Here is a 143656-nt window from a genome sequence, read left to right as displayed (position 1 = left end):
CTAAATCATGAGACATATATGTGTATGTGTGTGTGTGTGTGTGTGTATAATGTGTGTGTATATATATAATGTGTGTGTATATATATGTGTGTGTGTGTGTATATATATATATATAATGTGTGTGTGTGTGTGTGTGTGTGTGTGTGTGTGTGTGTGTGCTGACCAATAGCCCCAGCCACAGGAGAAAAATAAAACTGAAAAAAAAAAAGCTAGGTGACAACAGGAAGCCACGATATTTACTGGTCTTGTCAACCAGACAAAAAGAGAACAAAGTGAAGGAAGCCCACCTTTCCTTGGGAGTACAGCACGCTGCGCGAGTATGCAGGAAATACCTTCAAACAAAAGGAAAACACAAGAGTCCAGGAGGCACCCTATGAATTTCCAACTTGGCAAAGTCCAACACAGAGCTTGAGAGCCAGCACCCGACTCTCAGACAGAGGGACTGGATATGCACTGGGCAAAGGGCATACTGCAAGCCCAGTGGCCCAGCGTGGTTGAGGGGAAAAGTGGAGCAACCACTAAGCAGAAGCCACCTTTGGGAAACTACAGCCCGAAGGCAGACTGAGCAACACTCAGCCAAATTTCAAAAGGGTAGAGATGCACTAACAAATTAGGTTTACATTGTACAGTCTCCACTTGGAAATTGTCAGTGTTCTGTAATTTCCCGAGTCTTCTGGTAAAGGTGATCATGCATGTACATGCACACACAAATACACAGATGCCTAATGCACACAGTACTAGCCAGGCAAGTTACAGCCTGACAGCAGGCTGCGTGCTCTGCACTGCAATCCTGCCTGGTTAGGGCAATGCCTAGAAAGAACTGTGCTTTTTGTCCTTCTTGCAAAGAGCAGCCAGGCTGGCCTCAGCTCTTCTGAGCATTGATTCAGAGCCACCTCGAATCATTCTCCTTCCTGCTGCTTCCTTGCAGAAGACGTCCTGATTAAGTCTGTGTCGTTGCAGTACCTAGAAGAACTGGGAGGAATCGGACAGAAAGCAAACTCGCGTACTGCAGCATGATCTGTTGCTCGTGGTAGCCTTGAAGAAGCAATTATCACTCTGCAAGATCCCAATTCTCCATCAGGTCTGTAAGACTTCCCACAAATGAAATTCTATGGAAAATGAGCAGTTCCGTGTCAAAAATCACAAAACACACACAGAGAAACAGCATCCCGTGGGAAGTCGTGGGCAGATACGTTGAATTCCGATGGCGGAGTTGGGTGTGGTGGCTTCGGAAGGTTTCAGCCTGGCTGTGCTCAAGCCCCCTCCCCTCAGGATGGACGACAGGGAGCCGAGGGCCGGGAGGCAGGAGAGCAGCAGCCGTCTGCAGTGCACGTGGGGTGTTGTCCACCTCATCTGTGGGAAGCCCAGGCCAGGCCTGCAACAGCTCCCTCCCCTCCCTTCTCCCATGGCTTGCTGACTTGTAGGTGAGCCGGAAGTAAGCAGAGCTTTGCGTCAGAGGGACCTGACTTAGTCCAGTGAGGCCCTGCCTGCTGACAAACGTCCCTTCCTGCCCTGTGGATGGCGCGCTCCAGACGGAGAAGCAAAGACAAGGGCCTTACAGAGCCATTTCTCAAGCGGCCTGAGCTCGCTCCCTGAGGCAAATCTGAGCAGGCGTCCGTCGGTGGAAAGGGCCAGGGAACGCACAGGGAGAAGACACAAGTGCGGTGCCGATGCCACAGGTGTGCGCGTGGCAACTGTTAGATGCTGGAGAAGAAGCCAGAGCCACACTTCCTGCTTCCCTTTGGGCAAAGACCCACTGCCTGAAAGGGGGGGGGGCACAGAAATAAAGCCTCTGTTCTTGGGAAAAGCACAAAATCCCTCTGGGATCACACTATAGGCCCACACTGCAGAGTGCTAAGCTTCTATAAATACCATTGTTGTTTACCATTGGGGTGATACCTAGGCTTCATGTATAGATGGATACATGTATCTGTATATATACACATATATGTACATATATACACATACACATATATGTACCTGCACAGATATACATGTATATATGTCTATATAGAGATATCTGTATATATACACATACAGATATATACATACATGTATATATTCAGATGTACACATATATGTGTGTGTATATATGTGTATGCACACACACATACACACTCACTCTCCAAGTGCCAGGTTCACATGCTTCGCCTAAGACCAAGACTAGACTGAGAAAACTGACATCTGCCCCGGAGGCAACTGTTAGCAGTGAGGCACCGCGGAGGAGAGAGAGGCCTAGGGGCCAAGACAAAGCAGCTTGAAAGCCACGGCAGAGCGGGCATCTTGCCGCCTCACACGCTAAGCTCAAGGTGACCGCAACCCAATTGTGGAGGAAGTCTGGTCGTGAGGTGCACTGAAGGTAATAATTACCAGCAAACCCCAATCTAGTTCCGACCCTGTGCTGCGGCTGACTCAGCTCCACAGCCAGGGCTCAGCAGGAAAAGGCACGCCTGCTTCAGACGCAAACGGGAGAAGGCAAGGAAGAAAGGAAAGAAAACAGGAACGAATTTCAAGAAAAGAACTCGCCAATAGAAGCAGGGCGAGAGGTACCTTAAATGTGGGAAATAGGAGAACTTTCAAAGTAAAAAGAAATAACAGGTTAAATGAGAGCAGCAAAAGTGGAAGATGTGCATGAGTCCCTGGGGCATTTCAACAGAGAAATGAAAAGCTATTCACACTGAACAGAGCAGTGTTGAAAATATCCCCTTTAAGACTGGGATAGAAGCTAGGCACCAGTGGCTCATGCCTGTAATCCAAGCTACTCAAGAGGTTGAGGTCTGAGGACTGTGGTTCGCACCCAGCCCAGGCAGAAAAATCTGTGGCACTCTTGTCTCCAATTAACTACCAAAAAGCTGAGAAAGGAAGGTATGGCTCAAGTGGCAGAGTGCCAGCCTTGAGCAAAAAAGCAAAGCAAGACTCTGAGTTCAAGGCCCAATATAACAACCAACTCACTAAATAAATAACTAAAATAAATGAAACAAACCCCTATTGAGTTAACAAATAAGAAGTGAACATAATAAGGAAACACTGGACCAATAACAGACATGTTAAATCATTTAACTTCATGCACAAGAAGGAAAATGCACATAAAAACTATGCTAAGATACAAGTACACATGTACCAGTTCTGCCAAAGTTAGAGTGAGCAACATCAAGTACAGAGTTCACAGAACAGAGGATTAGAGACAAGAAGGCCACGTGGAGCAGGAACTCCTCAGCCATGCTGTCTCCTTCAATAACTCATCAGAGCTCTGAAGAGCACCAGAGCTAGCCACCACAAGAGCAAGAGACCACAGCACGGGGGGCCAGGAAAGTTAGGCCCCTGGGTGGTGTGCAGAGCGACTCCCACATACCAGGCAGGTTAACACCTAGGTCTTGTCTTCATGGTTACCTGGAAGATTGACAGCACTTTCATTTCCAGGAAAGGAAGACAGTGATCGCTTTTCCGGGATTTCATCGCTAGTTTATGTCAGTGCTTGGATTCAAGATGAAATCTTCTGACTCCCAAAGCCCCATGTGTTTTGCAGAACACTGTGCTGTCTCTCCTTCCTTACAACACAGCCGGTGATGGGCAACAGTCAGAGAGGACTGGCTTTTCCTCTCTTTACTTACTGGCTGGTGAGCTTCCTTAGCAAGTAAGTGCCTGGAACATGCACTTGTCACTTACCGTGCATGTCTTTATTATTATTTATGCGTGCTGAGGCGTCATTCATCCTGTCATTCATTTCTTCACGAGAGAGGGCCTAATTCTACCATAAGTGCTTACAACATACCAAAACAAATTTTGTCACAGCATCACATACCATTTTACATCATTGAGGGTTTTTATAAAATATATTTTTATTGTGAAAATACTGTACAGAGGGGTTACAATTACGTGGGTAAGATAATGAGCACATTTCTTATCAAGCATTGTAGCCTCCTGCTTTGTTTCCTCTTCCCGTCCCTTCGTCCCTTCGTATCCTCCCCCTCCAGCCTCCCCCACCTAAGTTGTAAAGTTCGTTTTTCGACATAACAACTTGTACATCTCATTGTTGCAATGGGTCCTCCTGTATCCCTGTTTTTACAATTTGTTTTTTCCCTTCGAGAGTTTGTTTTTTTAATCATGTGTTCTTCTACAAAGATTCCTCTAGATTCAAGATTGATATTATCCTTGCCACCAGTGGCTTGTGTCTATAATCTGAATTACTCAGGAGGTTGAAATCTGAGAATCAGAGTTCAAAGCCAGCCTGAGCAAGGAAGTCCATGAGCCTCTTAGTTCCAATGAGCCATCAAAAAGCTAGAAGTGAGATGTGATTCAAATGGTAGAGCATCAATGTATCTTGTGTTTTTCCTTTTGCCTTAGGATCCTATAGGGCTTGGCTAGCACTATGACTGAGCCTGTATGTTTATTTTGTTATGGGTTTTGTTGCATTAATTTTTACTTTTAAAGCATCTGTTAAAATAGCTATCAACATGAAATTATCCATTTTATTGAAGTGAAAAGCAATAGTATAAAAATAATCTGTCTTGATTACTGACACATTTTCCTTCTTTAAAAAAATGGCTTATATTAGTTACAAAGGAGAGGGTGTGATTTTTTTGGATTCCTTAAACTTTGTACCTAAGGGAAATTGTCTCATTTTTTTTCCCCCGCTCTGGGCCCCATGATTGAATGGTTGATTTTGGTCCATGAGAATAAATGATGGAAAAACAAACGTGTTTTTTCATTAGCTTATATTAATTGTACTGAATACTAGGTTTCACTGTGGCATTTTTGCACACACATAAAGTGTTGTGATCCTACTCAAGCCCATTACTCTCCGGTATCCTCTCCCCTTCCCCTCATTCCCTCCCTTCACCCTAAATAGGCTCCTTTCTGCTTTGATGTTCTCACTACCCCACCCCCACCCTCACCCCCAGAGCCCACACGTGAGGGAAAACATGGAATCCTTGTCTTCCTGAGTCTGACTTATTTTACTTAAAATAACGATCCCCAGTGCCATGCATTTTCCCGCACACGGCATGATTTTGTTCTTTAGAGCTGAATACTATGCCATTGAAGAAATACACGGATTCCCTTCACTTAGTCACTTGGTGATGGGTTCCAGACATGATCTCCTAACTCAGCCGAAGCCTAGATGTGCTGGTACCCACTGCATTCCGCCTTGGGGTCCTTCAAACCTTTCAAATGCAAAGTCTGAGTAAGTGTCTGAATTCGAATGAGTGCCAATTTCAAGGTGGGAAGCTATCTTGGTATTTTTACAAAGTAGGAGGTTAAAGAAATATTTGTGTCTGTGAAGTTTCCTTCTGGTGCTAGTTGTAGGCTAGCCAGAGGTACAAAGATACTATTCTCCAGCTGGGAAGGTGGCTCAGTGGTAGAGCGCTTGCCTTGCATGCATGAGGCCCTGCTAGGGTTCCATTCCTCAGCACCACATAAGCAGAAAAAAAAAGAGCCGGAAGTGACACTGTGACTCAAGTGGTAGAGCGCTAGCCTTGAGCTGAAGAGCTGAGGGACAGCGCCCAGGCCCAGAGTTCAGCCCCATGACTGACAAAAAAAAGACACTATCCCATAATTGTCTCTTGCTCCATCCTGGACAGAGGACTCTGGAATGAAACCAAAGATGCTCTCTGGTTGTGTCAACTCTGAAGAAAGGCCAGCCAGAACCAACTCCCAGCTGTAAATCACAAGGGGAACCGGACGTGCTTTTCTAGAGCCACGTATGAAGGTTCAGGAAAACATGTTTTGAGTGTCAATTGATCTGTTGGTGCGGGAAGAGCTAGAGAGACCTGAGTTCCCTTTCAGTGTGGATCTGCAATCTGCAGGAAGAGGTGGTAAAAATCAACTTAGGGGGGAAATAGAAAAACTCTTGTGGAACAAAACAAATGACAGCCCTGAGAAAAGCGTGTAGGTATCTTATATATTTAGAGAAATAAATAATGACATGTTCCCCCCCCAAGCGTGAAATTTACATGGTTGACAGGATTGTTTGGGTTATCTTGTGACTATTGTTAAGGGAGAAGAGAGTACTAAGAACTTTCGTCGGGTCATCCTAACTATTAATCCCTGTAATAGCTTGAATACAAGATTTTAGTACCTTCCTGTTCCATGGAGAACTGAAGCTTAGAAAAATGATTCACTGGGGCTGGGAAGGTGGCTCAGTGGTAGAGCACTTGCCTTGAGCTGAAGAGCTGAGGGACAGCGCCCAGGCCCAGAGTTCAGGCCCCACGACGGGACCCCCCCCCCCAAAAAAAAGAAAATGATTCGTTGGTTTGCTGGTAACCCTCAGGAGGCTACCATCTGAGGATGGAGATTTGAAGCCAGCCTGGGCAGGAAAGTCCATAAGAAACATCTCCAATTAACCATACACACACACATACATACACACACACACACACACACACACACACACACACACACACACACACTATTATAAGTGGCTCTATGACTCCAGTAGGTAGAGTGTCCGCCTTTAGCAAAAAAAAGCCAAGTGAGAATAAGTACAAGGCACTGAGTTCAAACCCTAGTACCAGCACAAAAGAAAAAAAAAAGAATGAAAAGGCTGAGAGAGAGGGAGAAAGCCCTGTTCAAGCCCCACTATCGGCACAAAAACAAAGTCTGTGAATATCTAGTAGCTGGCTATAATACTAAATGGACCACAAGCCTAAAATACTTCCTACTTGATCTCTTCAAGTTTGGCAACCACTTCTCTATACCAATTATTCTCTTAGTTTGGTAATGGCAACTTTTACAGCACCATTTAGAAAAGAATCCCAGCTTTAGTAGATGGTGTCCTGCCTCTCGAGAGAATCAATAATCCTGAAAATCTGTTTTCTCTTTCAGATTATGTCATGCTCTTGCATTCAGTCTCACTACTCCATTTAACTGACAAGGAAAAGAAAAATCTCAGCAAGTACATAGGTGTGGCTGCTGCTTCTTGGTAAGTCATGGATTTCTGCCACGGCAGATGACAGGAATCATGAGAAGTCAGCAGAGAGAGAACATACTCCAGTTACCGGGAAAAAAAATCCTTTCCAAACTAGATGATTCTATGAAAACAAGAATAACAAAATGATGGTGAAGCAGACCCCACCACCCCACGCCACAGACAAAATAACTAAGCTAGAGCAACATCTTGCTTCAACGTCTACTTCCAGTGCATTTCTGCTGCTCGCATCTCCTCTGTCAGTCAATCTGCTGACCTAGCATCCCAGCCATCATTATGCAAGAAGTTCTGGGAAGCCAATAGTCCCTTCCCAGCATTCCCCCTAGCATTAGGCAAAATGTTAATGTCCTCACCCCCAGACAATCATGTTCCCATCATCCCTTCAGAGAGGGTGGAAAGAGACAGACTCTGGAGATTTGTGTATGCCAGGGACATCCAAGTTAGGACTGAGAACAATTCTGCAGTTCAACACTGGGAGTAACCTGTTTGACCAGCTCTTGCTTCCTGCCTCTTACAGCAGCCTCTGTGGAGAGTTTTCCAGAGCTTTCCAGTTGCCTCCAACTTGCAATATTTTCATGATTTTTACCATCCATTAAAGGAATTCATTGAACTAGTTGAAATATTATTAACAGGCTGGAAGAACACACTCCCATGGGTAATGGGGCAGAAGTTTCTATGCCAAGATCAACTTCGGAAGGTAGAATTTTATTTCTTTGCCTGATAGTCACCAATTTGATTCCCCCTGCCCCTCAATTGTCAGCCTTCATCAAATCCTCCATTTGTTTTCCATGAGAATAAAGCCTGCTTCTCCATTCCTGGCCTTGCAGTTTCCTAACACATTTCATACTTCCTTGTATCTGTCAAAGTCAAGAGAACTCCTAAAATCCACCCTGCATCACTCTGATGCCGGGACCAACTTGATCTCATGCTGTTAAATGTTGACGAGCTCACTGAAAGAAAATGCCTTCAAGTAGAAGCCGGTGATTCAAAACTCTCTTCTCTTTCCTAGAGGAAGTTCCAGAAAAAAATAAATATAAATAATATACCTTCTTTGGAAATTGTTTCTTTTTCCCTTCTTTGTCATTCTCTGTGAGATCTCAGAAGGCTACTGAAAAGACTTCCAGAATCAAAGCAGGAGAAGAGCTTTTTTTTTCTCCATGTGGTTGAACCTCAGATCTGGGAGTGGCAGAGTCCGAATTTAGGGGTGACTTGCATCCTCAGCCTCAGAATAGTAAGTCTCTTGAAAAGTTCTTTTTGAGATTTAATAATATGCCAGAAATGACTTAGGTAACTAGATGGTACAGGACCAAATCTGGAAAATTCATCCTCCTTAAGGGAGATAAACAGGCTTTTACAAAGGTCAGAGCCAGTGAGAGCAAAGATGACCCTTTAAACTGCAGGAGGAGCCGGCTCAGATGCTGGCAGCCAGCCTCTCTGAGGCCTACTGACAGAGCAACAATGAGGATTTGACTTGTTGTTTTTTTTTCTTTTTAAAATGTAGGCAGCAATGTTTATCTGAAGATGGTGAAGTGTTCTGAGAAAGTAAAATGATCTAATATCACATTAGGGAGAGTCGGTGTTAAAATATAACTGCTATCTCTTTCAACCAGGGTTTTTCAACCCCTGTACTATCGACATTCTGATCTGGATAATTTTTTTTTGTCCCATGCAATGAAGGGTGATTAGTACAGCTCTGATTGCTGCACACCAGGTGCACAGTTTGGTTTGTGAGGATGGAAAATGTCCCAGACATTGTCTTTCCTGCTGGGAAAGGCGATACAAAGTGGAAAAACGGCTCTTCATGAACACCCTGGGAGCGAAGCAGTTAATAGATGTTGACACCAGCACCTTGCAGAAAATGCAGTCCCAAGACTAGAAGAAGAAAATGACTCTCAAGTTCCAAGCAACTTGGAACCCGTGTACCACTGACCCCTGCATCAGCGGAGACACGCTCACATCCCAGAGTCCTCTATTTGTCCTTGACGTTCATTACCTCTGCCAGCCCGTCCATGGGGACTTAGCTCTCAGTGCAAATTCTCCTTCATGCTGGATAGCACAGTAGGCAATCTTGTGTGTGTCTGATTAGTTTTATTCTCCAGAGATCCCTGTGAATTCTGAGCCTCACTTCTCTCTCAAAGGGAGCAAGTCTGTAAAACATGAAATGAGCTAGAAGGCCAGGAGCTGATGGCTCATGCCTGTCATCCTAGCTGCTCAGGAGGCTGAGATCTGAGGATTGCAGTTCAAAGCCAGCCTGGGCAGAAAATTCTATGAGACTTTTATCTCCAATGAACCACCAGAACCCCAGAAGTTGCACTGTGGCTCAAAGTGGTAGAGAGGAAAAAAGCTCAAAGTCAGTGTCAAGGCTCCGAGTTCAAGCTCCATGACTGACAAAAAACAGGGGGGGAGGGGCAGAAGCAACTCTCATTACACAAGTAGAATCCCACGTCACGTCACTTACAGCCTTTATGAAGTGTCGAGTGCTTGGTGGGCAGCTAAAATGGAACAGGAATATGTGGGTTTCTTAGGTAAGCAGATAACCACTTTTACATTTGATTACTTGGGAAGTCCTTCAGACAATTATCATTATTATTACTTGCAGAGCAGATCTTGGAAACAATTGTAACACGAACGTCTTGTTAATTGATTGATTTAAACACACCTCTTCATTTACATGCAAAATTTTGGATAGGTCAGCGCTTGTCTCTTGATAAATTACCAAATGCCTGCCTCTCCCTGTTCTTTATCCACATCAGCAACGAACTTGTTGCTCCCACAGTGAGTCACTGAAAGCAGGCAGAGATTAACTTTAGCAATGAACCACCTCAGGCATTTGGGAAATAGAGACAGGTGTAAAAATACTTCCTCTCCTCCTTCTCCTTCTCCTTCTCCTCCTTCTCCTTCTCCTTCTCCTTCTTTCTTCTTTTCTGCATAGCCTAACAGGAAAACAGAACCCTAATGCACCGGATGGCATATGTACAAATGATCACACTGAGGCAAAAGGCAAGCAGAGTCTGCAAGGGAAACAGATGAAGCATATCCTTGGTATTCACAGTTTTTGGTCTCAGGATACTGCCAAGAATTAGGTTTTCATCATGAGGAGGACAGGTAGGGAATGGGAGGTGCCCTAAGTTTAGAGTCAAAAACTCAAGGCAGAGTTGGGCGCCGGTGGCTCATACCTGTAATCATAGCTACACAGAAGGCTGAGATCTGAGGATTGAGATTTGAAGTCATCCCAGGCTGAAAGATCCAAGAGACTTTTATCTCCAATTAGCCAACAAAAGTTAGAACTGGAGCTATGGCTCAAGTGGCAGAGCACCATCCTTGAATGACAGAGCTAAGGGACAGTGCCCAGGCCCTGAGTTCAAGCCCCAGTACTGACAAACATGGGCACGCATATACAAACACACACACACCCCTCTCTTGGCTGAAATCTATTACTTCCATTTCCTAGTTGTCCAATTGAGAGCATGTAACTTTACTTCTCTGAGTGTCCTTTCCTTATCCCCAGAAAGAGATCAAAGGGAAATTATGAAGAGAATGAATTTCACTAAACCTTTAGGAAAATATTATAGCTTCTAATGTTCTTCATAGACCATAGCTATACTTCATTGAGGGATTAACTTACACCAAGTCCTTTAGTATATTAACTGTAACTCACACAAAAAAATTTAATATATTACATAAGGTCCTTCAGTATACCAGCTGCAAGTTACATAATAATCCTATGAAATATGCCTTAGGGCAGACTCAATGGATCCTCCTGAACCTGAGCCTATTTCTTGAACACAAAAGCACGCATCATTTCCATATCACCAGCATGGCATTTCACAGCACCTATTTTACATAAAGGACAAAAGAGTGTGAAGGCATATGTTAACGTGGTACCTGCTAAAATCTAGGAGGTGGCAAAAATAACTATTGAGGAAAATAGCATTCATTTACCAGATTTCATAAAGAATTGCCGACAGGATTTGTTTTAGAAAATGAGATGTTAACTTAAACTCTGAGACAAAAACCAAGTATGAGGATGTATACATACTAAGATCTTGTTGAGTTTCCAAACTTAGGCAAAACGTGATCTGGAAAATTTCAGGAACTTCTCAAAGTTAATGCAACGTTTGTGTTCAGATCCTAGCAGTAACTCTGTCATGCTAGGTAGAAGAAGAAGAAGGAAAACAATAACAAAAACAAAAAACTATCACTGTATTCCAAGGCGTGAACAAAGAGAATTAGCTAGTTCTTCTGGAGAAACGCACAAAGAAATATTCTCCTTCTGACAGGTGATAACACCATGTGTTGAGGGAAAACAATTTATTTTAATACTTTACTGGTTGCAAAGGCTGCTTTTCTGGAAGGGAACAGGAGACACCAGAGTCCTGAAAATGATTCAAGGTCCAATGAGGTTTAAAGCCCCTGGCTTTCTGAAGTCCTGGCTGCGTCGACTGCTGTATTTTATGTGAAGGTTCTGCTCTATCACTGTTTTGCAGATGACAGAACTGAGGGGTGGTGAGCTTTTATTCTTCTCAAGGAGTCTGGCGGCTTCATCTGTGTGGCTTTGTGGTGATTGGCCACCTCTAAAGCTGGGTGGGTCTCCTCTAACCATACCTAGGTCTGTCTGCCCTGTTCCCTGTTGCCTGGGTCATTCCCCACTGGGCATGTTTGACATTTCCCCACACATTTTGCCCGTATTACAGAAGCTCCAGCTGATACACACTCCAGCTCTGAAGATATTTCTAGTAGCCTGAGACCTTTGCATTGGCCAGCGGCACATGATCAACAGCCACCTAGGCCCAGCTGCTCCACTGCTACAGGGGAATTGTTCCCCTGAAGGAAGGAAAATTTCTCCTTGGTCTTAGAAAAGATTTGGGAGGAAAAAAAATTGGGGGGTGGGGAGGGCAGGGAGAACTTGTGGCAGCCTCCAAACTGAATGAGAACTTTCCTTCTCTCTGGATTATCTATTGCTCTCCTCCATTAAGACAGATAATTGAGGTTGCCTGACTCTCTAACCTTACAACACAGCTGAAAGCTGGGTAGTAGCCTATTTTTACAGATGATGAAAATGAGTCTCAGAAGTGAAGCAACTCTGCCCCCAGGCCATGGCTGGTAGGTGCCAAACGCAGGCTCTTCAACCTCATTTACCTTTGGTAAGACATTCCCCTCCCAGTAAAACAAATAGCACAGCGAAATGAAGAGGACAGCTACTTCTCCTTAAAAGTATAATTAAATCGCCAAATGCTGGGGCTCAGTTATCCAACCCTACACTGCATCAGCTACCTCTGGCGAGTGTTACACTGCGTTCTTTTCCTTGTATCTGGCTACTTTCAGACACCTGCCATTACATGTGCTCATCCGACAGAGGATGAAGGTTCAGAACACGTAAGAGCTCCACAACATAAACACCAAAAGAACAAAGAAGCCAAGTAATAAATGGTCCGATGAACAGAACATCCGCTTCTCAAAGAGAAATGGCAGGAGAAGGAGGGGACCAGATGCCATTTCTAGAACCTCTTGTCCACCAGCTCCCTAATGATAGGAAGGAAGGAAAGATGGAAGGGAAAGAGAAAGAGAGAGGAAGGGAGGATGGATAGGAGGGAGGGAGGGAGGGACACAAAAGAACCTGTACTCTCTCTTAAAAGTCCATAGTTGCTCTTCCCTTCTGTGGAGTGTAACCTTGGATATGTCGCTCTCAATTTAGAGTCACATTCTCTGCCAGATAAGTTCTACCTCGCAAAATGTATTTACCATTAAATAAAGGAATTGACATATCTACTAAAATTATTGTTACAGAAATTTTGTTCTTGTTTTATGCAACACCGGGTCTTGATCTGGGTGCCTGACCTTTAGTTTTTCACTCAAGGATGGCACTCTATCATGTGAGCCATACCTCCATGGTTTGGCTTTTTTGGGGGCTAGTTAATTGGAGATGAGTCCCATGGACTTTCTTGCCTGGCTGGCTTTGAACTTTGATCCTCAGATCTCTCCCTCCCGAGTAGCTAGGATTATAGGTGTGAGCCACCAGTGTGCAGCTTTTACAGAACAGTTTGATCTTCTTAGAGGTTCATGCACAAAAGCAACCAGAATAATGACCCGATTGTTTTTTTCTCTTTAGACCGGTTTTGAAAGTGCTTTTAGCCATGCAAATTAGAGATGCTGGAGTTCATTCTATAATGCATTTGGTGTTTGCTGGAATGACTACAGTATTGATTTCTGTCACCTCAAATGACATGAAGTTAAGGAACATCACTGCTTCCCATTGGAATGGTAGCCTGCGAAGTTTCAGAAGCGGGAACACAGAATATTTTTAGCTTGGAAGATACATTCCAGGCTGGAGTGTTTGTAGGAAATGTCCCCTCCGTGATCCAAAAGGCTTTGATGGATGAACACAAACAACTTTGAGGGGAAAAAGGAACAAGACCCTGGTGAGGTTCTTTGGAAAATCCGAAGCAAGCCAAACCCAGGAGAGCCAAGCCTCTTCCATTCATGGCTGAGCCAGTGCCAGAGAAAAGCCTTGGGCAGAGCAGAGGCTGGAAAGGCCCTGCTCTAATTGGCAGAAATCCAAAGTCCATTTCTTCTCCTTGGCTGCTGCTGCTCCCAGGTCCCCTGGGGGTAACCGGGCCTCAGCAGTGATCTGGGAGGGGAAGGGGTACAGCTGAGGAGACCTGGGGGGCCCTGTAGAAAGCCTCCCAGTCCCCAGCTCTGCCCTGTGAGCCAGAATCCTTCCAGAACTTCAAAAGGGAGCAAAATGGGAAAGAAATACAGCACTTGGCTAAGAGTTAAAATGACATTCTTTTGATGAAGTTCTCCCACTCGCCCTGCAAATCGGGATCATTGGCCCTGCTGTAACCCACGGAGGGGAGAAGAGGGGCTGCGGGAGGTAAAGTCACCGGCTAGCATCACCGAACACCTTCGTGACAGAAGGGCAGGGGTGCGGGTGCCATTTCACTCTCCCATAACCATCTCATCCACCAGATCCCTGGCTACAGGAATTGGCTCTGCACTCTGCGTGTTACTGATGCCCTCCTGGCACGGAGTGGGGAACAAGTCGTTTTTTGCCTTAGCTGTGGCTTCCAGCACTGGCTCCTCTGGCAATGTGATGAAAAAGGTTGCATTGGGTTTGTGGCCTTCCCCTCACCCATGTGCCATTGTCCCCAAAGAACTGCATGCGCCCCTCTAGAGCTGCCCTCTCCTCCCTGAGCTTGGAAGAATCCCGAGGTAGCCTCCTCCCACTACCAAATCCCAGGACAGTGCAGTACCAGTGTTCTCTGCAGGAGAAGAAACCCACACCACCTTAGTCCTGGAGACAAACACCCTGACTGAAAATTAACCCTTTCAGCTGGGTGCTGTGGTCCTTTCAGCCAGGCACTGTGGCTCACTCCTATAGTCCTAGCTACTCAGGAGGCGAAGGATCATGGTTCGTGGATCATGCCTACCAGACAAATCTAAGACTTTGACTGCTAATTAACCTGCAAAAAGCTGGAACTGAAGGTGTGGCTCAAGAAGTAGAGCACCAGCCTGTGTGAGAAAACAAAGCAGGATTGAGAAGCCCTGAGTTCAAGCTCCAGGAACAGCGCACATGCGCGCACACACACACACACACACACACACACACACACACACACACTTAACCTTTCCCATCTTGCCACCAAATACTTTCAAGACTTCCATTTAATTGGGCTCAATAGAAAAGAATACATTGTTATCTGAGTGACCTGCATTTTTTTTTGTCTTTTGTTTTGTTTTGTTTTTGTTTTGAACTCTGGGCCTGGGCACTGCCCCTCAGCTCTTCACCTCAAGGTGAGTGCTCTACCACTTGATCCACAGCACCACTTCTGGTTTTCTGAGTGGTTTATTGGAAATAAGAGTCTCACGTACTTTCCTGCCCAGTCTGGCTTTGAACCGTAATCCTGAGTTGCTAGGATTACAGGCGTGAGCCACTGGTGCCCAGCATCCTGAATGTTCTAAATAACAAATCGCTTCAACTATCCCAAGAGATATATGGATTTTAGGAGAAGGGTTTGTCATAAATCTCCAACTATATGGGAATGTTGTACATTTTTTTTTATTTTTTTAAACATTTTTGTGCTGATCCTGGGGCTTGAACTTGAGACCTGGGCACTGTCCCTGAGTTGTTTTTACTCAAGGCTAGCACTCTACCACTTGAGCCACAGCTTCAATTCTGGCTTTTTGGTGGTTAACTGGATGTAAGACTCTCAGACTTTCATGTCTGGGCTGGTTTTAAACTGTGATCTTCACATTTTAGCCCTCGGAGTAGCTATGATTGAGTTGCCACTTTTGATACTCGTTCTTCAATAATGCTGTCCCCATTATGGAAGTTTTCCAACATTTGAGCTAACATAATCAGATTTTGCTATGATTGCTTTTGAATTAAAGATTTAATATTTCCATGGATACTCTTCAGCTTGGGAATGGAAAAATGCCAAGAAAACCTACACAGTTCAAAGCCCCACATGGCTCACCCAAATTCTCCAAGAATTAAAGAACTGCATGCCCATCATCCCAGTATCAGGGTGCTTTGATCTATGAAGCGGGGCCACACAGGTGTGAGAAGGCTCCAGGAGAGGCTGGGCGGGGGGCACCCCAGACATCCCCGCCGCAGCTCAGTGCATTCATCCTCTGCAGTGACAGCTGCGCCAGAGGTGGCCTTCAGCTTTTCCACGCGAGACTGGTGCTCTACCACCTGAGCCATACCTTTATTTCTGCATTTTCAGAGGTCTTTTGGTGATTAATTGGAGACTAGAATCTCATGGGCTTTCCTACCCTGGCTGGATTTGAACTGCAATCCGCAGATCTCAGCCTCCTGAGTAGCTTCCTGAGTAGGATTACAGGTACGAGCTATTGGGTACCTGGCTGTTTTTGCTTTTTGAATATACTTTTTAAAAAGCAAGAAAGTAAGAAATCAGGGAGGAAGAGGGAGAGGGAGGAAAGGAAGGAGGGAGGGAGGGAGAGAGAGAGAGAGAGAGAGAAAGAGAAAGAAAGAAAGAAAGAAAAAACAAAAACAAAAAACCATGTGCCAGGCAGCCTGGTGGGAACAGTAGCACATTAGCATGCAACTGCTGTTTCCTGACGTTCCCCAGACAGGCTTCCTGATGCTGCGTTCAAATCTGCCTAAGTATCAATATGATCCAGGGCAATTCTACAGCTAGAGAGGAGGAAACTTGCTTTTATTATTTTGCCTGCATTGAGGCTTTACGATGACACAGTGCAGAATGTATGTAAAGGGAAGACACATGTGTGATCAAATGGACATCTTGGACTTTCCAAAAGAATACTGTGAAAATAGAATAGAACTTACTATAAACTTGTGTCTACGAACGCTCGTTTACGAGCCTGTACTCAAGTCAACGCGGCTGGACCGAGAGGGCTGCGGTGCAGGTGACACTGTTAGAGCAAACCGTGGGACCGGGTAGGTACTACTGATGAACAGTAGCAAGGGTGGTGGTTCTTATCTGAGAATGACCGGCAAGCCTCAAAATTGCACACACAACTGTGTGTGGATTTATTGTTAATTCCTGGTTAGAAGGTCCAGAAAGAAAAAAAAAATCCAAAGGTCTAAAAGAAAAGCAGGCTGGCCAGTTCATGGCCTACAGAGGGAGACCCTGTTTCAAGGACAGATAGACAGAGAGCGGCAGGGGGAAGGGGGAAAGGGGAGGAGGAGGGGGAGAAAAGGAGGGAGAGAGAGAGAGAAAAGGAAGAAAGGAAGGAGAAAGGAAGGGAAGGGAAGGGAGAGGGGAGAGTACCAGTTAGCTAAATATTTACAGTCATCTAATTCTGGGTTTCTCACATTGGCTTAAACACAAGTTTAACTTTTGGCTTCTTGAATGTAAAGTTCGGCTCTGCCTCTCATTCTTCCGTAAACATGTAATTTTCGCATACATTTGGATTTCTCACACATTGGCTCCCAGGGCTGGTGCCAAGATCGATGCTTCCCTCCGTGTTTCCCCAGGCTGCTCGGCAGCACATGGTAATTTATGAGCAGCCCGTGGGGCTGCACCCCTGCCTCGTGTGACTAACAGGAAGGGAAGCTTGGCAGCCACGCCGCCTGCATGAATGAAAAATGCAAGCCTTGCAAATCCCTCGGCTCTTCAGTCCTCCAGAGCCCACACAGAGACACGCTGGCCGCGAGCACGCCCTTCCAACATGCAACTGACCGTCCGAAGCCGGTCCTTGGAGGCCTCCCAGAGTTCCTAGGCCTATTAAAACCAGTTTTATCAGCCAAGCAAATGCACTGATTTTTAAAACTATGATTACAAAATGGAGAACGTTGATGGGGTGAGACGCTCTGGTGGGAAACGATAAACCATAGATGCTGTTGCAGAAGAGAACCTGTGTCCCCACGTAGTTCCCCGGCAGGCTCTCTCCAGCATGCAGGGGGAGGCTCCTTGTTCCTTTGCACGGGAATGCTCTTTCCAAAAACGCAGATGTAGATGGACGGAGACGCGAGTGCTGACTCTCTTGGGTAGTAGCTAGGAATCTGCTTTCTCTCGTAAGACTTGAACTCAATGAGGCAGAGCCTCTGAGGAGGTACCCGGGAGAGAAAAGCTGTTTCTTGGTGAGGATATAGAAAATGGCTTTCTAGAGCAGAGAAATACAGCAGCCCATCCAGGACACACGTGCCAGCGCCAGCCCAGAGCCCATTGTTCAAAACCCTTGAAGCCAAATGTCTGTCAGAATTGGGGATCTCCTCGAACTCATGGGGACTTACATGTTACCCCTAAGAAAGTATGGACAGCGCAGTGTAAGCCAATACTGTATTAATCACTGAATGCCGGTGGCTCACACCTATGATCCTAGCTACTCAGGAGGCTGAGATCTGAGGATCATGGTTTGAAGCCAGCTCAAGCAGTAAAGTCCATGAAATGCTTATCTCTGATTAACCAGGGAAAAGCTGTGGTTCGAGTGATAGAGCACTGGCCTTAAGCAAATAAAGCTTGGGGAAGAGTACCCAGGCCCTAAGTTCAAGGACTAGCACCAAATTTTTTTTTTTAACTTGCATTTGTACTAGCTTTCTGTACTGCTGGCAAAATGCCAGCTCTTCCTTTCTTTGAGTTGACTTATTGGGGGGCCACAATTTCAGAGGTTTTAGTCTACCGTCAGTGACTCCACTGCTTTGGACCTGTGGCAAGGCAGCACCTCATGGAATGGACAGAGACATGGTAGAACAGAACTGTTCACCTCATGGTATCTGGGAAGAAAAGCCAGCAAGAGGAAGTGTCCAGCACCCCAAAACCCTCTGCATATTAAGCCACTCCCCTAATGTACTAACTTCATCACGCTAGACCCTATCTTCTAAAGGTTCTCCATCACCTTCCGATCATGCCATGGGCTGGACCACACTTTCAAACCATAGGGGATTCAGTGACATTTAAGAGACAACCTCTTAGAAAAGAATCATCAGATGCTACCCGAATGGCATCTGGCTATGCTATTAACCAACCTGGAATTATAATCTCCTCTAATTATAATCTCATCTAATTATAATTAATTGAATTATAATATAATCTCCCTCCAAAAAGCTCCCCTCAGGTAAACAGACGGATGCTTAGTGATGAGGGTTCTATTTTGGGATTTTAAACTAAGGCCTGGTGCTTCATTCTCATCCACACAAAGGCAAGGGATACCTGTGGAAGAGATGGAAGTTAGAGAGGAGAGAGAGAAGAGGAAGGGAAAGAGGGGAGCTATGGTTTAGGCCAGATGTGCAGAAAATGACAGCCCCGGGACCAAATCCAGCCTGTTTCCTATGTTTACAAATAAAAATGACAGTGATAACCTTCAACCCACTGCCCTTGGCTGCTTATGAGCTATGACCACAGAAGCAGCGCTACGGTTGCAGACAATATGCTACAGAGACCGTGGCTCCCTCCCGCTGCTTCCCATCCATCGAAGAAGCTCGCAGGTCCCTCTCCTGAGCTAACCCCTCAGAGCAAGACGACGAGAAAACAAATACAAGATTGCAGTTTCTATTTTCAGAATAAGGGAAGGTCCTGGAGAAACTAACTCATGGTGTGTGTGTGTGTGTGTGTGTGTGTGTGTGTGTGTGTGTGTGTGTGTGTGTGTGTGTGTGTGTGTGTGTGTGTGTGTGTGGTGTAAACACGAATTCAAAAACTGAAGCCAAGAATCCCATCATTCGGGTCAAAACAACACAAATGGACAAACTACAAATCGGGGAGACTTGGTGATCATCATCCATTTGTAGCCTGGAGTGAGCGCTTAGGTATCATACTTGAGTCAGACCTGTAAGGAAGCAAAACAGTAACACCTCAGCGGGTTAGAGGGAACTGCCATGGCTGGGTAGGGTGGCCTCGGCCTGGGCCTCGGCCTCCCCTCCCCTCCTCCCTCCCCCCACCAGGCCTTGGACACTTAGAGGCCTGGAAAGCACACTCCAGCAAGGGGAAGAAATCCAGCTGCTTCTCTTCAGGTTTGTCACTGAAGACTGTTGATCTAAAATCGCAGCCATCCATCACTGATATCATGAAGAAAAACAAACCATAATCCAACTCTCTTTTTCAAGAGTCTCTTCTATTGGTGAAAAATACATCAGTTCTTCCGCATTGTGTGCTGTGTATTTCACTGATGGTGTAACATGATGCAAGGTTATATTTTGGGGTTTATGTTTCCTGATGGCCGCTGGGAAGACCCCTGAATATCAATATTAAAAAGACTTGGAAATGGCTTTGAGACACAGGCTTCCTGTGGACTTAAAACCAACCCACAGGGCCAAGACGCTCACAGCTCCACCGAAGAGGGCGTTCCCTTCCGCAAGGCAGTGTCCTTGCTCCTTCCTGTCCTCCCGCAGCCCGAGCTCATATGAAAGCCTCTCTGGCCCTTGGAGATTTGGGTAAACTTGGTTTGAACTCCCAGAGTGGCAGTGTAATATGTTTCCAAAAATTCCTGGCTTTTCCACTTTGTGGTTTCTCTACATATAATCACATCTGTTTCTGTAACCTGGCTTTTGTCCTATTAAGGATTGAACTGGGTTCTTCAAGGAAGATGTGTGGAGGTTCTAGCTCCAGCACCTCAGAATGTGACCTTATTTGGACGTAGTCAAGTTACCATTCCGTCACATTAAGATGAAGTCATTGTGTTGGGCCTTCATCCAACTTGACTGATGTCCTCATAAAAAGAGAAAATGAGATGCAGAGATAGACAGAGAGGGGAAGATACAGTGTAGAGGCATGAAGGAAACATTATTATCTATAAAGCCAAGCATGCCTGCGGCCTCCAGGGAATGGACTCCTTCCTTAAAGTCTTCAGAGGGAGAAGGGCCGGGCCCTGAAACTAGCAGGGTCCTGGAGACTTCTTATCTCCAGAAGTATGACACATTTCCATTGTTCTTAGCCACCTGAAACTCTGTTATAACAGCTTTAAAGCAGGTACTCTACTCTGCTGTCTCTAAGCTCTTCCTCTGGCCCTGGAGAACAACAGATCTGTTTACGGTGGGTATATTAATCAGCTTTGTGTTGCTAACATAAAACACCTGAAACAATTAACTTCAAAGTGATTTCAGTCCATGGCAGTTTTGATGGAGGGAGTGGTAAAGCAAAGCTGTTTTCTCATGAGAGGCAGGAAGGGGCCAGGGTCATGCCCTCCGATGACATGTGCCCAGTCACCTCTCTCCTCATGCTAAGCCCTTCGTCCTAAAGGTTCCTTTGCTCCAAAGAGTGCCACAGGCTGGGAGACTGAGCCTTTGGCCCCTGGATCTTTGGAGAACTCATAAGATCCAAACAACAGCAGCATGCTTCCCCTGAGTTTAGTAACCTAGGGTCACCAAGAGCAGGGACTATGCAATCCCCACACTGCAGCCCCTGCCTTCCCCGTTATAATGTCTAAGCCTTGGCTTCAGTCGTTACTGAGATTTGCACCTATTGCCTTCTCCACGGAAAGCACCGAAAAGGAAGCAAGAAGATGTAGCAAGACAGAAGGAGAAGAAAGACAGGCTTTCTCAGGACTCCTGAGACACACCTTTGTCTTGACCACAACACACCCAGAAATATCAGCAAATGAGCATGATTTTCAAACCAAATGGTCAATCCAAGGACCCTATGTAATTTGCAATATGAAATACAGTTGTCAAGCACATTAAAACATACAGATAACCCCCTCTCCTCACGAATAAGAGACCCCTGTGACAAGGCAGCAAGCCGTGATACAGACATTCATTCTTAGACATATCAAATCAGAGTCGCAGGTCATGTACTCTGATGAAGGACATCAAAAGCCTGAGCTCTAGAGTCACAACGGAGCCTGAATCGCAGCTCCACTACTTCACGCCTGTATAACTTAGAGAATGTATTAAGAAACTCCTTATAATAAGCTGTGATGAGGATATGAGCTAATAATGCATGTTAAGTGCTTAACACAAGGCCAGGGCAGCCAGGTGATGGTAGAGTGCGGCTACCAGCTGGCAGCAGAAATTCGGGGAAGGAGGCTTCTTTACTTGAAATAATCATAGTTTAAACAAAAAAGAAGATATTCTCTCTCTCTCTCTCTCTCTCTCTCTCTCTCTCTCTCTCTCTCTCTCAGCAGAAGTGGGCAGCAGAGGGCAGGAAGATGTCTCACAGCATCTGAGACCCGGGTCCCTGTTGATTTTTGTTCAGACCTCCTGTTTGGATGGCTTTTTTCTTCTGGGCCTCTTTGTGAGGCGAGATGGAGCTCCAGCCATCACATCTGTATCACAGTGTCTGTTCTGTCAGTGAACCTACTTAGGAGCTAAGGATGCAGCCCAGTGACAGAGTTGTCCTCGAATGCTGGGGGGAAATATCTGCAAGGAACCTACCTGGAGACTCAACCAAAACCTGCGGTCACATTTCACCCCCCCCCCCCCCCCCCTCAGTAATGGAGCCTAGGAGAAGTCGTCTTTCAGCAAAACACTATTGTTCTCAAAATAAAGTAAGAGTTCCCTTAACAGAGCACAAAGAAGAGAGTAGATCTTAATAGACAAGAGTAGTCTCTGGGGCTGGGAAAGTGGCTCAGTGGTAGAGTGCTTGCCTTGCATGCATGAGGCCCTGGGTTCGAATCCTCAGTACCACATAAGCAGAAAAAGTTAGAAGTAGTGCTGTGGCTCAAGTGATAGTGCACTAGCCTTGAGGAAAAGAAGCCCAGGGGCAGTGCCCAGACCCAGAGTTCAGGCCCCAGGACCGTCCAAAAAAAAAAAAAAAAGAGTAATCTCTGGAACAAGAGCTTTTCTCCTTTTCCAGCTCAATCTTAGAGCTATAGTGAACTAAAGATCCCAGTTCAGGAACAAAAGGGTTAACCAGAAACTCAGGGAGAGTTCTGAATCCAGGAGAGCAGATGTGATCACTTAAGGATTCCACATGGGCAAAGGTTAGATGGAGAGGAAGCACACCATCGAGAAACAAAGGCTCTGGTCCAACAGGGCGGCTCCTTTGTTCAGGGACTAGAATTTGAACAAATCTCAGTATCACTGCCCAGTGGTGCTTTTTTTAAATGAGTATAAGGCAGATAGTGGTAAATCAAAGGCCATATGTGCAAAATGCATTTCGTATTCTATGTTGTAAGGCGAATCATCCCAGAAGCCACATTTTAAAATATAGACTATTGGAGTCTTTATGATACAGTTAGCAGGCTGCCAGTTGTTACAAAGGCCTGCAGCACGCAAATACACATAACACAGCTAGGAAACATGCTAAAGAGGAAAGAGATAACAAAAACAATACCAACAAGCCAATTCAGCAACAGGAGCTCTCCATCAGAGCTGAATTGGGACGCCATATGACTGGAGACAGCCAGGAGACAGGACACAGGGCATGATCACAGAGACACATAGCACGGTGTCCTCACTGCCGGGCTGGTCCGGGCCTAACTAGGGCTAGCATAGGGGCAGATCCACAGAAAATTCCCAGTCCTTGGCACTGAACTGACAGACTCAGTAATATATCAGCCAACCTGGGAGGCAGGTGATGGGCAGGGGCATTTCCTTTCCCTTACATGAAGACAAGATGTCAGACCCTACCATCCACCATCTGGCCAATGTGGTGCTGGCCAGACCTGACCTCCTTACTTCACCTGAGCCATGGAAAATCACAGCTTAGCAACATGGTGTACTGTAGAGTGTAAGTTGTTTCCCTGGTGGTCACGTGATCACATGATCACATGACTGGGAGCTGTAGCTTGCTTCCAGGAACCTGCATTCTGTATCACTAGCCTGGGCAAAGGTTGTATGGTTGATATTAAAAGCTCATTGCTTTTCATCATAAATGAGTGACAGTACATCTTTAAAATCAACCCCAGACAATGAAGTTTGGGTCTACACTGTGTCTACTGCTCCTACAAAGACCTTTAAACAATCAAGCTCCTCATGGAGGAAGGAAGGAAGGCAAGGTAATAGCATTCAGTGATCATTTTTAAAGAAGAGAGGACTTTTCAACTCTGTATTATTTATATCACTCTGTCCCAACAACAGGAGCTACCGTTAATCCTCAGGCCACCTATGAATAAAACTGAGGATCAGAGAGGTTACTTCGTAATTTTTCCAGGTCCTCTCATCTAAGAAAGGCCAGGGCCAGGCCAAGTTCCAAAGCTCACGCCTGTAATCCTAGCTATTTAGCAGGCTGATTGTGTTTCAAAGCCAGTCTACGCAAGAAAGTTCATGAGACTCTTATCTCCAATTAACCACCAAAAAAGCCAGAAGTGGAGCAGTAGCTCAAGTAGCTAGCCTTGGGTAAAGAAGCTCAGGGACAACCCTCAGGCCCTAAGTTCAACCCCCAGGAAAAGGATGGGGGTGGGGACAAAGTCAGGACCGAAGCTAAGATCTGGTTTATTCTGTGGCCTCAGCTCTGACCCTCCACCATGGAGCAGCTCTCTTTCCCCTTCAAATGGGCCTGGAGGTGATATAAAAATGACTCCCATTAAACAAAGGAGGAGACTGCAATGCTTGGTAAGAAATGTACGCATTATCCTGCCCATGTAATTGTAACCCCTCTGTACAGTATGTTCACAAATAAAATAAAAAAAATGAATAAAAAAAAATGACTCCCAAACTGGAAGCCCAGAAGGTCAGCTGACTCTGCCACGATCTCATCCTCATGGTTCTTCTCTTCTGATTCTTTTGAGGCCTGTTGCCTCGAGAAAAACCTTACCAGTGATGTGTTGGCTGGTGGCACTCCTTATGTTTTAAAACACGGATTTGAGGATCAGCTGCTGTTAGAAAACATAGCTCATGATGTCCTGTCCTGAGGCTCAGGGTATATGATCCTACCTTAAACGTTTGGCTTAGTTTAGTTTCATCTGGCATACTGAGACCTATTCCTTTTCTCAGAAACCATTATCTTTCATTTACTTACCCATACGAGACAGCATCAGCCATAAGACACCACGCTCCCTTTCTCCCTCAATTCATATCTGTGCTCCTGTCCACATCCTTACTACCACTGCCCCACTGGAGGCCTGAGACAGGCAGACAGGTGGGAGACAAGGAGATTCAATTCTTGTTAACAAATATCAAAAGGCTGGACTCAGAAGTTGAAACCAGGAAGTCAACTGAAAAGCAATTAAGCCTCACCTCTAACTGTACCCTTTTTAGAGCATGCTAAGTTACCAGAACTGAGAGACATAAAAAGGGTTTTTCTGCATCTGCCCTTTCCTCTGAAATGGTAAAAAGCTACAGACTTTTCACAGACAGACAGAGACAGAAAGATAAAAAGCCTATCTGGAAAAAGAAAGTCCTAAAACTCATTGTCGTTGTATTCTAAGTAGGCCCAATGTCTTCTTTGTTTTTTGTTTTTGGTCAGTCCTGGGACTTGAACTCAGGGTGCTCTACCACTTAGAGCCACAGTTCAAAAGTTTTAGTCTTTTTTTTTTTTTTTGGGGTCTAGTCGTGGGCCTGAACTCTGGGCCTGGGCACTGTCCCTCAGCTCTTCAGCTCAAGGCTAGCACTCTACCACTTGAGCCACAGCGCCATTTCCGGCTTTTTTCTTTTTGCTTATGTGGTGCTGAGGAATTGAACCCAGGGCCTCATGCATGCAAGGCAAGCGCTCTACCACTGAGCCACCTTCCCAGCCCCAAGTTTTAGTCTTTTAAAATAGTTTTATAGACTTTTCTGCCCAGGCTAGCTTTAATCCACAATCTACAGATCTCAGCCTTCTAAGTAGTTAGGATTACAGGCGTGTGCCAGGCTGTGAATCTCCTTATTTTAGAATAATAAACGACATCATCCCACCTCTCTGGAACCACTGTCAAAGGATTAAGAGTTGCTATATGTATTGGCCAGATGTATTCTTCCAGCTCAAAATAGAAAGGTTACAAACAGGAACTGCCATTTTGAGCCTGACTCCCAGAGGAACAGTTTCTCTCTGGCTTCTAGTTTTGCCCACTTTTCTCCATTATGCTATAATAAATCCTTGCTAAAACTTTTACCTTGTGAGACTCTCCTGTGTGCAAGCTATCCTGAAGTGCTTTTCGTGAACAAATCTCAAGTATCTACGATGGTGCAGGAAAACTGTCCTCTTATGACCAGTCCCTCTGGTCTGCCTACAGCAGCCACCGGCTTTCTCCTTTAACCCACCCCCCACGTGATAGCACAAATCACTTTATAACATCAAAATCACATCACCACGCCAGCCCTGGTACAAGGTCCAGAAACAATAAAATGGCCTAGTTTCTTTCTCTGGCCCTAAACTGCTGATAATACTCCACGGCAGCCACACAGAAACCCGCTCTGTCCTCCAGATGCTCTGCCCCGTCTCTTCTCCCCCCTTTGCATCACTAACAACATTTTCACGAAGCCTTTGGTTTGCACTGTGCTCCTGCACTGGGACTAACAGAACAAATCAAAATGGAGTCACTCTTTGTAACACTTAGCACTTCACCGAGCCAAAGCTACATTCTTTATCGAATCTTCTGAGAAATCAGGAGAGAGAAAGAGAGCTCAATCCCCAGTCTAAAACGATAAGGAAATCCCTTCCGCCTGAACCTTTGCAAGAAAAGTAAATTCATCCCATCAAATTGTTTCCTCTGTTGCTACTTTCCTCTGCCCTTTCTGTCTATAAACCAACTTCCACAGGAGACTAGCTACATTTTCTATATTATGGAGTCTCACATTGCCTGATTCTAGGATTTTTTTTTTTTTTAGTCTAAGTAATATCTTTAAACTGATTGTAGTGTTTTTGTTTTTGTTTTTCTGTTGTGGGGTTTGAACTCTGGGCCTGAGCTCTGTCCCTCAGCTTTTCAGCTCAAGGCTAGTGCTTTACCACTTGAGCCACAGCACCACTTCTGATTTTCTGGTAGTTTACTGGAGACAAGAGTCTCGTGGACTTTTCCGGCCAGGGCTGGTTTTGAACCAAGATCCTCAGATCTCAGCCTCCTGTATAGCTAGGATTACAGGCGTGAGCCACAGGCACCCTGCTTGATTGCAGTTTAGATGGTTCTACCATTCGTGCATTGTGCTTTGCACACTCCTCCCCCACCTCTGCATCTGGCCAAGTCTTCCCATCATTCCCTGAGGCCTCAGGGATAGTTCCCTTCCTGCCAATCCAAAGGGGACACTATGAATGTCTCCAGGATTCAGATTCTCTTGCAAGCCCCTTGAATTCCTTCTGTCACAACATTCAATGTGTGAAGCGTCTTGTCAAGTAACATCTCTGTGCAGCCATTGGTTTGGACTGAGCTGCTTCTGGACCATGACGGTTGTCTTCCCCTCTAACAGTAGACTGCATGCATCCTTCCTTTACCACTCAAGTCCTCACAACAACAAGCAGCAGAGCCTTGCTCCTCAGAGACGTTTTCTAAATACAGCTAATTTGACCACACAAACATGTATGTATGAGTTTATGTTAACCAAACCTATACAAAAAATGATTATTGCAACCTGTTAAGATCAGTCTTTCTGGCCTTCCAAATCAATAGTTCCTTTCTGCATTTGGACCTTGAGAATACTGGTTTGTTTGTTTGTTTTTCCACTGAGAATGTAAGATGCTGACCTTTTTCCCTCCAAAGTATAGTCAACTATCAAAGTCAGATTAACCTCTTCCATGGAACCTGCCCTGCTCTATAGCAAACATCATTTTCTCCCTTTTCTCAATATCCTGTTTTATAAACTACTAAGAGATGATAGTAGTAATATTGCACTTAGTGTTCTTGTGCTACAGTTTGGGAACCTTTTGTTTTTGTTTTTTGGGGTTTTTTTTGCCGGTTGTGGGGCCTGAACTCTGGGCCTGGGCGCTGTCCCTCTGCTCTTCAGCTCAAGGCTAGCACTCTACCACTTGAGCCACAGTGCCACTTCTGGCTTTTTTTCTTTTTGCTTATGTGGTGCTGAGGAATCAAACCCAGGGCCTCATGCATGCAAGGCAAGCGCTCTACCACTGAGCCACCTTCCCAGCCCCCTGGTCTGAAATTTCTGAGCTCAAAAGAACCTCCTGTCTCAAGTTCCCACCTGAGCTCTGACCAAAAGAAAAGGAAATAGCGGAGGAAAATCTTTGTTTTATGTTTAATGTTTTAAAAGCCTGAATTTCCCAGGAAAGTTAGAATGAACTTGTGACTTTAAATGAGCATCATTATTCCACAATACTGTAATCACTTAATCACAATAAAAAAAAAAAGAACCTGGGGAAAGTAGGGAGGGAAGAGATGGTAGGGGGAAAACAATGGAGGGGATAACAATGTTCAATAGGAAGTGTACTCATTACCTCACTCATGTAACTGTAACCCTCTGTATAGTATCTTTACAATAAAAAATAAATAAAAGCCTGAGTTTCTAGCTTAAAAAAAAATAGATTGTGTCTTCTTCATGGAGATTTTTGATTTTTGAAGGGATATTTATTCCAGGCCAGCCTCAGTTTCTATTTTCCTTGGAATCACCAAAGAAATGAGTCAAGTCTCCTCATTAAATTTTCTCTATCCTTCTATATTCTTGGTACCATGAAACTTTCCATCAGACACCTGAGCATCTTTAGCGATGTATCTAAGTGCAAGGATAAAAGGAAAAACAAGTCTTTGTTGGAATATGTTAGTGCTTGCTTTAACCACCTTAGTACAATTCTAAAGAAGCAAGCCTAAGAAATTAGAAAGATTAAAATAGTGTTAGTATAAGCCATTACAAAACTGCACGCTGGCTACAAGTTTGTCATTTCTAGCCTTCATGGAGTTCAGATTCTTCCCTTCTCTTCCTAGTTTCTTCAGTGCTTTTATGAAAAGTCAAAGGCTTTTTCTGCATGAAAAAAGTTCCTTTTTTTTTTTTCTTTTTTGTTGGTTGTGGTGCTTGAACTCTGGGTCTGGGCGCTGTCCCTCAGCTCTTCAGCTCAAGGCTGGCGCTCTACCACTAGAGTCCCAGTGCCACTTCCAGATTTCTGGAGGTTTATTGGATATAAGAGTCTCATGGCCTTTCCTGCGAGAGCTGGCTTTGACCTACGATCCTCCTCGGATCTCAGCTTCCTGAGTAGCTAGGATTATAGGCGTGAGCCACCAGGGCCTGGCTACGTGAAAAAGACCTTAAAGTATTAAATAATCAGATAATAAAATATTGGCTGGAATGTCATTTTTGGAAATCACAGTAGTGAACAGGTTTTAAGGCCTTTTTACTGTTCCCCAAATAGCATACCATTCTTGTAACATAATAATGCTGGGTTGTGCTTTAACCTTGCCCGTTGCTAACGTGGACATGTTACCATCAGCTAAGCCTGCTGTCTCCTCATGACTTGTCAAATACGAAAAACGACTTTTCATATAAATACATCAAGAGTTTTCAACGAGGGAATCTCTCATCTTCAATTTTCATCAATGAAAGAGAACCCACAGGAGACACGTGACTAAACCACTCACACCACACCTCCAAATCCGGAGGGCTCAGAGGCCTGTGGCAGCAGCACGAGCTTTCACACCGCCCTGCTCCCAGCAGCCCCTGCTCTTCCTCCAGCTCCCTGGGGGCTCTCATTCCGTTGTAGCCTTCTCGTCCCATTGGCTCTCATGCTCCTCGTCCATGCACAGGTCCTCAGTGGCTTTTGCTCTGCTGCCCTCCTGACCAGTGTTAGTCTGAAGCAACTGGAGAAAAGCCAGCGGGAGGGGGGAAGGGGCTTCTCCACGGGGACCTCATCAGTGGGGCCGCAGAGGACTCTGGCTCACGCAGACCAAAGCAGTCAGGGGCTGGATTTTCTATCAGCCTTGTCTCGTGGGTTGTTACACTGAGACCTGCAATTGCCTCTAAGACTGGTTAATTCCATTTGTTTTGCAATTCAGTTTTGCTTCTGTCTACAGATTTCCTTCACCTTTTAGATCCCATCCCCGCGCCTCTCACAGGAACACGGGCCGCCAGCTCAGCTGCTGGCCCAGGGTCCAGCTTTCCAGATATTGGGCAAGATCTGATAGCCACCTGGGAACCTAGCCACGGACGGCGCATAACCATAGACAGAATTTCCAACAAGCCTCAGCACGCAGGCTGCAACAGAGCCCAGCTTTCAAATCTCTGCATGAAACCAAGCTAGAAGAAATGGTTAATGCGAGGGAGACTTTTAAAAGCTTTCAAGAACACGAAAAGGAGGCTGGCAAGGTGGCTTAGTGGTAGAGTGCTCACCTTGCATGCATGAGGCCCAGGGTTCGATTCCTTAGCACCACATAAGCAAAAAGAAAAAAGCTGGAAGTGGTGCTGTGGCTCAAGTGGTAGAGTGCCAGCCTTGAGCTGAAGAGCTGAGGGACAGCACCCAGGCCCAGAGTTCAGGCCCTATAACCAAAAAACAAAAACAGAAACAAAACAAAAACATAGAAAGCCAATGGGAGAACAACAGAATGAAATTTTACAAGCCCTTAGCCTAGATTCCAAACACCACTTCATCAATATGGATGAAGACAAAAAAAAAATTAGCTTGGCTGTTTGATTTGAAACCTGGGGGGATTTTGTTAACCATAAGTTTGTTGTGATGTGACTTAGTGGTTCTAAAAGCGAATCTGTGTGTGGGCTGGATAATAGCCTTGGATCCAAGTCACACCATGCAGTCACCCCAGTGTGTACATCTTCCTGTCAGCCAGGAAAACAGCTGGCTGGCTGCTTTGTCGCTACCTCTGCTCCATAAGAGGTTCATTCATAATCACAGACACCTCAGGGTGCACTCCCCCGTCCGCACCAGGAAATGTGGGGACGGCGCTTAGCCAAAACAGTGATTCTCCATCAGTTCTTTTTGGAGGTTGGATACCCGTGAGTACAACTGTAATCCTAGCTACTGAGGAGGCTGAGATTGGAGGATCATGGTTTGAGGCTACCCAAAGATGATAAAACCACAAGGCTCTCATCTCCCATGAACTAGCAAAATGTAGTGGAGAGCCGACCTTGAGCAAGAAAGCCACGTAAAAGTGCAAGGTCTTCAGTTCAAGCCCCAGTGTGGCACAAAAGGAAAAAAACGGGGCTAAACAGATAACTCAGTTGATGGCTAATAGCCTCCCATGCCCATGGGCATGGAGTAAGGCCCATAAACTTAGCTGGTATCTGACTGGATAGATCCAAATGCTTCTTGTCAGCTTGCCAGAGCTGCACTGATAATTGTGCTACCACTTCATAATAGGATCAACATATACATGGTGGCTGGCAAAAAAGAAGGCTCCCCTCTGTTGGCTGCATCCTTAGAAAGGCAGAGTAAGTATGGCGAAGCCAGTGATTGGTCGTTGTCATCTCCTGAGTCTTTGCTTCCCACACAGTACTGCTTTAACTATTTTGGACATCACCCTTAGAAATCAGAGTCTGGGAGAATGGCAGTTGGGAAGTTGAGTCTGGAGAATGGCGGTTGGGAAGGGAGTCTGGGAAAATGGAGGTTGGGAAGAGAGTCTGGAGAATGGAGGTTGAGAGGAGAGTCTGGAGAGTGGAGGTTGGGAAGGTAGCAGGGGAAGGGCCCAAGCAGGAGATGGAATGCCGCTGGGGAGAGTGGCCAGGCTGGCCTCGGCTTCTCCCGGGGCTCCCTTCTCTTTGTGCATTGGACATGGCTCTCCCCTGACTCGGTGTACTTGCCAGAAACTGGATTTCCCTTGCTCACAGCTCTGAGTTCTCAATAGAAGTGACTCTCAGGGTCGGAGGTATGGTTCAGTTGGTTGAGCACTAGCCAATGAGCGAAAGTTGGGCACTGAGTGAGTCCTGGTCTGGTCTTGGAAAACAAACAAACAAAAGAAGCAATTCTTGCCGGACGCTGGCTCTTCAGGAGGCTAAGGTCTGAAGATCAAGGTTCAAAGCCAGCCCGGGGCAGGAAAGGCTGTGAGACACTTATCTCCAATGAATCCCCTAAAAAGTGGAAATGGAGCTGTGTCTCAAAGCGGTGGAGGGCTAGCCTTGATCAAAAGAGCTCAGGGACAGCGCCAGGCCCCAGTCCAAGTTCCATGGCTAACCGAAAACCAAAAACTAGAAGGTAAAGGTAAGACTGAACGTGGTCAGGCCGTGACTTCACACCGAGCGGATTCCTGCAATGAGGGAGAAGTTTGACTTGGACAATGCTGAGGTTTCATTGTAAATATAAGATGCTACTAAAAACAGAACTCTTCCCTTTGGTTCCCCACAGCCTAGCGTTACTTACTTTGAATTATTTTATTTACTATTTAAAAAAAATTTATATCGGAGACAAGATCCCACTATATTGTCCAGGTTGGTTTAGAACTCCTGTCTTAGTGTCCTGAATCGCTGACACTACAGACATGGACCACTGCACTGGGTTGGGCTTTGTTCATTTTCCAGGCATCTTGTGTGGGAACTAGTCCCTTGCAAGAAAAAGAACCCACTGGAGTTACATGAAAAGAAGAGAGAGGTTTTCATTTAGCACCCGGAAACTCAGAGACTCTAAGAGCAAGCACTCCAGCTTGCTCCCTTGAGAGGCTGAAACCAGAGGGCCGCATCTTTCCCAGGCCTTCCCAAGCATTCTCCCCTCCGCTTGCAGATGGCTGGGTGCTTTGTATTGGAGAACTCCAGTTCCCCCAGCCCAGGGCCTCACTCAACTCTGCTCCAAGCTCAGGAACAAATCAGAACGGCTTGGCCCAGCCCAGCACTGGCTTTCCCATCGTTCAAGGGGGAGGGAGGGGGACCTTGAGCTGTCAGCAGAGACCGTGGCCTGGGAGAGGGAAACCGAGGCCGCAGGGGCCTGGGGAAGGAGAGAGGTTCTCAGAGCTGCAGCTTCTGGGACTCTAACAATTGCATTTCCCAAGCAATTTCCTGTCTACAAGAGGCCGCTGATGCCTTTGAAGCCGAAAGGCACATCCCTCACTCATCACAATGTAAACAGCCTTCTGAGACACTTCTGAGGAAATATTTCTTCCACCTGGAAAAGCACTGAGGGGCGATCCATGTCCCCGCAGAGGCGCCGTGGAAATGTCTGCCCGAGGTGGGGCTGGCCGGCGTGGGAATCCGGCACTACCATCGCAGCTGTAGCTAGACTTGCTTTTTATTTGATTAGAAATGCACTTTTTGAATTGCAGTATAATAGAAATTCAGAAATGTGCAAAACAAAGTGTGCAGCTATATAAACTTCCAAAAGTAAACACGCATGTAACCAGCACAAACACGCTGGCATTCCCACCCGGGACCCCCCAGAGCCAACTAGTTCCTGACTTCCTTCTAACAGCTTGGCGTAAAATCCCTTGTTAGGCCTTTTGCTATTTTTTTTTTTTTTTGGGTCCGGTCGTGGGGCCTGAGCTCTGGGCCTGGGCACTATCCCTCAGCTCTTCAGCTCAAGGCTAGCACTCTACCACTTGAGCCACAGCGCCACATCGGCTTTTTTCTTTTTGCTTATGTGGTGCTGAGGAATCGAACCCAGGGCCTCTGGCATGCAAGCCACCTTCCCAGCCCCTTTTGCTATTTTTTTAAATTGAGTGTGTGTGTGTGTGTGTGCACGCCAGTCCTGGAGCTTGAACTCAGGGCCTGGGTGCTGTTCTTGAGCTCTTTTGCTCAAGGCTAGCTCTCTACTACTGAGCCACAGTCTTCACATCTAGCTTCTTAGTGTTAAATGGAGATAAGAATGTCATCAACTTTCTGTCCTGGCTTCAATCTAGAGTCCTCAGATCTCAGCCTCCTGTAGCTGAGATGGCAGGTGCCTGGCAGGTTTTATTATTTTATTTGGGGCTGTACGAGGGTTTGAACTCAGGACCACAACTTGCAAGTACTATCACTTGGCTACACTCCTAGTCTTTTTTATTATTGCTTTTAAAAACAACTTTATTGAGGTAAAATCCACACATAGTAATGTACATGTAGGGAAAGTGTATGTGCTGGCTCTAGGACTTGAAATTAAGGCCTGGAGCTTTTGCTTAAGCCTTTCTGTTCAAGGCTGATGCTCTGCCACTTGAGCCACACAGCTGCTCCTGGTTTTTGACTTGTTAACTGGAAATAAGAGTCTTACAAACTTTCCAACCCAGGCTGATCCTCAACTCTCAGCCTCCCAAGTAGCTAGGATGAAAGACATGAGCCACCAGCACCCCAGCGGTATTCAATTTTTTATTTTTATTTCTTTGCCAGTCCTGGGGCTTGAACTCAGAGCTTGGACACTGTCCTTGGACATCTTTGTGCTCAAGGCTAGCACTCTACCACTTAAGCCACAGCACCACTTCAGGCTTTGTTGAGTAGTTTATTGGAGGTAAGAGTCAAATGGGGACTTTTCTGCTCAGGCTGACTTTGAACCCTTCTCCTCAGCTTTCAGCCTCCTGAGTAGCTAGGATTATAGGCATGAGTGACCAGGGCCTGGCAGTATTCAGGTTTAAACCTCATGACCCGTGTTTGCCACTAGGCTGTTAAAGTTTTGAACCCACTTGTTCAGTCTCTTACTGAAACCTTTGCTTCTTTTCCACAGGCTGGAGGATTACAGGTGTGAGCCATTGGTGCCTAGCTCTGTGCACAGTTTTAACATCAACTTCATAAACGACATCGATGTACTCATTCAATAATTTTAGGTTTAGAAGGAAATTGCGTTCAGTAAATATTTTTTGACTGCATAGAATATTATTGCTCATTTAAAACTGAGAAAAATGTAGTTTGAACACAAGTTATGTGAAGCATTACACTATTATATGTATGTGTATTTTTTGTGTTCTAATCACAAAAAAGGTTTGTTCCCACTTTCAAATAAACTCTGCCTTAACCAAGTTAGTGAACTAATTTTTGACATATTATATTAGAAATAAAAGTATGCAACTCAGTCATATCATAAAGTGTTTAAAGTCATCAAAGCATCTAATAATTGTAAGAGAAATATCCTAAAACAGTAATGGCTTACTCCCTAGTAAAAAGATAATTTTCTCCATATAATAAATAATCTTAGTCCAAGAATACTTTCATTCTAAATTGGGCATTGGTGGTTCATGCCTGTAATCTTAGCTACTCAGGAGGTCTGAGGATTGTAGTTCAAAGCTAGCCCAGGCAGGAAAGTCTATGAGACTCTTATCTCCAATAAACCACCAGAAAACTGGAAGTGGCGCTGTGGCTCAGGTGTTAGAGCGCCAGCCTTAAGTTGAAGAGCTCAGGGACAGTGCCCAGGCCTAGAGTTCAAGCTCCATGACCAACAACAACAATAACAAAAAGAATACTTTCATTCTAGGTTCATCTGCAACTTCCTTAGATACATTTAGGTGGGTAAATATTTCAACTTTATAAAGTTTAACCTAATGAAAAGATACTAAATGGTTTGTTTTGAGGCTTAAAAACAACAATTTTCTCAATCACATTTTGTTACAGAGAGGTCACCAAACATACACACAATAAATTAGAACATTTTCAAAGAAAAACAATCCTGTCTTTAGGTAGTGACAGCAAGTTCGTTTTGTCACCTTCTAGAGTCTTCTGAGGCCACTCTCTACCCAAGCACCACCCCAATTGCCATGTTGGTGGCAAGCTAACCCACTCAATGCTGAGCCCGTCGGCCACTGGTTGAAAGCCCTTCACTTGATGTATTCACCCCCTCATCCCACGAATATGGGTTACACGCTTACCATATTCCAGGCACTCTGGTAGGCCTAGAGGTCCAGATACACTACTTAGTGTATCTTACCAAGCACCATGACAAGATGCATTCCATCCACAGAGGCCTTCATCTTTGGAGACAGCAATATCATCATTTCACAAGCAGGTAGAAGACACCTGTGGGACACATTTGGAAGAGAAAGACATAGGTCAGTAAGAGAGAAGGGTCTGTGACTCCAGCTGGGGTCAGAAGACAAGGTTTTCCCTAGGAGGAAGGGTGAGCTGGGGTCTGAGGGGTGGATGCTGAAGGGCACTGAGACTTTGGGGACGGAGTGAGAAGTATGAAGGCTAAAAAATTAATGTGACTTAGTGCTGTGGAGGCCACTAGCCGCCTTGGCTTCCACTTCGAAATCTGAGTTCAGTCAAATGTAAGAATTGTGCTGGGCATGCTGGTAGAGTCCTATAATTCCAGCATTCAGGAAGAAGAGGCAGGAGAATCTCAAGTTTGCAGCCAGCCTGGGTTACATAGTGTGAACCTGTCTGAAAAGCAAAACACCAGACCAAAACCAAAACCAAACTTAGACTTTTAGGAGTAACAGATAAGATCAAATCTTCATAAATAGACATAAAAAGCCACTATAATAATTCATTTCCATTAAAAAAGGACATAGTGTATATGTGCATTTGTGTATTTGTGGGGGTACACATATATGTGTGAATATAAACCCAACTGGATCATGGCGGTATAGGGCAACATCTGAGAAGTTTGTGTAGTTTTTGACTAAGTCTGGCTCATCACTTTTCACTTCCTTCCTATCACTGAGGATTTAATTCAGGCCTCTGGTCTGCTAGTGCTTTACCACTTGAGTCACACATCTGACCCTGTTTGCTTTCATTATTCTTTTCAATAGAGTCTTGCTTTTTGTCCAGGGCCAGCCTGGGCCTCTATCCGATTTCTGCTGCCTGTAGAGCTGGATGACAGATGTACACTAGTAGACTAGTAGACTAGTTGGGATGGGGTCTTGAAAACATTTTGCCTGTGCTGGCCTCAAACCACCATTTTCCATGTATCTCAGCCTCACAAGCAGCTAGGACTATGGGTGTGCATCCAGCTTCTGTTTCTGAGAAAATCTCACTGCTACCAGCACTCAGCCTGGCCTTACATCCAACCTTTCTGACTCTTTCTCCCGAGTAGGTGGGATCACAGGTGTGTCCTATCATGCCTGATCACAACTAGTTTTTATAAATAAAGTGTTATTAGAACACATACAAAGGGTGGTTTAAAAAAAAGGATTACATTGAGACTACAATAGTTATAGAGACAGTTCATAGGGTAAGGGGGGTTCTTGAGATGGTTCCTGGAGCAATGGGCCTCTGATAGGAAGCAGGTTAATTTATGTCCTCTATCTGCGGGGAGGAGGAGGAGGAGGAGGAGGAGGAGGAGGAGGAGGAGGAGGAGGAGGAGGAGGAGGAGGAGGAGGAGGAGGAGGAGTCGGAGTCGGAGTCGGAGGAGGAGGTGGTGGTGGTGGTGGAGGTGGAGGTGGTAGAGCAGCAGCAGCAGAATGGCAGGTGGGTTTGCATGTATGATAGCAATAGGCTCAAGGAGGCTGGTCTGAGCACCTGGAAACTATAAGAAAAGGGAGTGGATGGGAGAGGAGGAGGGTTTGGGAATGTGGTAAACGTGCAGGAGGCTCCCGAGTCATTGTAGGCATTACTCATAATAGCAAACACTTGGGAACAATCCAAGCATCCAACAACTGATGACTATGGCAAGCACAATTAGGAGTTTCAGCAGATAACCTGACATGAATGCACAGAGAGAAACAGACCACGTGGGAAGTTGTGCTGTTAAAGTGGAACTAAAATGGAGTGTTGGAGGTACACAGTAAGGTACAACAAGGCGCGGCCTTTGGGTGATGGGAAGATCACAGGAGACAACAGGTCTTTGGCTGTAAGGAAAAGTGTAAACTCAAGAGGATTTCCAGGTGGCTCTTTGCCTGCATCTGTAATCTGTCTCAATAATGACATTCCTCACTTGCTTACTTCATGACTGTGTTCACTCCAGTCCTTTGACGTGTGCCTTCAAGCCTGAGAATCTGTATAATAGTGGCTACTTATTTGTTTTTGGTGTGAAATATTCTTTTCCAGGCCAGGCCAAGTTCTGAGTACCTTGAGGAGCTCAGTTTAAAGTCCTTTCTTCAGGGAAATCTTTTCCAACCCATCCTTGCTACTCACTTGCATGGGGATTAGGACAGGTGAATCATCTATTATATGTCCAACAAGACTTTTTCTCTACAGCATTTATCATCTAAATTCTAGACGTTGTAAGGTTAATTATCTGTGAAACAGTTTTCTCGAGGACAGAGGAAAGCAGGACTAAGTCTCTGTTGTACCCCAGATCCTCCTCAGGGAATAGCAAGTATTACTAGACATTCTGTTAACGTTTGCTATGTGAATACAATTTAAGATTCTCCCGTGCCACAGCTTTTTCGGGCATACTTTTTAATGCCTAGAGACGCAAATTGTGATTTAACAGATGAGCTAAAAAGTGGCCTGTACTGTAAAAATAACTGTAAATTTTCCAAAATATTGTATATTCACAGAGACTGTCTTCAACCTCGCCTCAACCGCGATCTTTGTAGAGGAAAATATGGGTCTAAAACAAAGACAGCTGGAAGACAGGGAATCATGAAGATTTCTTACGGAGAAATGTGATAACTGAACATCTTACTTGAAATGAAGAAAAATACACCAGAACTGCCAAAAGCTAGAGCGCAGAAGAGACATTACACCGTTCCATTTTGACAGGACTTTAGGACTGGAGTAGGAGTGGCACCTTATACACAGGGATATAGTCTCTGTCTGTCGTCCCTCTGTCTCTGTCTGTCCTAGTAACCCAGGGCCTGATTTCTGACCCTTAGCTCGTTCCCTCAAGGCCGATCACTTGAGCCACAGCTCCACGTCGCCCTTTGTGCTCAGGCTGGCTTCGAACCATGATCCTCAGACCTTGGCCTCCAGCCGCGGGGCCGCAGGTGTCCGCGGGGAAAGTTTCTCCAAGCTGAGCCAGGTCTACCACCGACCCGGGCCGTGCGGGTCCCGAGCACGCCTGAGGGGGTGGGGGGGAAGGAAGGCGGCGCTCACGCATCGCTTCGCGTCTCCCGCACTCGTGTCTGCGCGTCCTTCTAGAGCTTTCTCTGAGGCTTTGCGGCCGGTAGACCGGGGCCCAGGTGGCACTCCAGATCTCGGTGTCATGGTGGACGAAGGGAACGAGAGCGGCCCCGGGGCGCGCGGCCAGCCGACACGTCCAGGGCTGGGCTTCGCGCGCCCGCGGAGCGCCCCGACGGCACCCTCCCGCCCCACCGAGGGGCCCGCGGCGGGGCCGGCGGAAGCCCGGCTCCCCTCCGGGCCACTTTCTTCTCCGGGCTGTCAAGTAGGAAAAAGACAACAAACACCAGAACCCCCCTCCCCCAGCCCCCCAGCCCCGAGCGGACCGCGAACCCACACTCGCGGAGCCCAAGATGGCACCGCCGGGCCGGGCCGGCGGGGGCCGCGCGCCCCGCCCGCCCCGCGCCCCCGGAGGCCTCGGCCGGCGGCGGGGGGGCGGCGGGCCGGCGGCGACCCCGCTCCCGAGCCCGGACTACACATCCCAGGGTGCCTCTGGGACGGCGCCCGGCCCCCTCCCTCGCTCGCTCCCGCCCTCCCCGCGCCGCCCTCCTCCCGGCCCTTGTTGTTTTGGCTGGAAGCGCGCTCCGGCGGAGTTTCGGGGAAAGTCTGGGCGAACCCGAGCCAGCCCGACCGCGGCCGGGCCGCCGGAGAGGGAGGAAGCGGGGCCCGCGGCGGCCGAAGCAGGCGTCGGGAGCCGGGGCGGGGCTGAGCAGACCCCCGCCGCGCGCCCCGGGCTGGGGGACGGGGCTGTGGGATCCCACCCCGGAGCCAAGCCGAGCCGAGCGGAGCCGCCCGGCGCCCGGAGCCGCGCGCTCCCCGCCCTCCCCGCGGCCGCGGCCGCGGACCCACCCTCCGGCCGACCTGCGACCTCCGCGCGCCTCGCGCCGACTCCCGCGGCGGCCCGGGACCGGCCCTGCGCCCGCCGCCCGCCGCCCGCCAAGGCTTCGCGGCTTCCCAGGGCCCCGCGGAGCAGCGACCCGCCCTCCCCGGGGAGAGGAAGGGAGACGACCGCGCCGGGCGCACCGACAGCGGGAACGAGCACGGGACAGCCGGAGCGGGGCATTGTGCGTGTGGCCCGGGTGTGCGTGACCGCCCCGGGGCAGCGCTCTCGGGAGGTCCCGTCCCTAGGGGGCGGAGCGCCGGGCCCGGACCGCGTCCCGCGGAGACCCCGCGCCGCCCGGGCGGCCGCTGTGAACCGAGGCCGGCGGGCGAACCCCCCGCCCCGCCCGGGGCTCCGCGGCGGCGCGCGCCGTCGGGGATCCGCGAGGTCCTCGATTCTCCGTTCCACGGCGCCCACTGCCACCCCGGCCGCCCGGGCCGGAGCCCGACCGGCGCACGCCATGAGCGGCGGCGAGGTGGTCTGCTCGGGATGGCTCCGCAAGTCGCCCCCGGAGAAAAAGTTGAAGCGTTATGTAAGTAGATCCATCCGGCCGGCACGGGGTGGGGTGGGGTGGGGGCCTCCACGGAGCCCGGCCGAGAGGGTGGGGGTGGCCCGGCCTTCCCGGGCAGCCTGGGGACCCCGCGCGGGGCGCTCCCGCTCGGCCTGGACTCCGGACGGCCTGGGCGCGGGGCCGCGGCGGCGCCCCGTGGCACAGCCAGGTTCCCGCTGGCCCCGCGCCTGCTGTCGGATTGGTGCCGGGCTGGGGCGCAGCCGTCCCCCGTCTTTGCCTCGCTCTGCCTCGGAGGGGGGATGGAGCCCGTGGGCATGGGCACGCCTCATCAGTCGTCCTCCCTGGGGTCCGCGCGCCCGGGACGTGGGTCGTGGAGGGATCATCTCCGGCGCGCGCGCGCAAAAAGTGGGTGTGTGTGTGTGGAGAGGTTCTGCCGCGCCCTGCTTCGCGGGGTTCTGGATGGAGGGGCCTTGGCTTTGGGCCCGGAGGCTTGGTTAGAGGGGGAAGGCGCCCGGGGGTTGGGCAGCCTTGGACGCTCCGTCCAGCCCGGCCCCAGCCGGCCCCACAGGCCAGCGGACATTTCTCAGGGTCGCCATCCTTTCCCGGGGCACCGGAGAGGCCGAAGTGGCAACGCGTGGCATCGCCACCAGACCCCGCGTGCGTGTGCAAGATCACTTTGAATTCGCGGGTAAGGAAAAGGAAGATAGTCCGTGAAAGCACCAACCTCACTCCAGTGGGAATGTGGCGCCTCGGGGAGCCACGGTCCCTCCCCCATCGCGGCCGCAGCCCGGGAAGAAACGACACTGCGGCTGCTGCCGGCGCCTTGCCAGTGAGCGGCGTTCCCGACGCACCCCTCCCCTCCTTAACAGACGCGCGCCACCCGTGTTAGTGCAACCTGTGTCTTGTGGAAGAGCATCTGCGCCCCGTGCTGAGCTCAGGTGAAACCTGTTAGTCGCTGTTTGTTTGCATCCGACAGAGGCTGGCAGTGATGTTTAACTTCCCTGACAACTCACGGGCTGCCTCTCTGCCAGGATTGATGAGAGACTGCGTTGGAGGACCGCATGCCACTCACCATAAAGTCTCTCCAGAGCTCTTCAGACCTTCCAGATCCTGTCTGTCCATCTGGCAGAGTTTGCCCAAATGACTGCCCTAGTGAATATATTAAGAGTCCAAAAAAAAGAAAATTTAAAGTGCCAGTGTTTTATTCCCAGCTCTTAGTTCCAAGAAGAAGACAATTGCTTGTGCGTGAGAAGGAAAACAAAGCATTTACTCTTAGATAAGTGATTGGGTTTGGTGTGTGTGTGGGGGGTAGAATAATGTATTTGCTAGCTAGATAAAAATGATAATGGAAGTTGAATACATTCTTTCACATGCTTTTGGCTCACACAAAAAAAGATGGTATTGTGACTTAGGAGGATAAGGTCTGAGGAAGGCAGTTCAAAGTCAGCCAGGGCAAAAATACTGATGAGGGGGCTGGGAAGGTGGCTCAGTGGTAGAGCGCTTGCCTTGCATGCCTGAGGCCCTGGGTTCGATTCCTCAGCACCACATAAGCAGAAAAAAAAAGCTGGAAGTGGTGCTATGGCTCAGGTGGTAGCTTATTAGCCTTGAGCTGAAGAGCTGAGGGACAGCGCCCAGGCCCAGAGTTCAGGCCCACTACCGGACCCAAAAAAAAATACTGATGAGACTCACCCACTATTAACCACCAGAAAGCCGGAGGTAGAGTTATATAGCTCATGTGGTAGAGCACCAGCCTTGAGCTGAAAAGCTGGGTGAGAGTGCAAGGCCTGAGTTCAAGCCCCAGTACTAGCGCTCTTGATAATGGTTTTTCGTGTGTGAATTCATGGGAAAAGCTGTCCTGGGTGCTTGATTACTATATTTACTAAATGAGACTTCAGGGTGTTTGAACTCCAAGACTTTGCTGGAAATGTGTTGCCCAGGCTACTTGGACAGTTTGTTTTGATTTAGAGTATAGTAGAGTACTCTAAATACCGATTAGCATGATTGTACTGGCCTGCAGGTGACTAAAAAAGTTGCTTTAGTTGTATCTTTGAAGTCATCTCAACTTCCAGCTCGCAGATGAATTCCACTTACAGCGGCCACGTTTACTGCTTTCCTCAAGGCCAGTTGTCTTGAACTTCCCAGGGAAGGGAAGTGGCGGAAGACAATGAACGTGAGAAGGATTTCATTCTTTTTTTTTTTTTGTTGGTCACGGGTCCTGAACTATTCAACTCAAGACTAGCGCTCTACCACTTGAGCTATAGTGCCACTTCTGGATTTTTCTGCTTATGTGGTGCTGAGGAATCGAACCCAGGGCCTCAGGCATGCTAGGCAAGCACATTACCACTGAACCATCTTCCAGCCCAATTTGCATTCTTTTAAATCCTTTTTCTGAGCCTGGCCTCATGGCTCAGGTCTGTAATCCTCACTACTCAGGAGGCTGAGTTCTGAAGATTGCCCTTTGAAGCCAGCCAGGGCACCAAAATTGGTGAGACTCTTTTCTCCAGTTAACCAATAATGAATATTAGTAGGTGTTCTGATGTCTGAAGGGTTACTTAAAGAAGGCATGCTGATTTCATCAAGAATAGGAACTTTAGCTAAAATAAAATGTCAATCTTGAAACAAAGGCCAGGTGGGCCTCCATAAGAGCGCTGCAGGGTGGGGGGCACCGAGCCGGGCTCCTGCAGGGCCTGGCCGCCAGCACTGGGCAGGTGAGCCTGCCTGTGAGGCCAGGCGAGGTGGCAGGAGGGGACAGCCGGGCTGACAGCCAGCACTTGGGCAGGTCATCGTAGCCTGGCTTGCACTCCCTCTGCTCTGCACCTGTCAGTGAATCGGGCCGTTCTTGCCCGGACTTTGTGAACCGTACACTCTTGGTTCTGGAAATGGGCATGGAACCAGAGCTAGCCTCACCCACTGGGTGAGCAGCTGACGTGTGGCATGGGAATAGGAGGCTAGCCACCGGCGCGTCTGCATCTTTTTGGCTCAAGGACAAGTCAAGACCCTTGCTAAGCCTGAAGCCAAACCCCATGAAGTTTCCACTGATTTCTGGAAGCTCTTTCTGCCCTCGTCTGTATCACCAGTAGCAACGACAGATTCTGAAGCTTGTAGTATTGCAATTATGAAGGAATGTAATTACTCTGTTGGAGAAAATGCTTCTCGTTTCCCTCATGTTCGTAAACATTCCATTCAGATTTCTGATGTTTTCCCCTTTCCCTTTTCAAGTGTGACAGACAGGACCATTGTTTCTGTTCTTGAACATCTTTTAACTAGCAATTACATTAAGCCTTTATAGTAGTTAATGATAGGTAATTCTTTTGTTGTGCCTGGGTTTAATGATAAATTCGAAGCTCTCCATGTAAAACTTGCTGAATCTCTAAATGGGATTGTTGTCCTTTGAAGAGTGAAAATTACCATTTGGAAGGCGGGAGTATCTCAGCAGGGTGCTGGTGGCTCAGGCCTGTGAGATCTGAAGATCGTGGTTGAAAGCCAGCCCAGGCAGGAATGTCCATGAGACTCTTATCTCTAATTAACAGCAAAAAGCTGGAAATGGAACTGTGGCTCAAATGGTAGAACACCAGCCTTGAGTGAAAAAACTAAGGGACAGCACCGAGGCCCTGAGTTCAAGCCCCAGGACTGGTATGCGTGTGTGGGCCCTCCCCCAACACAGTTGGAAGGTGTAGCTATCTCTTTGTTACCAATTTTTGCCACTGGTATGGCCCTTTCTCCCTCTCAGAAGCAATAACAAGACGATATCAGCAGAGTAGTGAAGAAGACCTTTGTTCTTGGCCGAGTTCAGAAGTGGGAAAAGACCTGGCAGTTCAACTTGTCAACTCTTGTGGGGTGGGCTGCTGTGTTGTAGGTACAGGGTGAAAGAGATGGAGGAGGAGGGGTGAATAAAGTGGAGGAATGACATGTCCATTCCTTTTATGGTTCTTTCCAGTTGTCGCCATGGTAACTGTCAGTCATCTCCCTGCTGGAGGGTGTGCCATTTAGCATGTGGATGAGATAATGGGAAAGTTAGATATTGTCTGGCTGTCACTCTGGCAGCTATCTTTATCCAACCAGATTCAGCTAGCCACCTGGCCTCCAGCACCTTGACCTCCGAGACTAACATGGTCAGGGCAGACTAGAAGTTTGGATAGGTCACCTAGTTACTCTTCAGGGTAGCAGTTAATGCTTTTTGTGCCAGTCCTAGGGCTTTATTTACTTCATTTGTTCAAGTCTAGTGCTGTACTACTTGGGTCACAGCTCTCCTTCTGGCATTTTGGTGGTAAATTGTCTTACGGACTTTCTATTTAGGCTGGCTTTGAACTGTGATCCTCAGATCTCAGGCTTTCTGAGTAGATAGGATTCCACACGGTGAACCACTGGTGCCTGGCTAAAATGTATTTATTTTTCTTTTGTTGCTAGTCCTAGGGATTGAACTCAGGACCTGGGCACTTCTCTGAGCTGCTTTTGCTCAAGGCTAGCACTCTTACCACTTGAGCCACAGTGCCACTTCCAGATTTTTCTGCATATGTGGTACTGAGGAATGGAACTCGGGGCTTCATGCATGCTAGGCAAGCACTCTACCACTAGGCCACATTCTCAGCCTAATTTTTTTTTTTTTTTTTTTTTACTGGCTTGTATCGGGAATGCATATCTAGTGTGCTACTCATCTGCAGTGGTTTAGCGAGTGTGTTAGGCGTTCTTTGGGGACCCTGAGATGCTGCTTTTAGACAGCTCTGGGCCTGCAGCAGCTGTGGTTCCCCTGTGCTAAGTGCTGTCTCTCCAGCACCCAGAGCAAGTACCTAGCTCTGAGTAGAAGTTCAGCAGACATCTGTTGAATAAACAAACAGGTGTCTCAGGAGCTGTTGTAACCTTCTATGTGTGGAGTGCAGTGGACTCCCTGCCCTCAAGGAGTTGTCATTTTGAGAGGACAAGCTGTGAACTATAAATATTAAAAAAAAACAACAACCAAAAAAGACCACCAAAATCTTTATAAGAACTTGTAAAAAATGATAAATGGGCTGTAATTGCTGAGTTCAGAATGAGAAGGGAAGGGGTGGGGAGGGACTGGGAGGGGGGAGGGGGAGAGGGTCAGCGGCAAGGGTATTTATTTCACCAGAGAATTTGGAAGCATTATGGTAAAGCCCCACAATAGCAAAAGTCCTAAGGGCAAGTTGGATTTAAAGGGAAGAGGAGAAAAGGAAATGCCGTCCGACCCTTGAGTTTCACTCATGGAGTTTGGATGTCAGCTGTAACTCCTGGTTTGGAAAGGTTTTGTTTCTTCAGTGATCTAACTCACTTGATGTGCCTCAAAGCTACAAGCAAACAGAATACACTGGTTGGTCACCTGGACTTAGTAAGATTCCAAAGCACAGCTTGCTGCCAGTGGCCTATGAATCCTAGCTACTCAGGAGGCTAAGATCTGAGGATTTTCAGTTTGAAGTCAGCCTGGGCAGGAAAGTCTTATTTTCAGTTAACCAGCTGAAAGCCAGGTGTGGCTCAAATGGTAGATAGAGTACCAGCCTTGAGTGGGAAAAGCTAAGGGACAGCATGCAGATCCTGAGTTTAGGTGTCAGGACTGGCATAAACACACACACACACACACACACACACACACACACACACACAAACCCCAAGTGATACGTGTTATTTAAGATTTCTTTATGTCTGTTTGGAGCGACATAATTCGTTTGGCAAGCATTTAAGTAACAGCAGAGAGGGAGCATGCGCCGGTGGAGGAGGAATGAAAGAGCCTTTGATTCATTTGCCTCTTGAGTTCCAGCCCCAGGGCCAGTGCTGCCTTGGGCCAGCGGCTGATTCTGGACCTTGGAAGCCATCTTAATGCCCAGCTGTGTGAGTGCCAGTCCTAGTTGGGAGGGAAGAGAATAATGCCACGGGGTCCCATTAAACTCCTCCTGACTGCTGATGGGGGGCTTCAGCTCATTTCACATTCCTGCCATCATCATGGCGATTTCCAAACAGAGGTTGCCATTTGAACTTGGATTGAAGTCACAACATTTCTGGGACTCTTTTTTTATCTCGGTTAAATACAGAAAACTTACAAGTGTCTCTGTTTTTCCCTCCTGGATAAATAAATGAACATTATACTTTAGATTACTATAAGGGAAAGTGACTCATGATAGTGGATTTCCATGTTTATTAAATAAAAACTGAGCACTGAAGGCTTATACCTGTAATTCTAGCTTCTCAGGAGGCTGAGGTCTGAGAATCATGGTTCTAAGCCAGCCTGGGCAGAAAACGCCATGAGACTTATCTCCAGTGACCACCAAAAAGCTGAAGTGGAGCTTTGGCTCAAGTGGTAGAGTGCTAGCCTTGAGCACAAAAGCTAAGGGCCAGTTCCCAGGCCCTGTGTTCAAGCTCCAGAACCACCATAAAATAAATAAACAATTGGCCTCTGCCATTGCCAACCTGATGGCTTCAAGAGCCTTAATGACTTATAGGTAGTGATTTTGGCCAACAGAATTGCTAGGAAGAGTCATTTTAGGAGCTAGAAGTTTTTGACCATTCCAGGTGTATATACACATGTACCTGAAACAATACAAGAATGCCTTTACTGTTTGTCTGTCGTTGTTGTTGTTGTTTTGCCAGTCCTGGGGCTTGAACTCTGCGTCTAGATGCTCTCTCTGAGCTTCCTTTGCTCAAGGCAAGCTCTCTACCACTTGGGCCACAGCTCCACTTCCAGCATTTTTGAGTAGTTTATCGGAAATAAGAGTCTCACAGACTTGGGACCTGTGATCCTTAGTCTCAGCTTCCTGAGTAGCTAGGATTATAGGTTTGAGCCATCAGCACCCAGCTAAGTCTTCTGTATTTCAAGCAACTCTATGCTGAGCAAAACAAAATGGAAAAAAAAAATCCCTAGTTGACAAAAGGTGAACAAATGCAGCAGTGGTGAAAATGAACTCTACAACTTGTAGGTGGGAATGGGAGGGAAAGACTAGAAGAGAATGAGGGAAGGGGTAACATTATCGGAAAAGAAATGTACTCTTTACCTGATTATATAACTGTAATTCCTCTATATATCACCTTTATAATAACAAGTAAGGAAACAAAAAAAAATAATCCTCGTTGTAAAATTCTCCTGGCCAGCTGGATAGGCAGTGTCTTGTAGGCTCTGATCCTCTAACTGCCTGTTTGTGGAAAGAAGAGTTAAGAGTATGCCTTGTAATGCATATTTGGTCCTTATCTCTGTTACTTTAGCTCTTGAAGCCTTCTGATTACAACTTGTAGCTGCCAAGGCCTGTCCCGCAGTATTATCTAGAGCAAAAAGTTTCCATGTGGTTGGTTTAGCAGAAGCTGCTTTCACCCCACACTGAGCCCGGGAAGGTGGAAGTTGTAGGAGCTTGAAAAGGAACAGAGCTTTAGAAAAGAAATGTGAGTTACCTTAAACTTTTCCTAACATTTAATTAGCCTTTTCTTATCGCTCAGTGTGTATTTCAGAAACATGATTGTATTTCTAAGCTGAGCTTTCTTTCCTGTTTTCTACCCTGGAAAGAATTCTCAATTGACCAAGAGTTTTTCTTATGATGTTGTCTTCTTTTCTTTTCCTGTCTGTTCCCCCTGCTTTTTAACTTTAAATTCACACTTGACCTAGATAATTCTCTTAAGTTATATATTCTAAAAAAAAAAAAAAAGTGGCCTAAAAGGGAAGGAAAATAAGCCACATTATTTTGTGAATTCAAAACAATATACTGAGAGTCCTGACTTTTTTCCCCCGATGTAAAAATCTTAGGTCTTTTTTTCCCCTAAGAAAAATACTAAACTCTGGCTATCCAGTTCATTGTTTTTCCTTTCCACTTTTTACACTTTATTTTGCTTTAACTCATGTCGTGTAGTTTTTTTTTTAAAAAAGTGTTATAAGATCTACTTTAGTGGCATCACAATTCCTTTTCCTCAGAGGGCAGAGTTAGGAGTTGTGTGGGTCAAAAGAACAGAGAAAATGCCATCTCATACCTAGGTTTTGTTTCCTTAATGCTTGGTTAAGTTCCATTTGCCATTACTGCTTAGTAATGGCATGAAATAAGCAAGTGAATTCAATTTTAGTCAGGATGTTCTATCCTTTTTTTTTTTTTGGTGCCAGTACTGGGGCTTGAACTCAAGACCTGGGTCTGTCCGTTAGGTTTTTGCTCAAGGCTGGCTCTTGTGTTTCAGCAACATTGCTAGCTTTTTGATAGTTAATTGGAGATAAGGGTCTGGCAGACTCTCTTGCCCAGGGGAGCTGTGAACTGTGATTCTCAAATCTCAGCTTCTTGAGTAGCTAGGATTACAGGTGTGAGCCACAGGTGCCTGGAATGTTCTTTCTTCTCTGACATGGACATGTAAGGTGATAGCATTAGGAGAAGTTTTGAGAACTTAGCCTGTTTTTGTTATTTTTTTAATTGCACTTAATGTACCGATTTTGCTTGTTGCTATAAAATTATGTTTGTTAACTTTTATAAGTTGGAGAAAGTGTTCTACCCTGAAGATCCCTGTGTTCTTCCGTGTGGTGATAGGGAATAGCATGAGGATTGTTTTCCTCTACTGAAATGAAGTTCTTGGTTACTGCTGTATTGGGAAATGTGGTTAGGCCACTTTCTGAATATCAGAACTCCTCCCTGAGGTGACTATCTGATTAAAGAATTAAATGCCTGCTGTGTGTTCTCAGCTCCAATCTGTAACACATGCCCACAGTGCTTAGGGCGCCAAGATAAAATGTTTCTGGTTGGAGGGATGACCCTTAATGATGGCTGGGGAAGAGCTTTCATCTTTAACTTTTAGAAGAGGAGCCTTGGTAAAATGCCACCTTCCATATTTTACATTCCAATGGTGTTGGGTAGGGCTTGGTGGAGAAAGCTGACCTCATTCTTTTAGGGAGGTATTTGAACCCCTTACCCTCTGGCGAAGTTATAATTGACCCCAAAGTTATGTGTGAGCCTCTGGATTTGACAAATTCTCCCTGACAGTTGCAAGTTTAAATGTTTGAAGTGCTGAGAAAAAGCCAAATGGTAAGAGTCCAAAATATTAGGGAAGGTAATTTATTCCTAGTGATGTGATACAAAATCTGACTCATCTTCACGGAAGCGTTTATCTCCCAACAAAAGTACACAAAATTATACTGTGTCAAGTGGACAGGTTTTTTTCTTATTTTTCTATAAGGAATCAAATATGGCTCAAATTTATCAATGCATAATGCTTCAAACAGGAGAAACATGTGAGCCTCATCCATTTTTTTTTCTTTTTTCTTTTTTCTTTTTCGCTAGTCCTGGGACTTGCACTCAGGGGCTGGGCACTGTCCCTGAGCTTCTTTTGCTCAAGGCTAGCACTCTTAACCACTTGAGCCACACTTGAGCCCTGGGTCTGGCTTTTTCTGTTTATGTGGTACCGAGGAACCAAACCCAGGGCTTCATGTATGCTAGACAATCACTCTACCACGAAGCCATATTCCCAGCCCTCCTCCATTTTTCTGTATCCATGATTTGTCTCCAAAAAAGAAATGCATGTGTGTGTGTGTATGTAAGTATATATGTATATGTATATGTATGTGTGTGTTGGTATTGTCCTTTGGTGATTGTAACTGTTAATTTCCAGAGGACAAAGATGGTACTTGTGCCTTGTCTGAACTGTGTGTGATACCTTGAATAGCAGGAACAAATAATTGTAGTTCTTGGAGTCTAAAATTATAAATCGTCTTGTCCAATATTCCAAAAGGTTAATCTTTTCCAGCCCATTCTTCTCTGTGTATTGTTTAAGTGTCTTTCGCTTTTCATCCAGTTGTGTGTGTGTGTATGTGTGTGTGTTTGCATGAGTGCACGTACTCGTGCCATGTACTAGGGCCTGAACTCAGGGCCTTGCTCTCTTGCTTGGCATTTTTTGCGCAAGGCTGACTCTCTACTATTTGAGCCATAATCTCCACTTCTGTCTTTTTGCTAGTTAATTGGAGAAAAAGAGTCTCTGAGTTTTGTTTACCCAAGCTGGCTTCAAACCATGAACTTTAGGTCTCAGCCTCCTGAATAGCTAGAAAAACAGGCATGAGCTATTGACACTCAACTTCATCCAGTCTTATTTTATATCATTTGCATTAGAAATGTAATAACTGTTGAGGGTTGGGAAGATGGCTCAGTGGTAGGGTGCTTGCCTTGCATGCATGAGGCCCTGGGTTCGATTCCTCAGCATCACATAAACAGAAAAAAACTGCAAGTGGTGCTGTGGCTCAAGTGGTAGAGCGCTAGCATTTGAGCTGAAGAGCTGAGGAACAGCGCCCAGGCCCAGAGTTCAGGCCTCTCGACCAACTCCTCCTACCCCCCCCCCCCCCCCGCAAAAAAAAAAAAAGAAATAGAATAACTATTGAATATCAGTTTTTCAGTTATATACAACTCCTTCCCCAATAGCTGAGAAGAGTCTAACTCCTTCTTACAGGGAATTAAAGTTAGCCTCAGAAAGGCCAATGCATTTGTCCAGCTGCTGTGTTGGGGTGACCTTAGGCACTGTGGAAAATTCCTAAGAAACCGACCTAAGGAGCGCTGCATTCACCCGCAAGAGTTTGTGTGATACTAGGAGCGTGCGTGTGTTGTGATTCCTGTGAGCTAGAGCTCTGGAAGAATTCAACAATTCTTCCCAAAGGTGACAGGTGACATTCCACCGTGGCATTAAAGGATGGGTTTGATGGTCAGAAATGGGACTGGCCCCAAACCTGATTTCCTTCTCTCCATTTCCCAGCCCCTCAGGAGCTGGTCCCCTTTGTTCAGCCAGACAGCTGGCTCCTTTTCCCATCATTTCCACCATCCTACCCTTGAATCCCCTTGTAGCCAAGTCTAGCAGACAGCTTTTCCTTCCAGCTTCTCTTCGTGTGCCTTCCTGACTCAGGTAGTGAGGAGCATTTGAACACGGAAGCTTCTGGAAGGTTGAATGTATGGATGTTACAGGCCAAGTCCAGCTGGTTTTCCTAGCTTGCTAGAGCACAACCTATTGTCTGGGGGAGGGGTGTGTTGGAGGGCTTGCTGAGTCATTTATTCATGCTTTTTATTACCTCTTGGCTGGAATATCACCATTCATTGTTCATAAGCTGGCCCAGCTTGTTTACTTTTTTATAAATTACATGTAATCAAGTCCTCTTGCAGGTCTGGCTACTGTAATTGGCAGTCACCACAGAGCTAGGCTGACAAGTCTGCCTTTCTGCTGACGCCTCGGGTTCATTTGCACTCACCCAGTTGCCTTGCCTTTTCCATCGTTCCAAGGGAGAGGACTATCACCATACCCTCTACTCGTAGAAGGTCGAAAGAACATGAGCAGAGCTGGCAGGGTCCTTGTTGCCCTTGGTTTGGGATACTGACCAGAGCCCCTGCTAAAATGAAGGTTTCTCCTTATTTTCTTTTCCTTCTGGTCTCCCCTCCCCTCCCCTCCCCTCCCTTCCCCTTCCCTTCCCTTCTTTCTTCCTTCCCTCCTTCCTTCTTTTTCTCTTAGCAGGTTCTGAAACCTGCAATGTTTAAAATACTCACACCCTTCTGGTGGTGAGGTCGGTGGTCTTCATATGACATTTCGGGAAATCCTCACTTAGGCCTAAAAGAAAAAAGGAGAAGAAAGAAAATCCAGTAGAAGTAAATCCTTAGGTGGTAGAGGAAAGCAAAGACCCAACTCAGGAGAGAGACACCTCTTCCTTCACTCCTGTGGGAGGAGGGACTGCATGGTTACCATAGGTGTGCGGTGCTTTCTGACGCAGGCTGACACGCATCTGTACCTCTGAGAGCATGCACTTAGAAGTTAGAAATTTTAAAGAGGTGTGGCTATGAGGAAGTGTTTGAGCCTCACCAAGATGCTTTCAAGACACTATTTAGTCAAAGACGGTATTAAGTCAGTATCGATTAGAAAAAAAAAAGAATGTGCATTCCCAAATCGAGATGAAGAGGAGAGGTGAAGGAGGATTAGTTCTTGACCAGAAGTTCTGGTTATTCTGGTTACTAGATCTGTAAACTTGTTATTAACGTGGAGTCCAGATTTCCTAGGATACTTCAAAATTCCTCTGCCTCTCTCATCCATCACATGTGTTACACACTTCTGGATAGCTCTACGTTTTGGTTAATTTTGAGATGTGATTGATTTATAAAAGGGAAAGTAATTTTGCTTGACTAAAGAAGTCCCTTTTCCCCCCCTTAACTCTGTGTGTGTGTGTGTGTGTGTGTTTAATGTAAAATCCTCTTTTAAGAGACCAAGATAGACTCTATTTTAGAAATCTATTCAAGTAAACCAGGTATACGTGGTTACTTAACCCCAGCAGCAAAGTTTATTTCTAGCTCTTTACCTACTGAACTCTATTCTAGAAAGCTTTTTTTTTTTTTTGACATAACATTTCCTTAGGGAAACTTAGTCATTATATCCAATTTCCTTATAGTATGAACTTGACCAAAACAAACGATAATAAAAAATAATTTTGGAAACCCAGGAAAAAATAATGGGTATCTCATCTCTAGCCTTTGTTAAACTGTTGGTTGACCTGCCTGTCTACTCCTGTCTCGGCGGGAAAGCATTCCGTTCACATGCCCACCAGCACTTAGGATATCAGGCTGCTCTGGGGAACTTTCCCACTACAGTGGTGTGTTTCCCAGCTTCCCCTTGGACCCTCATCCACTTTCCCTCCCTTCTCTTCCATTTATTTACTCTGGAACACGTTAGCCTCTGAAGTACTTGCTCATCTGCCACCCCCCAGATCTCTAAGAATCTTCCTATCTGCTTCCTAAGTGTAGAGGACCCATTAGTGTCATTAGGCAAAATAGCTGCCACACCCATCGTTGAAGCTCGAGACCCGGTGAGTTTGGTGAGTAGATCACACTTGCTTCTGAAGAGAAAAGAAGGGCTGTGGTTACTGTGGCTGGTGGTCACCCACAGTCAGCTGCTTCCATCCATCCCGAGTGGTGGAGAGCTGGGCTCCTGCCTGGCTTCTATCCCGCCAGCACAGGCCCTGCTTGCTTCTCTCAGGTGACCTTAACCCTTGCTCTCTCTCTGTGTGTGTGTGTGTGTGTGTGTGTGTGTGTTTAAACCACACTTGGCATAACTCTTATTAACTGCTTAATATTCTTAAATATATATATATGTATAGATTATATATTGGCCTGGGATATATACTAATCCATATACTGTTTAATGTAAGTGGTAGATTTTTTCCAGTGAATGCTGACTGACCTGACTAGAAACAAGTTTAAATGCTCCTAGGGAGGAACATACCTTTTAAGTATTTTAAGTACAACCTAAAAAAGAAGCCCCAAAACCTCCCTATAAATTGTCAGTGGAAGTATTTTAACCACAATTTCCTGTTTAGCATATAGAAAAAGAATGTTATAAGATGGCAAGGAAGCAAAGTTAGGGCCCTTTGTACAAGTTAATGCCTTAGTTTAGAAAAATTTTGTGACTAAAATACATAGCAAGTTTTTTTGGAAAAAATATTTTTACACCTACTTGTATTTGCATAGAAAATGTACATAGTTTGGCCTAAAATTCATAATGTATTTGACTATATACTATGACTGTATAATTTGTCTATTTTTGTTTTAGGACACTTTTTAAAAAATTTCTAGCATATTTAAATCTTTAACTTCTATTTGCTTGTTCCAATGACTTTAAGGAGCTAAGAGATACCTACCTTCCTTCCTTCCTTCCTTCCTTCCTTCCTTCCTTCCTTCCTTCCTTCCTTCCTTCCTTCCTTTCTTCCTTCCTTCCTTCCTTCCTTCCTTCCTTCCTTCCTTCCTTCCTTCCTCCTTCCCTCCCTCCCTCTCTCTCTCTTTCTCTCTCCTTTCTTTCTGGCTCCAGCCTGAAATTTTAGTTACTTGTTGAAAACCCGTGCTCTTACTAAGGAAAATTAGAATGTGGATATTGAAATATTTTTCCTCCTTCAGGTAAGCTCAAGCTTTATTAGCATTCTTGTCTACTTTCACATAGGATCGCTTATGTTTTCTTAAACATTAAAAGAGTAAGTATTCTTCAGCTTTGTCATATTCATTGACATACCCAGGAATGGAGAAAGAATCAAGGAAGCTGAAGGCCAGTTCTTCTTATAAGGACAAAAGAAAAAGAAAAAGCTCCTTGTCATTTGTTTGTGACAAGAGTCACTTTGTGGCTTGGCTGGCCTTGAACTCCCTGTGCAGTTCAGGCTAGCTCCAACTATAGATCCTCCTGCCTCAGCCTTCCAAGTGCTGGGATTACTGGCATCTACTATCCTGTGTGGCTTTCTTTTTATTCTTAATGAGATGAGTGAATCCTGTAGGGAACTTGATTAAGCCTAGAACATATCTTGAGTCCCAGACAGAGGGAGGACTGGACCCTAGCTTGGGGATGACCCCTCCAGGGCCATTCCCAGCCTGACAGTTCCCTGTTCCTTCCCTCCACCTTCTGTCTGATGGCGCGGCTTCTAAAATTCAAACCCTTGCAGTGAGTGGAGGCAGCGTGGCACATTCGTCTCAGCTTACCTCTTTTTCTTTTCAATTGTGGTTGAAAACAAGAAAAGCAAAACACAACCAGCCACCACAGAACAAAACTGACCTTCTCACCATGTGTGAGCGAGGGCTGGCGCAGGAAATCCATGTGGGGACCCAGCCTGGCTCTCTCGGTTCTCTGCAGGGTCTAGTGCCTAGCAGGAAGGGGCTTTGTGCTGACTGACACCGTTCAGGAAGGTCCCAGGCCCACACCTCACCGGAGCAGGAAGTGAATTATGTGGGATTTGCTCACCTGATCCACACCGAGGAGCCTACTGGAGTGCACACTTGGAAACCCCACACCCCTTTCTGACCCCGAGGGGAAATTCTTTCCTCCCAGTTGATTCTGGTGCTCTGTTTAATCTTGAGCATATGAGCATGAGTCACCTCGGGTAAGTGTGTAATCCCATTTCTGCCTTCCTTCCAGCTCCCCTTCGGTGTGTCTGTGGCAGTTACTGGGTCCAGGTTTCCTGCACAAGGAAGGGTTGGTGGTTTAGGGGTCACTTTGGGGACTTTTTTTGGATCCAGTTCTTGAGCTCCTGCAGGGAAGCCGGGTGGCCTGAGCTCTGAAATTCAGGCTATGTCTGGAATGTGTGTGTGGACAGCCTTGGGGGGGGGGGGGGGGGGGGAAGATGGGGAAATTCTGAGATGGTTTTGGAATATGGACAGAGGAAAGTTTTGTGATTTTGCTGTGTACCCAAAAGGCATTGGCGTGGGGCTAAAGAGACGGTGGCTGGCGGGAGGCACAGCTCTGCCTGGTCCTCCGCCATTGACCTGTGCCATGCTCTTCACCATGGCCATTTCTGCTTTCCCACGATAAGCACTATTTCTTCAGAAGATGCTTTCCAGAAGTGTGGAGTCTTTCCTGGTGATGTGGGGCTGGGATCTTTAAGGGACTTGGAAAGAATGTAAATCCTTCATGCTTGTTTAGACACCCAGAGAGGAAGATGTGAGTGCGTGTGACTTGAACATTCAACCGAAAGATCTGTATCCATTTTTAAATACTACATACATTGGAGCAAAGCCCTTGAATGCTGCTTTTACATTAGCAGTGTTCAGCCAGCAGTCAGTAATCTCACTTAGCAAGTGTTTGGCAACGCCTATTTTAACAGGTACTGGTTCAGTTCTTACTGAGGGAGGGAAGGACTGGGGGGGCGGGCGGGAGGGAGGGAGGGAGGGAAGTGGCCCTCACTCTGCCCTCATTAGCATATTTTGAATAACTGTATTTGAGCCATCGCCAGCTAAGCTAGTCTTTTGGAGGCCTGCCCGATGAGCAGTGGGACTCTTTGAGCAGTGTAGAGGTTGGAGTCTGTAATCATTTTACTTTTTCTTTTTCTTGGAGCAGAAAGATTTGAGAGGATACTATTGAGGGTACTTCAATTTCCCCCCTCCCCCTCAAAAATAAAAACAAAAATAAAAAAATCCCACTCTGTTTTCTTGTTTAATTCTGTAGAAGTTTTGGATCTTTTCTACTTTTTAAAAAAGACATATATATATGTATGTATGTATATATTTATGTGTGTGTGTGTGTATATATATATATATACTTACATTTATAAAGAAAGTACCATGGGAGATTTCTTAGAAACACCTTGGGGAAATGTGTTCTGGGTGAGTTTGGTTTTGCTGTATGTGGAATCGGTCTGCACGTCGCTGGAGAATCTCTTTGTGGGTTTATCGTGGGAACATCAGTTGCTGCACAAATCTTCCTCTGTCCAGAGGTATTTTTCTGACTTGGCATTGACATGTGACTGACCACGACTGCGATTTTGGGTTCTAGAATTGTCAGGGGAGAAGTCAGTTGAAAGGAAGGCTTCTCTGATGTGTTCATGAACAGGTTTTGGTTGTTATTTGCTTGTTTTGTGCCAGGACTGGGGCTTGAACTCCGGGCCTCTTGCTCTTGCTTATTAGCATTTTTGGTCGAGGCTGTCACTCTACCCCTGAGCGGAGCCCACAGCTCCACTTCCAGCTTTTTGGTGATTAACTGGAGATGAGAGTCTCATAGACTATTCTGCCTGGGCTGGCTTTGAACTTCGATCCTTAGATCTTAGCCTCCTGAGCAGGATTACAGACATGAGCCAGCAGTGCCCAGTTGGTTTTGTGTGTGTGGTGGTGGTGGGGGGGGGTAAGAGTTGGTGATGGTAGAAGTACTAGGTTTTGGTGGTTGGTGGTACAGAACTGGGCTTTGAACTCAGGTGGAGATAGACAACAGGTGCTTAGTTCTCTTGTTCTTATTTGGGGAGACAGCTCCGGGAGCATCAGAATCACCAGAGAGCTTTTTCAAAACCTGTTTCCTCCCTTGTGCCTGTTGTGGTGCAGGGGTGTGGTTTCAGTCTATTGTGTTTCTGTGGTGCTGGGGTCAGACTGAGGACCTCGAGCATGCTAGACAAATGCTGCACCTCCAAGCCGCACATCCCAGCCCTGGTGCCTGCTTCTTGGGATGACGCAGCTCTCACACCAGCCTCATGCTTTCTTCACATTCATCTACCACCACCACCATCATCATCATTTTAGGTCAAAAGTTATTCTCAAGACTATTACTTATTTTTTACTATTATTTATTATCACTATCATTAATTGTTCTTTATCAAGACTATTATTAGTTGTCTTTAGTTGCACAAAAGGGTTTCAATTCAGCATGTCCTTTAAGTGTACAATGCCTATATTTAAAAATATAAGCAGTATCGACCACTGGAAACAACAAACTTGATCTTTTCTAGGAAAGAACTCTGCTCTGGTATATAATGAACCAAACCCAGCATTATTTTTATATGGGTCAGCTATGTTTATGTATAATAAATTTTTGAGCTATCAAATGTCACCTCTATTTTGGGCCTTCAGTGTCAATAGTAGGATCCATATATCTACATGACAGCCGTCTACCCTTCACTAATTGTGCAAATTTTTTTTTTTTTTTGCGGGGGGGGGGTGTCATAAGTTGTTTTTTTTGCAGTTGATTTATAACAGATTGTCTGAAGGAAGAATTTGTAGGCCACTGTAACCCTCAGGGAGCAGTGTAGTTTACCGAGTGCCTTTGAATAGCATTTCAATAGCTGTTTTTTTTATTCTGAAATGTTTAAGATGTCGTCTGTGTCTCCTTTGGGTCAGTGTGTTGAATTATAGGAACACTTATAGAATGTTGCCAGCCTCATTGTTGACTATGTCTTTAACCATCCACAAAGATGGTAGATATAAAATCTGTTTTTCCAACAAGTATATGCATGAAACGAAAACAATTTATTCAGGTTGTAAAACTACGCAAGTGAAACTTGAGCTGTGGCTCATGGCCCATGTTGAAGCGGATAGCCTGTGTGCAGGCAAGGAGATCCTAACGACTGATAATCTCTTTAGAATGCATTAATATCGTCAGGCTGAATAGGAGTTATTTGGTAGGCAGACCAGATTTTAAAAAGGAAACAACAAAATAAAACTTAAGTACTGACTTTCCCGTCCCTTTGGTTGATTTTAGTGACCAGCTAGTTGGTCTTTGTGGTGACACTTGTAACTTTTTTCTTGGTTTTTGTACTTGCCATGTTTTAAGTACTAAAAAATGGTATGGGGGAAATGGGAATGGGAGCTGCCTTCAGGTGGAGTAAGTTTAGCTCCTGGAGTCCATGTTCTAGCTTGTTCTGCTCTTGGGTGCCCTCCCTTGCTCCTTGGCTTATTTACATATTGTATAATCCAGACTGGCTTGTCCTGTTCGGTAGGTTTGTTATAAACTGCTCAAGCTTGTGATAACATTTTAAATGGCACGAGAAGTTAAACAGTCCTTGAGTGACAGACCAAAGGGCTGTAGTCACAGGTGTCCCAGAGTCTTCCCCTTCCATCCAGTTCCGTGTTTCTCTGAGTAACAGGAAGCAAATGGAAGTATAGGAACTCCTGGTCACATGATCATCCCTTCCACGAGGCAGCCAGCAGGCCATGTCTGATCCCATAAGATGTCCACTAATGAGGTATGGACCTAGACAAACCAGTAAACAAAGCCAGTGGAACCATTTTCATCTATCGATGCCCACAATGAAACCAGTGAAGCTGCCCAGTGAAGCCGGCTGTCTGGTGGACGTTTTCCTGTGCTTTATGATGACATTCATTGGAATGGCCTCCTGGTACCAGGTTTGCCCATGGCTTCCAGGCTTCTGAAGGTACCCACCCCTTAGCTTGCTGAAAGTGTCCTGTGTGGGAGAGCCGAGACCTCTATTGCCCTGGGTGCTTGCTCAGTGCTGGGCATGTCCTTCTTGTAGCCCATTCCCAGAGTTTGGGAGTCCAGTGGTAGACAAGGAAGTCTCGCCCCAATCCCCTTCTCACCCCAGGTCTCTCATCTCTGCAGGTGTTCCCAGTGCTGAAGGCAAGTGACCCCGGAGCTCCTCCACCCTGCTCTGCGCGCTCTGCGCTCTGCCTTCAGCCAGGCAATCCTGCTGAATTGAGATGTTCTGAGTCGTTCAGGATATTTCAAACTAAGAGTGAATCTTGGTGGGGAAAGTCACATTTCTATAGGTTTGGCAGGTTGCAGACTGCTTGTTTGTTTTTGTTGTTTTTGTTTTTAGCACTTTTTCCATATAATGGTTTTAGAGACCAGGAGAGGAAATGGCTGAAGCTATGTGGTCTTGGGCAGATTATATAACTTTGGGTGAATCCTGGTTTAAAAATGAGAGTTGCCTGGCATTAATGGCTCACACCTATAATCCTAGCTAACTCAGGAGGCTGATACCTGAGGGTTGAAGTTTAAAGCCAATCCAGGCAGGAAAGTCCATGAGACTCCTATCTCCAATGAACTACAAAAAGTCAATGGCTTTTTGTGGTAGAATGCTAGCCGTGAGCAAAAGAAGCTCAGAGACAGTGCTCAGGCCCTACGTTTAGCACAAACAAACAAACGAAAAACCCTAGGGTTTCATCCCTCCAAGTCCTGCTCTCAGAAAATAAAGAAGGGCTGGGAAGGTGGCTCAGTGGTAGAGCGCTTGCCTTGCATGCATGAGGCCCTGGGTTTGATTCCTCAGCACCACATAAGCAAAAAGAAAAAAGCCGGAAGTGGCGCTGTGGTTCAAGTGGTAGAGCACTAGCCTTGAGCTGAAGAGCTGAGGGACAGTGCCCAGGCCCAGAGTTCAGGTCCCATGACCGGACCCCCCCCCTCCCCCCAAAAAAAGCCGGAAGTGGTGCTGTGGCTCAAGTGGTAGAGCGCTAGCCTTGAGCTGAAGAGCTGAGGGACGGCGCCCAGGCCCAGAGTTCAGGCCCCACGACTGACAAAAAAAAAAAAAAAAAGGAAAGAAGAGAATAAGCTTGTATAGATCAGGTCAGTTAGAAAAGCAGAATTCAGGAATTGGGTGTTCTGATTTAGTTTACATTATTTTTCTGTTTTAAATTTGGGTTTATTGCTTGAGATGAAAGCCTATCTTTTTTTTGTTCCAGAATTCAGGGCCTGGATGCCGTCCCTCAGCCCTTTTGCTTAAGGCTGATGTTCTCCTAGTTCAACCACACTTCCATTTCTGACATTTGCTGCTTAATTGCAGATAGAAGTCTCACAGATTGTTCCTGCTCTGGCTTGCTTCAAGACATGATCCCCAGATCTCAGCCTCCTGAGTAGCTAGAATTACAGGTATGAGACACCAGGGTCTGGCTAAAGCCCAGGGATCCCCCCTCCTCCCCGCCCTTTTTTTTTCCTGCTGTAACTTTTTGTTCTTTTTTTTTTTTGGGTCCTGTCGTGGGGCCTGAACTCTGGGCCTGGGCGCTGTCCCTCAGCTCTTTAGCTCAAGGCTAACGCTCTACCACTGGAGCCACAGCACCACTTCCAACTCTTTTCTTTTTGCTTATGTGGTACTGAGGAATCGAACCCAGGGCCTCATGCATGCAAGGCAAGCGCTCTACCACTGAGCCACCTCCTTCCCAGCCACTTTGTTCTTGAATTAAAGGTTAAAATACCTTCATTCAGTGAATAAGTGTTAGACTTTATAGACACCTTCAGATGATAAAATGGGAAACAAAATTGGGGTTAGGATAAGCAATGCTAGTTGAATATTTAGCAGCAGTAGCAGCAGCAGCAGCAGCAGCAGCTACAAAAGAGGACATATAACTGGAATTAGAAACTCTTTCTTCCTGTAAGTGCTGTTTTCCCTAAACCCTCACCCTTCCACATGCAAAAAAAAAAAAAAAAGTTTTCTTCCAAGTTGTTTCTCCCCAGAATCCTGCCTCTTGCCTTTAAGAATGTTCTCATGTGCCAAAGTTTTGTTATTCATGTGACTTCTTCTAGCAATTTGAGTCTTACTGAAAAGACTTTTTAAAAGTATCTGGCAAATGTTATTGGTCAGAAACTAAAGGGAAAACTTAATAAGGGCAATTTAGTTATAGTGACCAGGAGAAATCAACTGCATTACCTGTGGTGACCCAGATCAGATTACTCTAAGAGAAATATCAATTCTAATTAAAGATAATGTATGAGGGCTTATTTCCATTTTTCGGAAATTACGCTTTGTGATTGTGAGCTGGTCTTAGCTTCAATAATACATCTTCGTTAAGATTTCTCTATCAGGCTAACTCAAGGAGATAATTCTTTAGCCTGAATGGATGGCATCACTGTTGCTTTGGGAATCGTTAAGCAGGGGATTAACAATTGGAGCTTTTGGGCTGGGTTGGAGTTCAATGGTACATATGCAAGATGCCCTGAGTTCCAGCTTTGGCATCACCCCAAAAATTTTTCTTTTCAAGGCTTTTAGCTGGACTTCTTGTAGAGTAAGAAACCTTCAAACATGCCAGGAAGTAAGTACATGATTTGTTAGTGAGCCTCTCTACCACTTGAGCCAATCATCCAGCCCTGTAACTAGATACTTTTCTTTTCTTTTTAAAAAATTAGCTCATTTTAGTTATGCAGGAAGTGGGATTTCATTGTTTCATAACTAGATACTTTTTAGGGAATTAGGCAACAGGGTTGCTGAGTTTGTCAATCTAATAGGAAACAACAAATATTATTTTGTTATTTAGGGTGTGTGTGTGTGTGTGTGTGTGTGTGTGTGTGTGTGTGTGTGTGTGTGTGTGTGTGTGTGTGTGTGTGTGTGTGTGTGTGTGTGTGTGTGTGTGTGTGTGTGTGTGTGTGTGTGTGTGTGTGTGTGTGTGTTGTTTCTGGGGCTTGAACTCAGAGCCTGGGTGCTGTCTTGAGCTTTGTTTTTTGCTCAAGGCCAGAGCTCTATCACTTGAGCCACAGTTCCACTTCCAGCTCTTACATAAGTTCATTAGCAGTAAGGGTAGCACCAACTTTCCTGCTCGGCCTAGCTTCGAACCACAATCCTCAGATCTCAGCTTCTGAGAAGCAAGGATTACAGGCGTGAGGCCACTATCCCTGGCTTAGACAAAATTCTCATTGTATAGCTCAGGCTGGCCTGGAACTTGAGATCCTCCTTTCTTAGCCTCCCTGAGTTCTGCGATTCCCAGGCCCACCTCAAATCACCTCTTAGCTTATCCCTGCTGGAGCAGCATGGCCATGCGTTCATCCTGTCCTTTGACAGCAGTGATGCAGGCTCTGGAGCTCCCTGACCGACCAGGATGATTCCCTGCAGGGCATGTGTGCTGTGTAAATCTCACAGTGGCCTTTGACCAAAAGCAATAAAATGTTACCCGGCTTGGCATGTCCATCAGCGTTTTCATTTGTAAGCAACAGAAATCTCAAGCTACTTTAATCCGAAAGAGAGTTCGTGAAAGATATTATTAGGTAGCTTTAGTTTCTCTGGGAAAGTTGAGAACCTCACAGGGAAACTTGTCAAACAGGAATGGTACAGCTGTACTGGTCCAGGTAATGGCTCACAGCTGATTTACACGCCCTGACCCTAAGCCCACAGTGACAAGAGACACAGGCTGCCACACCGCTCCCTCTGGAAACGGCACTTGGCTTGCTGCAATTCAGCTTGCTGCAATTCAAGATCCCAGTTGGATTTACTGGGTGGGGTCGCAGTACCTGATGTGTGCTTGCCCTTTGCTCACAGAGATGACTGTAGAAGGAGTTGTGTAGCGTTTTCCAGCGTTTGTTAGTCATGGGATTAAGGATTTTGCCAAACAGAGGAAGAGAAGTTAGGATGCCAACAGCCCCAAAGAATCACATAAGTCCACTTACAATGTGTGGTAGTGTTGGAGTGGAGTTAAAAAAAAAAAAAAAATAGAGCTAAGCACCAGTGGTTCAAGGTCCTAAAGTGTGGCTGGGACCAGTTTTGTAGATTCTGGAGCCTTAGACCGAATGGGTGCTTGGGTCCTTTGGATGCCGACCAGCTTTTCCAGAAGAAGAGATGGTAGTACGTAACAAATCACTAGTTTAGTGGGCAGGTCAGAAGCCAGCAAAGGATTGAATAGATTTTACTTAGTAGGGGGAAAACTAGACTTAGGGACCTGTTAGGAGAGCTGAAGGGCCAGATGCTTCCAGGAATCAAAAGTGGGAGAAGATGGGAAGGAGGCCATAGCCGGTACCCGGGGAAGCAGGAGGTTGTGTGTGTGGTTTGTACAATTGACAGTGTATTCTCCGACTTGTTGCTGTCTCTATTAATCAATCCAGAGCACGGTGATGAAAACTCACCCTAGTCTGGGTTGACAAACTCAATAGATGTGTGCAATTGTGTCTTTAAACGTTAGTTATTTTCCTTTTTTCTTTTTTGTTGGTCACGAGGCTTGAATACTGGGCCTGGGTGCTGCTCCTCAGCTCTTCAGCTCAAAGCGAGTGCTCTACCACTTGAGCCACAGTGCCAGTTCTGGTTTTCTGGTGGTTAATTGGAGATAAGAGTTTCACATGGCTGTGAACCACGATTCTCAGATCTCAGCCTCCTGAGTAGCTAGGATTACAGGCGTGAGCCACCAGCACCTGGCAAACTTAGTTTTTGCCATTCTTTTCCTCTTCTGCTCACCCTGCCCCTTCCCCTCTCAGCCACTGTCCCTTCTCTCCTTTCTGACCCTTCAGTGTTTTTCTCCCTCATTAGACCATTAGCTGCAGGAGGCTATAAACCCATGTTGAGCCAGGTGCTGGTGCTTGTGCCAGTAATTCCAGCTAGATTCTAGCTCTCAGGAGACTGAGATCTCAAGATCCTAATTTGAATCCAGCCTGGACCAACAAATCTGAGAGACTCTTATCTGCAGTTAACCAGCTAGAAGTAGAGACATGGCTCCAGGAGTAGAGTGTCAGCCTTGAGCAAAGAAGCAGAGCCCTAGGCCCTGAGTTCAAGCCCCCAGTAAGGCCCCAAAATAAAACAGAAGTCACGTTGGTAAGGATCCCTGCTGGATGGCCGCTCCATCTCCTGTCATGGGAGGGAACCATCATTTCTCTCTAGGCTTCTGAACCATGCCCTGGTCCCCAGTCACCCAATGTCCAGGCTTTACCCAAGGTCCAGTTCTGTTATCAAGTCCTGAAGAGGCCTGTGTCCTGGGAAGCAGCCAGAAGAGTGTTCCCACAGCGGGGAGCGGAGTGCATTCCTGCATGGGGCACTTTTCTGGGTGGTGGTTTGTGCCTGCCAGAACTATATACTTAAGAAAGCTTTTGTGGGGTTGGCTGAAGCGAGAACTGCAGCACACCGCATTGTTTCTGTGGGAAAATGCGTTGGGAGTTCATATGAGTCAATTGCATGCAAACTTGTGGATGACAAGCTCTCCATTGGTCGGGAAAGGCTCTTCCATTCCGGCCTGTGTTCACTGCTAATACATAAATGAACAAGGAGCCATTTCTTTGCAGCAGTACCCTGAGCCAGAAGCTTTCCTTCTGAGATTATAAATGATTCCATGAAAATGAATCTCATTCATCTAGCAAACATTGGTAGTTATTTCCAGTGTATTTATAGTGAGTGCCTGGCAGATTGGGAGCTTTGTAAAAGGAGTGGCACGTAAGGAAAATAGAGACTTTATCTTGGAGAGGTCATGGTCAGCTTCCCTTTTAATTGAGAATCAAACTTACAGAGTCCTCAGGGTCATTTCTAATTAAAAAACGTAGTAGTTCTTTGACTTTTGAATAGTATTCATTAGCCTGTTTTCCTTGTCATATGTGGTTTGTTATCAAGTTTATTTTTGGTGATAATGAGCTTTTGCTTTTTTTTTTTTTTTTTTTTTTTTTGCCGTTCTTGAGGCTTGAACTCTGGGCCTGGGCGCTGTCTCTGACCTCCTTTTGCTCAAAGCTAGTGCTCTGCCCCTTGAGCCACAGTGCCACTTCCAGCTTTTTCGGTGATTTAATTGGAAATAAGAGTCTCACAGACTTTCCTGCCCAGGCTGGCTTCGAACTGTGATCTGCAGATCCTTCTGAGTACCTAGGTTTACAGGTATGAACTACTGGTGCCTGGCTGATAATGAGCTTTTGATTATGTACTCATCTCTCATTTCAGATTCTCATCTACAGGATAGATTGCTATTGTTCCCAGAGAGAGCCTTTCAAGTAACTAGCGATCAATCAATAGTTTCTAAGTTGGTGAATGCAGTTAACCACCTGGGTGTTAAGAGAGAGGGGCTCCAATATTACTGATTATTTCATTTTGTTTTTGTAGTTGACTTGGCACAGAGCTGTATCTCAGGAGTTAAGGAAGATGACTACATTGCTTTTTTTTTTTTTGGTGGCGGGGGAGGACTCCATCATTCCTTGTTAAGGCGGTGATCTATTTATGTGGCACGTGTTAGGAATCCAATGAATGGTTGTTGAATTGGACCAGGGAGTGGGGACATTGTCAATGTCTTTGGAAAGGGAACCTGTGCTTTTTCATGAATAGACTCTCCGTGTAAAATGGAGAGAGTTTGAGCATGTGTTGGTTAGCCGAGGAAAACGTGTGGAGAGCTTGGGGCAGTTGATTTTCCCTTTGATAGGAAACATATCGGTATGTAGTTAATTATTTGGATATGGTCAGCAAATGTTTGCTTTTTTTTTCCTTTTCCCTTCCAAAGGGTAAATTCCAAACACCATTGGAGCTTCACTAAAACAGACAACACTAAATTCTGCATACGTGCAAGGAAGGGCTGAGGGTCCATTTTCAAGCCGAATGTAGACCAACCTTAAGTCACAAGAGTGTGTCACACGGGAGTTGTTGCAGTTCCAGTCAGTGGGCCAGTTTGTAGACCACTTTGAGAGGACTTTGATTAGAGGGTGATATTTTCAGCCACATCTGTAGGTTGCTTTGAAATGTCAGAAAGATATGATTGGTAGCCCTTAGTTTTGAAGAAAAGGAGTACATTGGGTTGCTGTAGCATGTCAAAGACTTTCTTACATTCTAGTGCTCACTGAAATGATGGTGGTGTTGAGAATTGAGAGACCGTCTAGTGGGTGAGGACTGACACTGAGCCAGTAACTACGTAATGTGATGTCTGCTGGTGGAGAAGAGAGGTGGTCTAACGAGTTACGAGGGAAACTGCTTCCAGTTGGACTTGCGTTCAGTGTGAGTCAGCCATGTGGTACAGTTGCCAACAGAAGCCTGTTTCCAGCCTGTGAGAATAGTAGATGTAGCATTGAGGACTGGCTTGTGACAGTCCAGTGATGGACTGTTGCAAGTTACACTTGGGACCGGCATGGGCACCCTGGAACTTGTGCCGTGATGTCTCTTCTCACCAGCCTAGTCTTTCTGCACATAATTGATTTCCTCTTCAGATGCTGCCTCCAATTTACCTCACTTCTCCACACGTGGTTTTCCACTTAGGTAGTGCCTGTTTGATTGTTTCTTCCCTTGATGGAGTTATTTTTCATTTTAGCAATACAGGTGAGGATTGAATTTCCATTAAAAATCATACAGGCCGAATGCTGGTGGTTCATATGCCTGTAATACTAACTACTCAGAAGGCTAAGACCTGAAGATGATGGTTTGAAGCCAGCCTGAGCAGACAAATCTCAGAAACACTAATCTATAATTAGCCAGCAGAAATATGGAAGTGGAGGTACGGCTTAAGTGGTAGAGTGCCACCCTTGAACGAAAAAAGCTCAGAGGAAATGCAAGATCCTAAATTCAAGTCCCAGTACCAACACACACACACACACACACACACACACGCACGCACGCACGCACGCACGCACGCACACACACACGCATACACACCAAGTCCCAGTACCAGCACACACACACAAATCCAAACAACTTTTTTCCTGCCAGTTCTCTGTATTGCAGTACTGCTTAGCCAATTCTTCAGCAATTCTGTTTGTGCAGTTTATGTGTATACTTAAACTCAGTACCCAATAGCTATTAAGATATCAACTCATTGTCATCTGTGCACTATGCTATATTAACAACTCTTTCCTCTAACTTGGTATCTTTGGCAAAATCCAGCACATTCTTAAGCTTCATCTATATAATTAATATAATTGAGTAATTAAGAGTATAAGATGGTCGCACCTTTAATCCTAGATACTTAGGAGGCTAAGATCTGAGGATTGTGGTTCAAAGCCAGCCCATGCAGAAAAGTCCCTGTGAGACCCTTATCTCTAATAAACTACTAGAAAAAAGCCAGAAGTGGTGCTGTGGCTCAAGTGGTAGAGCGATACCCTTGAGCACTAAGAGGCTTTGGGACAGTGCCCAAGCCTTGAGTTCAAGCCTTAAGACTGGCAAAAAGAAAAAAGTAAAATGACAATGGCTTTTGCTTCAGATGACAGTGTATCAGTCATTTATCAGCTTATAGGATGACATTGCAAATAACTCTGAACAGTTCATTGTCACTCATTTCACATTTCTTCATTTTATCCAGACATGACCAAAACACAAAGATAGATTCTGTCTTCATTTGATAACAGATCCTGTGATTTAAAAAAAAAAAGATACTAGAATAACTTCACATGAGACTTGAAATCCAGCAAGCATTTGACCTCCCTCCCTTCCCTAACTCTGTAGACCATCCACTTAAAACCTCAAGGTAGAGTTTTGTTTGACTTGGTAATAAGTCTGCATGTCTATGATCTGCCCTTTTTGTATTTATGCTTGTCATTTCTCTGGACTCTACAGAGACGTTGCTGTGGGCAGTAGCTGCTGCTGTTCCCTCTGGAGGAGGCATGGCAAAGCCGACGGCAGCCTCCGGTCCTTGTCTCTGGCTGGACACTACTTTCAGTTCTGCGTCCCTTCCTTGATCAAATGTAGAATGAATGAAAGAGGGATGAAAGAGAGAAATTGGATAGTTTTGATGTTTGTGATCAACTTCTTCCTGGGATTTTTATCTTGCTTCCTGACACAGCGTAAAAGAAAGTGGTCCCTTAGCCGGGCGCTGGTGGCTCACGCCTGTAATCCTAGCTACTCAGGAGGCTGAGATCTGAGGATCGAGGTTCAAAGCCAGCCCGGGCAGGAGAGACCGTGAGACTCCTATCTCCAATAAACCACCAGAAAACCGGAAGTGATGCTGTAGCTCAAGTGGTAGAGCGCTCTCCTTGAGCTGAAGAGCTGAGGGACAGCGCCCAAGCCCAGAGTTCAAGCCCCACGACCGACCAAAAAAAAAAAAAGAAAGTGGTCCCAGTGGCTCATGCCTGTAATCCGAGCTACTCAAGAGATTGAGATCTGAAAACCCAGGTTCGAAGCCAACCTGGACAGACAAAGCCAAGAGACTCTTGGCTCCAATTAACCACCAAGAAAGCCAGAAGTAGAGATGTGCTTCAAGCGGTAGAGTACCAGTCTTGAACAGAAAAAGCTCTGAGTACAAACCCTAGTACTGTCACATACATACAAAAAAAAAAATAAATAAGGCGGGATAATGAAACTCTGCCTTGTGGGCCTGCTTCTGCTCTCGGCTGCCCTGGGCTGTGTCCAGCCTTCCTGACCTCCTGCTGAGGTGAATGTCCTCATTCTGTGTTGGTTATGTGCCTAAAGCCTCTGGTTTTGGTTTGGTTTTTAGTATGTGAGTTCTTACAAGACTCCAGCCTGATGTGCCGACTAGACTCAAAACCAGGGAGAGGTTTAAATTCATTCTGCCGAGGAATATTTAAGTTTTCCAATATTTAAGTTTTGGTGTCCTGTTTTATAGGAATTTCTAGAACCAATATGTAACATCTTTACTCAGCTGCCATTGCTGGCAGGATGATGGGCAAAGAACTAGTCACCAACTGGGTCTTATATGGAAGTGTCCTGAAACAGACTGGTGAAACGCAACAAACCTGCACAGTCCAGTGACTTGTACCTGAGGGTTTGTACTGGGTGCGAGCCCCAGGCCTGTGTGTGCTGATTGGAGGACCCACCAGTAGAGAGCGAGTTTGGAGAGAAGCAGCTGATGAACAGTTTTTCTTGCCTTTTGAGGCATGGCAGAGAAGAGACTAAATCCCACCTGGGGACACCGGTATGGGACTCGTGAGTTCTAGATGTCTTTGGGTGTGTGTATGCTGCGCGGATTTCACATCCAGTGTCTTCTTTCCTTCCTCTTGATCTTGGGATGGCTCTCTGGCCATGCAAGGCTGGCATGACATCACCGTGCAGTTGGCGTTGGTTCACGAGGACCACCGCGTAGTCATGCTCCAGCGAGTGCTTGGCTTGCTTTGTATGTTCTTCTAGAGGAACTCACTTAAAAAAAATGCCTTCGTTTGGAGGAGACATTATGTGGGTACCCAGGAGACGTTGCAGTGTGTCTGCTCGGAAGCAAGCAGTTCCCATGGTGTTGACCGACCACAGGCCTTCTGTACATGCTTTCCTTGCCAAGAAGAATCTAGAATAACCGTAGATCTAAGGGCCCTGGGACTGCCGTTGGTTACCTTAGCAGGACATCTCCCCCCAGGGGGATGAGGATGATAGTTCATCATTTTGCTAAGTTGAAAACCCATTTTTGTTTTGTTTTGGTGCTGGGGCTTTGAACTTGGGGCCTGGGTGCTGTCCCTTAACTTTTTTTCCTCAAGGCTGGCACTCTACCTCTTGAGCCACAGCTCTACTTCTGGCTTTTTCCGGAGTTTAGTGGAGGTAAGTCTCACTGACTTTCCTCGCTTTGAACCAGATCTCAACCTCATGTGTAACTAGGATTATAGGCATGAGCCACCAGCACCTGGCTTGAAAACCCACTTTTAACATGACCAGACTTTCCAACTGGACAGATCTGTTTAACCATTGCCAAAGAAGCTTCCTTAGCAAGAACTGTACATTAAATTCTGGTTTAATTCCTTTGGAAGAAGGAAATGACTGTTGGCTATGGTGTTAGCATTTGTCAGCGTCGTGGTCAGGAGACCATTTTGTCTTTCACATGGAAACAAAAACCTCCCCTATTTGCCTTCTGTAATGAGAAAGAAGGGATGCCGTTCCACTCTTGCTTTCTCCTTGGCTTTTGGTCTTTGAAGACCCTTCAGCTTCCTGCCCAACAAGGAGACATGGGCAAATACTTTTGCTAGCAGCCTCGGCAGCCTCTGACCAGGACGCGTGGTGTCGTTTGTCAAGCCGGCCCCTGCCATGCTGCGCAGGCCTGGGCAGCTCTTGGCACTGTAGGATGTTGACAGGATCATGGATGTCTCCACGCTACTAGATGCTCGTGGCACACTGCCAGCTGTGACCTGCTAGGAAGTCTCTAGATCCTGCCATATGTCCCCTGGGGGCAAAATTGGCATGTCCGGTGAGAATCTCAGCTCTGGGAGAGGTCCTGGGATCGGTGTAGACCAGAGAAACCAGGCCACATTACGAAGTTGGTGTTGGAAGGAGAATTCATCCTCATTCCACCCCCATCCCAGGGTATACCTTGGTTTTACCTGAGGAAACTATGCGGGGGGGGGGGGAGGAGAAGGGAGAAAGGGGGTGTTAGCGTAGTGGAAGGGAGGGGACTTAGTGGCTATAAATAAGAAAACATAGATGTATGTGAAGTGATACTGTTGGGGTAGAGTTGTTGAAGTTTGTTTACAGATGATAAACATGCCTTTTTCAAGTATCTCACAATAAGAAAGCAAACTTCTAGTTGGGCCTTGGTGACTCATGCCTGTCATCCAGTTAACTCAGGAGGCTGAGATCTGAGGACCACAGTTCAAAGCCAGCCCAGGCAAGAAAGTCTGTGAGACTCTTATCTCCAATTAACCACCAAGAAGCCGGAAGTGTTGCTGTGGCTCTAGTGACAGAGCATTAGTCTTGAGCAAAAGAAGCTAAGGGACAGTAACAAGGTCCTGTGTTCAAGCCCCAGGACTGACAGGTTTTTTGCGGGGTGGGGAGGGGAAGAGTTGCATAGTAAAGCTTGAACTCTGGGCCTGGGCACTGTCCTTCAGCTCTTCAGCTCAAGGCTAGTGCTCTGCCACTTGAGCCACAGCGCCACTTCCGGTTTTCTGGTGGTTTCATGGAGATAAGAGTCTCACAGATGGGCTGGGAAGGTGGCTCAGTGGTAGAGCACTTGCTTTGCATGCTGGAGGCCCTGGGATCGATTCCTCAGCACCACATAAGAAAAAAGCCGGAAGTGGCGCTGTGGCTCAAGTGGTAGAGTACTCGCCTTGAGCTGAAGAGCTGAGGGACAGCGCCCAGGCCGAGAGTTCAGTCCCACGACCGGACCCAAAAAAAAAAAAAAAAAAAAGAGTCTCACAGACTTTCCTGCCCGGGCTGGCTTTGAACTGCAATCCTCAGATCTCAGCATCCTAAGTAGCTAGGGTGACAGATGTGAGCCACTGGTACCCGGCTGACTTTTTTTTTTTTCAAAATCAAGCTTCTAGACATAGATGAGTGGATTAACATCCCAGGAAAAGCAAGGTCTGACACCATTAAAAAGGAGGGAAAGTTAGAGTGGGCCTTTTTCAGATTCAAAGGAATAAAGCAAACTGGATGGAATGTTCCTGGCACATTTCTGCTGGCTTCAGATGAGCTATTTTAAGTTGCACGTATCAAGAACGAGACAGAAGAGTATTTGAAGAAATAATAATTTGCCTCTTTTCAAAAAAACAACTTGCTTTTTTTAGCTACAAAACAAGGGACATGGATCATAGAGAAATATCTGTGGAGCTACCCAACCGTGGCTCATTGGGATGTCTACGAACATTTTGTATCTTGGTAAGATTTCTCACATAAAGATGAGGACATGAAATTCAACATTAGCTACATAGGCCTATTTTAAGATTCATCTCAATAACCGGGAGAGTTGGCGCTCACACTTTGTACCCTTTGATGACAAACATCTTTATGCAGGTTTATGTTGTACTTCATCAAAGACGATGGAGGCTCTGCACACGGCATGTTAGGGCTGGGTTGGGACAATTTAGTGCCTCCTGCGTGCAAGCTCTCTTTGTTCTGTTCTTGGTCATTTGTAATCTGGCCTTTCTGCAGCAAGAACTTTCCTTAGGGAGGCTGCAAGAGAATATGGCAGGACGCTGAGCTACCGGGCCTAAGACAATCCCTGCTGTTGGAGGTAGCGTACATCTCTAGCTGACAAAACTTGTTTCTCATGACTTTTGGTGGATAGTATAATGTTTAGGTTTAGTCAAGTGGTTCTTGCTTGCTTTATTTAAGCCTCATTTAGTCATACCTGAACTTATACAATACTATTTCTACATGGTGTGTGTGAATAACTCCGTGTGTGTGTACGTGTATGTGTGTGCTGGTATAGGGGCTTGAACTTCTCAAGGCATTGGCTTTCATTTGACCTTTTCCGCTGACAGCTGGAACTCTACCTTTGGAGCCATTCTTTCCAGCATTTTGCTAGTTAATTGGAGATAGTCTTTTGGATTTTTCTACCACGCCGGCTTCCAACATCAATCCTCGATCTCAGCCTCCCGAGTACGTAGGATTACAGGTGTGAGCCACTGGTGCCCCGCTATAAATCTGTCTTTAATAAGTCAGTTAATATAGAAAGCATCAAGAACATGTCTTGGATGAATTTATCCTAATGTTTTGGTCACTTGGATGTAGTAGTCAGATTCATGCTTTTTTAAAAATAAGTTTTAAAAAAATGAAGCTGGACCTGGTTCTCCCTGGAAGAAAACCCTTTTTTTAACCATGTATATTGGTGATTTGTTGAAAATTAATAACTGGAACCCTGCCACTGTGCTTTTAGTATTTGAAATCTCTTAATAGGGAGACTTTTTTTTTTTTTCTCAAAACAAATCTTTTGGAGACCATTAAGAAGTTAATCTGGCAAGAATTCATTTTGGAACTTTTGGGACTATGATGCTGATTTATCTAAAAACAAGGGATTCTGATTTGAATACTGTGCAGCCCTGGCAGAGGCCAGCGTGTCAGAGGTCTTGGCACACTCTTGGGGGTAGAGGGGACTTTCCCACTTTTCTGAAATCCACCATTATCCTATCAGAAATGTGATGAAATCGCCTCTGTTACACAGAAACGCTCAGCTTTGGGACTTGGATGAAATTGTTTGTTACATGGAAACTCCTAGCTTTCCAGGCCGTGTGTGCTCCTGTGTGAATGGAGCATGCATTTCAGTAAAATACAAAACAAAGAAATCTAAGACATTTCCCAAGCTTGCCCTGGTGGCTGTTTCTAGCTGTGTTCCTGTGCTCCGGGTGAGCTTTAACGTTTAAGCCAGGTGATTGGAACTTGGGACAGAGTGTTCCAAAGAAACAATAAGGGATAGCATATGTGGCTACATTTCTAGGCCAGCACTCAGTGATTTTTAACCCATCATGTGCTAACATGCTTTGCAGTACAGGGCAGTGAAACAGAACATAGCAGAACACTGTTGCATGTAGGCACTGTGGGCTCATGCCTGTAATCCTAGCTGCTCAAGAGGCTGAGATCTGAGGATTGCCATTTGAAGCCTGCCTGGGTAAAAAATCCAAATGACTCTGTCTCCAATTAACCACCAGAGAGCCAGAAGTGGAGGAGTGCCTGCCTTGAGCACACAAAGCTGAGGGAGCATGCCCACACCTTGAGTTCAGTGCCCTAGCTGTCAAGAGACTCGGTGGTGTGGAGGAATGTACCTGAGTGGCCTGAAGATGAGCTCCTAGCATTTTTGGCATCTTGCCTATGATACCTTTCCTGATCTTTTCTTCATCATACATTGTTTTTTTCTTGACGCTTTCATACGTGAGTAGCAAAACTCATGCTTGCTCACGGAGACAATGAATGCATGTCGTTTTGAGTTAGATGACAGAGGCATTTGTTTTTGGAGGAGAAGGGTGGAACTTCCAAAATCTTTTCTCGGTGGTCCCTTTCTTTTCTCTTTCTCCCTCTCTTTCCCCTTCTAAGCCTCCACTGTTCTTTCTCCATCTGGGAATCTCTTAATCACCTTCTCCAGCGTCGCGTTACACTCAGGGCTCACACTCCAGCCCTGCCCTCTCTCTGACCTTGTGCCTCTGGCCTTAGACCAGCTCAAGGTCTATTAGAGACCAAATAGACAGCCCGCCTGGGAGCGTGGCCTCCCTCCCTCCCTCCCTCTTTTGTGAACAGGCCTAGCTGCAGGTCAGGGAATTGGGAGTAAAAGTAGAAATGCCATGGCCCTCCCTCCCCAAACCCAAAGGTATGTGACCTTCAAAGATAGGAAGGGGAACCCTGGGCCCCTGTAGACAAAGCCCCAGGGCCAGCCCTGGCCAGGAGGATGGGGAGAAGTCAAAGAGGTTTTATTATAGTATTATTTTTTTAGGTCAACACTATAAAATTCAAGGAACAGATGGAACATTGTTGTTTTTTAATTTTTTCTTTTTGGAGTAGAGACATCCTGAGCTGGGTGGTTGTTGATTCCTTTCACGGGACACCTTGAAGACATTCTACCTGGGTCTTGTCGCTCCCATTTCCTTGGCCCTCTATCAGGCCGACACTGCTCTTAACAACTCTGTGCTGGGTGCCAGTGTCTTACACCTATAATCCCAGCTACCAAAGAGGCTGAGATCTGAGAAATGAGGTTTGGAACCAGCCTGGGAGGAATGTCTGTGAAATTCTTACTTCCAGTTAGCCAGCAAAAAGCCAGAAGTAAAGCTATGGCTCCAGTGGGAGAGAGCCAGTCTTGAATGAGAAAGGTAAGGGACTACGCTCAAGCCCTGAGTTCAAGCCCCAGTACTGGCACAAAACAAAACAGGGCAACTCTGCTGAGACCTTGGACTCTCTATAAAGACTATACAGAAAGCCAGAAGCCTACTCTACTCCCTTGGATTTCATCCTCCCAAAATAAGGAGAATTAATAGTCTTTATTAAGCATGGCGATTAGTAGGAGCTGTGGAGAGAAGACTTTCAGAGACTGGTAGCCTGCAGTAGGGAGTCTGGCCTAGGCGCAGATGCTGGCATCCTAGGTGCTAGTGTTGCATTTAATGCATAGAAACTACCACATACCTCCTGCAGTTCAGAAAGTGTGAATGTTGTCGAATCTTGGGCTCTCTCTTATCTGTACATTCTGGAGTTACCAGCTCCTCGTGCGTCCTCAAGTTTTAGTCATCAAACTTTTGATCCCTACAACTCTCTTTATTTCAAGATTATCTTGGCCAGGCTGTAAATGCAAGTTTGTTCCCATGCTGATATGATCCGAAGCTTAGCAGTTCACTTCCCAGGCGAGAGGAGTCGACTGGAATTGGGGTAATGGCGCATTTCTTCCATTTAAGGCAAAATTACACACTTAGCATATGTAATTTGAATTATTACACCCTCCAGCCCTCAATAGGTCTGGCTGAAATAGAAGATAGCTGCTTTTGGAAAATTTGCAAAAAAGATGCACTAGTTAGAAGATGATTATTTTTTTTAAAGAACATTTGACACAACAAAAGAATGGAACCTTGGGATTCTTTATGAGAGCAAAGCTCTCTAGTGCATTTAAAATGCCATGTGGCTTGCATATCGTTTGGTTATGTATACCAGAAATGCACAGTTCTGTATATTTATAGCTCGTCAGCAGTGCTCAGTGTGTGGAACACATCATACGCTTGTTGTTTACTAATTTGGAAAGATGTTTTTTGGCTGTTGATATGGGAATTTTGCTGACTTGCCTTCCCACGTTCCCCGTACTCCTCCTAATAATATTCTACCCAGTATTCATCTGTTAAAGGATCACTTAAAATGTGGCTCTTTTCTGGCTGTTCGTGGATTATTTCTGTGCAGGACACTGAGTAATGGGCAGACCTCTGGCCTCTACACAGATTCAAGTATAAATGCCCGCACTACCTCTTTTTGAGTGTGTATATGTTTGTGTGTGTGTGTGTGTGCGCGTGCGTGTGTGCGTGCACACACGTGCGCCAGTCCTGGGACTTGAATTCAGAATCTGGGTACTGTCCCTTTGCTCACAGCTGGCATTCTACCACTTGAGCCACACTACCACTTCTGGCATTTTGCTGGTTAATTGGAGGTAAGAATTATTAGGATATGTCTACCTGGGCTGGCTTTGAATGGAGTTCCTCAGATCTCAGCCTCCTAAGTAGCTAGGATTACAGGCTTGAGCCATCATGCCTGGCTGTACACTATCCCTTAGCTAGTACCAGACAAGTTTTTTGCCCCCTTGGGTCTATTTTTTCTGTTTGTAACATGGAAATGGTCATAATAAAGCCCATGTCTCATGGGAGACAAGAACAGTCATCATTTCTGAAGGGATTCACACACGGTGAAAAATGCTTTGAACCCAGGAAGCAGCTCTGGGAGTTACAGAGTCTGAGGCTCCTTCCTCATTGAAGCTGAGGACGGGAGGAGCATTCATGTGGCAGAGCCAGGCATGCTGGTCAGCCCTGGTGTCTGCAGCCAGGAAGCCTTCCACAAGTCCACCAACTGCAAGATCTTGAACAAATGTCTTCCCACCAGGCCCTAGTGGCTCACCCCTGTCATCCTAGCTGCTCTAGAGGCTGAGATCTGAGGATCTCAGTTGAAAGCCATCCTGGGCAGGAAAGTCAATACTACTCTTAGCTCCAGTTAACCTTCAAAAAAAAGCTGGAAGTGGCTCAGGTGGCAGAGTGCGGGCTTTGAGCGAAAAAGCTCGGGCCCTCAATTGAATCCTCAAGACTGGTGCACACCCACACCCACACACACCCTCACCTAAAAGTGCCTTCCCATTCGTGCCTCAGTTTCCTGATCTGTAAACTCAGGCTAAGAGCACTGAAACCACTGAGTTGGTTGAGCAATTTTTAAGTTATGCAAAATGCTCTGAACAACTCCTGGCTCCTTACAGAGCACAGCTTGGTGCTTAACCCAGACCATTACAGTGAGAGGCTTTTTACCATTAGAATCTAGTGTGCAGATTTCATGAGCTGACTCCAGGCTTCCTAAAGACAAGTAATATTTCAGTGGAGAGAGCACTTACTACTCCCTGAACGGGAGATGGCTCTGCTCTTGGAAGTCTGCTCCAGTCTTTCATCTCTTTGTCTCTCCTGTGCGTCCACTAGGGCTGGCTTTGTTATTAACATGAAGTCACTGACTTGGGTGTAGGCCAGGCCGCGTAATTGAGCTCCTGTATGGCTTTCCTAGACTCTGGACACGAGCAGCATGTTGGAAGGCTGAGGGGCGGGAAGCTGCCTCTCCAGGCAGGAAGGTGTGTTTATTTTCTTCACCGTACTCAGTAGGTGAGTAGTTAGAATCTTTTCAGTGATGATCTTTCCCCTCATACTCTATGACCTTTCTCCTGCTGTGCTGGCCTTTAGCTGCTTCTCTGGTCAGGCGGGTCTTACATTGTTCTAGTGTTGAAAAAAATCATCTCTTTCGTTAATTGGTGTCTGTATAAGGCAGGTGGCATTTCTCAGTGAAGCCCTTATTTCTATAGGCACTCGAAAATAACCCAGGAGGGCGGAGGGAGATTGTCTATATTGTTTTCTGAAATGGGTGTCTCCTTGTGGACTGCTGTAACTCTAGAATGTATTTTTATTTTCCTGCTCCACTTTTGTATTTAGAGTTTGGAAAAGTACATTTTGGTTGTTCTTGTGTGTGTGGGGAGGGGGCAGGGAATCAATCAATGGAATTTATCAGGCGTTTCCCTGAAACTCCCTACTGTCTCCCTCTCTCTCTGTCTTTTTTCCTGGCATATTTCTGTCCAAGTACTGTTTTGCTCTGTGGAGAGGTTCCATCGTTTAAAAACATTGAAAAACACAAGCGCTTGCCTAGCAGAGGCTGCTCCTGTGAGCTGTTGGCGTTGGAGAAAGGGGATATTGTGTGTGAGGGGAAGATAGAGTCTGAGGCTCAGCACTTGAGGATCAGATGACTCGGTGTGAACGTTGGAGTAGTGTTTGTCCGCTTAAGCAGTCAAGATTTTTTTTTTTCCTCTCCAGTATCAGCAAGTAAATATGCGGCCTCAGCCCCTGTTGTGTCTTGTGACTGCTTCGAGTGGGAGAAGATAGGGTTCTCCAGATTTAAACTATGTTCTGGCTCCTGTGCCCTGATGGTGGGGGTTTTCTGTGGTTTTAGTCATTTCCATTGTGAAATAAAGACCGATTTCTAGTGAGTGGATGCTGTTGCTAAAATTGTGACATTTGTGTTCTTTGTAATTTATCCGTTGTTCTCTGATGATTGCTCAGTTTGAAAGTAGTCATTGCGACTCGTAAATCCTAGAAAAACTCTGCTTCCATAGTAATAAGTCACAGGTGTCTGAGTGCTCTTCTTGGGTTTTAATGTCAATTTAGTAGAGATAAAACGTGCGTGATAGCTGGGTTATAGTGAGTCTGAACCTTCTCTCCCGAGACTCTGTATTTCAATATGTTACAGTACCCCTTCGATCTTTATTAACTCTCCCCTGTCAGACCACTGAGATTGCATATGCTTTCCAATATGTGAGTTTCTGACGTTTCTGTGTATGTCATCCAGACAGAGAACCGCCTGTGCAGTGCCCTAAACCACGTTAGGCATCCTCTTAAAGCACCCCAGTGAAAGGAGAGAGCTGGACTTTTTACATCATGGTATTCTTTATATACCTAGTGTTCTCTTCTTGGCATAGAAACAATTAATTATAATAATTAATTTTAATTGTCTGTTATTCATTGCTGTGAAATTACTGAAGTTTTCAGAAACCCAACTCTTACTCTCGTTTATTAAAACAAAAACAAAAAACGAAAATAACTTTGAAACAGTTCTTCCCTTCAAAAACAGGGTCGGGGTGGGGGAACAACAACTGAATTTTGGGTTCACCTGCCACAGTCAGTTGGCTGTGTTGTAATTTTTGGGTGCACTTGCCCCTCTGGGCTGTACAAGACAGGAAAGGCTTTGGTGGTCAGGAAAATGGAGCCAGATGGTCTGCATGAAGAGAGCCAAGCCCCCAACAGAGACGGATGCTACACCCAACAGATGAGGGCAATAGCAGGCCCACCCTTCCCTCCAGAGAGCAGCACTTCCCTTCTGTTGCGGATTTTTGCTGCAGCTCTGCAAGTCCGGCTCACTCAGCCTGGTACAGCAAGTGTCCATCCATCCTGTCAACTTTTAATGGGCAGAACGGGAGGAGATGGCTAGGGCTTGGTGGCAGCCACTGACATCTATCTGATGAAAGCTACTTTTTGACATTCTCAGAGCCTTTCAAAGGAATGTGGATAATTCATTTAACCTTGTGTCATTGGTTTGCTTGGCCCCTAAAGAGCAGTAATAATTAAACTCATGTAGATGCTGGTGGATCCATTTTTGTTTGTTTGAAATGTAGAGTCAGAGAGCCATTTTTTAAGTATTGCCCTAGAATTGGCCATTAAGATTACTGTGGTTTATCTTTGACCCAACAAGTAGTTTTGGGAAAGAGAATGTGCTTAAGAGTCCCATGTCCCTGAGTTTCTATTAGAAACAGTATCACTTGGAGCCTACTTCCTACCATTCTGAACTTACTGTGTGAAAGTGACCATGACAACAATTGCTTTCAAGACGAGTGAGAGTCTGCATTTTATAAGAGCATAGCATAGAATAAACCTTCACTAAGTATTAGTTATTGTGATAATGATAGGTGTGTGTCGACTAAGTCATCTGACCCCACTGTGTGGGTTTATGATTGATTGTTTGGTTTCTGTAGTCTTGGAACAAAGTTGTCTTCCATTCTGAATTTATTACTACCTTGTGTGCGAAACTGAACTTGAAAATGCAAATCTTTCATTAAAGGATCCTCAACATACAGTAACTTAAGCAAGTTAAAAGCGTTTTGGTGCTTTTCATCTCTTTATTGGAACAGTCCAGTTCTGGTTCTGGTTCATGACTAACATGAAATCGCAGTAGACATATTTCTTGCATCTCATTCTGTTGTCATCCTGAGGGTGCTGCACCATTCTCACGGTCCAAGATGGCACCCCATGATTTCATTTCAGCCCAAGAGAAAGGAATAATCTCAAAGCTGGTCATATGCGCTCACATCCATTTGGTCGTGCATACACTCACATGCCCTGAGCTAGCTGCAAGAGAGTCTGGAATGTGAGCTTTAGCAAGCTTCAGCTTCTGTTAGAGTAGAACAGTGGCAAGTGCTACATCAGCCTGTCACTTGTGTTTGTAAAGAAATCTGTACTGGAACACAGCCATGCCCATTGCCTTATAAGTTGTCTGTGCCTTCTTCCATGTTAAAATGAAAGAGTTGTGGGTACTGCAGAGACCAGATGGCCTACAAAGCCTAAAATATCTTTATTTCGGTCCTTAGCACAAGAACTTTTGAGGGCTTCTACAATAGAAAATGGGGAAGTGAACTTTAGGGGATTGTATGTGCCAAGCTAAGCTGGTGTCATGGTGAGCAGGCAGGTCACTGTCTTGGAAATGCAAAGTCAGGACTTTGTATAGTTGATGAAGAAGCAATATTGAGGGATAGATTTAGGAGCCTGGCATGAAGTAACCTAGTGGGGGTGAAGGGAGAGGGTGCCAGAGCTTTCCCACTCATGTGAACTTCCACTTTTAAAGTGGAACTCCATACTACAGGGACTTCACGTCCTCCTCACAGCCTACTGCTCTGTCATGCATTCGACTCTGGCTTTATTCACAACACCACTGATCCAGGCCTGAAATTCTCCACCCATTGCTTCTCCCTGGTCTCTGCAGTGGCATCTCAGCCGCTTCCACTCCAGTGTCACCTCTTTAAGTGGGGCTTGTGTGTATGCCCCTGTGAAGACTTCCTGTGAGTCCCCTGAAAGGCCACTTGGCTTAGTTTGTCACTGAAGGTCACCACATTCCTTGCCTCTGGTCTTCACTTCTTGTCCTTCGTTTTCTTCCCAGTCCCAACAGCAGCGCCTCTGCATTTTGCCATCTCTGTCAGTTGTGGGGCTTGAGCTCAGAGTCTGGGCGCTGTCCCTGAGCTTTTGCACTCAAGTCTAGCACTGTGCTACTTCAAGCGACAGTGCCACTTCTGGTTTTCTGTTGGTTACTTGGGGATCAGAGTCTCACAGACTTTACTGCCTGGGCTGGCGTAGAACCATGATCCTCAGATCTCAGCTTCCTGAGTAGCTAGGATTATAGGTGTGAGCCACCGGCACCTGGCTCCGTGACACACTTATCCCTACTTAAGCACCAAATACGCCAGAAGTGGAGCTGTGGCTCAAGTGATAGAACGTTAGTCTGGGGAACAAAAGCCCAGAGACAGCACCCAGGCTTTGGGTTCAAGTCCTAAAACCAGTGTGTGTGCGCACGCACGCACACACGCACGCACACACACGGTCATGGCTAAGCAGAAATAAGACTAAGCTTTGGTGAGATAGGGCTTTCCTTGGTGGGCAGAGCCCTCTGTGAGTACCAGGCTGAGCTACCAGTAGCCAGGACACCTGCAGGACAGCTGCCCAGCTCCGTCCACATGGCAGGCCCGGAGCATTCTCTAACCAGGCTTCCAGGGACACGCCTGACCACACAGAGGTCCAGTGAAACTCACTCCACTCATGTTCCACCCACAGAGGGCTCTCAGCCTCATCTTTCCTCAGCCGGTAATCAAGAGTACGAAGAGCTTTTACTTTTATAGAAATGATTTACCCTAGAGGTGCCAACCATGTTCTTTTCTTCCCTTGTCTTTATAACCAAGCATAGAATGAGGAGGCCAATCTAGGTAATGAAAGACTTGCTTTTGCTGGCAAAGAACTCACAGCGTTCACTCATCTGCTATTAATTAAAACCTCGTGAGTCTGGCGACAGTGCGGGGCAGCAGATGGATGAGCGTGAATTCCAAATGCATATTCAGGCCTTCTGAGAAGATAAGTAGGAAATACACTACCCAGCAGGTGCTGGGGCTTCCCCGGGAGTGCCAAACACACAAGTACAAGAGTAGCTCCAGTGGGCCCCTGGGACTCAAGCCTCTAATACCAGCGACTCCGGATCCAGAGAGCTGAGGATCACAGTTCTAAACCAGCCAGGGCAGAATAATTCATGAGACTCTTATTATCCAATTAGTCAGCAAAAAAAGCTGGAAGTGGAGGTGTGGGTCATGTGGTAGAGAACTAGCCTTAAGCGAAAAAGACTTGCAAGAATACAAGGCCCTGAGTTCAAGCTGTAGTACCAACAGACACACGCGTGTGCACATGCGCGGACACACACAAGGTGGGTAGAGCCCCCTCTGTTGGAAGGATGTCTGTCAGGTGAGGAGGGGAAAACAAAGGGATGTCTGTGTATTTTGGTACATTTTGAGGTTACTAAAGAATGCAGCCATTTGTTCTGGAGGTTTTGCTCAAGCTTACGTTAGGGTGAAAACCATAACTAATACATGAAAGTTTGTCTCCGTCTGTCTTCGCGCCCTGCTTTCCAGCTGTTCTCTGTCCACGTCTGGCAGGGGCCTCTGGCAGTAAGTGCTTAATACATATTTGCTGAATGAATGAATAAGTGGGCTCTGGCACTTAGCTATCAGAACTTTATGGAAGATGAAAGGATTCCGGAGCGAATGATTTTTCTTTTTTTAAGATGTAAAGACAAAGGATGCTTATCTCCCACCCTTCCCCGTCAAGCCCCCTTGGCCCCCAGTCCATACCTCCCTGGCATTTCTCCTGCTTTTAGAAGTTTGGGACAGGGTGAAGGTGTCTGGCTTCATCTTAATGAAAGAAAAACTCCGGTATTGTGTAACAGCTTTTTTGTGGGCCCTTTTTAGAATAAACATAGTATTAAACCCAGACAGCATGAGTTTATTTTCAATTAATAATCCAGTGTTTTAACAGGGCTGAAATGTGGTGACAGAGCTCGACCTTGTCTGTAGTTGCATGGAATTGTAGATTCAGTAAAAGCTTCATGCCCAAAGCCCTTTCTTGCAGGCCAGCAATCTGATTCCTTCAGCATGTTAGAGTTTCTAGTTAATCAATTAAATTTTAAAAGCTTTAGAAGTCTTATACACATTTGCATCTTTGGCTAATAGTATCTTAAGATCAAATGAAATAGGATTTATATCCCTTTTTAAAATATCCCTTACTTTGGAGCTTAATACATGTTTCTGTTCAAATTCATAAGACATCGATGCCATAGAAGAAAACTGTTAACTGGAGGGAGACAGCTGGTTTGATGAGCAGCTTTCCTTTAAGGAATCGTTGGTGCACAGGGCTGAGTTGTTGGAACTTTGTGCGGTTCAGCTGATCACTGAAACAGCCTTTCTTCCTCTTTGGCCTTGGGGGGAAATGACACGTCTGTGTTTCTTCATCTGGAATCTCAGCACTTTCCTGCACGCCTCATTAATGAGCTAGCCTGTGTAACACACTCGGAACCATGGTGCAGAATTCAGCGGATCAAAGCAGATAGAGCTAAACGTGTTCCTCTCACCAGGAGTGTGTTCCAAACTTGCAGAGCCGTGCTGCACTCACAGAATTTCAGACACCCTGGCTTCTACCTCTCTACATCACCCAGTTTAACAACATGGTCAAAGCTTGGTCATGGCTTGTCTGTGTTCCGGCTGGAGGGGGAGGGGAGTGTGCAGGAAACACATACAGCATCCTGAGGTCCAGACCAGAGGAGGCACATGCCCCTGCCACTCGCTCTGTCCAGTAGAGATTTATTCATCTGACCACATCTGGTGTCAGACGGGGAAGTGTTAGTGTGTTCATGTAAAAATGTGGAGTGTGTGTGTGTGTGTGTGTGTATGTGTGTGTGGTATGTGTGCAGATTTGAAGGAGCATCTAATACTCTGCTTGAGGTCCTTAATAAATGCAGCCATTGCTTATTTTAAAAAAAAAAAATCATGACACCAAGCAAAGCTCATGTCATGGTAAGCTTGGAAATGTCTGGTGTCCATGGCTCACAATTGTAATTATATTTTTCAGGTTGAGATAGGAGGATTACTGGTTCAAAGCCAGCCCTGGGCAGATAAATCCAAGAGACTCTTATCTCCAGCTAACAAGCAAAAAGCCAAAAATGGAGGTGTGTCTCAAGTGGTAGAGCACTAGCCTTGAGCAAAAATGCCAACTAAGAACACAAGGCCTGGCACCAAAAAATAGACAAACATACATTAAGAAAAGTAAAGGCCTGTATTTCTGTGCATGAAACTCAGCCTCTTATCTGATTGGGCAAGGACCATTCCTAAAGATCCTCATCTGGGAGCAGCTAGGTAGCTCAGAACTGGAAGAGAAAGGCAGAGAAAAGCGGACGGCACACGGCCCTATGTGTGTTAACTTTTCAGAAGATCAGCCCTGTCCTGTGTCAGGAGAAAAGTGCACAGACACTCATGAAGGTGATCTTTGCCTTACTCTTGTTTCCAGAGACAGCTCCCAGGGGAAAGACAGGTGTGTTCCGCCCTTAGAGGAAAGTACCTCAGGCCAAAATATGAACAAGGAGGTAGGCAACAGCTGAGAAGAAGAAACGCACAAGTTTTTAAGGGCAGCCGAGCTGTGAGTAAAGATCCAGTATGGCAGCAAATATTGTTCAATGGTTGTTAAGAGGGAAAAGAAACCCTACAGGTTCTCTTCTCTTGCGTACATGCCGCATGGGTATTGTTTAACATGTGCGTTCTTGCACTCGCCGAGTGTCACGCGTTGGGCTCTGGCGTGTGAGCACTGCTCGCATCTGATAATGGGGTGGGCCTGAAGCAGAGGCATCTGTGCTTTTAGAAGTAGCTGCCTGACTGCTGCAGTTACTGTAAACAGATGGACCACGTTAACAGGGAAGAAAGGAGAAGTGAGCTGGTTTCTTCATTTTTAAATCTTTTTTTTTCTCCCCCCACTGAAATAGCAAAATGAATTTATAGCGCTGTCCCTTAGCTTTTTCACTCAAGGCTACTTAGCACTCTACTGTTTGACCCCTACCACCAATTCCAGCATTTTGGTGGTTAATTGGAGATAAGTGTCACGTGAACTTTCCTGCCTGGGCTGGCTTCAAACAGTAATCCTCAGATCTCAGCCTCCTGAGTAGTTAGGGTTATAGGTGTGAGCCACCAGCCTCTGATTTCACTTTAATATGTGTGTGTGTGTGTGTATAAAGATGCAAAAAGAAAAAGGAGGAAAAGAGTAGTAGTAATATTAGTAGTACAATAATAATAATAGGTAGGTAGGTAGATTATGGGTAGTCTACAAATCCTGTATTTAAAAAAAAAGCCTTAAAAAAAAAGTAGCTGTTCCCTGTCATTGACAGATGGTCTAGTGGTTACGGAAGTGGTTATTATTACCTGGGCTCTGGAGCCAGACTACATACAGTGGTACAGGTCTCGACTTTACCATTTCCAGTATGACTTGGGTAAATTACTTACTTAATCTCTTTGTGACTCGTTTTCTCATCTATAAATGAGAATAATTATGGCCTACCTTATAGGGTTGTGGTGGGGATTAAGTTAATGTATAAAGTGCTTAGAACAATGTCTGGCACTTAATGAGTACTCAATAAATCTTAATAATTGTTGTTATTATGCTGGTAGAAAAAGTCCTGAGAGATGATCTGAATTAGTACTTGCTTTCAGCGGGTGAATATCCAAATTATTAAGAGCATTGTATGGTTTCTTCATCAAGAATAGAGAAGGGACCATTTTATTTTTAATGATGCTTGTTTTGCTGGAAAAAAAAATTCAAGGGCTGGGAATGTGACTTAGTGGTAGAGTACTAGCATGCATGAAGCCCTGGGTTTGATGCCTCAGTACCACATGAACAGAGAAGGCCAGAAGTGGCACTGTGGCTCAAGTGGTAGTGTGCTAGCTTTAAGCAAAAAGTGCTCAGGGAAAGTGCCTAGGCCCTGAGTTCAAGCCCCAGGACTGATAAAAAGAGAAAAGAAAATTCAAGATGGACCTATAGTCAATAGAGAAAATGCTTGAAAACACAAAATATAACCATAAATGCTTTTTAAATTAAAAAAAGGAGAGTTGTTTGTTAGATGGCATGTTAGATGGCATGTGTTTTTTAGTTTTGAGGTGTGTGTGTGTGTGTTTGTGTGTTTAAAGTACATCAAGGGATGCAAATGTCCACCTGACACAAATATCCTTTGATGTACTTAGGTCAGGCAGCAGAAGAAAAGGAGAGAAGAGATAAGGAAGAGAAGATAAAGTTAGTGAGACAAGGAAAGGAGCAGTGGAAGGAAGAGGAGAAAGATCAAATCCGAAGAGAAGCTGGAGGTTTCTCAGGCTGCTTTTCCTGTGTTGATATCTTTCTTCCCTTGGGAATCTGCCTCTCCCAATCTGTGTCTAATTTAATTGCTTCCTTTTGAAGGAAGGTGTGATTCCTGTTGTTGGATAGCTTTCTTTGTAGAAAAAAATTTCCAAAACAAGTCAAGTAATGTTAATTGAACATGTAAGTAATAGTTACTTATACTATATATAAGGCATGTTTCCTGGGGCAGGGGGAATCAATCACAAAGCTATAAAGCTATTATTCTGTACATTTATCTTTTTTTCCTTTTACAGAAGGGTTTGCCGAGTATTTTTTTTAAAATAAGGATTGAGAATGTGATCCAGAGATCAGAAGATATATATAGCATGTTAACATTGATTTCCTGTCCATTGACATGGCAGACTTACTAGTCAATAATGCTCTTCTTTCTTGCTCAGGTTCATCCTTACAAGAGTGTCACTAATAGTAGTAAACTTGTGTTGGTTGATAGATGAAGCCTCATTTCTCTTTGTAAATGAACCTACCTTCTCAAAATACATAGAAATCAATAGCTGCTAAAATTCTGTCATGATCCCAGGATCCTAGACCTGAGTCTTACTATGTACATTTATTTTTTTAAGACAAGCATTCTTCCATCTCCATCATTATCACCATCAGATGCCTTTCTTTTCTCCGTTTTATCTGTTTCTTCCTACTTATCCATTCAAGTAGGGAAAGAATAAACTCTATTATTTTTAAATAATGTTTAAAAATAGAACTTTGTTGTTGTTATTAAGATGTTGTACAGAGGGGTTAACATTTCGTAAGTCAGGTCATGAGTACGTATCTTCTTTTGAATAATATTACCCTTTCCTTTGCTTACCTCTATTTTCCCCCTCCCATACTTGCCCACAAATTGCCTAGATCATTTCCCACATAGTGTATACTGAATAGCATGATTGCATTTGTTCACCCTCCCTCCTTTTCTGCATCCCCCTCCCCCTGCAAAAGAAAAAACCAAACAAACACCACCACCACCAACAATAACATCAGGAAAAAAAAGACATGTTTCCATTTTCTGGTGTGTACTTTGGTAAATAATACTTTAAATGTTCAGAGAAGTGACATCTTTGGGTACTTCCCCAAAGGTGTCTTTCTTTAGTCTGAGTGTGTGTGTGTGTATGCCTAGAGTTCTGTTTTGTTTTGTTTTTAAGATGTCAGGAAATGTAATAGGTTCTTTTTTCCCCTCTCCTCCCGCTCTGCTCTATCTTATGGATGGTTATTAGATGAGTGTGTGTGGTGAGGGTGGGTATGTCACGATGTCAGGGGACTGAAGTAATGGCCTGTGTGGAGATTTCCCAGGGCGACCGTGCGTGGATGACCTCATCTTATTAGCTGACGGAGACATTACAGCGCACAATAGTGCAGGCCTTTTAAGCCTGTTCGGCTCCCAGGATCTGATCTAAGAGCTTGCTAATTGTCATCGCCCAGAGGTATAGTGTGAAGAGTGGTGGCTGAGACTGTGTAAGAGCCGCTTTCCCACGTCCAGGTCCGTGGGATGGTCTCAGCTAGGATGAGGGCTTCCCTGATCAGCCTGACTCTCCCTTCAAGGTGATTATAGAACTGGAAAATCAGTCCTGTCTGTGCACGTGGTAGTTTTCATCTTCCTGCACTGCAGCTTGTTTCCTTCATTTTAATTTACTTTTAAAATTCTCCTTAAGTCTGTTGTTTTCTGTGCCATTTTCTTTCCAGCAGCTACCACAGTGGCTGAACACGTGTTTGGACGAGAGAATGAATGACTGGATGAAATGTCTTCAGTGGTGATTTCTAATCAAGTATCTTCTCCCTGGCTCTACCTGCGTTGTTGGTGGTTCTTTTCCATGTCGCTGTGCTCAGGAGAATGTTTAAAATTTTGAATTGTGTCTGTTTAACAGATACACAGCTATGTCCATAAAAGGGAAATTGAACATGGAAGCCATGTTCTCGTGTGTATTTCTGCAGCTTAAATGGGGATAAGAGTTTTAGAGTTCAAGAAACCCAGACAATTGAGTTGTGTCTCTCAGCCTCTAAAAATGTTTGAGAGAACATTTGACCGTTTGCTAGTCTCTTTATTCTAAGAGGAACATACAATGCATTTTGAGACTGTGTTGGTTTAGATTGAGGTGAGCTGGAAACACTGTGATTAGCCACCACACTCATCCCTCCCAAACCATGCTGTCCTCCACTGCCACTCTTGGGTCTTGGAGGTAGCACCGTGAGGAAGGCAGGAGAGGGTATGGAAGAAGGCAGGAGGGCAGGGACGGATGGATCTCCTGAAAGCCTGGGATGAAGTCCCGCCCCAGGCTTGTGGGAGTGGGAGATAGATTCCAGTAGATTCCAGGGAGGGAGGCTCAGTGGAGGATCTGAAAGAACTGGAGGTGGGGAAGGAGAGGTCCTTTAGTATGATCCTAGGAGTTGTTTCCTTGGAGTGGCATGAGGGTAGGGACAGTGACAAATAGAAAAGGAAATGGAATGGTGTCCTTTCTGCAGCACATGGGTACACACACACACACATGTATACATATATAATGCACATTTTCACATATGTGCCCTCTACTGGGCCTTGAACTCAAGGCCTCACATTTACTCAGCTTGCTCTTAGCTGGCTGGGGCTCTACCACCTGAGCCACACCTCCAGTTCACATTTTTGCTGGTTACTTTTGGAGGAGTCTTATGAACTTTTTCTGCCAACCTTGGCTTCAAATCACCGTCCTCCAGATCTCAGCCTCCTGAGTAGCCAGGATGCCAGGCCAGGCCAGGCATGAGCCATACCAGCACCGGGCTTAAGGTTTTCAAGTGTGTGTACACAGATGTTTCACATGCAGACATCAGCGAAATCTGCGTGGAGACATTCATTCGTGCCTTTTTCTTTGGTGAGAGTCTTTAGACTCCCAGAATTGAGAGACAGATGAATAACTAATAAATCTGTTTCACAGAACCATACACAAGCCCAGGAGTGACTAGAAGAGTGAGTACGGGGGAGGGGACACTCCGTGCTGGCAGATGGAGGCAGCCATTGCTGGGAGGCGGAGAATAGCATCCACCCCCCCACCCCCCCAACCACAGAGAGCCGCAGAGTGCGTGGAGTGAGGTGAAGCAGGGAGGGGATGGACAAGACCAACCAGCAGGGCAGGTGGCAGCCACCGAGAGACAAAAACCAACGCAAGCCCTGGAGTGGGGCTGGGCTGGGGACTTCCGGGGAACTACACTTTTATACAACCCGCTTTTCTAACCACCTGCAGGAATGAATTTGATAGAATATATTAAGGTAAATATTTGAATTCAACACCTAGTGTTTAATGTCCTAGGAGCTTGGTAGACAGTGCTGACCTGCATAGTCTTGTTACTAACTTCTGTTTGCTCAAAGTCTGGTTGGAGAGATAAGATGTTGCAAATGTGACTGGTGCGGTGAGCTTAATTTCGGAGTACACAAAAACATGAATCCTGCATGCGTAAACTTAATTCATTTCGAAATGACTTGCGCCGAGCTTTACAGTGTAATTAATTATTTGGGAGTGGGAACCATTCTTTTCTGAGTAGCCTGGTTTGCTCTGTTTATCTATAAATATACTGCTTGCTGTAAGTCAGACCGACACACGGAACAGCTGCTGCTTCATTGTTTTCTTCTTTGTTACTCATTCTAATGAATAATTTGAACAGACTCCAAAACATGATATTAGATGTATAAGCATGCTTTGAGAATTATATCATAATGTGTGTGTATTTAAAACCGGGTGATGAGATCATTCTCTAAATATAGTGAAATTTAAAGAAAGTGAATTATTTGAGCTGTATTCCCCTCTATAAATAATTTGGCAGCAAAATAGACAAGAGAAACAAATTAACCCCAGGATCTACATCCAACTACATAACAGTGGGAAATGCCCACAGCTCCTTCCTCTTGATATATGAGCATTGATAACGGCAGTAAATCTTGTGGGAGTCCTTGGTTGAGATTTGCTTTTCTGGGCAACCACAGAGATCCTGGAGAAAAGCATTACTAGGATAGTTTTCTTCTGTTTATAATAACAATGACATAATAACATTCAGGAAACTGACCCATTGGATCATTCAAGACTAAGAACAACAACAACAATAATAACAAAAAGGACTAAGAACAAGCTGGATGCTGGTGGTTCATGTCTGTAATCCCAGCTGCTCAGGAGGCTGAGATCTGATGATCACAGTTCTAAGCCAGCCTGGGCAGACAAATCTGAGAGATTCTTGTCGCCAAGAAACCAATAAAAGGCAAGGAAAAAGCCAAGTAAGAGCATAAGACCCTGAGTTATTAGTTCAAGCCCCAGAGAGGGAGAGAGGGAGAGAGAGAGAGGGAGAGGGAGAGAGAGAGAATGCCCAGAAACAATACAATATCTTACGTGTCCTTGCCCCAGGGTCATTCACCCATGTTTTGTCCAGCGTGTTCAGACTCTGTCTTGAAAATGCGTGTCGCTAGTCACCAGGAAGAGGGGTCCCTGATGGGTGGTTGATAGAATCTGTCACCTAGCAGGGGACCCTGGTATAAAATCTGCTGTTGGTGTAGGTTTGGAGGAGAGTCTTAGCAGACAGAACTCGGGTGCAGAGATAGCTATGGAGATAAGCCTGCCATCCGGGAGGAGTCCCGCATCCCTGCCTGCCTTCCCGACCAGGCTCTCTTCTCTTTCGCTTTACTGGGTTCTTGTTGTCACAGGGGAAGGAATCCTGAGAGTTCCAGAGCTGCCTTTGTGGAAATGATTGTGTTGTTGTTAGTCACTCTCCAGGGCTCCTGAAAACCAAATGCAAAGGGGTCAACCTAGAAAGGAGCAGTCAGTCAGTGTTTGTCTCCTATCAGGAAAGCCATATGATTCAATGATGCGTGTGGAAATGCGATGTTCACTGGACACTGCTGCACATGAACTGGGAGGAAGAAAACAAGGGAAGAGGTGACACCGTTGAAAAGGAAATAAACTCAGTACCTGACTTACCTAACTGTAACCCCTCTGTACATCACCTTTACACCAAAAAGAAAGCAAGCCGTGTGTTAACTAGATGCCATCTAGAGATTGTCTTAAAAAATAATGGCCCAAGCCGGGCGCTGGTGGCTCACGCCTGTCATCCTAGCTACTCAGGAGGCTGAGATCTGAGGATCGAGGTTCAAAGCCAGCCCGGGCAGGAGAGACTGTGAGACTCCTATCTCCAATAAACCACTCAGAAAACCGGAAGTGGCGCTGTAGCTCAAGTGGTAGAGCGCTCGCCTTGAGCTGCAGAGCTGAGGGACAGCGCCCAGGCCCAGAGTTCAAGCCCCACGACCGACAAAAAAAAATGGTCCAAAGTACAAAGGACATCAATTGTTTACCTACCTTAGTCAGTACCCGTGTTTTGGCTTTAGTTCAAAGACTTGTTTAGTAGAAATTCACTAGTTACTTTATTATTAGTGTTATTATTGAATGACTGATTTATTGAAAATAAATCCTTGTTTTGTAAGTTCCTCAGATCTTTGTTATGTTTTTATTGTGAAAATACTGTACAGAGGGTTACAGTTACATGAGCAAGGTAATGAGTACATTTCTTATCAAGCATTGTTGCCTCTTCCTCTGTTTTCCCCACTATCCCTTCCCTCCCAACTACACCCTCCCCACCCCCCCCCCCCACCTTAGATCTTACAAAGCCTGCTGAGTAGCTAGGATGACAGGCATGAGCCACTGGCATCAGACAGTTTTCCGTGTGTGTGTGTGTGTGTGTGTGTGTGTGTGTGTGTGTGTGTGTGTGTGTGTGTGTGTGTGTGTGTGTGTGTGTGTGTACGTACAGCTGCTAGATTTTGAAGATTTTTAAAACTGAAGACAGGCTAAGCTTTAGACCAACCCTATCTAAAAAGTAACACCAGCAGGACACCAGTGGCTCACACTTGTAATCCTAGCTGCTCAGGAGGTTGAGATCGGAGGATCCTTCTTTGAAGCCAAACAGGGCAGGGAAATCTGTTGAGACTGCTAGAAGTGGAGCTGTGACTCAACTGGTAGACTACTAGCCTTGAGCACAAAAGCTTAGGGATGATGCTTAGGCCCTGAGTTCAAGCCCTGGGACCAGCACAGACAAAGTAACATCAAAGTATAACTTACAGAGACCAAATACACCTACCCCCCCCCCCCCCCCACACACACACCCTACTAAAATGATTCCTTGAATCTTTGATAGTACAGCTGCTATGGCTGTCCTCGTGAATTCTAGCATTACGGTTCTCACTGGGACGACTTCCCTTGTTTGATTTAGAACATGGTGCGTATTTTTCAAGAACAGGACAACCACAGAATCTGCATCTGTAGCATGCCCGCGCCATGCACCGATGGGGTACAGGATCTCTGGATGCCCGTCTGCCTTCTGCTTGACTTGCCATCAGCGTTCACCTTCACAGTCTGAGGATGAGGAAGAGGAAGCCGCGGGGCTCTGGGCTGGAAAAGTACAGCCGGACATGCCTGTCTAGAGCTTCCTGAAGGCCAGCCCCAGCACACACAGGAGTAGGGGCTTAGGGAATGCCTTTCCTTCTTGCTTCCCACCAGCCACGCCCTCCCCCTTCCCCGGAGACCTCCACCGGCCACCGCACCCTTCAGATATGCTACCGAAATGTGACTTTCTGTGGTGCGGGGTGGGACAGAGCCATGCCATCTCTAAAAAAACCCAGGCCCGTCCCTGCGCGCGCAACTGGAGGGCTATCTTTAGAAGACTGTGGATGCTGTATGTTTTCGATGCGGTAAACATGTTTATGTGGTTATTTTTAGCGTTTACAGACTTGAGTGAACTTGCGAGTTGGCAAGTCAGACACGGGCGGTTGTCCTCTGCACCCCCAGATGCCAGCAGCGTGTGAATGATTCTGATTGTCTCTCTGGGGTTTCCAGTGGGTTGACGCAGATGGGTTGTATGGGTTGTTTACCCACTGTTCACTGCACGTGGGATATGTCAGTGCTTCTATTGCTGTCAAGTGCATTTTGTTGCTTAGGAGGTTTGGATTTTGTTTTGTTTGCCAGTCCTAGGGCTTGAACTCAGGGCCTGGGCGCTATCCCTGAGCTTCTTTTGCTCAAGACTAGCACTTCACCATTTGAGCCACAGCACCACTTCTGGCTTTTTCTACCACTGAGCCACCTCCCCGGCCCCTTGGATTTGTTTTGATTTGCTCTTAGGAGCTGTGAGATGATTTACTTGGCGTGGGGACTCTGAGATGGCACTGGTACTTCTCCGGCAGAAAGTACTTAGCCCTTTGTTCCTCCCCAAACCCTCCCCTGGTCCTGGCGCAGGACACCGTACCTAAACCACTCCGTGCAGCAATCCTGTGACTTCAGTGCGTTTGACCTACTTCCTGCTGACCGAAGGTGAAGAGCTTGGGAGGAGAAGGAGACAGAAGTTGACAGGAAAAGGAGAGCGGCGCCGTTCAGCGTCAGCACACCCCAGAATGGCTAGCCTAGCCCAGCTCACATTAGCTCGCTCTCGTTCTCTTCCTTAACAAAAGAAGTAAACAGTCAATAAGTTTTCTTGTTTGATGAGACCATTGTCTGCCTGTTACATGAATTGAAAATCATTTTCTCTGAAGAATTGAAGAATTTTGTGGAAAGGATGTCACCTCTCCCCCAGAACAGCATTTGGGGTGAGGGAACATCAACTTCAGGCTGTATCTGAGGAACCTCATTCACATCAGAGATCGTGTGTGTGTGTGTGTGTGTGTGTGTGTGTGTGTGTGTGTGTGTGTGTGTGTGTGTGTGTGTGACAGACAGACAGACAGACAGTATCAGTACTGGAGCTTGTACTCAGGGCTTGGATTCTGTCCCTCAGCCTTAAAGAGTGGAGAGTATAGTACTTCTAGCTTTTTGGTGGGTAATTAAAGATAAGAGTCTCACAGATTTTCTTGCCCAGGCTGGCTTCTTCTCAACACCATCCTCACATCTCAGCCTCCTGAGTAGCTAGGGTTACAGGTGTGAGCCACTGTGCCCGGCCCAAGAAGGATGGAGAGATGCTGACTTCATTGTGGAGTCATTTTTTACCTTCGTTCCACCGTGTACTTAGCTCTTCTCTTTGGATGAGGTTATTTATTGTGCTGGGCTTCATGTATTTTAAGTCAGTGAGTCCAGCAAGTATAGCAGAAGAATAGCTTTCCAAGGAACTCTGTTTCTGTTCTAGGAGCTTTAGACTGCGTTTTACCTTCAGAAGAAAATGGTACTTAGCATTGTTCTGGCTTATTACTGTTAAACATAATTATGGTAATTTGAAATCGGTTTGGTAACACTTTATTGCTATTTATCTAGTTCTCAGTGTGAATATTGATTGTTTTTCTTTGTTTGATTTTTGTTGCTGTTGTTTTGTTGCTTAGCACTGGGGTTTGAACTCAGGGTCTCACACTTGCTGGGCTGGCACTCTATCACCTGAGCTGTATCTTCAGCCTTGAAAGTATTGTGATCTAAATCTTGATACAGCAATAAGAAACTCAGAAGAGAGAAGAGGGTGCTTTAATATGGTGTGCTGGAAAGTCAAACAAAAATGGTTATTTTGGATAGGATAGATGAAAAAGAAATGGAAGTTAGAAATCTGCTGACACTACAGAAGATCAGTTCTTAGTAAAACACACACACACAAAACACATGAAAAAACCCACACAACTAAGTTTGTAAGTGGGGCAGTGGTTCCCACCTATAACCCTAGCTTCTGAGGAGACTGAGGTCTGAGATTTGCAGTTCAAAGCCAGCTACTGACAGACAGTTGGGAGACGCTTATCTCCAATTAGCCAGCAAAAAATCTGTAAGTGGATGTGACTCAAGTGGTAGAGCACCAGCCTTGAAGGAGAAAGCTAAGCCAGAGCCCGGGGCCCTGGGATCAAGCTCCAGTATTGGTACACATGCACACACACACACACACACACACACACACACACACACACACACACATATGCATACACACACAGTTTTGTGACCAAAGTATGTGACCCCTCATGATGCTGTAGTTCCTGTGTGAAGATACACACGCAGAGTAGTCTGGTTCAGTCCTGGACTTCCTAGCCACTTGTCTTGGTTAAGTTGTTCTTCTTTCTTTATTCAATGAGCCGTGGTAAAGAGCTGACAGTTTGTGGCAGAACGGTTGGCTTGTTCTGAGAGATAGGGTGGTGTCAAGGTCCCCCAGACAGTCAGTCTTCTTTCTTTCTTTCTTTCTTTCTTTCTTTCTTTCTTTCTTTCTTTCTTTCTTTCTTTCTTTCTTTCTTTCTTTCTTTCTTTCTTTCTTTCTTTCTTTCTCTCTCTCTCTCTCTCTCTCTCTCTCTTTCTTTTTTTTGCCGGTCATGGGGCCTGAACTCTGGGTCTGGGCGCTGTCCCTCAGCTCTTCAGCTCAAGGCTAGTGCTCTACTACTGGAGCCACAGCGCCACTTCCGGCTTTTTCTGTTTATGTGGTGCTGAGGAATCGAACCCAGGGCCTCATGCTTGCAAGGCATGCACTCTACCACTGAGCCACCTTCCCAGCCCTCAGTCATCTTTCATGCATTCATTCATTCAGGTAGCAATCATCTCCCCTCCCTTGGCCTTCAAGTCCTTGCCTGCTGTATGCTACCTTGTTTCTTGATCTTCGAGGGGCAGAAGACGGGTCTAAGGAAGAAAGCAGCTGTGTGAAGTATGACTGCAGTGCAGGAGGGCAGTGTGACGGAGAGGTGTACCAGGCAGTGGGGACAGCGTGGAGGTCAGCCTGACCTGGCGTAGATGACCAGGGAACAGAACAGACAGAAGGGAAGTGTCATAACTGGAGTCTGCTTTCTGGAAATGAAGTTTCATCTTAGTTTCTTCATGAGAATGTATTGTGACTCACTCCATTCCCTATGCAGGCCATCCACCCATGCATCCATGCATCCATCCATCCATGCATGCATTCATCCACCCATGCATCCATCCATCCATGCATCCATCCATCCATCCATGCATGCATTCATCCACCCATGCATCCATCCATCCATCCATCCATGCATTCATCCACCCATGCATCCATCCATCCATGCATCCATCCACCCATGCATCCACCCACCCATGCATCCATGCATGCATGCATCTATCCATCCATGCATCCAGCCATGCATGTGTGCATGCATGCATCCATCCACCCATGCATCCGTGCCCAGGACGGGGAGGAGGCAGAGGGTGGGGGTGGGTGGTTCTTGGGATATGGAAGGTCCTAGAAAGCAAAAGATACTAAGTCACTCTGTGTTCTCTTGCATATTAAAACCAATTTAAATAGTTACTTCTAATAATTAACAAAAATAATTATTTAAATGCTATTGTTCAACTATTTACCAACAATTAGTAATCACTTTAATAATGACTAATTATTTAAATACTAATCGTTTAAATGTTTCCTAATAATTAGAAACAATCTCGCGTTGACAGTGTTGAATGTTTTGGTGCCTACTGCGTAGTTGCTTGTTGAGTTATTTCCCTAGGCCAGATTGTCAGGAATGGAGTTGGTGCTGTAACGAGGAGGAGCATGTTTGGAGCTCATGGTTAAGCTCGCGGCTCTCGTCACCGGGGGCTGCACCCAGGCAGAAGGTAGCATCCGCACAGGTGCGCAGCGCCGCTGTCGTCATAGATCCTGAGGGTGATGCCCAGGTGATATGCCAGGCCTGTACTCGTCCTTTCCTGCTTCTGTCACTTACGTCCCGAGTCTCAGCTGCCGCATGACATGTGACCCAGCTGCCTTTTGTCTAGGGCGAGACAGGCCGGGGGCTGCGCTGCAGTGATGGCTGGAGGCCTTGTCCCTCTTCGCTGTGCCACATCCGTCCTCACCTGAGCCCTCCCGCACTCAGTGCATAGGTTGGTAAGGGAAGAGCGAGATGTGATGGCCCAGGCTGGCCAAGAGTTGTCCTGTCTCCTGATCTCCTGCACCAAACGCACCTGTGGCCTGCGTGTTTCCCAACCAGCGCAGCCTCTGGTCTCTCGTTAGCCTCCCTGCCCAGGGTAGGTAAAGGAAGCCTGGCAAAGGCCGCTCTCGGGCTATGATGACGGAAATGAAGCCCCTCTTCCCCCAGTTCCGTACGGGGGAGCTAATGCCACAAGCTGAGCAACCTTCCTGGGGATGTTGGTAACTCAGTTTCCCTGCTACCATCCAAAGAAGACCAGCCTAGTACCAGATTGTTCTCGGAGATAAGAATCCGAAGTAAAGTCCTGCTTAGTTCTCCCTCCTAAGTTCCCACAGACACCCGAGCCTGTGCCCACTGCGCTTAGTGCCTTTCCCTAAGGAGACTCTGCATTGCTTCCATCCGCTTCAAAGCCCACACAGCTGGCCTGTGGCTCATGCCTGCAATCCTAGCTACTTAGGAGGCTGAGATCTGAGGAACGTGATTCAATGCCAGCCAGGGCAGGAAGGACTCTTATCTCCAGTTAACCACAAAAAGGCAGAAGTGGAGCTGTGGCTCAAGTGGTAGAGCTCTACCTGGAGTGCAAAAGCTTATGAACAGCACTCAGGTCCTGAGTTTCAAACCCCAGCACTGGCACCAAAAAAGAAATCCATGTTAATGAATAATAAAAATAAGTATTAAATAAATAATAGATAATACATTCATATGATAAAGCAGCCCATGCTGGCAAGGGTCAAAGTCTGCTTTCAATCTGTGCACAATAAAGACTGAGACATTTGTGTCATTGCGTTTGTGTTTTATGTAGAACTTATGCCCAGGCCTTGAAAAAGGCATCGCCTTAACCATAATACCAACAAATAAACTATCTGCAGTTACCCGTGAAACTCCCTGAATGAGTCTTGCCATCCCCCAGCCCTGGCCTGTAATACCTACGCTCAATTTGGTTTGGTTCTGTTGTTGATTTCTCGATTTTGTTTTTCTTTTCTCTCTCTTGAAATTGTTTCGTTTTTCACTCATCTGTTTTCATCCAGACAGTGAATAGAAGCGCTAAGACTTCTTTTTTAAGTTCAGGGAATAGTTGAAAGCTAGGGTCCAGGCATTGTTTCTCTGCCTTATTTTGAGTGTGTTCTTGTGTTTATATTGCTCAGCTAAACTTAGCACAGCTCACACATGGCTAGGAAAAAAACGGCGACAATAGTTCACAAACAGGAAATTTGGGGCTTGTGTGTGTTTGGAACAGATGATGGTGGTGGGGGGGGGGTAGAGCGGGAGGGGAGCTTGCACCTGGCCACGCCTTCCTTCTTCTGCTCCGGGAGCCGGGCTGAGGCTGGGGGGAAACAGCTTGAGAGCTTATACAGACGGGGTCTTCTGCCGTTTCTTCCTTTCTTTCCTTCCTTCCTTCCTTCCTTCCTTTCTTTCTTTCTTTCTTTCTTTCTTTCTTTCTTTCTTTCTTTCTTTCTTTCTTTCTTTCTTTCTTTCTTTCTTTCTTTCTCTCTTCCTCCCTCCCTCTTTCTTTTCTTCCTTTCCTTCCTTCCTTTCTTTCTTTCTTCTCTTCCTTTCTTCCTTTCTTTCTTTCTTTCTTTCTTTCTTTCTTTCTTTCTTTCTTTCTTTCTTTCTTTCTTTCTTTCTTTCTTTCTTTCTTTCTTTCTTTCTCTCTCTCTCTCTCTCTCTCTCTGCCTGCCTTCCTCCCTCCTTCCTTCCTTCCTTCCTTATTTGCCCCACTAAAGTTGTTATAGAAAGTGAGTATTTTTAACAGGTAAATAACTCCCAAGGTGCTTATATTCCATTTTTAAGTATCTAAATAGCTGACTACCAGCTGGCACCGCCTGGAAAGAAAATTGGAACGCTGTGCATATTATAACCTCTAGAAGGAAAGAGGAGGGAGAAACCCCATCTCTTTTATAAACATTCCCAACTTTCCTTGTTTGTTTCTAACCCCCTAAACACTACTCTTCAAAAGGAAATGGTTATACTTCATTTGTCTACGCGACTTCCTGGCCAAGACTCCTGCCAAATATATCCTGGAATTCTATATTTAATTTTTATAATTGCAAATACCAACTTTTTTTTTCTATAAGTAAACCATAAACGTGTGTGTGTGTGTGTGTGTGTGTGTATGCTGGTCGTGGGCTTGAACTCGGGGCTGGGGAGCAGTCTTCTTTTCCTAAGCCTTGGGTGTGAGCACCTTTGAAGAGATTTCAAAACCAATGAGTTCCTGTCCTGCTGCACGGTGTGAGGAGGTGCGGGGCTGGGGAGGTCCTGGGGCTGCTCCCTGTGAGAGGGGTCCTGGGCTCAGTCATGTTCACAGCGCTCCCTGGATTCAGCTTATGTATCCAGGAGACTGGGGCTACAGCAACTGTCCAGAAGCCTAAATCCGTCACTAGAGTTCTTCCTCAAGTGCTGAGCCAAGAGCTTATAAATGGGTTCTTTGGTGCCACCAACTCCAAGGAAAAGGAGAGAGCAGGTGTTTTAATTCAGGAGAGATGCAGAAAAGCTCTAAGGAGAGTGGAGAGTGTCTTGGGTTTGGAAGGATGAATAGGAGTTTGTTGAAGGAACGTGGTAAGGTGTTTCAGAGAATACACAAAGTGTAAATCCACAGAGAAGTGACAGAGTCCTGCCCATGTTCTGGCTGGCTGTGAGGTGAGGGATGGGAGAGGAGCGGCAGGTGCGCCTTGCAATACCCTGGTGTGCCGTCATGGTAGGGGAGTTTGGACATCAGTGACCTTGTATTTCTAGTACCTCTTCCTGAGATCTTCACATTTAAGTTCACCTCCCTTCCCCCCCCCCCCCCCGCCGTGATCATTCTGAAATGATCTTTAAAAGCATCTGACCAAGGCTTGCTTTAAGCATGTATCATGTCTAAAATGCGGTCACAGTTCCAGAAAAGAAAAAAAGCACATTGCTCCAGTTTTCAAAGGGCCTTGACGTCCAGTTGGGAAAATAACACATCACCGTTTGGGAGTTGGGAAATGCACACGAGCCAACTGTTCCAGTCTGTCCCCCTGCCTGACAGAGAGGCAGCACCAGCCACCGTTGATGGGTGACGGGCTTTCCAGGGACTGTGCAGGAGTGGGAGGCTGGGCAGAAGTACAGAAAAGACGTTTTAAAGAAGCGGGAGGTCTGAAAGCAGATCAAAGATTTTCCCTGGAGCCATGCCTATTATGAGCAGAAATAGGAAGACCCAGGCAGCACCGCACAGCAGGTGTGAGATGAGAAAGAATTAGACTTGAACTTGAAAGGACCTGTGGTTTGTTTTGTGTTGTTTTTGATACCGTGTGTGTGTGTGTGTGTGTGTGTGTGTGTGTGTGTGTGTGTGTGTGTGTGTGTGTGTGTGTGTGTGTGTGTGTGTGTGTGTGTGTGTGTGTGTGTGTGTGTGTGTGTGTGTGTGTGTGTGTGTTCCTGGGTTTGAACTCGGCCTTGTTCTTGTGGAACTGGCACTCTACCATTTGAACATACTTTCAGCCTCTGAGAAGAGCATCATTGTGTCTACTAACGGTTGGGCCTGTAGTTCAAATCATGGTGGCACGTTGAGGTCACTTAGCATATCAAGGTACTACTCTTGATATCAAGGTATTGCTGGTGTGCTGTCAGGGCTGAGTAGGCCTGGAGCTCCGTGTGCCCTGTTCTTCTGCTTTCCCCTGTGTTGACTCTCTGCTTAGTACTTAGCTCTTCTGGGAAAGGCACCTAGGAAGAGTTAGGGCACCTTAGCAAGCACCACACTGGGCATGCAGTCCAAGCCAGAAAACCAGAAGCTGAATCTGTTTACTGCTTAGGCAAACGGAGCATGCTTTGTGAAACTGAATAATACTGTAACCGGTAATGGTATGGGCAATTCCGGATTGTCATTTTGTTCCTTTCTATCAATGGATGGGACCTGTGTCTGCTTCCTGGCTGGTATGTTCACACCCATGCCTTTCCGTGTGTGCATCTCCAATTTGCATGAGTGCAAAAAGTGTAGCCAGTGTAGAGAAGAACAATTCTTAGAACTGGGCGCTGGTGGCTCATGCCTATTATCCTATCTACTCAGGAGACTGAGATCTAAGGGTCTTGGTTCAAAGCCAGCCTAGGCAGAAAAGTCCCTGAGTCTCTTACCTCCACTCAACCAGCAAAAGAACAGAAAGTGGAGGCATAGTTCAAGTGGTTGAGCACCAAACATGAGTAAAAAAGCCATGCAATGGCACAATGTCCTGAGTTCAAGCCCCAGTACTAGCACAACATTACACACACACACACATTTTATACATAATGAGTTGTGACAGTGCAGCTTCTTGTAGATTCTACGTTCCTTCTCTGCTCATCATGGGCTTCTGTGAAAGTGATTTTTCAGGTGCATTTTCTTTACAGCTGCTTTGAGTTGGCTTTGGATGGTTTCTAGAAACCTTGTCCTTTTCGCTCTGTAGCTGCTCAGCCAGGACTAGCAAGGCAGCGGGCGGCTTTGCACTGGGCAACCAAGGCAGCAAGGATAAAAATAGGACCAACTTTTAAGAATCCCAGATATTTTCAGATAACAAAGACGGATCTATGCAGGCCGTGTGTGCGGGGACACAGGACAGACCCGCCTTTGTGCTGCGATTAGCAAGGGCGCTGATGTCAGATCGCTCGTCAAGCATCGAGCTTTTATTCTGTGGCTAAATTGTGCTTTGTACCATAATCCAGAGGACCTTTGTCTGTGCCTTATGAAAGTGTGTCGTTTATGTAATTACTTTTGTTTTCCTGTTTCGTGGGTGCCAGATTCGCTGTGAGTGACTCATTGGGTGAGTGAGACAAACATTCCCATTGGGACCATGGGAAAATTAAATAAATAAGTAGCAGGTGCCTCTTGGCGAACTTGTGGGTTTTCATGGTGTCATTTCCTGCCACAGGGGTTCGTGTCTTCGAGAGCATCTGTGTGGCCCCTGTACTGGCCAGCTCACTCTGCCTACGGCACCTCAATGAATGCATTGCTCTCCGCTTTCCAGCTATTTGAGTTCCTGCAGCAGGGTGATGTCAGTGGATGGGGTGCGGGCGAGCACCCTCAACCAGAACTCAGAGAGCGACACGCAGCTGCAGAGGCGGGATGCGGTCCATTCGCTTCTGGTTTGGTCCTTACTCCAAGGTGTTCACGCAGGGGTTTTCAGTACAGGGATTTTGGTCAAATGCTTGTTGGGTGTCAGAAGCTCTCTTTTCTTTCCTTTTTTTTTTTTTTTTTTCTTTTGTCTGCCGTGGGGCTTGAACTCTGGGCCTGGGCACTGACCCTGAGCTCTTCAGCTCAAGGGAAGTGCTCTGCCACTTGAGCCACAGCGCCACTTCTAGTTTTCTGGTGAGTAATTGAAGATGAGAGTCTCACAGACTTTCCTACCCAGGCTGGCTTTGAACTGCAATCCTCAGATCTCAGCCTCCTGAGTAGCTAGGATTATAGGCGTGAGCCACTGCCCCTAGCTCTTTCCTTTCCTTTTTTTTTTTTTGTTAAGGAGTCCATGAGACTCTATACTTAAGTCTAGCACTTTACCACTTGAGCCACAGCATCACTTCTGGCTTTTTCTAAGTAGTCTATTGGAGATAAGAATCTCACGGACTTTTCTGCCTGGGCTCTCTTTGAACCATGATCCTCACATCTCAGCCTCCTGAGGAACTAGGATTACAGGCGTGAGCACCAGTGCCCACTCTTATGTGGTTTTAAGAGTGTTTTTTCTTCTCATGACCCTGGATATCTGACCACCTTATTCTCCTAGGGAAGTGGGGGTGTTAATTGTGTCCCGTCTCTGTGTACCAGGTACTGTGTGGTCCCTTGGGGGTGCACTGGTGGGGAGCAGATGTCATCTTTTTCCTTCTTGTGGTCATTTTCCTTCATGGACTCTAGAGGTTACATGCAAAACATACATATAAAACAAAGGTTGAATTGTACGTGTGCATAAATCACTGTCTAGTCGAGTAATAGGGTCCCTGCAACTGTACCCCTAGTTCATATACTTCCCCTTAGGGTGGCTGAGTTGAAGGTGGTCAGGCAAAGGAAGGCTTGGAGTTGGCCAGGCCAGGATGAGGGAAGAACATCCGGGACTTAGAAGGGAGTTTAAGCAGCCAAGCACCAGTGGCTCACATCTGAAACCCAAGATAGACAGGAGGCTGAGATCTGAAGATGGCAGTTCAAAACCACCCTGCGTCAGGAAAGTCCATGGGACTCTTATTTTCAATTACCCACCAAATATCCACAAGGGTGGCTGGGGCCTCAAGTGGTAGAATGTGAATAAGACAAAGCAAAACAAAAAGCTCAGGGACAACACCCAGGCCCTCAGTTCAAGTCTCAGTACTGGAACAAAGAACAAAAAGGAGCATGCGCAATTGGCAAGGAATTTGGCTTCCTGTAACCGGAGAGTAGGAACTGGTGATTGATGATCACACATGAGAGAGACAAGACAGAAAACAGGCTCAGATGATGACCACTGTGGTAAATTCGTGCAAATCTGACACTGTGTGTGTGTGTGTGTTTCTAATGGTGCTGAGGTTTGAACTCATGGCCTTGCACTTGATCGGCAGGCACTCTACCACTGGAGCTGCCTTCCAGCATTTGTTTTATGTATTGGTTATTTTTTAGGTAGAGTCTCATGTTACGCTTGGGTGACCTATACTGCAATCCTCCCGCTTTTGAGCCTCCCTGTATCTCGGGTACAGCAAGTGTATGCCAACATACCCAGCCATTGGTCAGGATGGAGTTTCATAAAATGTTTTTTTTAATCTTGCCTGAGCTAGCTTTGTACTGTGATGTACAATCTCTTGCCTCTGAATAGCTAGGATTACAGACTTAAACTTACTGTGTCTAGCTGTTGATTGAGAGGTTGATATTAAAGAACCACATGTCTTTGTGATTTTTCTAGATAATTTCTTGTTAAAGGATTATAAATTTCTTCCATAAAGAAATATTTGTCTATTTAGCAATATATCTTCAGGTGTTTGGATAGGGATGTTACATTCTGAAGCATGTTCATGCATGCTAAATGTTTTCAAGGCTGGTGCGCTAACAATTTGAACCTCACTACCACTTCAGGTATTTTTTGCTGGTTAATTGGAGATAAGTGTCTCTGAAATTTGTGTGGCTGGCTTTGAACTGGAATCCTTGCATATCAACTTCTTGAATAGCTAGGTTATATAAGCATGAGCCATGACACTCTTCCTTAAATGGTTAAAAATGGGCCATCTTGAAAGCTGGTTCCCTCATGCTCATGGTGCCCTGCTTGCTTCTAGGCCTGGAAGAGGAGATGGTTTGTACTCCGCAGCGGCCGTTTGACTGGAGACCCAGATGTCCTGGAGTACTACAAAAATGATCACGCCAAGAAGCCCATCCGGATCATTGATTTGAACTTGTGCCAACAAGTGGATGCTGGGTTGACATTTAACAAGAAGGAGTTTGAAAACAGCTACATCTTTGACATTAACACCATCGACCGGATCTTCTATTTGGTGGCCGACAGCGAGGAGGAGATGAATAAGTGGGTGCGCTGCATCTGTGACATCTGTGGGTTCAATCCCACAGAAGAAGGTGAGCGAGCGCAGGATGGTATCATCCAGCTGGAGCCCTCCTTCCGTTGCTACTTTGTTAGTGATGTTCTGAAACATCTTCGTTATTTCCAGTTACACAGGACAGTTTTATAATAGGAACATGGCAGAGAGAACATGGCACTGAACTCTTTCACCGGTTTGTTGTTGTGCCGGTCTTGGAGCTTGAACTTCGGACCTGGACGCTGCCCCTTAGTTTTTCATTTTTGCGCAAGGCTGGCTCTCTACCACTTGAATCACACCTCTACTTCTGGCCTTTTGCTGGTTAGTTGGAGATAAGAGTCATCATAGACTTTTAGACTTTTCTGCTTAGGCTGGGTTCAAACTGTGATCCCCAGATCCCAGCTACTCAGGCCTAGTAGCGAGGCCTGAGTAGCGAGGCCTGAGTGGCTGGGCCTGAGTGGCTAGGACTGTGTGGCTAGGACTGAGTGGCTAGGCCTGAGTGTCTAGGACTGCAGGCGTGAGCCACCGGAGGCCAGCTTCTTTCATCAGTTTTGAGAGAAACTTTTATACAGTTTTGTTTTGTTGGTTCTGGGGTTTGAACTGAGGGCTTCACACTTGCTAGCAATGTGCTCTGGCCCTTGAGCCATACGTCCAGCCCTTCTTTCTTTACTTGATTTTTCAGATAGGGTCTCACCTTTCCCCCCACAGCTAGCCTCAGACAAAGAGCCTCCATCCTCTACCTTCTGGGTACCTATGCCTGTGCTACTCTGCCCAGCTTGTTTTCTTTTGAAAGTCTCCCTAACTTTGTTTTGCCCAGGCTGGACTGAACTGTGATCCTCCCATCTCTACCTCCTTACATAGCTGAGTTTACAAGCATGTAGCACTACACCTGGCCCTCTTGTGTACATTTTAGAGAAAAATGTAACCATTGTCAATCAGCATCCCTGAAGAAGAAGGTGGCAGGAGGGCATAGAAGAGCACTTATTGATGCTGACATAAGTATTAATACTATTGGTATTGAGCTATTTTGACCTATTGTAAATATCTAGTTTTATCTGTTTCAACCCAATTCTTTAGGTGTTGTTATAAAATCTGCATTAGAATTTGCAGCTGTGAAGTAGCCCAGGTGGTTATCAATACTGATGAAAAGCCAGAGAGAATTAATCACAAAAGGCAAGGAAAAAGTGTCCAGCCAGTGTCCACTTGGAAGGAGTAGGGGAGAATGAAGGTTTGGGTAAGAGGTTGAAGAGAACAACCCCTTATAAAGAGACTGATGGGAAATCATTGGCTGTGGAAAGAAGCCTGTTTCCATGTAAAAGAAGGGCAGGTGCTGCCCTGGAATCTGGGCTCTGAGCAAGGACTCTGAGGTAGAAGACAGGTTGACATGACTTAGCTCAAGAGCTGTGGATGATCAAAGCAAGGCGTCAGGTCTTGAGTGGGGAATTGAGATTTGGGATGCCTGTCTTAAAAAGAGCTGGGAGATTGGAGGTGTGAAGAAGAATTTGTAAGTGGAAGTCTGCACAGCTCTGTGTGTGTGTGTGTGTGTGTGTGTGTGTGTGTGTGTAGCTATGTGACTCCTTACTGCTGAGTCTGCTTTTGTAAACAGACTCAGGATCTGTGTAGGACTTAAATTCAGAGGGAGTGAAGGTGAGCCGGTGGCTTGGACTTTGCTGTCTTCACGGCTGTACTCTAGGGTCCCCGCCCACCCCTGCAGGGATTTATTCCAAGATCACCCATGGGTGCCTCAAACTGAGAACAGTCCACGCTCTATCTATACCCATTTTTTTTCCTCCTGTGAATACATACCTATTCTAAAATTTAATTCTTAGATTGGATGCAACAGTAGATTAGCGACGATAAAGTAGGATATCGTGACAGTCTGCTATAATCAATTATTCTTGTGCTTTGGGAGCATTGTGAAGTCAAAGGAGGATCAGGAAACAAGCACTGCACACTCATTCAGGACAGCCCTGTGTGGCTTTCAGGCAGTAGCAGGTACGGTGTGGACATGCTGGAGAGAAGGCAATTCGTGTCCTAGGTAGGAGTGGGGTCGATCCAGTTTCAAGCATATAGGTGGTTTATTTCTGGAATTGCCAATTGATATGTTTAGACTTTAGTTGACCCCAGGTTCCTGGAAGCACAGAAAACAAAACTTGAAGGGTGAAGAGACACAGTAGTATGCTCACACTCAGGCGTGTGTATAGCTAGATACTTCCACAGGAGTGCTGGAAGGACAGGAAGATAATCACTGGTGTCAAGAATTGGATTGAAGCCAGGCCTGGCGGCTCACACCTGTAATCCTAGCTATTCAGGAAGGCGAGATCTGAAGACTGTGGTTCAAAGCTAGGCTGGGCAGAAAAGTCTGTGAGACTCTTTATCTCCAATGAACCAGCAAAGAGCTGGAAATAGAGGTATCGCTCAAATGATGTCAGCCTTGAGCGAAAAATGCAAGAGTGTGAGGCCTTGAGTTTAAGCCCTGATACTGGCAAAGAAAAATAAAAATGGATTGGAGAGAAATAGTACCAGTGGTCATGCAGACATCCTTCCTGAGTGCAGGACAGAGCCCCACAACGAGGCCCAGCCCAAGCCAAGGCGGATGCAGGAGATAGGAGCTGGAATCTTCCTTCTGTTAGTCTCTGTTTTGGTTTTTTTTTTTCTAAGTTCCAGTTGTCAGTGAGATGGGTCTCGTTTTTGGCGGCTGTTTAGCAAGTACTTGTTTTGCCCTGGTGAGATTAGACGCCCCTCTAGTTCCTTTGTGCTGGGTTTTTCCAGGTCAGCAATTGTCATCTCCTCATGTTGTTGAGGCTGTGGGGATGGAGAGCAGGCGTCCATCTCCAGGTCCTGCCTGGCGACGATGCTGATCCTCAATGCTGAGGAGCAGGAGTCTTTCCATGTCTCTTCTTTCATGACCCTCCTCAGCGAGATGCTGTCTGAGAGGGAGTGTGAGTGCGTGCATTTCAGTGTGGGTAAAGGTGAGGTCCTCCAAGAATTTCAAAAGACTTCTATCCAGGATTAAAGTTCCAAGTTGTTTTTTTCTTTTTATCTTTTTGTTGTTATAAAACCGGGACTTGAACTGTGTGCCTGATATTTTGCTCATTGGCTGGCGCTCTGCCAACAGAGCCATGCCTCCAACCCCCTAAGTTTTCAAGTTTGAAGGCACAGATTCTGGGCAGAAAACAATGCTGACCACTAAGAAAGTGAATGAAAGCTGAGCGCCGGTGGCTCACGCCTGTCATCCTCGCTACTCAGGAGGCTGAGATCGGAGGATCGAGGTTCAAAGCCAGCCCGTGGCAGCAAAGTCCTTGAGACTCTTATCTCCAAGAAACCACTAGAAAACCAGAAGTGACACTGTGGCTCAAGCAGTAGAGCGCTCACTTTGAGCCAAAGAGCGCAGAGACAGTGCCCAGGCCCATAATTCAAGCCCCACGACCGACCTAAAAAAAAGGCGAATGAGCATTCTCTCAGCAAAGATGAGCTTAGTCTGTTTTAGAAAATTGGTTTATTCATTCATCCAAGTATTGGAGTTTGCCATCAGTCGGCCAGGCTGTGGGCATTTGTGGAGTGCATAATGAACGCCAGGTGACAGTTGGGAAGGCGAAGGGCAATCTTTTTTACTCAAGGCTTACACTCTGCCGCTTGAGTTACAGCTCCCCTTCTGGCTTCCTTGCTGGTTAATTGGAGGTAAGAATCTCAGATTTGTCTGCCAGGGCTGACTGCAAACCTTAGTCTTCAGATCTCAGCCTCCTGAGTAGCGAGGATGACAGGCTTGAGCCACTGGGCCCTCCACTTTCTACATTTAGTTCATGATGTATGTCTAAATACAGCTGCAGTTATATTTTAGATCCTGTTGTTCACATTTTTTTTGAAACTTCTTCCTGGCCAAATCTTCCAAGTAGCCACACTGGGGAATATCTTAATATATAATGTGTTCAAGTATGTGTCAAGTTTCTTGAAATAAATATATAAAAGACGAATGGTTTTTCATTATGTACTATCAGGTAGCCCACCCTCCCCCGCCAATACTTTATGGTATTCTTATTCGGATTTTAAAAATTTATCATAGGGAATCTACTAGGATTATTGAAAATAACCACTGTATATCCTTATGTATTTATAGTAGCTGACTTTGATAAATGCCTTAAAAAAAAAAAAAAAAGCTTAGCCTGGCCCTGATAGCTCATACCTGTAATCCTAGCTACTCAGGAGGCTGAGATCTGAGGATTCGATTCAAAGCCAGCTTGGGCACGAAAGTTAATGAGACAGACTTTTATTTCCAAGTAAATACTAAGAAGTTTAGGGACACCCTGGCCTTGAGTTCAAGCCCAAATAGCAACATAGAAATAAATAGGTAGGCAGATAGGTAGACAGACAGACAGGCAGACAGACAGACAGATAGATAGATAGATAGATAGATAGAGCAAGCCTAGTCTGGGCAAAGTACTGGGTTTGGTCCCAGAACCACAAAAACCACAAGAAGAGACAGACAGAGAGATCAAACACAATTAAAGGATCAGAAGGTTCGCATCAAATTTTAAACAGAAAAGGACTGTTATTAATCTTTCTAACATCATACCGTTCAATACGGCACAGTAGGACTCAGACTGTGTTTGTTCCTCCACTGATTTTTTTTTTCCCACCTGTTTTCTCTTTTCTTGCTTCTACACAGACCCCAGCACCACTCACCAGTGCTGACTGCTTTCTTCTTCCTGCCCCCAGATCTGTCCCCTGGGCCCTGGGTTCGTCCCCGTTCTGAACACTCACCACGTTCCTCATCTTGCCGTGGAAACTGGCTGCTGCCAGTTTTCAAGCCAGATGTGGGAAGAAACAGACTATGTCTGGCTTTCCAGCCTGGGAAAATAACTGCCCCGCCGTCCCTATGAGAATAACTCGTTTTTCCCCTGAAAAACAAAAGGAGAAGGGAAAACTCTGACCTGTGTTTTGATTCCAGGAACCTCTCAAAATACCGCCCGCATGTTATTTCCGCTGGCCCAGGTGACCGCGGCTATTTTGACTCTTCTGTGCTGGCAAGCGAGCTCTTGTTTTCCAATCCTAACTTGCTGAACTGTCTGTGGATTTTCTGGGCTTTTTTCTTTAGGGGATGCAAGTGAGGGTAGAAACAAAATTTCTTTTGTTTTTCTTGGAAATGAGATTTCTTTTTGTTTCTACAACCCCAAGGTAGAAGCTGTTAAACAACCAACAGGGCTGGGAGTCTCTGGCCCAGAGCAGTGGAAAGATGGCGGGAAATCCCCCGGCCCAAGTTAAGTTCCCAAGATTCGAAAGTGGACTTAAGTTTGCTTTTCTTCCAATGCCTAAATTACAGTTGTTTAGTTTTAAAATAGTACGATTTTCTGTTTGCTCATCTTTCTTTTAGTAGACAAATTAACATTTAAATGTGTATTCGCATATCCTGTCCTGTGTAATCTTTGTTCATCAGGGCCTTAGTAGCTTTTTATTTGCTTTTGTATTGAGGCATCTATTGCTACTATACTATACAACAGTATACTGTTGAGCATAGTTCTGTGTCTCACAGACATTCCTGCCTGTATTCCTCAGATCTCAGCCTCCTGAGTAGCTAGGATTTACTGGCGTGAGCCACTGGCTCCCAGCTTGTATTACACATTTTCTTTTTTTTATTATTGTGAAAATACTGTACAGAGGGGTTACAACTACATGGGCAAGATAATGAGTACATTTCTTATCAAGCATTGTAGCCTCCTCCATCCCCCCCCTACACCCTCCCCCCCACACCAAAGTTGTAATTTTCGACATGTACATCGATTTGTACATCTTATTATTGCAATGGGTCCACCTGTATCCCTATTTAAACGATTTGTTTTTCCCCTTCCCCTCCACAAATTATACCGATATCAAATACAGTGAAAGCAGGGGTTATACTGTGGGGGAGGTTTATTACACTACACATTTTCAGTTTGGATTCAGTGGATTCACACCCCTAGTTTCTAACATACCCAGTGATTCTGGTGCCCTCATCCTTGTGCATCAGAATTGTAGCATTTGTCAGCATTGCCTAAGGGATTAAAGTTTCTAAGATGTCTTTTCATTCTATTGAGAGTCATAACAAATACAATACATTCTCCTTGAAGCACAGTAAACATGATGTGCAGAAATTGAGGGTCTTCAGTAGTTGATGAAATTAGCTCAGGAAATTGCAACAGGGAGGCACTGAGGGCTCACCCCTGTAATCCTGTCTACTCAGGAGAGTGAGATCTGAGGATCACGATTTGAAGCTAGACCAGGCAGGAAAAGTCTGTGAGACTCTTATTTCCAATTAAGAGCCAGAAGTGGAGCTGTGGCTCAAGTGGTAGTGTGCTATCCTTGAGCAAGAAAGCTCAGGGATAATGTTCAGGCCCTTAGTTCAAGCACTAGGACTAGCATCAAAAAAAAAAAAAAAAAAAAAAAAAGATGCCGGGTGCTGGTGGCTCATGCCTTTAATCCTAGCTACTCAGGAGGCTGAGATGTGAGGATCACGATTCAAAGCCAGCCCTGGCAGGAAAGTCCGTGAGATTATTATCTCTAGTAAACCACCAGAAAACCAAAGTGGAGCTGTGGTTCAAGCGGTAGAGCCACTAGCCTTGAGCTGAAGAGCGGAAGTACAGCACCCAGGCCCAGAGTTCAAGCCCCATGACCGACAAAAAAAAAAAGAAGGAAAGCAAAGCTGTAACTTGCAGCTACCATTGCTGTTTCTCATTTGTATCCATTCATCTTTGTAAAATATTCTTCCATGGAAAAGATGTGTTCTGAAGCGAGAAGACAATTGGGTTAGTGTTGATTGTGATTATAATGAATATTCCTTATAGACTTCAATTAGCTAAGTTGAACATAGATTTATTTAAAATGATTCACTTTACAGAGAAAAAAAATACACTAAATGAAGCAACTCATCAGACACAATGGTAATCAATAGAACCAGAGTGACCCTGACCTGTTTATGTTTCATTCATCATAGAAAGTAGAAAATTCCATGCACAGATACAGGCCATCTTCAGAAGAAAGACTCACCACCTCCAGACAAGGGTTGCTTTGTTGCATATCAGAACACAGCAAGGTAGGGGCTGCAGAATAGAGAACTCACTGTAGTCACTACGCCACATTGTTCTTCACTGATAACACAGAGTAAGATTGAATCCTAAGGCTTACATCATGCACTGTTTCACAGGAGTTAGTTTGACTGTTGGAAAGGTGTTACTTAGGCTCTCCAGCCTGAGGGACATGACCACCCGGCATCATGGTTGTCAATGGGAAAAGCTATACATTTGGCAAAGGCTCCTTTGGGCCTATTTATTTTTTATGTATCTCATCAAATATAATCTACTGCTCTGCACTGAAAACTTGCTCATTAGAAGGCCTTCCTTAACAATGCTTACTAGCTATCTTAAGTAAATTTTAGTTAAAAGTTTGTGTCAACCTGGGGACTAGTGGCTCACATCTGTAATCCTAGCTACTCAGAAGGCTAAGATCTGAGGATTGAGGTTCAAAGCCAAGCCAAGCAGAGAAGTCTGTGAAACTCTTGTCTTCATTTAACCAGCAAAAGGTCAGAAGAGAAGCTGTGGCTCAAGTGGTAGAGTATCGGTCTTGAGCTAAGGGACAATGCTGAGGCCCTGAGTTCAAACTTCAGTGTACACACACACACACACACACACACACACACACACACACACACACACACACACACACACACACACACACACACACACACACACACACACACACACACACACACACACACACACACACACACACACACACACACACACAGCTCAGGCCCTGAACTTCAGTACACACACACTGCTCAGGCCCTGAGTTCAAACTTCAGTACACACACATGTTTGCTTTAGTAGCTTATTAGGCCTTTAATAGATGTTAATTATACTCTAAATGTCTTTTGAATTAAGAAACAGGAAATGATTTTACATGTACAAGCAAACCCTTTTTCTTGGAAAAAGCAGTTAAGTCAAACCCACAAAAACAAGGAGCAGAATGGCCTATTTCATTGCTGGTAGCATAGAATAGACATAAATCATGTGTCTTTTGTGGTTTTTTGGTATCAGGCATTTACTCAGAAATTTGAAGTTAGAGCATATCTAGGCACAGTGACAGCTTTATGCAAGAGCTGGATGCATAGCCAACTCAACGCGGGGAAAAATGGCCCGGATAACAAAATCATTTTTTTGTCCGGGCCAAAGATGCCTCTCCTGCTAGGATTGTAGAGCACCTTCCTTTTCAGTAGCCTCAAAACTGAAGACCGCGACTCCTGAGTGAGAGGGAGATTCTGGGTCTTTAGAGCTCTTTGACAGGAACCAGTCACGCCCTGTGTACTCATTGCTATTTAGGCAATGATTGTGTGCTTGTTATTTGAGATGGGGGTCACAGGTGTCCAGGCTGGACTCATATACCCACCTTCTAGTGGTCTCGCTTCCCGAATAGCTAGGGCTGCAGGCATCTAGTAGTAGTGTTTTACTAGGCATGGTTGGCATTCTGCTTTTATAGGGTGAACTAGTTTGAAACTTTAAAGTGTCTTGGTTTAACAAAAGCAAGCGGACAGTGACAGTTCAACTTCCCTATCGCAGATCCTGTGAAGCCGCTGGGCAGCTCTGCTCAGGCGCCTGCTGATTCACCTTTCGCTATAAACACAGCACCGCCTTCCGCCCAGGTGGATCTGTCCTCTGCTGCTCTACCTCCCTCCTACCAGCTGATCAGCCTCCCGCCACACCCCGAGACCCTTGGCACCCAGGATGATCCTCAAGACTACCTCTTGCTGATCAACTGTCAAAGCAAGAAGCCTGAGCCCATCAGGTAAGTGGGCGTAGGCCTCTGTGTGCGCGGGTAGGTGGGTGTGCCTGCTCATTTGGGGCTATGTGAACATATCTGCATTTTAAAATCTGTAAAACTTTAATTTCTTTTAAACCTTGACTTGAAGTCTTAAAAGAAACCGTATGTGTAAGCCTATTTTGTAGGTTTCTTTCAAGCTTCTATGTATATTCTCTCGTAATGACTGATATTCAGGAGACTGTTTTTGAAGAAACAGTCTTGGCCGTGTGTAGCAGAGAACTCTTTGTGGAAATCTGGCTATTGTTTGACAGGTCTTATGACAGACTCACAGTATTACTTGCTTAACAGATTTCACTCATTTATAAATGGTGACCTTGCTCCATTTCTTGTGTGATTGTAAACCAGCCAAGGGTCATCTTTTGTTTCTGAAGAAGGAGAGGAATACTTCCTGCTAGAAGATTTTGAAAGCAAAACGAATCCATTGCAGTGAGTGTGTTGTAGTTTGGGATTGGTGTGAATAACGAATCATGCAGGTAAAATCCCATTATGGCAAAGTCTATGCAATCTGTGAATTGGGTTTTAATGAAATTTGATGAAAGCTCTGGGACCTAATAAGGAAGCAGCGCTTACCCCCAAGCCTTGACTTCACAGATTTTTTTAAGTAAGATTATAGTACCCCAGAAGTGTCATAAAGCCTTTCCAAAACTTATTTGTGATTTTTCTACTCTCCTAAGCTTTATGGTATTTTAATTTAATCATCCTTGGCCTTTGGTATTGAGTAGTTGGAAGCCTTAACATTATAGAGGAGCAGGAAAATAACACTCAGCAGGCCAGTCAGTCTGTACAACTGACAGCGATGTGACCATTGGTGATGCTGTCATCAACTTACATACTGATTTATACTATAAAACTGGGGATGAGTTGTATATTAGATATGAAAATGTGTGTGTGTGTGAGCATGTGTTTGTGCCAGGAGTAGGGCTTGAACTCTCGCTTAGTTTTTCTGCTCAAGGCTGGCACTCTGAACACTTGAGCCACACCTCCACTTCTGTCTTTTTGATGGTTAATTTTGGATAAGAGGCTCTCAGGTTTGTCTACCTGGGCTGGCTTCGAACCCTGATCCTCAGGTCTCAGCCTTCTGAATCACTGTAGAGTTATAGGTGTGAGTCACTCCAGCTTTAGGCGTGAGAAAGGTTTGAAGCAGGGTTATAAGATTATACAGAACTTTCCTTTTCATGTAAAACATGATTGTTACTTGAGCTAAAATCACAGCGCTTGTTAAAAGATACTCTGTAGAATTGGCTAAGATCTACAAAATAATCCATATGAACCATTCTCCCAAGATGATAGACACACTCAGAAACATTCTAACTAAGGTCTTCTATGTATTTGTTGTAATGGGATTTTACTTGTAAGAGCAAGAAAATTTTATAAATCAACACTAGTTAATAATATCAAATTCTAACTTGATTGTGCCTGTTTGCTGTGGAGTATTTGAAATTATACACTTGAAATTTTTTTTTTATTCCTGCGTTACTAACTAAAATTTGAGTTTATGAAGATCTACTGTGACTTTCTAATGTCATTCCTTAAAAGCCAACAGCTGAAAACAACAGGGCATTTTCCTTTTCTGTTAATGTCTTTCATGGGTTTTGGTAGCATCGTGCATCTCTGTTGTGGTGGAAGTCACGCTCTGTGGGATTGCTCAGAGACACTGTGCCATGTGTATTTTACAAAAATAAAGATTCTGTAACAATGATGTATGAAGTACTCACACGTGCCTCCTGTTAAGCTAGAGGTTCTGAAGGTACAGAGTGGTGGTGTAAGGTGCATTGTCCTTACATCCAGTGTCCTTTGGAGTTTGCTCTGAGGCTTGTTGGGAAGGAAAGAATGTGAGCCCAAGTTACTTATCGATGAAGGTGTTGGGTGAGAGTAGCCTCAGAAACTCCCGGTTCATTTGACAAGATGCCGCAGAGAGGTGCTTCCCTAGGAAGTGTTTTTCCCAAACTCTTGGTTTGGATCAGATGCCTTTGGGGTTTTGATAGCAAGCTGTAAAACAGATTCCTTCACACTTCTTTCCGCTTTGTCATCGTATTGGAAATCACCTGATCGTTTTCCTTCCTTGGTACAGAACTGTCAGCTAGTCAGAGCAAGAAGCCTTGCTGATTACGAATTATGCTGACAGTCTGTCTTTTGGTCATTATTTAGTTCTGCTGTTTCTTTGCCTTTTTGACCTAATTCTTCTCCTCAGCTCCCGATACCCTATTTACAACATGTTCTGTTCTTTCGGTGAGACATGTTATTGAGTTTTTAAATTTGGGCTATTGTCCTCTTTTATTTGCAGAGTTTGATGTTATTGAATTCTCTTTCATATCCTACATTGCCTTATTTCTCTCAGCTGTTTGAATAATCTTGTTGGGTTTTTCTTTTTTTCGTTTGTTTGCATTCTCCTTGAACTTGTTCAGGTGTCTTAAAATAAACATTATTTACTTTTCTCATTGACCATTCCTATCATTAATTCATTGAATCTGTTGTTTGAACTTCCTTCCTTCTCTCTGTCACTTAAGTCCTTCATTGTACAGTTGTTTGCTTTTGAGGGAAACTTGTTGCCTTGGTTACTCAAGAATTAAGTGATTTTTTTTTTCCCCCGCATTGAGATTTACACATCTGGGGCCAAGTTACAGTGCAGATAGCAATCTCTTGTGTCCTTTGAGTTGCTGGTGTCTTGCAGATTACTTAATACTGGGTAGTGACTGGGTTGGTTATCAGATTGTCTCAGTGTTCAGGATTGTTTGCATACCTCTTCTCCACTCAGCTGTCTGAATTGGCAGCCTCTGCCTGGCCTTCCCAGGCCTCCGCTGGGGAGACCGGCAGCCACCAGGCCTGCGCGTCTGCTGCGGGCCCTGCCAAAAATCCCGGACCTCTGGCATCTCGCAAGATAATGTTGCTTCCCACGGTTTGAGATCGTCTGTGGGCTTCTGTCAGACACCTGCCTCTTCTTAGCCATCTAATGTGACCGGCTTATTCCTGGATTCCATGCACAATGTCCCGTGAGCCCTTGGAGCCACAGTGACCCCTTACCGCCCCCCAGAGTCGCTCAGTCCTGACACCATGCTTGCTCTCCAGGATCTGTGGAGCCACACAGTGTTGCCCCTCACATCTGCGTATTCCCCGCCTCACACATTTCTATCCCGGAGTGAAGGCTAGTGTGCTATGTGTTAGCAGGCAACACGGATTCCACCATCGGATTCCACGCAGTGTACCCTCCTGCTGTTGGAGAGCCGCGCAGAAGCCTTCGTGAAGGGCCTTGGGGCCGTGCTTCTGCCAGGCTGGTCTTCCTGCCATTTCTCTGCCTTCCTAGTTTCTGCTCCATTTCTCGCTTTCTCTCTTCAGAATCAAATCTCTTCTCTGACGCCAGATTCTTTTCATTTACCAAGTGAGAATGGCAGCGGCTTCTCATCCATCCTCTCGTCCTCCTCCCGCACCCAGTCTCAGGACGAAGAACGGATGTTATACTCTGCCTGGGCGCCTGAGGAGTCCCACCGAGGGGCAGTGTGTTTTCAAGCTGGGAACACAGAGCTTCTTGGAGGATGAGACCTGAGCACCAGCTAGCTGGCCTTAGAGAAGGAGAAGATCACCAGTCACGTGTGCCAAAACTTGAGAAAGGATGAGCGAGAATGAGTGTGGCGGGAGGGAGAAAAAGAGGAGCGTCTGCTTGGGGAAAGGGTGCAATGCGCAGCAGGTCATTCGAGTCGGAGCAGGGTGTTAGCAGCCTGGATTCTGCGTAGCATCGTTGGTGGCCTTGCCATTCTTGCAGCTGGTAGGTTTTTTGCTGAGCAGATGAATAATGTCAGAACTATATTGTGAAGATCTTGGTCTTAAAGCGGTATGGCTGTGGGTAGACTGGTGGAGGGAGAAAAGTCCAGTTAGGAGAGCTTAATACTGCAGTCCCCAGAGGTGAGGGACCTGAACGTGGGGGGTGACTAGAACAAAGGGTAGATACGAGGTCGGGGAGAAGGCGGTGGGCTGTGTGCTGAAATGATGGTGCAGCCGAGAGAATCGAGCCGATTGGATTTTGAGTCTAGCAAAGATGGAGTTTCTTTCAGTGCGTGTCAGGAAAGAATCAATTTGAGAAGTGAATTTAATTTAGTTAGGAACACATGAGCGAGGTCATTCAGGGATTATCAAGAGGAAATAATCAGGCTCACGAGTTTAGCATTCCCCCAAAAGCGAAAGTACAAGAAAGGAAAATTCCAGAATTGCATGTGTCGTAAATCATTGAGGACTAAACTTTGAGGAGGTCACCAGTGGCCTGTAATCTAGATACTTGGGAGGCTGAGATTTAAGGATCATGGTTTGAAGCCAGCTCAGGCAGGAAAGCCCAGGAGACTCTGATCTCCAATTAACTACTCCTCCCCGAAATAAGACCAGAAGTGGAGCTGTGACTCAGGTAGTAGAGCACTACCCTTCAGCTTAGCGACAGCACCCAGGCCCCAGGCCCTGCACCCCCCAAAACAACAACAACAACAACTCACTTTCATGGTCATTCCTAGGTAAAAAGACAGAAGGCAGAAGCCAGCCACTGAACAGAGGAAGTGAGTAATCTGAAGAACACTGGAGGAGGGAGAGCTTGAGTTTCTACAGGACCTCACAGTGCCTACAGGTGTAGCTCAGGTGTCTTGTTTATCATTGAGGAAGTGAGGACAGCTGTGCTATTAGCATTTCCTCCTGGCTTATAGAGAAATTCTGTGGATAACTTCCTAATACAAGAGACAGAGTCTGTACCCCCAAAGCAAGGTAGCCTCAAATGAGTTTTCTTTTGGTTGTTGGAGCTGGGTAATGAACTCTATGCCGTATGTGCCATGGATCTCTTCCTAGTGTTGGCTCAGTGTTTTTTAACAGAAGCTTACTGGAAGGGCTGGCACAGGAGACAGGTTGTTAGCCGCTTTCTTCTAGGTCTTGGTTAGGCAGAACAAGTTTGCCACAGGCTTAAAGAGCAGTGAATCCATGTTCTAAGCCGGCGCCAGCTTTTGCGTGTTCTTTCATAGGAAGTACTTTTCCTGTGTGTGTACCTTCTCCATTTTCCTTCCGAGACTTTTGTCACGTCTAATGGTAGTGCTTCAGGATTGTGGTTTTTAGGTGTGGATTTCTTAGGTAGAATTGGGGGTACGGGCAGAACAGGAATCACGGAGAATGCTTCTGGTAGTTTCGTGGTGGTGGTGGTTTTGTTGTCGGTGTATAATCCTAAAAAATAAAAACTGAAGACCATTTGTGCTTTAAATCTTATGGATCATACACGCAAAGAAATCTAATGGCAAAAAAAAAAAAAAAACCCCACCTGTATTTTGATGGCTTCACTATGAATGTATTTGCCAAAACTCTAGTCTTATGTCTTGACCCTATTTTCTTCTGTCGTCAACCATGTTTGTTTAGAGCCCACGCTGATTCGGCAAAAACCACTTCCTCTGAAACGGACTGCAACGACAATGTCCCCGCTCCCAAAAGCACCGCCTCCTCCCACGGCAAACACGGCATGAACGGCTTCTTCCAGCAGCAGCTGACGTATGACTCCCCGCCCGCGCGGGCCACGTCCCTCTCTGCCGACTCCAGCCTCTATAACCTGCCCCGGAGTTACTCCCACGATGTGTTGCCAAAGGAATCTCCATCGAGTACCGAAGCAGACGGAGAACTCTATGTTTTCAATACCCCATCTGGGACGTCCAGCTTAGAGACGCAGCTGAGACACGTGTCTATCAGTTATGACATTCCTCCAACACCTGGTAATACGTACCAGATTCCACGGACCTTTCCCGATGGCACCCTGGGACAGACGTCCAAGCTAGATGGTATTCCAGACATCCCTCCACCTCGGCCGCCCAAGCCACACCCGAGTCTTGACCGCTCTCCCGTGGACACCTGTAGCATCCAGCGCGCGGCCTCAGACACTGACAGCAGTTACTGCATCCCCACTGCAGGAATGCCGCCGTCACGCAGTAACACCGTCTCCACCGTGGATTTGAACAAGTTGCGCAAAGGTCAGCTCTGGCCAGCGTCCTCTCTTAGGAGAGGCTGATGGCAAAAGTGTTCTTCTGAATGGTTGCTCCTCTCAGTATAGAGTGAGGGTCACCACATCCCTCTTCTCCAGCTCTGTGGTCCTGTCCCCACCCAGCCACCCACCTATCGTATAGTCGCCATGCCGGAGGCCCAGCCCATTGCTGGAGGAATGGGCATGCTTGTTCTGCTGGAGGAATGTGCATGCTTGTTCTGCTGGAGGAATGTGCATGCTTGTTCTGCTGGAAGGGAGGAACTGGGAGTTTCTCATTCTGAAGGAGAATGGCCTTAGTGATCTCTTCCAGCCTCAGGAAGAGAGAGAGAGAGAGAGAGAGAGAGAGTGTATGTGTGTGTCTGTGTCTGTCTGTGTGTGTGTCTGTGTCTGCCTGCCTGCCTGCCCGCCCACCTGCCCATCCCTCCCTCCCTCCTTCCCTCCCTCCCTCTCAGCTTTTGCTTCCTAGGTGAGAGGCTGTTTGTTCAGAGAGAAATTATAAAAATAGAGCAACCCCAGGTTCTCCCAGTCCAGCCCCTTCAGATGGATGTGTGCTGTTACACCAACTTCCGTGCCACATGTGTTGGGCGCTGTTGTCTTCCTTCCTATATAAGTAATTTAAAATTTTTAATTGTTATATATTGTGCTGGTTCTGGGGCTTGATTGAGCTCAGGACCAGAGCATTCTCCCTTAGCTTTTTCACTCTACCATTGGAAACACAATTCTGCTTCTAGCTTTTAGCTGGTTAACTGGAGATGAAAGTTGCACCGACTTAACTCCCTGGGCTGATTTTGAACTGTGATCCTCAGACCTCACTTCTGAGTAACTAGGATTACAGGTACAGTGGTACCCGGCTCATCCTTTTTTAGATTGCCACAGGTGTACACACATACACACACACGCACGCACGCACGCACACGCAAAGAGAGAGTGGATCATTCCCGTTTACCTTGATAGCTATCAGCTGGGAAGAGATGTTGATTGTTTGTTCTTCTTTCTAGATGCTAGTTCTCAAGACTGCTATGATATTCCACGAACATTTCCAAGTGACAGGTCTAGTTCACTTGAAGGCTTCCATAACCACTTCGTAAGTATAATTGTCCTTGGAATTATCTAGACTATTTCATTGTCCAGATCTTCCTACTGAATACTTTGAGGTTAAATGATATCCTGGAATGACCCATAATAAAAATTTACCTGATTTGGGAGGGATAGGGGAAGCACAGTAACAATGGGACAAAGGGTACCAATACTCACTAGACACTATATTGGAAAAGAACTATACAACTTGGAGAGAGGGGAGTCAGGAGGGGGAAAACTGGGGAGAAAATGAGGGAGAGGGTGACTGTTCACAAGGAAATGTACGTATTACCAGACTTAGGTCACTGTCCCCCCTCTGTACAGCACCGTACAATAAAATTTAAATTAAAAAACCAAAAAGAATCGCCCCTCCCCTCATTGTGCTTGTGTGTCGGACAGTCATTTCTGCTTATTGAAAACAAAACGTATGTGTGCTTTAGAAAATCAAAAATGTGTTGGCCGTGGGAAGCATGTCAAGTGAGGAACTGGACGAAAACTACGTCCCGATGAACCCCAACTCACCACCAAGACAACATTCCAGTAGCTTTACCGAGTCAATTCAGGAAGCGAATTATGTGCCAATGACTCCGGGAACATTTGATTTCTCTTCCTTTGGAATGCAAGTCCCTCCTCCTGCACATATGGGCTTCAGGTCCAGCCCTAAGACCCCTCCCAGAAGGCCAGTCCCTGTGGCCGACTGTGAGCCGCCCCCGGTGGACAGGAACCTCAAGCCGGACCGAAAAGGTAAGGGGAATTTGGCAGGCACAAGAATCGGGGCAGAGTGCAGAGTTAGATCTGCAGTTAACTGTTGCTACACAATGAAACTGCTATGGGGCTAGACCTTCCCACACTTTTCACAGTATCTGGGTCGTCGACCTCAGCAAAGCCAGGCTGCTATTTATAGATTCGTAGGTTGATGGCCAGGTGAGATTTTGAGCTTCCTGTTTCTAGAGTAGAGGTTACAAGTGAAACTACCCAGAGGCCTTGGCAGGCAGCAGGGGAGAGTGAGGAGACTCTGGAACTGCCTTTCCTGTCCTCAATGGAGCGCCTTGGTGCCTGCGCCGCTGCAGTCCCTTGTGATTCGTGAGACTTTGGGATTCATTATGGTCTCTCAAGAGAAGGTAGAAATCTAGGTGATTTTAAGTATCGTTTCTTGACTTTAAAAATTCTTATCAGCTCATTTGTGGATCAAAAAAAAAATTACAGCCTAAATCCAACAATTCTGCAAACTAGGGATGGCCCTTAGTTCCTATTTCCTAAAATCTTCTCCAGCGTATTTAGTAACAGCAGATTTAAGATTATTAGTGCACTTGATAGAATTATTTGAGAATAATAAGAATGCCTTATAATCTTCCTATTTCATACATATAACAACTTTCATCCTCTGCTAGGGAATAAATAAATTCTTCTGGTCTCTTCTTTTACACTGGACTTTGTAAGTAATATTAAATTCTAAAATAGAGAAAAAAGTATGGCGTCAGGAGTAAACCTCCTTGCTAGCAAGTAAAAGGCCCTGAGTTTGAACTGCAATACTGGAAAGAGAGAAGGTGGGGGAGAAAGAAAGAAAAGATAAGAAAGGAACAAGAAGGAAAAGAAAGTGGGTGCTGATGGCTCACACCTATAATCCTAGCTGCTCAAGAGGATGAGATCTGAGGATTATGGTTTGAAGGCAGCCTGAGCAGGAAAGTCTGTGAGACTGATCTCCAGTTATAACCCACAAAAGGCTGAAAGTGTGGCTCAAGTGGTAGAGTGTCAGTCTTCAGTGAAGGAAAACTAAGGGACCGTACCTAGGGCCCGAGTTCAACCATTAGTGCCTGCACACAGAAAGGGGGTGGGGGGCAGGAGACAGAGACAAAGGAAAAAAGACAAAAAACAAAACTCTTAAGTAGCACGTAAGATATCCTGGCTGACATTGGATAATATCTGTTCAGGTTTTGGACATTTGGGTTGAGGTCATTTAAGCACTGACCACCAGCTGATCTGCAGCATGCTTTCGGGTGACACCAGCCCAGAATGTCTGTACCCTGGAAGCCGCCTGCCATATGCAGCTTCTTAATGCACAGCCGTGGTGTACATGCCTCACTAACCCGGCTTGTATCATGACCCCTGCTGCTAAGTTTGGGTTGTGGACAAGAGAACTTTAGACTCAGACTCAAAAAAAAAAAAAAAGCGTTGGGTTTTTAAGTACGCAGGGATGCTCTTGAAACAAGACCAGAAGCAGAAAGGGGGCAGTTCTAGGGGAGGGGTGCCCTGTCCTGTCCTCTGTGCACTCTGTCTCTTGGGTGGTCCTTGCCCCTTCTTTGATCTCTCCCTTCCCCCCTTCTCTTCTATCTTCTGCTCTGTGTTAAATGAGCTCTACTCTCTGAGGGCTTTGGTGGGCTGCGGGTCTGTGGGACCGGATCCTGCCTCCTGCCTCCTTTATTATGCATCTGTGCAGCCTCTGCATCTGGTTCTAACACCCTATTGATCCTGTGCTCACTTCAGGTGGCTCAGAGGTCACGTAATTGGTCCAGTTTGTCTGTTCACCTAGTCCACATTCTAGCTTGTAGGTCAGCCATACACTGGCTCCTGTTGGGACAAGTGTCCACAATTGATCCCACAACTGTGAAGATAAGTTATGTGTGACACAGCGGCCACCCAGGCACAAAGGGCTATGGTTAGAGTGACCAAATCTGTTCTTCCCCGTGACTCTTATTCTCTGAAATAAGAAAATCTACTTCTGTCAGATAGAGCTTGATTACTTTCAAGCTTGATAACGCGTTCAACATCCAGGACCTTTGTGATTCCTGTTCTTTCGATGGTTCTAAATGCGCAGGTGGCGTTCTAGTCTTGTTTCAGCCCTGCTTTAGCAGACAGCTGTTGTGGTGTGGAGAACAAGTGAGGTTTTCAAATGTTTCTGGGTAATAGAAGCTGCAGCGGTCTGCATGCGCTCTGAATACCAACACCTCACGTAGTAACACGAACCTCTTGCCTCTCGCCCAGTTTGTGCTCGCCGTATTTTCATATACTAGATCCATCACTGTAGTGTTTGTTTTGGTGAAATTTTTTCACATACTGTAGTAATAGAAGGGAGGTTTTTAAGCTTGTCTGAACTACTGGGAAAGCAGATTAAATCACTTGAAGTGCAGGCCAGATTTGTATTTTTACTATTTCAAAGTTTTGTATTTCTAATGGAAAAAGTGATCTTGTAAAGTGTGGGAAATTTCAGTAAGGTACCTATTGTGGCGTCTCTAAAAGTAAGTCCGCATATAAATGAACCATATTTACTCAATGAACTCACCTAAGCCAATGGCTCACACCTATAATCCTATCTAAGTGGGAGGCTGAGACCTGAGGGTCTTGGTTTAAAGTAGCCCAGCCAGGAAAGATTGAGACTTTGTGTCCAGTTAAGCAGCAGAAATGTAGGACTGGATGCGTGGCTCATGTGGTAGAGCATCAGCCACGAATGGAAAAAGACTAAATGAGAGCAAAGGCCCTGAGTTTGAACCCCAGTAAAAACAAACAAGCTCACCCAACCCCTTCGCCTCATCTCCTAATGTGATATGCTTATTCTAGCCTTGTTTTTCTTTTTTCCCAAGAGACCCTAAAAGATGTTTCTGAATTTAACATTTTTTAAAATAGTACATTCATACAAGAATAACTGTTTGGAGGATGGATAATATCAATAACAAGACTTCAATACACAAGCATTAAAGTTTGGATACTAAGGCTGTAAGTCAAATTTGTTATAGTTTAAAGGAAACAGGGCTAGGAATGTGGCTCAGTGGTAGAGCGCTTGCATGCATGAAGCCCTGGGTTCGATTCCTTAGTACCACATAAATGGAAAAAGCCTGAAGTAGTACTGTGGCTCAAGTGGTAGAGTTCTAGCCTTCAGCTAGAGAAGCTCAGGAACAATGCCCAAGTCCTGAGTTCAAGCCCCAGGATTGGCAAAATAAAGGAAATAGATATGGAGTACAGTTTTATAGTATAGCTTTATTAAGGTAAGAAGTCCCTAAGTGTTCTTGACCTTTTATGATTGTAATTATTACATTATTATATTCCTCTTTATACAGTGAGACTATTAGAACAAGTATAAACATTTTTCTGAGGCTATCTGACTACCTGTTGGAATCAGTGGAGGATAATTGTGTGAATTTTCTTTCATCTTCATTTTGGAGATGTTTGCTGGAAAAACTATAAAACTTTTGCTATAAAACTTTGGAAAAGGAAATCATTGAAGCTACATTAAACACATAGTAATACAGAAAATAAAATTCTCATTTCGTTGAGTGTATCTGAGCAGTCCCGATGAGAATACTCACTAGCTGAGCACCAGTGGCTCACGCCTATAAATCCTAGCTCCTTGGAGGCTGAGATCTGAGGGCTGATGTTCAAAGGGAGCCTGGGCAGATAAAATCAAGACTCTTATCTCCACTTAACCACCCAAAAAGCCACAAGCCTTGAGTGGGAAAGCCAAGAGAGATAAAGGTCCTGAGTTCAAGCCCCAGTACTATCACAAAAGCAAAACAAACCAAACCAACTTAGTATAAGTGGACTTCCGAAAGGATTCCATCTGCCTGGTTGAAACACGACCTCCCCACTACCGTAACCAAATGTGGGATAAACAGCTTTCACAGTAACATCCAGTTGTCTACCTTTTCCTCTAGAAGGACAAAGCAATACTTTCAGATTGGGCTAGGCGAGCTGTTCCAAACTCAAGGAGGACAGGTCACCTCCCTGCAGAAGCTCACCGCGTAGGTCTCGCGGAGGAGGGAGAAAAGTAAACCCATGATCATAATTGCCAGGAAGGGGCTGTGGTTGAGGTAAGTGGTTGGCACTGTGCGGGAAGCTCCCCCCGCCCACCTCCCCCCAGCCAGGGTTCAGAGCATGGATGGCAATTACGTGGTGGTAGGAGGGCAAGAAGTTTCTGGAACTTATCCTTAGAGGAAACCTCATACTAGATCCTTTCACAGAGAGGGAGCATAAAACTGGCTCAGTATTGCCAGTGGGTAGGTGGCCAGAAAGGAGGGAGGAAAATACCGAGAGCATAAAGGAATGCCAGATGCCTTGCGGGTGCCTGATCTCCCTCACCCGTGTCATGATCCACGCTAATGAGGCCGGCCTTCACTCTGACACGCTGTTATAGAGCTTCAGGCGGACCTGTAACACGATCGGGCTGTCTCTAGGCAGCTCATTGTGATTAAAGAATACAGTAGAAGAAAATAATTATACTCTTTCAAGTAAAATGATGTAAAAATCACACCTTTTCACATCATCTGTCTTGGGGAGCTTTGCCAGGGTTTCCCAATTCCAGGATTCATGAAGCTTGGTTGGGACGAGGTCAAATGGGAAAGGTGTAACAAAAGCCCCTTTTCTGGGCCTTTCGTCACCTGGGGTGGGGAGTAGGGAGGCTTACAGTGACTTTCAGGAGATTGAAGGCACTCAGAACAGGCCACACAACAATACCACGTGAGAGATGCAGCAGGTGGTACAGTTGAACTCTCCTGTAGTATCGTAGCTTGCCAAGATGTCTGCCCTAGAAAAGCGCCTGCTCTGGGCTGCCCCATCCTTCCAGCGCAAAAGAGCAGGGCTTGTTGAGGCTCCTTATGCCTGGAAAGTCATGTTCACAGTGATCCAAATACTTGGAGGGAGGTCCTTGGATTCAGTCTTCTGCTTGTGATGGTCATTTAGGGGCACAGGCAAGGGCGGCTGGAGAATTGTGCTATGCATTTTATGTCATTTGCAGGGAAATGGATGGATTTAGAAAAAATTATGTTAAATACGTCCTTCTCAGAGAGACAGACAGCACATTTTCTCTCATATGTAGAAGTTGGATCTAAATACAAACTTCCGTGATAACATATGCACGGTGATGTGTGTGTACACACACACAGACAAAAGGGAGGCGTCCAGTGGTGTAACTCTTTTGAACAACTAATAAACCACTTCGCATAATAAAGAAACAAGAATCAGAATGGGGGGGGCAAGGAGAGGGGAAGTGTGAGGAAATACAGTGATCGTATTCAGTGTACACTATGTTGCGATGGATGGGCTGGGAAGGTGGCTCAGTGGTAGAGCGCTTGCCTTGCATGCATGAGGCCCTGGGTTCAATTCCTCAGCACCACATAAGCAGAAAAAGCCGGAAGTGGCACTGTGGCTCAAGTGGTAGAGTGCTGGCCTGGAGCTGAAAAGCTGAGGGACAGCGCCCAGGCCCAGAGTTCAGGCCCCATGACCGGACCTCCCCCCCAAAAAAAAAATGTACTATGTTGTGATGGAAACACATAACTTGAGGGCAGGGACAGGAGGGAGAGAATGAGGGAAGGGCTGACGCCGATCGGAAGGTGTTGTACTTAAACTCCTCGAATTGAAGCACCTTTGTGCAGCTACTTAATTAAAAAAAATAAATACTGGGTTCAAGCCCCAGGACCAGCACAAAGAGTGAAATAAAATACTGGAAGGACAATTGGACAAAAAGTGAAAAATCGGACAAAAAAGTGAGAAACAAGAATTAGATAGAGCTGGCACAACGTCCAACATCGATTACATAACCACGGACCTAGACAGGAGGCCGAGGGTTCTGCGTGGAGCATGCGCTGTGGCCCGTGGGAGGTAACCACAGTGGTTTACGTCTAAAGCTACAGAGCTGATGAAAAACTGGCCCTTCAGAAAAGAGAGAGAGAGGAAGACAGCCAGGGGCACAAACACTTAAAAACCCAGAGTAACTCAAAGCTTTTTGTCATTGTTATCCACCCCCACGAGTGAGCTGTCTGTGGTCATCTGTAGTGCCCTAAGCCACAGCCAGCCTTCAGAGTGATAGCAGCCATTCACCCAACTGTGCTAAACTCCTTTTCTTCTCTTTAGTTGGCTTAATGTGTGACCATGAATAGGTTGCTACAACCAAATTGGAGAATTCAAAAAACTGAATACCAGCCCACTGGTGGGCTAGTGCTTCCTAGCTATTCAGGAGTCTGAGATCTAAGGATCATGGTTCAAAGCCAGGCTGGACAGGAAAGTTTTCCAAAGAACCACCAGAAAAACGAAAGTGGCACTGTTGCTCAGAGTCGTAGAGTACTAGTCTTGAGCAAAAAAAGCTCCGGGACAGCACCAGGCCTTGAGTTCAAGCCCCACAACCAGCATATATATATATATATATATATATATATATATATATATATATGTAATTCTTGCAAGACAAAGTCAGTGGGCATGTACTAAGTATCCAGGGAAAAACAAATCACCATCAAAGCATTTGGTTTTGTGATTAGCAAATGTGTGTTTGCCACCTGCTTCTCTACAAGGGCATCAGCTAGGAAGTAAAGGAATGATCAAAATTTGGTGTTTAAAACATCTGTCTTGTCTCCAAAAAGTACTTCCATGGGAAAAGGAGGTTTTATGTTTTCTCATAAATTGTAAAGAAAACATGACAGGGACTGGGAAGGTGGCTCAATAGTAGAGTGCTTCATAGCACCCCTGAAGCCCTTGGTTCAGTCCCTTAGTACGACACATACAGAAAACGCTGGAAATGGCACTGTAGCTCAAGTGATAGAGTGCTAGCGTTGAACAAAAGAAGCTTAGGGACAGTGCCCACGCCCTGAGTTCAAGCCCCAGGACTGGCAAAAAAAGAAAAGAAAACATGTCACCAGGAGCCAGTGGCTCATGCCTATCATCCTAGTTACTCAGGAGGCTGAGATCTGAGGATTGCAGTTCAAAGCCAGCCCAAGCAGGAAAGTCTGTGAGACTCATATCTCCAGAAAACCAGAAGTGGCACTGTGGCTCAAGTGATAGAGCACTAGTCTTGAGCTGAAGAGCTGAGGTACAGTGCCTGGGTCCAGAGTTCAAGCCCCACGACTGACCAAAAAAAAAAGAAAAGAAAAAAGAAAACATGTCATTGGAGTCTCACGGACTTTTCTGCCTGGGCTGGCTTTGAACCGTGATCCTCAGATCTCAGCCTCCTGAGTAGCTAGGATTTCAGGGGTGAGCCACCTGGGCGCCCAGCTTTGGATCCTGTTTTTTAAGACATGTTAGAAGAAAAACTAACATGGCATGTGTTCTTCCCCTCTTCCTCCCCATCAAGAGTACTAACCAGGCTGGTGATCTGCTCAGCCTAACACCTTTCATAACCTTCGTGTGTTCCACGTTGCACGCAGCACCCCTTCCTCCTGCTCAGCATGACCAAGTGTGTGTGGCAACATTGGAGTCTTTCCCACATGGTTCTGAGATAGAACATTTCTGCACAGGGCTCTGGTTGCTTTTTTTTTTTTTTTAATTTCCTTTTTACAGATCCATTTTCCCAATTAAACAATAACATTCTATTAAAAGAGTCTTCTTTTTACCAATTAGGTCAAAGTCCTAAAATTTTAAGACCTAAACCCCATGGTTTAGAGCGAACTGATTCACAAACCATAGGTGACTTTGCTACAAGAAGAAAGGGTATGTACTTCAGCACCGCATGCTCTGTGGGGTGTTGGGAGTTCATTTTATTTTGTAATGGTTTTCTTGTTACTTTAGTGTTATTTTACAACTGCTCTTGCAGCCCCCAGCATGTTATTTCTAAAATGAATGCCTCTCATGACACATGATGAATCTATGTTACCCGCTTATCAGCAGCATGTTAAATGTTTGATATGTTGTAGTCAGCTTGGTCTTTTGTGTTATTCCCTTAATCGTTTTCTTTAAGCTCGTAAATTGCTTGTGAATCTCAGTTGTTTTCCTCTGTGTGTGTTTGTTGCATAATATATACACATGTAACATATATGTATGTATTTTGTTCTGAGACTAAATATTATTTCCATGTATTAAGTATGCCATTACTTAGAAATTGAGAGCTAAACTTTTATTAGGCTTTTGGTAGCAAAAAAAATTAAAACATTAAAGAAAAAGCTTGAATAGAACAACATTCTGTATATTTCTTTAAGGATATAGATAAGAAAAGTTTTTTAACTTGATTTTAATACATCTAATCTTCCTTATATTTGAGTTGACAAAAATACTCATTTGTGGGCTGGAGTGGTGGCTCAGTGGTAGAGTGCTTGCCTTGCACGCATGAGGCCCTGGGTTCCACTCCTCGGCAGCACATAAACAGAAAAAACTGGAAGTGGCGCTGTGGCTCAAGTGATACAGAGCCCTGGCCTTGAGCTGAAGAGCTCAGGGACAGCACCCAGGCCCAGAGTTCAGGCCTCATGACTCACCAAAAGAAAAAAAAATAAATAAAAAGCTTAGTTGTAAGCTCCTGAGAGTCTGTTTAGACCTTTAAAATGAACACTTATTTTTGTAGTTTCATGGTAATTATAGCACCGTTGATTAAAATTACATTTGTGAAAAAAGAATGAGGAAAAATGAGCATTTTTCTTTGAAGTGACAGGATGAAAGATAACTGAAATTTTCCAATATGTTTAAGCAGTCTTCTGAAATATTAATACAAACAGATTGTATTATTTTGGGGTTTTTTTTTTGTTGTTGTTGCTTACTCCATACATTTCTGAAAAGGATTTCAATCAGTCTTGACTGAAAAGGCCCAGATCTCATAAGACTCCTCCTTAAGAAACAGATCCCGGAGCTGGGAAGGTGGCTCAGTGGTAGAGCGCTTGCCTTGCATGCCAGAGGCCCTGGGTTCGATTCCTCAGCACCACATAAGCAAAAAGAAAAAAGCCGGAAGTGGCGCTGTGGCTCAAGTGGTAGAGTGCTAGCCTTGAGCTGAAGAGCTGAGGGACAGCGCCCAGGCCCAGAGTTCAGGCCCCACGACCAGACTCCCCCCCCCCCCAAAAAAAAAGAAACAGATCCCAAGGACTCTGGGGTACATATTAGTCTGATTGTCTACTGTGATCATGAGATAATAAGTAAAGATCTCTTATGAATAAAAATATTAGAATTACTTAATTTTCTTTAGTAGGGAGTTCCTAAGTTAAACTAAAAATATAAGGTGATTGTTTGAAAAGTAATTATGTAAATTTCCTAGAGCTATATTTGAATCTAAAGATAACAATTATTCCTTTGTTTGTTTCAAGTTTGGGTAGGAATTGTTCTCAAATCTTTGCTCATTAACTCTTGGGTTTAGCAGTTTTGGTTTTGTTTGAACTAATTTTCTCTCTAATACTGCCTATTCATCATTTTTCATACCTGACTGTAAACTGATGCTCAAGTATTGAATAATTGGAACACTTTTACATAGATCATCCCATATTTACGTGAGGATGGAATTCATAAAGAATGAATGAATGGACGAAATAAGGAAATGTATAAGTCAAGTAACTATGGAAGAATTTGGTCACACTATTCTTTTTTGTTTTCATTTAGTTTATATCCATAAAATATTCTACTTATATTTCAAAGCAACATGTTGCAATAGAGCTTTGAGTTAAGAATCATGAAACATAACCTGATTTATCGTTTGCCACTATTTAGCTCTAACCTTAGCATGTGACATCCGTGAACCTCAGTTCATCTGTGAGAAATAGAGAGTGGATTTTGAGTGGATTTTGGTTTGTTTTCTTCTGTATACTAAAGGCTCCTTTTTCTCATTTTCTTTTCAGCCAAGCCAGCACCTTTAGAAATAAAACCTTTGCCAGAATGGGAAGAGCTGCAGGCTCCAGTTAGATCTCCAATCACCAGGAGTTTTGCTCGAGAGTAAGTACTTGGTTAGAATGGGCAATATGAAAGTCCTGACTATCTAGAATTGTTCGTTATCAAGGAATATGTCTAGAAAAAATGGTTTCCAAGAATGGCTTGGAGATCCCTCCTTTTGGAGCTTCTATAAAGTTAAAACTATTTTTAGTCTGGAAATCAGTAGCTCACTCCTGTGATCCCAGCTACTTGTGAGGCTGATAATGGAGAACTCTAGTTCAGGGCCAGCCTAGAGGAAGCAGACCTGGGGGGGCGGGGGGGGGGGGGGGCTATGCATGGTACAACACTAGCCTTGAGCGAAGACAGCAAACTCGCAGCCAAGCATTGAGTTCGAGCTCCCATTCCACCAGCACCGAAAAAGGAAAATCCCAGGCCAGTATAGGTAGGAAAGTCTGCAAGACTTCATCTTAATGGAGACAAGGTGATGTGGTGGTGTGTGCTGCAACAGGAAGTCTAAAAAATAGGTGGATCATAGTCCAGGTATATAGATCCAAGATCCTATCTTAAAAATAACCAGTGCAGGGCTGGGAAGGTGGTTCAGTGGTAGAGCGCCTGCCTTGCATGCATGAAGCCCTGGGTTCGATTCCTCAGCACCAAATAAGCAAAAAAGAAAAAAAGCTGGAAGTAGCACTGTGGCTCTTGTGATAGTGCTCTAGCCTTGAGCAAAAGGGGCTTAGGGACAGCGCCCAGGCCCAGAGTTCAGACCCCAGGTCTGGCAAAAAAAAAAAAAATAAAGTGTCTTAAAGGAGGAACACAAAGGCACAATGATTATGTGCCTCTGATCATATAAAATAATATTTATCAAACTCAAGAAATGGAAACAAGAAAAAATAAGTCAATCAAATAAATAAAGCACTTGTTAAAGAGAACGAAATAACCAGGGAAAAACAGAGTTGGAGGCAGAGTGGTAGGGAATCTGCCTAACAAGTAGAAGGTCCTGAGTTTAAACTCAAGTACCACCAAACAGAAAAACAGGACTTTTCATTAAGATACTAAAATGTTGGCCGTTGGAGTAATCCAGCTGAGGCCCTGATTTCAATCCTCAATACCGGGGAAATGAAAAAACGGTCATTCTCCCTTCTGGAGCATGCTATGTCATGAGATAGAATAAATATGGTAAATACCAGTAGCATAACTCAGACAGTACCTTGGAATTTTTAATAATTATGAAGTATGAAGAGTTCACAAGACCCAAAATTTTGGAAGGCTCTTGACTTAAAAATATAGTACTGTAAAGGGCACCCGTGCGCCAGCCTTGAGCAGAGGAGCTGAGGGACAGCGCCCAGGCCTAGAGTTCAAGCCCCACGAACATCACAAAATAAAACTCAAACCAAAAAAATCCGAATCTTAAAAATACAGTAGTTTCTTGTGAGGCTGATTTAATTGGAATTTGTTTAAAGGTATATATGGAAATAAGAGTTTTTATATATAGATTCTTACTGTTGTTTTTTTAATCTGACTTTGTACTTACTCAGTTACTGGTAATACTTTCTGCTGTATTACATTCGATAATTTTATATCCAAAGTCTTCTCTTTAATATTCTTGTAAGTATTACTTGTAATGTGTACCATAAAATGCATTACATAGACAGCTGTAGACATACGTGTCTATGGGGGAAGGAGTGCAGACTTGGGCTGGTTTGATTTTGGGGGTGATCTTGACAGCTCCCCGAGGCTGACGACCTGTACCCTTAGTTCTTCCAGGTTCCCCATGTCGCCGCGGCCAGATTCTGTGCACAGCACCACGTCCAGCAGTGACTCCCACGACAGCGAGGAGAGCTACGTCCCCATGAACCCAGCCCTGGCCGGTGAAGACCCGGTATGCAGTCTCCTCCTCTTCCTCCTGAGCAGCCCTGACATCGTTCCTGCTGTAGCCTTCCTTCTAGTTCAAGAAACTTTGCCTCCTGTGTTTCCTCTTATGTCAGGAAAGACAGACACAAGCAGAAAGTCTAAAAACCAGGAAGGGGTCAGAATTTCCCATCCCACTGGGAGAACAGTGGAAACGCAGACAGTATTTTATGTTAGCATTCCTCCAGTAGAACAGGGACCCGAGGCAACCAGCTGACAAACAGGTTTTGGAAGTTCTAATCTGTGATGGGTTGACCCCATTGCTTTGGGTGTATGTTGGTATACTGAGGCAGGAGAGATTGGCAGAGCAAACCCAATCACCTCATGTCCAGGAAGCAAAGGAGAGTAAGGTGGGGGCCAGGGTCTCACAATCCCTTCTAGGGCCCACCCCCAATGTCCTGAAGACTTCCTCCCACTCTACCCCACCTCCCACAGATTCTACCAGCTTGCCGGGTGCCGGTGGCTCACACCTGTAATCCTAGCTACTCTGGAAGCTAAGATCTGAGAATTATGATTTAAGGCCATCTCCAACAGCAAAGTCCATGAGACTCTTACCTCCAATTAACCACCAAAAAGCCTAAAGTGGAATGTGGCTCAAGGGGTAGAGCATCAGCCTTGAGCAAAAAAAAAGCCAAGAGACTGTGCCCAGGCCCTGACTTCAAGCCCCACACTGGCATGTGAATAAACAAAGTAGTACCATTATGAGGACTAAGCGTTCATCGCATGAAACTTAGAGAAACATCTCCGACCCACACTACTGCAGTTGTAGAGATATTTTCCAGTTATATGTGATGGGAGGTATACTTGAATTTTGATATTCTTCTAGAAAGTATACTGGGAGCATGTTGTAGTGTAACCTCCAGGCCAATGGCATGACAGTCGTGTGGTAAAATTTTCTTACACAGAAGGTCTTTTAGAACCTTTCAGTAAAAAAAAAAAATGAAAAGAACAAGCATAATGTGTTTCAGGTTACCATGTTACACAGGCATGAGAACTTTGCTAACAGTAGCAAGCATTTTGTTTTCCAGAATCCAGGCAGTTGGCAGAAAATAGCTCAGATGTTTGAGGATTTTAACCACTAAACACATTTTGCTTTTGCTTTTGTTAATAGCAGATTTACTGCTTGTTCTTTGTGTTTGCGTAGATAAGAGTAGATATAGAAAATAATGAAAAGGAAAACCAGAGAAACAGACAATAACTCTTGATGACTTCAGAAAGCCTGGTGTATTTCTTTCTTGTGCACAAGTCTAGGCAGAGTGCTATTCAGGAGGCTGAGATCTAAGGATGTAGGTTCAAAGCCAGGCCTTCCTCCCTACTCGTCACTACCCTGGGCAGAGAAATCCAAGAGACTTTTCTCCAGTTAACTAGCAAAAAGCCAGAAGTGGTATGGCTACAGTGGTAGAGTGCCAGCCTTGATTAAGATAATTAAGAGTGAGAAAGCCTGACTTCAAGTACTGTACAAGACAGGCAGGACAGCCTATCGTGGCAGCCATGTTGTCTGTGCTCACGGGAACTGAGTACACAGTGCTGTTACAAGACATGCCCAGAATGGAAAAAGCCAAGCAAGGCCCTGAGTTCAAGCCCCAGTACTGGCACGCACCCACAAAGAATGTTTAGATTGAATGTTTTACAGCCAGCTGTGGCTTGACATTGGTGTCAGAGTTGAGCCAAATTTAAGCTTTTTTAAAGTAACTTTTTGAAACTACTTTCAGCTTTCTCTAGGCTTTAATCCATTTTACTTTTTTTAAAACTAAAAGTTGAATTTTCTTTTCTTTTCTTTTCTTTTTCTTTTTTCGGTCGTGGCGCCTGAACTCTGGGCCTGGGCGCTGACCCTGAGCTCTTCAGCTCAAGGCTAGCGCTCTACCACTTGAGCCACAGTGCCACTTGCGGCATTGCCTACTTATGTGGTGCTGAGGAATCGAACCCAGGGCCTCATGCATGCAAGGCAAGCACTCTGCCACTGAGCCACCTTCCTAACCCCCAAAGCTGAATTTTCTGAACAGTCATTTCCTAACAATAGATCCTATTGAAAAACAGGTAGGCGTCAGTGGGTGCAAACAAGATGAGTACTAAGTGCTGAGCAGGGTGATACTGCCTGTAATCCCAGCTACTCAAAAGGCTGAGATGCGAGGAACACTTCAGCCAGAGAGTTTGGAGACCTTCTGGGAAAGATAGCAAGAGGCCTGGTCTCAAAGAAATGAAGAGATAGATGAGAAGTATGTCTCATAGATGTTTGACCACTGTTTTTCTTGTGTGTGTGTGTGTGTGTGTGTGCGTGCATGCGCGTGCATGCGTGTGTGCGTGTGTGTTTGTTGCTTTCAGAGTCTTTTTGGCAGTCACAGCCTGGACGGAGGAAGCAGTCCTATGGTCAAACCCAAAGGGGACAAGCAAGTGGAATACCTAGATCTAGATTTGGATTCCGGGAAATCTACACCCCCACGGAAGGTGAGTGAAACCTTGTTCTGTACAGCAGCAGGATGCTTAGGTTTTAGAGAATCCTCACCTTTGAGGAAGTTCTATGATTATTAATTGAAATTTAGTGAAGTCTAGTATTTACATCTTACTTGATTGATCGATCGATTGAATGGTGGGTGGATGCTGGGGATGGAACCCAAAGACCGCCCTGTACATCCTAGGCAAGCACTTCTACTGAGCTCTAGCCCCAGCCCCAAAGTCTATTTATTTTAATACAGTTTTGTTACACATAGCAACAATACCATGGAGACTAATCATTTTCTTTTAACTTCCTCATAGTAAGGGGAGTTATACACGTAATGCAGTTTTAGTCATTTCTGTTGAGATAATTTCTTAACAGATTCTACCCCTCTCTTTACCTTCCGTAGAATGTTAGCTCAGATGACACACTGTTTCTGTCCAAATTTTTAATTGTATCTTTTTGTTTAGTCTACAAATTAGACAATGTTATTACTCGTCTTAATGTTTTGTTTTCTCTTCTTCTATTTTGGTACTGGGGATGGAACCCAGACTTTGCACTTGCTAGGCAAATGCTTTGCCACTGAGTCACACCCCAGCCCATTCTTACTATATTATATAAACATTTTTATGTGTTCATACTGCTTTCCTATTTCTTTGTTTAACTTACCCATCTGGTAGCTCAAACCTTCCTTCTGTTAAAAAAAAAAAAATTCCATCCCCCTAAAATGCAATAGTATTAGCTCGTTCAGTAGAGATCTGCTGGTGCTAAATTCTTTGTAGTTCTTTTTTTTAACTTAATGTGTATTTTGCCATCATTCATAGAAATTAAGGATTCTGTTATTTTTTATTGACAGTACTTTCTTAGTACATAGAAGAGAATATTCTACTATCATTTTGTGTCTTTGGGTATTTCTTAGTTTCACATCAGTGTATCTAGACATAGAATTTTCTTATTTATCCTACAGATTTATCCATAATTATTCATTTTGATAAGCTATTTCCAAGTAGAATTGTTTTTTGTTTTGTTTTGGTTTGGTTTTTTGGGGTCCGGTCATGGAGCCTGAACTCTGGGCCTGGGCGCTGTCCCTCAGCTCTTCAGCTCAAGGCTAGCGCTCTACCACTTAAGCCACAGCACCAGTTCTGGCTTTTTTTTTTCTTTTTGCTTATGTGGTGCTGAGGTATCGAACCCAGGGCCTCATGCATACAAGGCAAGCGCTCTACCACTGAGCCAACTTCCCAGCCCCAACAGTTGATTTTTATAAATTCAGTCATCTCCTTAAATATTGCTTCTATACTTCATTTTAAGAAATATTTTCTTTGAGGTTTCTGATTAGACATATTCACTATCATGTCTTTTTATCATTAACTTTTTATTAACTTCTCACAATTTTCCATACCTTTATTCTTTTATACTTTTATATTTTATATCTTATCATCTCTGTCTCTGTCTATCTCTTTCCCTTTTAGTATGGTACTTCTGCTTGAACTCAGGGCCTGAGCATTGTCCCTTAGCTATTTTGCTCAAGGCTAGCAATCTTGAGCAAGTTACCCTTCCACTTCCAGATTTTTGGAGATAGGAGGCTCATGGACTTTTCTGCCTTAAACCTTGATCCTCGGATCTCAGCTCTTCTGAGTAACTAGGTTTACCGGCCTGAGCCACCTGGGCCTGGCTTCTTACCATCTCTCTAATTGGATACTTTCTTTGGATTTATCACCAAATTCATGAATTCTCAATTTTCCTATTTGTTTAGCTTTTAACATCAAGTCTCTTATATTTCTAAAATGAAGTTCTAGTTGGCTCTTCTTTATAGATACCACGCTGACTTTACTAGCTTCTTCCTCCTTTCTTATTTTTGTCCCTTTAAGCATTTTCTGAATCTCTGAAGCGACAGTGATACCACCTCAAGACCTGGGAAGTCTGAATTTTGTTTGCTAACTCACACTCCTAGTTGATTTCCCTGGTTTATTTGTGGCTTCTCATTGCAAATTTGTGGCTGCATCCTGAGGATGTACATTTCCTCCCGAAGGGATTTGTGTTCCCTTTTTCCGGGAGCCAGAAGGTACTAAATATCTTTGCTTGATCGTGGCTCCAGATTACAGTGTCCCTACCATCCCAACTCCTAGGATTGGAGTATTCGTGTGAATAATTCTATGTGAGACTTTAAATTAACAGTTTTTCAAACTTGAGAGGTTGGGTGCCAGGTGGTCACACCTGCAATCCTATTTGCTCAGGAATTGCAATCTGAGGATCACATTTTAGAGACAGCCTGAGCAGAAAAGTTCATGAGACTTTTTTTTTTTTTTTGTCAGCTGTGTGGCTTGAACTCAGGGCGTGGGTGCTGTCCATGAGCCTCTTAGTGCTCAAGGCCAGCACTCTATCACTTGAGCCACAGCACCACTTCTTTTTGAGTGGTTAGTTGGAGATAAGACTCTCATGGAGACTTTTCTTCCCCAGGCTGGCTTCAAACCTTGATCCTCAGATCTCAGCCTCCTGAGTAGCTAGGACTACAGGTGTGAGCCGCCAGCACCAGGCTTCTGAGACTCTTATTTCCACTTAACCAGCCAAAAAGTGAGGAGGAAAGGTGTGGCCCAAGTGGCAAAACACTAACCTGGAGCAAAGAAACAAAGAGAGCATCCTGGCCCTGAGTTTAGACCCCATTACTAACAATGCACACACACACACACATACACACACACACACACCACACACACACACACAATTTTTTTAAAGAGAGCATTATAGAAAGACACCACTGTTTATTTGAAGTAATACCATTTTGGGTGACCCAATCAAATTTCAAGGATATTCACAGTGTATGAGCATCTATGAATCTGTGCATTCGAAGGCTGACCTTCCCTCAGAAACACTCCTTGATAGGTGGCACGTGTGTGGTTTTTTTTCCCTTTGTATTTGTATTTTTTCTGTATGTAGCAAAAGAGCAGCGGCTCGGGCAGCAGTGTAGCAGACGAGAGAGTGGACTATGTGGTGGTGGACCAGCAGAAGACCCTGGCTCTGAAGAGCACACGGGAAGCCTGGACAGATGGGAGACAGTCCACGGAGTCGGAAACACCAACCAAAAGTGTGAAATGAAAACCTCCCGTCGCCCTGTCTGAGCAGATGCGAAGTGCATTGTAAAGATGAATGCCATTTGGGGAGATGGTGGTCTAGACACTTAAACTCCAGGCGGATTGATCCTCAGGCAAGCAAAGCTGAAGGCCGAGGACCTTTCACAAAATTGAGCAGTTCATTCAGACTGTACATGGTGCCACGTCAACAATCTGCAAGCTGTAAATAATGTGGTTAAGTGGTAACATTTAACTCCCAGAGAAACTTGTCTCCCATGGCTAACCGCACTTGTAGTATTACTGTATTTATGCACTTTTCTATTGAAAACATTGGCTTAGGTGTTCCCAGTGTACCTTCACAGAGTTCTCGGATTTCTTCACACTACTCTACGTAACAATACTAAATGAACTAAGCTAGTTTTTGTGTTCTTTGTTTTTTTTTTTTTTTTTTAAGATTTGGAAGTGGCTGCCAAAGCTATATTCTTAACACCATTATTAGAATGAGGAGCAGATTGACAAGTTAGCTTTTGTACGTGAAATTTCAGGTGGTAACTCTCAGCTTGAAGTACAACTGTAGTATGGTTGGACTTAATCTTTCATTCCCTTCCACAAATTCTGAAGATAATGTATATTACTGGTCAGGGCCTAGTTCTCTGGTTCATGTACATTTAGTTTTTACTGGTGGAACTTTTGTTATTTTTTGTAATTACAGTGCTTTGGTTCATTGAGTGAAGATTCTGCTGGGTAGGATCTTGTACTTTTGACAGACTAAATAGAATTACACTCTCAAGCCTGCAAGTGATTGATAGAATGCAGTGATGTTGTGCTTTTACACTTGTTAACATGTATTAAATGTTATATGCAAAAGGTAGATTCTATAACTAATCAGGTACGTACTGGGCACTAGTGTGCGAATATACTGACCAGGTTATACAATGATGTTTAGTTGAGTTCTTGTGAGTGCTAACAATTAAGTTTCCAGTTTGGGATTTGATGAATCAGTTGACATTCACTCTTAGTTCCAGCCACATACTGTGATTTTTTTTCATTAAATCGTCATTCAGATTCTTCCTCTAAGAATGAAACTCTATCTTATGATCTTATGACACCATAGTGCCCTTTCTATGATTAAAAAATATATATATCCTTCTTGGCCTTATATTTAAATCCCTATGCAATTAATGTTTTATATCTGCATTTTTTTAAAAAAAGATAGATGGTATATAAGCAATTCTCCTATGTAGCACCTATTGCTTTTCCAGTCAGAAAATTAGGAATTTTGTACTGTGATTGATATTCACTGTCCCAATTCACAACATACTGGAGCCTTGCTATAATGTGAACTCTTACAGTCCTGGACCCCTTCTAGCCAGATTTCTGAGACGATCCAGAGGAGTGGTATCGCTCTATCTCCCCTGGAACACCATCCTGTGGTCTGGACATCTGGACCAGCGGTTACAGGGAGCCACCGTGACATTCCTCTGTTCTGGCTTTGCAACATAACTTAGAATGCAGGGATAGTCACTTGGGTTTTGTTTGTTTGTTAACCTAAGTTACAAGCTATTGATTTGAGACTTCCTGATAGCTTTTAGAGGAGAGGTAGAGACTGCATGCCTATCATCAAGGTATGACCACCTCCACCAGACCTCTAATTGTTGCCTGACCCCATTTCAGGCCCATTGGCCATGGTGTTGTGCCTAATACAGTGTACTGGGGTTGTTTCCCTATTCCATAAACAAAGTGTTCATAACAAGACAATTGTAGACTAGTAACATTTGATGCTTTTAAATGTTTGCTTCTTTTTAAACTAAAACCCAGAACTGAATTTTGAGGTGAGTTTTTAAATAAAAAACAAAACAAAACAAAACCTTTGAGTTTGGTGTGTGATCTGTTTGTTAATAAAACTACAACATAAGCCAGGCACAGGTGGCTCATGCTTGTAATCCTAGTTACTCAGGAGGCTGAGATCTGAGGATCACAGTTAAAACCTTTCTGGGCAAGAAAGTCTGTGAGACTCGTATTGCCAAACAAACCCATAACATAAAATCTGAAATCATAGAAATTTACCTAAACTATGAAAACATACATCATTATGTAATTATAGTTAGTAATGATACTAAATTGTAGTAGTTACTTAGAAAGTGAAACATGTTTTGTGGTCTAAGCACAATAATAGCAGGACACCAGTAGCTCATACTTGTAATCCTAAGTACTCAGGAGGCTGAGATCTAAGGATCATGGTTTAAAGCAGGCTTGACTAGGAAAGTTCATGAGACTTTTATCTGAAACTAAGCACTAAAAAGCCAGAATTGGAGCTATATCTCAAGTGGTAGAGCTTTCACTTTGAGCAGGAAAAGAACCAAGGGATAGCATCGAAGCCCTGAAGTGAAGCCCCAGTATCAGCATAAAGAAAAAAGTAACCACAATAATAAATGATTAACTCATAAGCAAAAATCTTCCTTTAAAGCTATTGGGAATATCCAAAGCAATTACAAATATTTTTAGTGTAACTTCTCCTCTGTAGAAGTTACCCACCTTTATTGAGCGCCTGGCTTATATATCTGTAATATTCTATCCGCAATCCTAGCTACTTGGGAGGTTGAGGTGGGCATCACAGTTCAAAGCTAATCCTTGCTGAAGGGTTTCAGGATGGCTTTTCAGGCTGATAGCTGGGTACCACGGTCCATGTCTTCACAGCCAGGCAGAAGGCTGAGGTTGGGAGGATTACAGTTCTATTCCGCCTCAGACAGAAAAGCCAGGAGATTCCATCTCAACAGAATAGGGTGTTATACTTATGATGCAGGTGGGGTCTGGAATTTATCACAGGAGTGCAGACCTAGGCAAAAAGCAACACCCTATCAGAAGTAGTGCAAAAGGTGACTTGGTCAGCAGGAGAGCACCTGCCTCACAAGTGAAAAGCCCTGAGGGCAAACTCCGGTGCTGCCAGAAATTAAAAAAGAAAGAGGAAACCGGAACGCCAGTATTTAGGGAATTCTATTTGACAGGTTTGGATTTGGGTATTGTGAGCCAAGGTCTCCAGACTGGCCCTGAACCCAGTCCTCCCGCATCATCTTCCCAGACGCCCTTAACGCCCAGCCTTTCTAGTTTTTTGGGTTTGTGTGTGTGTGTGTGTTTTAACTACTGACAAGTTGTTTTCTTTCCCTCCTTTGGAGAAAACAGTATTTTGAGCTTTCTTGTTAAGCTATTTCGGGTACACTATGTCTTAGGAATTGAACATAGTTTGTTCTTAAAATGTTCCAAACACTCCCTGTGCCTGCTTACTTTGGCCGGTTCAGATGTAGGCATTCATATTTTGAGTAACAGTTATTTACAGTCACAGAAAGCTTCTCAGATAATGAAGCCGCATGCCCTACCCAGTCCTGTCTTAAGATCCTTCTGGTAGGTCCTGCCCACTGTCCAGTAAGAATCAGCACCCTCATGAAGACTCACAACACATAACTAAGTCAACAAGAAAGAAGAGCATCCATGGATAACTATTACAGTTGTAAAATATGAAAACTATATGGAAATTTTATATAGTTTTACAAGCAGCCATCAGATTAAAAGCCATAGCATAAATGAGTATCATGGACTTAATATGAAATTTGACTGCCATGTTATTGAGATCGTTGTTTTTATTTTGCTCTCCTTGGAAAGAATTTGGATTGTCTTCTCTTTCATGGACCTATTTTTCTTCAGACTCAGTATAATGTCTCATGAGTTCCTAACCAACTGACCAGATAAGGGATTAACTGTAGTTCCTAATACCTTTACACAAAAACAGTATCAAATTTTGTGAGTTCTGGTGACCTAATTATAGTCATCCCAAATTTCATCAGGAGAATCTCGTATGTAATTTTATTTCTCCCTTTTTGCACATCTTTTTGTGACAATCCAATGATGACTATTTTCTGCTACCAAATGAAACTTTGCAGTTTGGTTTCAAGACCTTTAACTGAGATTGTGAACTAAAGACATGTATATGCATTTCCAATTAGAGCTTCCCCCTTCCCACCCTCCCCACCCCCCATCTCCACCTCTTGATGATCAAAAATACTGACAAATATCCCATAGGCCAGAGCAATGAGGAGCACCATCTCCTGATAAAGATTCTCACTCAGAAGAGTAAAATTCCCCTTAATGGCATGAGCAGTGTTGCACATAGCTATCCTCTAGTGAACGTTCAGTAGAGACCCCTAATCAAGACCTTGGAAGTCTATACACTGCATCTCATTACCGTAACAATGCATTGTGGGAATGTACATGCACAGCTGGAAACACTACCTGCCACTCAAAACTCCACCACGAGGACCCTCCACCTCCCCTCCCCTCTATCAGTCTCACATTATTCCAGACATATTCCTCAGGGCCTTGGAGCTCTCCCAGCTCAAAATGCTCTACATTATTCTTCTTTTGCTTTCACTTCAGTAAACCTGTGTTGTTGCTCTGAGTTTTGCTCAATTCATGCCAGAAATCAAACATGTTAGAAATCGGCCTGTTAACACAACCATTACCACAAGACACTACATTTTGGTGTGTCAGAAATGACTTAGAGCTGGGTACTGGCGGCTCATGCCTGTAATCCTAGTTTCTCAGAAGGCTGAGATCTGAGGATTGAGGTTCAAAACCAGCCCAGGCAAGAAAGTCTGTGAGACTCTTATCTCCAATGTAACCACCAGAAAACCAGAAGTGGTACTGTGGCTCAAGCAGTAGAGTGCCACAGTTCAAGACCTAAAAAAAAAAAAAAAAAAGACTTGGGATGATTCTGCTCATTTGTCATTTCTATGAATGTTCAAATGTGCCCAGTATTCTATTACAGCGTTGGGCTAAGTCAGCCCTTTGGTTCACTCAGTCCAGCACCCTGCTGCTCTGACCTCCATGAAGTCTTACTAAGAATAAGAAGTTTGGGGTGTGTGAGGCGATCTCATTCGAGGTCATTCTCTTCTGTCCTTCTGTCACTTTGTAAATAGTGAAACTCTGGGTGCCTGGGCAAGCAGCAGCACCCGCTGATGCAGCACTTTGGTAATTTTGTGAAGTTTTCTAGACAGTAACACTTCTGTAAATATTGTTGCAGACTTAAATCCTGAGTCAAGCTGCACGTGCTAGTAGCTGGCTCTTGCTTGTCATCCTAGCTACTCAGGAGGGTGAGATATGAGGATCATGGTTCAAAGCCAGCCTGGGCAGGAAAGTGTGAGACTCTTATTTCCAGTTAACCACCAGGAAAAAAAAAAAAAAAAGCAAAGTGGTGCTGTCGTTCAAAGTGGTAGAACACTAGCTTTGAGCAAAAAATGTTCAGGAACAGCACCCATGCCCTGAGCTGAAGCCCCATGACTAAAAACAAGCAAAAACAAACAACACCTGAGCCAGGAATGAAACATTTGCCAACTTTTGATCAGGTGACCACCCTCCTTAGACTTTCCAATTTCATATTGTAAGTTTTTAAACAAATGAAATCTAATAGAAAATTAAATTTCTAAGGTATGTTTTTCACTAGAGACCAGATTTTTGTTAGTTATGGTTGTTCTTGATGATCAGTCCTTAATGATTAATATGTTTCTTCTGATTTTGCGATCTGTGTGGAGGCCAGGTCATTTGGAGAACTGGGGGGGAGAGGGAGGGGTGCGCATACGTAGTTATAGGAATTTTTTTTTTGGGGGGGTCCTGTCGTGGGGCCCGAACTCGGTGCCTGGGCGCTGTCCCTCAGCTCTTCAGCTCAAGGCTAGCGCTCTACCACTTGAGCCACAACACCACTTCCTGCTTTTTTCTTTTTGCTTATGTGGTGCTGAGGAATCGAACCCAGGGCCTCAGGCATGCAAGGCAAGCGCTCTACCACTGAGCCACCTTCCCAGCCCAAGTTATAGGAAATTTAAAAGCCAAATCTCCAAAAAGGCTTACTTAATGATTTTTATATATATATTCTCTAGACTATCAAAAATGTGTGTGGTTAAACATTAGTCTAAGATGCTGCTGTGAAGGTATTTTGTAGCTAGGGTAACTTTTGTAACCAGCTTATGTAAAGTGAAGCAGATTACCCGTGCAGTGTGCTTGGGCCTCATTGCATCTGTTTAAGGCCTTAAGAGCAACACATATTTCCCAAAGAAAAAATTTTTGCCGGAAGACCAGATCATTAGGGTAGTTTTATAACTCAGAGGCGGCATGCTTGCAGGTACAGTGCCCAGGTTCAATCCCCAGTACAGTTGAAAAGAAAAGAAAACATTATACATTCTGAGTTCCAGCCTGCTGGTCTAGCTAAAAATTGCACATTTGCTCATCCTCATTATTCTACTGCCTTTCTTAAATCTTTCTCCCCTCATCCATCCTGCTCTTCCTCCCTCCCCATTCCTGTCTTCCTCTCTTCTTCTCTTTCTTCCCTCTCTCCTCCTTTCTTCCCTCCTCTATATGTGTATATAAACACACAAAGAAAGTGTGTGTGTGTGTGTGGCTGGGCACCGGTGGCTCATGCCTGTCATCCTTACTCAGG

The 143656-nt window shown here is 45.2% G+C and overlaps 1 protein-coding gene and 1 long non-coding RNA gene across 5 annotated transcripts; both read left to right on the top strand.

Moving 5' to 3' along the window:
• The first annotated feature begins 39272 nt into the window (after window positions 1-39272).
• Gab1 (GRB2 associated binding protein 1) lies at window positions 39273-139042 on the top strand. Of its 4 annotated transcripts, XM_042701828.1 has the most exons (12): window positions 39273-39385; window positions 103059-103353; window positions 111902-112127; window positions 112509-112589; window positions 117537-118138; window positions 119148-119233; window positions 119667-119970; window positions 127546-127635; window positions 129735-129828; window positions 131521-131644; window positions 133996-134118; window positions 137042-139042. In XM_042701828.1, the coding sequence occupies exons 1-12, from the start codon at window positions 39314-39316 to the stop codon at window positions 137198-137200; spliced, it is 2256 nt and encodes a 751-aa protein (XP_042557762.1). In that variant the 5' UTR covers window positions 39273-39313; the 3' UTR covers window positions 137201-139042. The 4 variants fall into 4 exon arrangements, with proteins under 4 accessions (XP_042557762.1, XP_042557763.1, XP_042557764.1 ...); XM_042701829.1 differs by lacking the exon at window positions 112509-112589; XM_042701830.1 differs by lacking the exon at window positions 127546-127635.
• Window positions 39983-40524, top strand: LOC122127212. Its single transcript, XR_006151095.1, has 3 exons — window positions 39983-40052; window positions 40234-40302; window positions 40396-40524. It is a non-coding gene; the product is annotated as an uncharacterized LOC122127212 (long non-coding RNA).
• Window positions 139043-143656: the final 4614 nt, after the last annotated feature.

Source organism: Dipodomys spectabilis, unplaced genomic scaffold (assembly GCF_019054845.1).
Source record: "Dipodomys spectabilis isolate Male_0828 unplaced genomic scaffold, ASM1905484v1 ptg000297l, whole genome shotgun sequence".
NCBI classification, from domain to species: Eukaryota; Metazoa; Chordata; class Mammalia; order Rodentia; family Heteromyidae; genus Dipodomys; species Dipodomys spectabilis.
Note: the sequence above shows the minus strand (reverse complement) of the source record. Positions and strands in the feature narration are given on the sequence as shown.

What these genes read in the sequence shown, in the direction of transcription:
- Gab1 (XM_042701828.1), top strand. Translation starts at nt 39,314, where the DNA reads ATGAGCGGCGGCGAGGTGGTCTGCTCGGGATGGCTCCGCAAGTCGCCC. An exon ending in CCTCAAGCCGGACCGAAAAG is followed by an intron (nt 119,971 to 127,545) that starts GTAAGGGGAATT and finishes TTTACCAATTAG; the next exon opens with GTCAAAGTCCTAAAATTTTA. An exon ending in CCCTGGCCGGTGAAGACCCG is followed by an intron (nt 131,645 to 133,995) that starts GTATGCAGTCTC and finishes TGTTGCTTTCAG; the next exon opens with AGTCTTTTTGGCAGTCACAG.